General features: G+C 39.5%; 5 protein-coding genes across 6 annotated transcripts; 3 read left to right on the top strand and 2 right to left on the bottom strand.

The window, feature by feature from the left end:
• Positions 1-69,282: 69,282 nt before the first annotated feature.
• Positions 69,283-72,880, top strand: LOC141643386 (cytochrome b-c1 complex subunit 6-1, mitochondrial-like). 2 transcript variants are annotated; one of them, XM_074452529.1, is made up of 5 exons: positions 69,283-69,386; positions 69,736-69,788; positions 71,124-71,208; positions 71,785-71,874; positions 72,621-72,880. In XM_074452529.1, coding segments are annotated over exons 2-5 (210 nt in total). In that variant the 5' UTR covers positions 69,283-69,386; positions 69,736-69,786; the 3' UTR covers positions 72,654-72,880. The 2 variants fall into 2 exon arrangements, with proteins under 2 accessions (XP_074308630.1, XP_074308629.1); XM_074452528.1 differs by having other exon boundaries at positions 69,321-69,450.
• Positions 72,881-76,392: 3,512 nt separating this feature from the next.
• On the bottom strand, positions 76,393-77,740 carry LOC141643384 (RING-H2 finger protein ATL78-like). The gene has a single exon (XM_074452526.1). The coding sequence runs from the start codon at positions 77,275-77,277 to the stop codon at positions 76,597-76,599; it is 681 nt and encodes a 226-aa protein (XP_074308627.1). The 5' UTR covers positions 77,278-77,740; the 3' UTR covers positions 76,393-76,596.
• Positions 77,741-84,412: 6,672 nt separating this feature from the next.
• LOC141643385 (RING-H2 finger protein ATL78-like) lies at positions 84,413-85,840 on the bottom strand. The gene has a single exon (XM_074452527.1). It carries the CDS (start codon positions 85,371-85,373, stop codon positions 84,714-84,716), a length of 660 nt encoding a protein of 219 aa, XP_074308628.1. The 5' UTR covers positions 85,374-85,840; the 3' UTR covers positions 84,413-84,713.
• A 1,456-nt stretch (positions 85,841-87,296) lies between these two features.
• On the top strand, positions 87,297-90,786 carry LOC141643383 (uncharacterized). The gene is made up of 3 exons (XM_074452525.1): positions 87,297-87,743; positions 87,849-87,937; positions 90,180-90,786. Exons 1-3 carry the CDS (start codon positions 87,566-87,568, stop codon positions 90,306-90,308), a joined length of 396 nt encoding a protein of 131 aa, XP_074308626.1. The 5' UTR covers positions 87,297-87,565; the 3' UTR covers positions 90,309-90,786.
• A 190-nt stretch (positions 90,787-90,976) lies between these two features.
• LOC141643382 (putative pectinesterase 11) lies at positions 90,977-92,969 on the top strand. Its single transcript, XM_074452524.1, has 4 exons — positions 90,977-91,609; positions 91,912-92,100; positions 92,224-92,465; positions 92,622-92,969. The coding sequence occupies exons 1-4, from the start codon at positions 91,217-91,219 to the stop codon at positions 92,740-92,742; spliced, it is 945 nt and encodes a 314-aa protein (XP_074308625.1). The 5' UTR covers positions 90,977-91,216; the 3' UTR covers positions 92,743-92,969.
• Positions 92,970-144,179: the final 51,210 nt, after the last annotated feature.

The raw sequence follows: 144,179 nt of genomic DNA, 5'->3' as shown, positions 1-144,179 counted from the left end.
CTTGTCCTTCAAAGAGAAAGGGAAAAGTATTTCCCTTATTTGGGCTTGAGTGACGCCCGTTTGATGGATCATGGAGCAATAATCACAGAAATCTTGCACATGAAAATTAGGATCCTCCAAAGGACTTCCCCCAAATTGCTTCCTCTCCACAAGGCTAATGAAAGCCGGTTTGATCTCGAAGTCCGGTGCGGTAATTTGAGTGGTTGTGATACCGGCCGGAAGCATGGCCGCGGTGGGCTTTGAGTGATTGGAAAGTTTCACCGTCTTTTTAGTAGTAGATGGTGGTGGTGGTGGTGTTGATGATGAACTTGAAACCTCCTCCTCTTCAAGAATTTTTAGATCGTCTAGGTAAGACTTTCTAGCACTTTCAAGTTGTTCGGGAGAAGAGGCCTCTTTCACTTCCTTCCAAAAACGTCGTCTTCTCCTAAAGGTTTTCTCAGGATCGGAATCCGGTGAAAGTAATTCTCCACTACGAGAGGACCTGGGCATAAGACAACAATTTCTAGAAAAATGATAAGTAATGGTCTCAAGAAACAAGTGTTCCTCAAGACAAAAGAAAAAAAAGATAAAATCGACAAATCAAAACGCAACAAAACCGTGCTCCCCGACAACGGCGCCAAAATTTGATAGGCTTATCATGTACCTATGTAAAGATAATTACCCTAGACAACAATTGAATGTAGCAATAGGGGTCGAACAAAAGGAGACGGGAATTTAGTTGTGAAATTCTATGGGAAGATTTCTATCAAGATCGATTTCGTTTTGGGTTTGTTTGTTTGGTTTGATAACTAACAAAAACTATGATGTAAATTATATAATAAAAAGGAGTCTAAGGGGGTTGGGTCACACATGCAAAGGTAAATATATAATTATGTTAAACTTGGTATTAAAAACATTGTCAATTGCTTAGGCTTAGAGACACCCACCTTACGGCATTAGTATCAACCATAGACCGGGTCCTAGAGAAACTTTCGTCCATGACTAGGTCGTCCTACTACATATGCTTTGTCTAATTCGATTCCATGCCTCTCGACTTTTAGAATGAATGAACAAACTTAATCTATGGATAAGGCCTTAAACAAAGATTAAACGGTATGGTGCAGACATGTGAGAAACAATTGAATAATATTATTATCAACCGATTTTAACATGTTATATACTTGATTTTGCATGGCTCCCCTAGCCCTTAGACTAGGAAATTTAGCTACTCATATTAAAGTGTAAATTATAAACTATATTGTAAGAAATGCTAAACATGATTGTGTGATTTATATAAACTAAATGATATAACATGCAAAAGAAATAAAACTAAAGTAAAGTGAATAAAATACTAATAATAAACTATGCGTAAACTAAATAGAAATGTAAAATCGTAAACTAGAAATAGAAATACCTTAATAGAGATGAACTTGTATGGAAGAAACAAATTAGAATCAAATGCTTGAAATATATTAAGAACCAAATGTTTGAGAACTAGGGTTGAGCAAAAGCGGTATTCGCACGAAACGAATCAAGAACCCGACCTCCCGTGCTAAAAGCGGACTCCGATGCCACCGTAGAAACGGGAATGGCTAGCACATCCCGAGCCATTTTAGCAAGTATAGGGTATCGTTTTTAGTTATCCTTCCACCATTGCAAAATATTAAGAGTAGTTTGCCTACTTTCCCGATCATCAGTCAAATACTTCTCCCATTCACTTTTACTCTCATTTTCTGCCCCACCCATTTCTAGGGCTGAGTAAAAGCGGTTATCCGCACCGGTTTTTCAATTCGGAGCGGTTAACCGGTTTTAAAAGTTGTCATTTTCTTGCACCGTATCCGAACCGAATTAATCCGGTAAACCGGTTTTTTTTTTTAAGAATTGAAACCGAATTCGGAAACCGGATAATCCGCACCGGTTTTGCCACCGACTTCATAAGAACACAAAGTGCCTGTATTTATCTTAAAGCCCCTGTCTTTTTTTTAAAAACCTAATTTTTCCATAATAAATGTTCAAAGTCCATGCAGACAACTTTAAAATAAGTCTTTATACATCAAGAAGTCCTAAAATACAAATAAAGTGAAACACATACAAATTAACTCGAAAGGTAACAAATTACATAACAAATTGTCCATAATCGAGAACTCCAAAACAGAATAAAAAACTTGCATCTTCGAAGAAGACATCAACCATCCGTCTCATCAATAACCATAAGAGGTTGTTGTAACACCAAATCCGCCATACCTACATTTTTTAAGGAAAATGAAAGCAAAAATTAGATACTCATATTAACACAACACAATGAGTTAACAATTGAAATGTAAAAAACAACCACAAGACAATGACTTAGCAATTGAAATATAAAAAACAAACTTGTCTTCGCCTTCTTCAATATTCTCCATCTCAAATAAGATCTCTTCAATAATCATTGGAATATGGGAGATACGAAGCCAATCTTGGGCACATATAAGAGCTTCCACCATTCTAGGGTTCAAACAAGTACGAAACAAATCAAGAACCCGACCTCCCATGCTAAAAGCGGACTCCGATGCCACCGTAGTAACGGGAATGGCTAGCACATCCCGAACCATTTTAGCAAGTATAGGGTATCATTTTTGGTTATCCTTCCACCATTGCAAAATATTAAGAGTAGTTTGCCTACTTTCCCGATCATCAGTCAAATACTTCTCCCATTCACTTTTACTCTCATTTTCTGTCCCACCCATTTCCATTTCAAATTTGTTCCTCAAGAGAGCACCAAAGTTAAATGTATCATCTTGCTTATTAGTTTGGGGGAATATATTAGTAGTGGTGGAAGAACTAGATGCACTATTTGAAGTTTTAGGAATAGAGGAAGCATAAAAATCAAAGAAAGTCTCGAAGAAGTATGTAATATTCATTGCCAGAAGACGGCCTTTATCATTACCATATATGATTTTAACCATCCATTCCACATAAGTCATTTTATATCTTGGATCAAGAATAAGAGAGACAAACAAAAGCAAATTGAGATTCTCAATCTTACCCCAATACTTGTCATACTTCAACTTCATTTTAGAAGCCATATTCCGAACTCCTTCATCCTTGTGACTAAGATGTTGAGAAATCACTTCACCAACCCCAAATATAACCTCCACATAATAATTACTAGTAACATAACGACTACCAGACAGCTTTAATGTTGCATCATAGAAAATTTTCAAGAAAGGCAAAAAGTAAGACACTTGTTTCCACTCATCATTTTAAGGTAGTCACCAACCTTCTTCATTTCTTTTTGAAGATTAGAATCTTTTACAAGCAAACACCCAAAAGCCTTCTTAAATTTTATCGCAATATCAAGCATTAAGTAAGTAGAGTTCCATAGTTTCAACATCCAAACATACAAGACTCTTACACTCTATTTTCTCTTCCACAATACAAGCTTGAAATTTTTCCTTTCTAGCGGGTGAAGCTTTCACATATTTACAGAGAGTACGGATTTTAATAATTGCATTCTCAAGATCATGCAAGCCATCTTTAACAACCAGATTTAGAGTATGAGCCGCATACCTCATGTGTAAATATTTCCCACCCATAACATCACATTCCGAGTTATTAAAGTTTCTCTTCAAATAATTAACTGCAACATCATTGGAGCTAGCATTATCGACCGTGACTGTCATAATGTTCTTTAAGTTCCATTCACTCAAGCATTTCTCAACAGTTTTACCAATTATTTTACCCTAATGACCATAAAGTTGACAAAAGTTGATGATTCTTTTATGCAAAACCCAATTATCATCAATAAAATGAGCAGTGAGACACATATAGGCTAAATTTTGACCCGATGACCAAGCATCTGTGGTGAGACATACCCGAGAAGAGAGTCGACCAAAGAAATCATACAATTTTTTTCTTCCTTTAATAAATAGAGCATAACAATCTCTAGCCAATGTGAATCGTGAAGGAATAATAAATTGAGGGTTCATGTCTTTACAAAAACCTTTAAATCCATCTTTCTCAACGCACATAAAAGGAAATTCATCAACAATTACCATCCTAGCAAGTGATCTCATAGCAATTTCTTGATTAAAAGTCCATACTTTTGGAACACTGATATTTTCAGTGGAACCATCATCATTAATAATAGTGGTCGTCTCAATATTGATCAACTTTTGTCTCTTATCCAGATTAGCTGGCGCTTTCGGACATCTAACAGTATGACCACTTAAATTACTTGTCCCATTTTTGGAAGAGGATGCAAAGTTACGTTTACAGTAATTGCACTTAGCAAATTTAGGGTCCTCAGTTTTACTAAAATGACACCAAACTTCTGAGGCATTTTTTCTTTTATGAGCAGAAGACTCACCCTGACTTGTACTTGGAACTTTAGGAGGTCTTGGTGGTTTGTTATTCTTTCGAGTCTGTGAAACTCGACGATGAGAAGTTTGAACCTCATCTGTTAGAATTATTTTTATCATTAATTTACATATTCAAATATGTGACATTTTAATTTAGTCATAAAATTAAAACTAGATCTTATGCATGCAAACTTGAACAAGAGTAGAGAAGAAATCATTATACAAGCTTATGGATTTCGGTTTTGGGCACCAACAAGATCTCCTTCTTGTTAATTCTTGAGCTTTCCAACAATGGATGAACAAAGGATCCAAATTAGAATCCCTCCCAAAAGTGAATACACAAGGAATACCCTTAATAACCAATATTATTATGATCTAGTAACAATATTAGTCTTACTTAAAAATGACACAAAATATTAATTTGTTCTTGAATATTTCGGTCCAAGAGGGGAGTGATTTGTGAGATTTTATTTCTCTAATTTTTCATAAGATGTAGATAGAATTTTTGATAATTTCTTACACTAGAAATTATAGTAAAGTAGTGAATAATTAAGAGAGAAAACATTGGCATTTTTCACCTCTAAAACCGGTTGGCAAGGGAGAGTAGAGCCAATGCATGAGCTAGTTTTTCTACCCAAGAAAGAATAGGTATGCAAGGCTACTAGTTAGATTTAATCATTGTGTTTTCCACTTAAGATAAAAACATAATATAAATCTTATACTCCCTCCATTGTTTCGACACACTTCAAATAAAATGGGTAGTCCATTTTATTTTGTCATTTGTCAATTTTGTCACATGTTACATGTTACATGACATGTCACAATGTAATGTATTTTTAACATATTAAAAATCAACATACTCATAAAATATTTCATTTACAAAATCGACTAGTAATTCGTAATTACTTGTACCAAAACGGCTTATCAAATTATAAATTACAACGTCTTGTATTTATAATAAATTATTCATTCAATTTCAATTGTTTCGTAAACAATAATTTTATCTAAGTAATAAAACAATTCGATTACTTAGACCGTATCTCATTTAATCAAATTACAATAAGACACGTTAACTTTACTCACAAAATCATCCGTCAATTTTAAGCAATTTAATTAACTCGTATCGGCATACGATTAATTAAATAATCAATTAAGAGTATTTCCCTATAGGTATGACCTAAGGGGATCAACTTATCACCACCGCCGCACGACAGTAATGTCAAACTCTAGTCAGCCAATCATTACCGATATGTGTGGACCATTGATCAAAATATTACATCCCACATGTATTCTTAAAATGAGATTTAAACATGTGATCATCGTGATCGACAGTTGTGATCGCATTATTGTCGGAGGACACATATTCCAACAATCTCCCACTTGTCCTCGACAAGTGTGCGTCACCAATTCTCTTGTCCTATTACTATCTCCCACTCAATGCAAGGTGTCTTTCAGGTCGTACTTGCAAGTGATCATATCGAGAGTGGTTTCCTCGATCTGGAGAATAACTGATTGACCGGAATCATCTACCATAGATACCTTCCGAGCGTGGTCACGCAATTCCAGTTCATTACTCCTCGTGTGGCCCTGAGATATTATTTTAACCCTGACAAGGGGGTGGACAATTCCTATCGCACTATTCCCTTCGACTAGCCACATCCACCATAACCCAAAATATGCCCATTTGACCTCATTTACGAAGGTCGTAGTAACATAAATCAAAGTTAATCTGAAACTGTGCCACCTTAGGCGGACAGTCTTTAGTCAAAAGAATCGACTCATTAGAATACTATAGTAGCTCTCGCCACGACCAGGCTATAAAAATTTGCCAGAACTTTATAAGCGGTCATAAGGCCCGACAAAGTGTTCCTAACAGTCTGCCTATGTGATCGACTAGTCATATCACATGACTTTATGGCACTTGAACTTGCCATCAATCGCATCACACTCTAGTCACTTCGAGACGGCACCTCATACAAGTGACTATGGGCAAATACCATGTTAATCCGTGTTCACTTTAACGGGGTTCAATATTGTCTCTACAACCCGTTTGGATGTAACAAGGTATAAAAGGAGTTTTTTTTAGATTAAAAACTCGAACGACAAATGTGATTATCACATATGAATAGTCAATACCTGATTACTACATATTTTTTATTATAATCCATTTTCATCTTATATGTAGTTGTTCATCTCAATGCAATTGAAATGACATATGACATGACTCATCATGTTAAGCCCATGAGAAGGCTTTGGTTAGTAGGTTTTATCAACTTCTTGCACTTTACTCAACCTTACTACATACTCGTTTTCCTTTGTAATGTATACATCTGCATTACAAAACTTTCTAAGTACGTGTCTAGGTCCAATCTAGACATAGGCCCTCTAGCCTTAGAATAGCTCCCACTGTTATCACAGTGTACGGGACTCATCCTTCTTGCACATTTCATGATTGCAAGTGTACTCAATTTCCGTTGTAAATATCTCTCATTGTTCTTTATTGCCTAGAACGATTCTAGCAAATCTATTTCTTAAATAACATAGCCACCATGGTTCCTTAACCATCTTCACGTGTTTTGAATATGGTTTTGTCTGAAACCTTTCGCAATCTCAATTGTCATTCGTGTAACACCCTTACACAAATTAGTTAATTGCATCAAAAACACTTAACTTTCCATCCTTAATGCTTCCTCAAGCACTTAAGAATAATCTATATGGCTACTTGGTAACTATTACTTAAATTCGATTTTGAAACAATTCATCATACTCAAAGTATATGAAGTGTTATACATCATTACTCATTTAATTGATCCGGCAGCGGAAGCAAATGGAATCAATCAAATATGTTCAACTTGATTGAACTAGTCATGAATCTTATCAACATAAGACTTCTTATTTGACGCTAATATCATGTGGATTTATCTACATAAATCTGGATATGAAAGATGTATTATATTACTCCCAGTCTTAAATCATTCCCAGTGATCAATATGTCATCCATATATTAGACTAATTAAAATTTCCGTAACTCCCACTAAACTCCATGTATAAACACAACTTCTCGACTTATCGAGAAAAGTTATATAACATGATCAAAATATTGATTCCAACTCATTGATGTCCTAATTAAGACCCTCTCTTAAGTTTCACATTATCTTAGGATTGCAAGAATCTACAAAACTCAAGACATGTATTGAATACATTCCTTCTAATTGAAGAAGTGGGTTTTAGATTCACTTGCTATATGTATATCATCATAATGAAACGCAATCCCTAAGAAGATTCAAATAGACTTAAGCATTTCAACTAGTGCAAAACCCTTTGCCACCAATCAAGCTTTGATATTTCTTTTTGATATCCAACAATTCCACTTGGAATTTATTTCGGATTTTCATGGCTCTAAGCCTTGTATTGAGTTGTGACTTAAACACTCTTATTTAAGTCATATGATCATTACTTTCCAGAAGTAACTTGAATCAAACAATTTCTTTGTAAGTTACAGCTCTTTACTTTCTAAAAGTAACACGAATTCATCATCTTCAACAAGTGATGAGTTCAACCTCCTAGGTTTCGAAGAAACAACGTCATGTAGCCAAGAAAAACCAGTTTCTTGCGACATACAATTTTTGACACAATTCTTTTGTGGCTCTTGAATATTTTCTCCCACTCTATCTTCTAGAAATAAACTTGTATTCTAGAAAGACAGCTTTACGAGCCACAATCCTGTTGTACTCGTGATTATTGTAAGGAAAAAGAGCATTTGTTTCTTGTGAAAACTTACAAGCATGGTACTCTACCATTTCATATCTCATATGAATCGTTTTAGATTTAGTGGAAAAATAATTTAGACAAAATGATAAAATCCCCAAAAGGATCAAGTAACTCAAAGTAACTTGATTGAAGTTCAAACCATATCGAATAGCGTTTGATTTCTTTATCCAACCACACATTATCCCATAATGGGTGCTAAGAGAGATTAATTTGTGATACTATATCACATTTCATTTGGCTTATATCAAAGTCTTCACTTTGATAATCCCATCACGATCAAATCGTGCGTCTTTGAACTCCTTGTACTTCTTCATAGACTTCTCTTTGCACCTTATCAAGTGAACACTATCAACTTAATCGTCGGTAAAAGAAAATGATCAATATTTCTGGATTAATGATTTGCATCCTCAATCTCCTTTTCTACCAAAAGGCACGAGAAATCTTGCTTTGAATACAAGATACACATATACCATAAGATTAACAATCTAATGGTTCCTAGAGTACTCGGTAACTCTTTGCGTTTATCATTTCAGAATTTAGATTAAATCTGGGTTACCAATATGAGTCTTGCATCATCTACATGATATATCATTCTAGTTTGGTTTAGAATATAATCACCTTGATTTTGGGCTAGCCATAAATCAAATCGCGGTGTATGGGGTCACAAAAAGTGAAACCTCTTTTGTATCTTAACAAAATTATATTCTTATTTAGGGTCCATGTACTTAATATTCCTAATTAAGGTACAACATTAAACCCAAAACTAGATTGAGTACATAATGACTCTATCTCTCGACATTATTTGATGCTAGTCGTCATATTATAATCATCTTATGTATCGAATACAATGATGAAAACCTCCACTGGTTTCTAATATTGACGAAGTAGTACTAGAAAAATTTAATCAAATAAACATTTAAAGAAGAAGGTCTCATTAGATGTCCCACAATTAACTTGCTGATTCTTTAATAATTTGGGGTAGTTTCCTTTCTAGCGTCCAACAATTAAGACAATGGAAACTTCATTGGTCGTGATAGATAGGTTTAGTATTGTTATTCTCAATAACTTTACTTTTAACATTACCTTGTATCAATTCCATTCTAATTTTACTTCTTTAAACCTCACCCTTTTCTTAAAGGTTTAAGAGAATGCTCCCACTCATTTCAATGAGTCTTTGCTTAGAGAAGCAAAATTGAATTTCATGAAGACTACTCTTCATTCGTTTGTATAGTCTTAAAACTTTCATTGAAGTGGTTGCGGTATTTTGGTCAATTTTGATTTCCAACAAATCTAGTTACCAAAATGATGTAATGTTTTAAAGTACTTAACTCAATTAAGCATATGAGAAACAATTCATTGTAAGTAGATATGTTAGTCAAGAATCAAAAACCCTTTTGATCACAAATAACTTTTATCTATACTCTTCACAAGAGATCCTTACAATGGATAATACGAGGTTTTTAGAAGAAAATTTAAATTTTGTCTTTAGTTACGATGTTTTAATGGAGATTTGAACTAAAATCGAAATGATATCGTATATAAATTGAAGTAAAGAAATAGAACAATATGATAACGGAATAATGAAAACAAAACATTTATCGTTTTATTAATACTTGTAAATAACAAGTAAAGCATTTACATAGTGACCTCTACCAACTATGATAAATGATTCCAAGATCCAAATTCATATTAACTTAGGCATCGGTAAAGCCGAATACAACCCTCATCAATATAACTCGGTGGATTAACTCTTTAATCGATTCTACTTTTAGAACTCTTGGTCGATAAAATTACATTAATATTTATCTTTAGCCCGAAACACATCCGGCAACCGTCGAGAATACTTTCGTTGAGTTCAACCCAAATTTCGAATAAATGTGTCCATGATCCAAATTTACATCAACTTGGGCATCGGTAAAGCCGAATACAACCCTTATCTTTATAAATTCGGTGGGTAGACATTTATCACCCACTTTCCCTACGTAACAAAGTTTGTACCCCGGTAGGGCCGAGTGCACTCCCTCATGAAATAGGTTTTCATGGTTTCTACTTTTTGGTAAGGCTAAGTCTCAATTGTTTATTTTAGCGAGAGGTCATGTCAATTTATTATCTATCACGTTTTAAGTGAACTAAAGCAGTGAACTACGATAATTGTAATTGACACGGTCGATAAACTCGATTTAAAATGCATGTTTAGTTATGGCGATTTAGCGATGCATGCAACATATAAATAAAATGCAAAGCATAAAAATAAAATCCTAGTATGGCCTTCCTAAAATAGTAAATCTAATAAACTATTACAAATTCGGAAACCAACTCCTTTGGTCCCTTGAACTTCGGTCTTGGCACGCATATCAAGGCAACACTTTGTTTAATGGATCGCCTTCTCGAGCGGCACCGTCTTCAAGGAACTCCGGAATAATTAAATTACATAATAAATTACATAATTTCCTGTTATACATTTGCAATTAAAATAAAATAAATCTATTAAATTACAAAACGGTGATACGAGATCACAATAATTACAACCGAATCGATATTCCCATACATTTCGGGTAATATCAATTAAAACTAAGGCCATACTAAGTAAAATTACATAATTCAAAAAAATTACATAAAATTAAGATATGACAATTATAAATAAAATTCAGCATTATAATATGTATGAACATGCTAGATTTTATGCTAAATCGTCTTTAAAGAGCCAACATCGTATATTAATCGGTTTTTACGGATTTGCGTGATTTAACCTTTTAAAATCACAATAATTACATAAATTCATATTTATGTACAAGTTAATTCTCCTAACCATCTTAGGACTCAAAATTAGTCTCCACTAACATTTTGACAATAATTAACCTTGATTTCTTAATATTGTTCATAAATGGACCTAAAATACAAATTAAATTATAAAAATTTCAAATAAATTTGAAATTTGAAATTTAAACTCATGAATATTCTGGAACAATACCATGACACTCATAATGTTTAAAACTTAGGTTAAAAATTTTGAAAATTTATCGAGAAAAACAATGTTGCGGTTTATCGATTTTAACAATTATGACCATAAAAATATGAGAAAAATTATTTTCATCAAGTTTTTACTTTTAGATATGAAATATATGATAAAATGCAATATGTGACATTTTTATTTTAGTCATGAAGTATGTTTTAGCATTATTACTAATTATAGTCAATATTTATGTGATTTATCATCAAAAATTCATAAATGATGCATAAAGATTTCATTATAGCCAAATATTTTACACACATCTTGTAATATTGCAAGTGACAACATACTAAATTTGCATGACCATATTCGAAATATAACTCATATTAACCTATTTACCCATTTAAATACGATTTTAACTTGAAAAATCCATATTTCGAGCAATACAACTCATTTTATCATGAAAATTTTCAGGCCATCAGTAGATAATATATGTGAAAACATATCCAAAAATTACTGAAAAATTAGTTTTGTATGTCAATCATATAACTCGGAAAAACTATAAACCAATTTGAATGCAAATAACCTAAGGCTCATGATACCGCTTGTTAGAATTATTTTTATCATTAATTTACATATTCATATATGTGACATTTTAATTTAGTCATAAAATTAAAACTAGATCTTATGCATGCAAACTTAAACAAGAGTAGAGAAGAAATCATCATACAAGCTTATGGATTTCGGTTTTTGGCACCAACAAGATATCCTTCTTGTTAGTTCTTGAGCTTTCCAACAATGAATGAACAAAGGATCCAAATTAGAATCCCTCCCAAAAGTGAATACACAAGGAATACCCTTAATAACCAATATTATTATGATCTAGTAACAATATTAGTCTTACTTAAAAATGACACAAAATATTAATTTGTTCTTGAATATTTCGGTCCAAGAGGGGAGTGATTTGTGAGATTTTATTTCTCTAATTTTTCATAAGATGTAGAGAGAATTTTTGATAATTTCTTACACTAGAAATTATAGTAAAGTAGTGAATAATTAAGAGAGAAAACATTGGCATTTTTCACCTCTAAAACCGGTTGGCAAGGGAGAGTAGAGCCAATGCATGAGCTAGTTTTTCTACCCAAGAAAGAATAGGTATGCAAGGCTACTAGTTAGATTTAATCATTGTGTTTTCCACTTAAGATAAAAACACAATATAAATCTTATACTCCCTCCATTGTTTCGACACACTTAAAATAAAATGGGTAGTCCATTTTATTGTGTCATTTGTCAATTTTGTCACATGTTACATGTTACATGACATGTCACAATGTAATGTATTTTTAACATATTAACAATCAACATACTCATAAAATATGTCATTTACAAAATTGACTAGTAATTCGTAATTACTTGTACCAAAACGGTTTATCAAATTATAAATTACAATGTCTTGTATTTATAATAAATTATTCATTCAATTTCAATTGTTTCTTAAACAATAATTTTATCTAAGTAATAAAACAATTCGATTACTTAGACCGTATCTCATTTAATCTAATTACAATAAGACAAGTTAACTTTACTCACAAAATCATCCGTCAATTTTAAGCAATTTAATTAACTCGTATCGGCATACGATTAATTAAATAATCAATTAAGAGTATTTCCCTATAGGTATGACCTAAGGGGATCAACTGATCACCACCGTCATACGACATTAAATGTCAAACTCTAGTCAGCCAATCATTATCGATATGTGTGGACCAGTTGACTATAAAATATTACATCCCACGTGTATTCTTAAAATGAGATTTAAACATGTGATCATCATGATCGACAGTTGTGATCGCATTATTGTCGGAGGACACATATTCCAACATCATCCTCTTCACTATTGTCATCCAAATTGATCAACCTTTCATTATCGTCATTCTCATCAAAACTCGATGACATCTACAACAAAATTTGAAGCTTTAGATGATAATAAAGCAATAGCTAGACAGAAATAAAAATGACTAAGAATAGCAAAGACAGAAAAAACAATGAGACGGAAACAATGAACAAAAATGCGATGGCATCGATGCATCGTATTCCGGTGAATTAATGAACAAAAAGACAGAAATATCAAATATATATGAACAAAAAGACGGAAAAATCGAATTAATGAACAAAAACTGGACAAAAAACCATTGAGATTTGAGACGGCAACAATCAATCAACTAAAACATAAAAATTGAATTAATGAACAAAGACGGAAATATCAAATATATATAATAAAATACGAAACAAACAAATCATCGAGACCGAAATAATGAAAAAAAACAGTAAAATCCGAATCAATTATACAATCAATACATAATTAAAACTGTAAAAATATATGATTAAAGACAAAAAAAAAGATCAATATGATGTATAAAAGGATGAATATACAAACCTTAGCAGTTAAGACTTAAGAGCTCGAAAATTTCATGAATTGATTGTAGATCTGGAATTATTTTGATTTGGAAGAAGAGAAGAGGAAAGCTGCGTATTGTTTTAGGGTTTGATACTTTGATTGAATGGAAAATGAAAAAAGTTGGGTTTGGAGTGTGTTTACGGGTATTTGGTTTGGACTTTGGAGTCCACTTGCTGGTATTTTTCTTTTTCTTTTTTTTTTTTGAAAATTTTAACTTTTATTAAACCGGTTGAAAATCAGGCACTGGTTTTGATTTAATGAGATCCGTATCCGCTCCGATTCAACAATAAAAAAAACGGTACGGATACCGGATCCGGAAAAAAAACCGAATTTCCGGTCACTTTTAAACGGTTTTCGGTTCGGATTCGGTTTTAAAATTCGGATCGGCTTTTTTTGCTCAGCCCTATTGAGAACTACAAGCTTAACAATATTGAAAACTATTGAGAGAATTATAATGCTTAAGGCTATTGTAGAGTATTTTAGACGTAAGAATTGAGATGCATAAGCTATGAAGTGGCTCCCCTTTATATAAGAGAGTAAGGTGAAATGTAAACTTCCAGGAGACAGCCAACCCCGATCGGGGTTGGAGGTCCCGATCGGGGACGTAGGATTCCAGCCCGTTTGCCTTAATTCTCCTCTTAATTGCTTGGAGAATCCTATGTTGGTGATTAATTGTGCGATTAATCACCCGGTTAAGACCTTAATTCTTGGCATCCTAGGTAGCTTGGAATCCTATCTTTTCCACCTTGACTTGGACTTGAAGTTGGGCTTGACTTTGTTTTGTTGACAACAATTGCATTGCACACATTAGTCCATCAACTTCTTCATGAAAAACCCATGCCAAAACTCCATGCTAGTCCAATACGTGGTCTTGTTTAGCCATTGCACTCTAGTAGCTCATCTTGTAGTATTTTAGCGCCAAAAAGCTTAAGTATCCTACAAAACATGTGGAAAGTAGCAAATGCAACTAGAAAAGCAAATATTAGTTCAAAACACTATGATAAGTGCTAAATGACATGTAAAATGAAGCTAATATAAGGGGTGAAAATATATAAAATATGCACTTATCACAAGCTTAGGGTTATTATCATTCCATACTTCATATTAATTGCTCACTTCCTCACATTACAAAAGATGTAACCTAATCTTTCTCTTAACCTCCTTAATCTTACAAAACTTGTTATGTTAATTATATTGATTATGTTTAAATTTGGGTTCCATAAGTTTGTTTGATATTAAAAATGAATTAGAAACATTAGATTACTAAATTTATTTATATCTTGTGATAATACGTATTCACTGGCGTATTTGTTAAATGATTTAATAATTCAATTATTTATGACACAGTTTATAATTTGCTCATTAACTTGATAAACATATAAATCACAATTTACATTATTGTTTACTATACATTTTCTATATTCATTAAATATTATGCTTTTTCCATATTTGTTAAGTTTAAATGATAATACTGACCTTAGAGTGAAATATTAAAATATAATGTTTAATACTTATGCCATGACATTGTTTATTGTTATTTGACGCCTTCTTGTTGAATTGTTATTTTTATATGGCTATTATAATCTGAATTTTATTTATGTTATATCTGTCATTCCTAATATTATAATGATTATAATTATGAAATGTTGAAATAAATATTCTTTAAGGATGATAATGAACTTTAAGAGTTATTTTATTCTAACGATCCATGTCGTGACACCGTCACACGAGGTAAGAAATGAAATGTGATAGTTATGTGTAGTTACATGGGCGACAATGCTATAATGATAGGAGTCTTAGTATACGGGATAGCTCGAGGGGTGTTTTTTATGGGGCCTTCGAGTATAGAACAGCCAATTTCTTGATGGAGTTGTCTAATGAGAAGTGTCAATCGGCGTACGAAGGACACATGATGTAGCGCCGGATAAGCCGGGTATAGTCGCTGGTGTTCCGAGAGTAGCGAGTGTTTGTCCATTCATAGACAGGGACTTGATCAGTCTCGTACTTTCTTTAGATATCACCAGCACTATGCTTGATGCTAGTGTGCACATTCACGATCTTTATGGCCGGGTGTGCGAGGTGCCGTGACTTGTGGGCTATCAGGTCACTTGCAGTTCACTCCTTTATGCTATCAGATAAGTAAGTTGATTTATACTAAGGAGTCCGGCCCTGCCAAGCCCTCTGGTGTGAGATGTAAACCATCTTAGAATTGGCACGGTCTACGAGTATGGTGGATAATTGTATATGTCAGGTGAGATGCAAGCCGGGCATGTATAGTTATACATTACGGAGCCACGACTCGTGTGTATATTGGATGCTTATGTGAAAAATGATTTTTAAAATCAAATGGCTACCACAAGACTTTATTTTATTATCGTTTTATTCACCCACATGATTAAACAAACTAAAATATGAGATTTAAGTGTTATGTGTATTATGTGACTCTTGTTTACGCATTTTTGATCTAATTCGCATACCTGCTTTTGAATTATTAAGGATGTTAATAGAACAGTTAGGTTGCTCGCGCTCAGCGTGTTGTTGTTATATTTCTTTTCAGGAATCCAAGATGAGGATATGACCAAGGGGAGTGAGTTAGAAGCTTAATCTGGAACCGTAGTGATTTTATGAATCGAATAAATATTAATTAATGTTGGACACAATTTCTACGCTTTGTAATGAGACATAAGTCTCGAAATACTTTGTATTATGGATCCATAGCGATCCAGATTTCCTTATTTTATTCAATAATATTTATTAGACTTAATTAATTTTTCACCATTAGTTTAATTAAGTCTTGTGAAAATCCGGGTTGTTACAACATATAACACATTTTCCATAAGCGAATCGCGAATAGGTAAGGCGTATTCATAGAGAATCTGGTAACCATGCTTGCCAAGCCATCATTTGAGGTACATAGAAACCTATAAATACCTCATTATTCACCAATCAATGGTAAAATTCTTCTCACCAACAATTTCCTCTCTCTAGAAGTAAGACTACTCGAGCTACCACTACAACGAAAACGCGGCATAGTGACGTGCATACCAACGGAAAAAACAAGCCGTCAGAAAACACGGGATACTGACGGCTATTTGACGGAATTTCCGTCGGTATCAATTCCTGACGGATTTCCCGTCAGTTGTAATTGGCGCGTTGACAAAGTCAATGGCGCTAAAAAACATGTGACGGAATATCCGTCAATATAGTGCAATTAGTGACGGAATTTCCGTCATTGGCATTCACACGCAACAGTGGATGACAGCTGGTAGTAATTTGGGATATCTGATGGAACATCCGTCAGTAAAGTAAAAAAACTGACGGAAATTCCGTCAGATGTATTAGATTTTTGAATCAAGTGTGTGTTACAGCTGTCACAATAATTGACTAACTGACGGAATTTTCGTCAGTAATTTGAAAATACTGTTGGAAATTCCGTCAGTTGGTCAATTATTGTGACGTGTACAGTCCTTTACATTATTGTTCTGATAAAGAGGCCTATGACGGAATTTTCGTCACTATTTTTAAATTACTGACGGAATGTCCGCCAGGATTCCTATATAACTGACGGAAATTCCGTCAGTCGTTCCATTTATCTCAAACACGGGATCATTCCTCGACACTTTACCAATTTCGCCCAAATTAATTTCGCCCAAATCGCAAACCTTAACCTTCTTAAAACCCGACACCACCACCACCCTGGTTCCTGACGGAATTTTCGTCAGGAAAAGGAAATACTGACGGAAACTCCGTCAGTACGGCTTGATTATTTCCGTCGGTATCCCGCGTTTTCGTAGTAGTGTACTATGAGAGAGCATAGAGACCTTAGCTTCAAGCAAGATTCCAACTATCCACCAGTACCGTAAGGCATCAGAGAAGGACCTCTTGCGAACCCTATGAGGCCCTGTTTGTTACGCGTGAAAGATCCATCCGAAGAGAGCAAGCATAGGCTCGAGGTGCTATCTGAGAGGAGCGCGTTGACCCGATCCAGATTCGAGCAACGCTTACTTGAGTGTTTTTATTAGAAACAATTGTTTTTACTAATATCATTATTAATATTGACGTTATTATTTATTATTGTTATTAAGAATATTATTAGTAAAAAATTACTATTTTTTCATTATTATAATTTATGATTATTCATATATAATATTATAATTTTTTTCTTATAAATATTAATATTACTATTAGTATTATACTATGAATATTAATATTAGGGTTATTACATAACAATAATCCATCGTATTAGTGGTCTGCAATAATCATTTCATCCTATCAATAATCTCAGTTAAATCCAACCTAAGCACCATACCTTTTAATAAAGAACCAACTGATATTTTTTTGGGTTATTTTATAACAATAATCCATCTTATTGGTGGTCTGCAATAATCACTTCATTCTATCAATAATCCCAATTAAATCCAACCTAAGCACCATACCTTCTAATAACGAACCAACTGATATTTTTTTATGTCTATGTGTATCAAATAAACCAATTACTTGATTCATCACTTGAAAATATTACACATAAACATCACATATACCAGCTAGGTTGTTCAAAAAAATCAAATATTCCAACACAAACTTTAAAAAAAAATAGCAGCTGATTCGTTATTAGAAGGTATGGTGCTTAGGTTGGATTTAATTGGGATTATTGATAGGATGGAGTGATTATTGCAGACTACCAATATGATGGATTATTGTTATGAAATACCCTATTTTTTTTTTAGTTTTAGTTGGAATATTTGATAGTTTTTGGACAACCTAGCTTGTATATGTGATCTTTATGTTTAATATTTTCAAGTGATGAATCAAGTACTTGGTTTATTTGATACACATAAGCATAAAAAAATATCAGCTGGTTCGTTGTTAGAAGGTATGGTGCTTAGGTTGGATTTAATTGAGACTATTTTTTTGCCCGTGCGTTGCACGGATATTAAAATAATGTGTGATAAATTTCACAATAAAATGAAATATAGACATATAGTACATCGTTCATGTCTAAGATTTTATGTATGCCGCATGACCAACAAATAATTGCCGTTAACATAATATTGACATAAGAATAAAAGAGTTTGATTAATAAAAAACTTTTTTTAGGAAAATAAAACGAATATGAAGTTTATATATATGATACTTGGACTGATAGTTTTTAGAATTTACCTGTTTGTTTTTCAATTGGTAAGGAAAACAATAATATCTACTCTGCATAATCAACTCAATGATTCAATAAATCTTCTTCTTTCGAATAACAACCATAATTTAATCATTGCCGGATCAAATTGTAATTATGTAAAAATATTTAGAGGTAGTTAAAATGTTATATTTCCCGGTCAAACTATTGAAATACGTTTGATTGTGAACCAAATTCCGCCACAACCCCCCCCCCCCCACTTCTCTATAGCAATAGTCTTGGCCCTCATCTTCTCATTTGAAACAAAATCTTTCACGCATACCCCTATTTTTCTTCCCTATTCACAACACATGATCTAAAAAATCTCATCTCTCGAAAAATCGCTCATTTTCTCCGAAACTTATCTCAAATTTATCCAACCAAGTGAAAAACTAAACCCCTACTTCTAGAAAAATCCACCATCCAATGGAAATTAACCCTTGCTCTCGACAATGTCGTTTTTTTTAGGAAAATAAAACCAATATGAAGTGTATATATATGATACTTGGGATTGAGAGTTTTTATATTTTGTTCATTAATACCTGTTTGTTTTTCAATTGGTCAAGGAAAACAATAATATCTACTTTGCATAATCAACTCAATGATGCAACAAATCTCCTTCTTTAGAATAACAACCATAATTTAATCATTGTTAGGTCAAATGGTAGTTACGTAAAAACATTTACAGGTAGTTAAATGTTATATCTCCCGGTCAAACTATAGACATACCTTTGAATGTGAACCAAGTTTCAACGCAATACTACATGGCCGAGGCTGCTTATGACACCCCCTATAACAATAGTCTTGCCCATATCTTCTCATTTGAAACAACATCCTTTACGCAAACCCCTATTTTTCTTCCCTATTCACACACATGATCTAAAACAATCTCATCCCTTGAAAGATCGATCCTTGTCCTCGAAACTTCTCTCAAATTTATCCAACCAAGTGAAAAACTAAACCCCTACTTCTAGAAAAATCCGCAATCCAATGGAAACTAACCCTTGCTCTCGACAATCTTGTTATAATTAAGATTTAATTTACTTTAATTTGGATTGATGGGGTCAAGAGTAAGTTTATCAATATGATCTTTTGATGTTTCTTGTTATTATTCTTGTTACCTATATGTTTAATGCAAACGATATTTTGCTGATAAATAACCTTATTTATTATCACTATCCTCGTTAAACTCATCACCCTCCACAAATGCACCCTCCCTCCACCCCACTAATTTACCCCCAAAATAAAACATCAGCCACTGTGATTAGTTCTTACTACTTGAAACAACCTCCAATCCACTACCACTATCACTACCTTCCAGCCACGTTTTTACATCTAAGAACTCATAAATCACATTTACCTCCATAAAACACCAATCTTTACTCCAGATGATATGGATCCTCGTCTCCCTTATCGAAGACAATTTATTTCTCCTTCAACAAAGAAAAGTTTAAGAAGCAATTTTCCTTCTTATCTCTCTCATTTTCCTTCCTAGTCTTTTTTTCGTCTCCTCCCCTACCTCCATTCCAGATACTCAAACAAAGTGTTTGGGTACTATATTTGTAAACTGAATGAGTTTGAATATTATATATATACATGAACTCTGCTATTTATTTCATTTTGCATAAATAAATCTTACTACCTCCATCTCATTTTTATTATTCTTTTTTCTTTAAATTTTATTATCTCATAATTATTATCCCCTTTCTAGATCTAGTAAGGAAAAACTTTAGTCAACCAACTCGTCACAATCAACCTCATTCCCACTTAAAACAACCTTTAGCTCACTACTTAATCCCTTCGGTTCACACATAAAACGGTCCAAAATGCAAAGCTTTCATCTCTCTCTTGAAAAGTCCATCTAACTAACAGAAAACTAACCGCTACTTTCTGAACTTCATCATTTTTATATCTCATAAAGATTAAGTTGAACACGACAAAACAAATGCAGAAACTTAGGTTTTGTTTGATAACGACAGATTGAACATTTTTTTTAGCATTTTGAGAGTTTTTACACTATTTAATTAACAAATGTGCTATTTTGAGTGTTGATCATCGACATATTGAAATAGTAGATTGTGGTGTAATTTCCTATTTTACATTATGACCTTTAATTAGTATATTATAAGAAAATAGAAATTGAGTTTTTTTTTATTTCTGAGGAAATTAAAGATCATACACTACTACAGATACAGGCTATAACAACGGGTAAAAACCGTTGTAAAAACAAAAAGCGGACGTTGTTAAAGCGGCCGTTGTAAAAGGTATTTACAACGGTTAGGTTATTTACTTAAACCGTTGTCGAAAGTATTCACCACGGTTAAAAGCCGTTGTTGTTGCGTGTAAGCAGTTGTGGAAAGTGTTTCAAAATTTTGGTGGGAATAATATAACAACGGTTGTCATATGTATAACCGTTGTTGTAACTTTCCCTCCAAAATTGTGAAGACTTTTAACAACGGGTATATGCTAAATACCCGTTGTTGAAATTTGTAGTAACAACGGTTCTTCGTTTAAAACCCGTTGTTGTAACTTTCCCTCCAAAATTGTGAAGACTTTTAACAACGGTTCTTCGTTTAAAACCTCTTGTTGAATATTATGCGCGGGTATTTGTGAAAGGTATTTACAACGGTTCCTATTTTAAAACCTGTTGTTGAATATTATGGCGGGTATTGTGAAGGGTATTCACAACGGTTTTTTTTAGTAACCGTTTTTATTACGAACTCCTAATGTTTTTAAAAATTAAATTTTTTTCATGCCATTCAAAAACCTGCATATATCAAAGAAGACACCATATACCAAAGACCAAAGATAAATCACAGCTGGGTTCATCAGAACTCAATAGATTCAATTCAACCACAACAGCAGCATCATATATATATATAGATTTGGGATCCTATGAGAACCATCAAGATAATGAGAACCATGAGAACCACTCACAGCCCTTAGATCAAACTGAAATTTGACGGTGAGATGAATATTGATTAAACAACTTCTAATTTGTCAAAAACTGTCGAACCTCCAAACCCAAGACTCATTCATTTTCCAAATTTCCTTCTCTTTCATTTTTTTTTTCCTCTGTTCGACTATCAAATCATTCAACACATTCCAGCTCCTGCTTTTCTACGTTCGATCGTCACAAATATTCCGATCAAAATCTTCCACGCTTCTTCCAACAATGGATCCCGGTAGTTTGATGAGGTAAACTTTCGATATTGATAATTATTTTTTGTCGAAATTAAGGTTTATATTTTTTCCCTTTGTAATTTTTTATTTGTCGATTAAATTAGTTGAATTTAGGCCTTGATTAATGTGTTAAAGTCGTAATGATGAATTATAGTTGGACTAGATTAAATTGTGATCAGCAAGACGGAATGATCGGTCAGATTTGGAATTGATGTCTTTGGTTTTCTTTTGTTTTGCTATATGACGATTGACGACTATAGTTTACATTACTAGGAAATGTGTTCGTATTGCTGATTGAATTCCGTTTTGATCAATGTTTTCGTGGTATTTTGTTGCTGTGTTTTTCAAGCTTTGTTATTCGTGATCAAATATGTTAGGTTTAGTTATTCTTGTATGAGGTAGTTTATTTGTACTATATAGGCAGTAATTCTTTTAAATACGAGTCTGTGTAGGCGTACAATAGTCTCATTTGAGTTTTTGTGTATAATGGTCAGAACTCAGAAGACCATTATTTTACCTTGAAATTGTGTTGTTCGACTTCATAAGTTGAACAATGCAATGCATGTTGTGTGATACTACGTGAACTATAATGTCAGATCTATTTTGTTGTGTGAGCGAAATTGTTGTTTTGGAAAAGTCATTTGTTTGTGTATTCATTTGTTGTTATCTTTGGTTGCCAAGGGCATTGAATTTCGTCTTTAAGCCATAGTATAGCATCTCTGTTGTCATTTATGTGTTTGCTTTCCGAGATTGTAGGTTTGCGGTGAAAATTTACTACAAAGATGCGGTATCATTTTGCAAGCATCTTTCTGCCATAGTATTGCATATTACTCCGCAGTTATTTATGTGATCAGCTGATTGCTTTCTGATGATAAGTCGTTTGTTTTTTTCGTTCTTCTGCTTGAGAAATCTGACTTTTCAGTTCTGACTTGTTTCGGTTTGGATTCATACTTTTAAAAGATTTTGAATGATATGTCGGTTCATTGATGCTTATAGTCAGTCAGCATTTGCGTTAGTTTAATGTTGAGCCTCATATTCATGATTGTTAATTATTTTACCCCATACATTTTATAATGTGTTCGCTTTTGTCTTGATTTTGATTACCAACATATAATTTTAGGGCAATCTTCATTTTTTAGATGAATATTTGATCTTGATCGTATTTGCACCATCGTTTCAGGTCTCTAAATTTAATACTGATGGGCAATGCAGCAGCTCCGTCTACCCATTCATTAGTGGGAATCAAGAATTGAAAACTTTCTTACATGATATCTCACAGGTTAGTCCAAAGGATAAATTGATACCAGAATAATGAGTTAAAAGTACACAGTATCGGCCATCGGATACCATCTACGCGAGTACGCGTTGTAAACTTTACATGACAAATATTGAACATGATTTGTTTGCATACATCCAGCGACCATATAAGTGATCCTCGACTGTCATTTGTTGAAGGTGCCCGTGATGTAGCTGTTCTAGAGGCGATGCTTGAATCCGGAAAGAATAATGGAGCCGTGGTACCTGTCAAAAGATTTTAATCGCAATGGAGTCATGGTTCCTGTCAAATGTGCGCCGTTTCGTCTTTTTTTCTCTCTCTTTAATCACCTTTTCAATGAGTTTTCCGGAAAATGGTACCTCGGAGTTGGATAATCCTACCTCAACCCTTTTCCCCTAAAAAGGCTTCATTATTCCCCTCTAGGGTGTCTTTTGGCCTTGTTCCCGTTCGAATGACAATAAGGGGAAGGGTCCTAATTTTAATTATATGTGCATGAAATAAGATTCGATGTGCATGAAATAAGGTTCTATGTGCATTAAAAAGTTCTTCAGTTGTATTAGTTGGTTATATTATGTTGCTAACTACTGTTGGTTAAGGACATTAATTTTAATTCTATGTGCATGAAATAAGGTTCTACATGCATTAAAAAGTTTTTCAGTTGCATCAGTTGGTTATATTATGATACTATTTCCTATTGGTTGACGACATTAATTTTAATTCTATATACATGAAATAAGGTTCTATGTGCATGAAATAAGGTTCTATGTGCATTAAAAAGTTCTTCAGTTGCATCAGTTGGTTATACTATGATACTATTTACTTTTGGCTAAGGACGCGTTAATTTTATATGACCATGAAATAAGATTATATGTGCATGAAATAAGGTTCTATGTGCATGAAATAAGGTTCTATGTGCATTAAAAAGTTCTACAGTTGCATCGATTGGTTATATTATGATACTAATTCTTTTGGTCATGACACGTTAATTTTATATGGGCATGAAATAAGGTTCTATGTGCATGAAATAAGGTTCTATGTACATGAAATAAGGGAAATGACTGCGGAGGAGATTTAATGTATGTAACGGCCTTTTTTATGTAATTACAAGGCATTTTAGTGTATCTATTACATATCTTACTAATATGTGAGAAACATTTCAGTGTACTTATTTCAGTTATTTCGTACTTGTATTTGTTTAGCGTACTTTAAAGGCTATTAGCTCAATGGTAGAGCAATGTGCAAATTTTGCACAAAGGTATGGGTTCGAGTCCCATATAGCCTATTAAATCGCAAAATCTCATGATAGGAACGTGTCATGAACTCATGATGCGAGCACTAAAATACAACTATGATTAAGGAAGCCATAATCATATTCGGGCAATGACGTGCAGACCATGATCAGACTCAAGCGAGAAGACAGCAACAAAGAGATTGATGAGCGAGTGTAATAGCTTTATTAGCTTTGCAGCGATTAGAAGTTTAAGATAAGCATAGCATTTTCATAGACTAGCATATGTACCAAAACTATTATCATACATGCCATACTTGAAATAGTATTAGCAATTACATACATAATTTTTCAGTAAAAGAAATAATGGTGTATTTCATAACCAATATGGGAGTCGAACCCACATTTTGTGCATAGCACAATGCTCTACCATTTGAGCTAATTGGCTTTCGAATATGATATAAAAAATAAACTACTTTTGAGAAGGGAGAGTTGAGTACTTGAAGCAGATGTTCTCAAAAATGTTGCTAGGCTATGAGCTGGTTATAGATCTTTTCATACCAGAATCATAGTCAGTTGAGCTAATTGGCTTTCGAATATGAGATGCATTTTGGCCTCAGAATCATAGTCGATTCACGACAACCAATTCAGATCTTGAGCCTTGTTGGCTTCATCATCATCCCTATTTTGCAACAAAGCTGTTGTACTATCATCATTGACTGGCATGTGAACATTTACGGCTTGATTGCAGATATTGTTCTCGAAAACAATGAACAAATCGTATGTCATAGAAAGCAAAGCAGTGAATAAACGCACCAAAATATACAGTTATTAGCCCATTTATTTTCATGAGTTTGCCCTGAAAATAGTATTGAAAGTTTCACCATGACACAACCAAAAAAGAAGCAACAAGTATTATTGTTTTCTTGACTACATTTTATCAATATATGTATGTGGCTGCAGACCTATTCATTTCCAATCTTTAGTTAGCAAAATAACTGTGAGGTCAGTCACCAAAATTCTTAGTCTCGATGTATATTTGAGCTCATTGGGTCTATAGGGAAAAGTAAACTGCTTATGATGTCCAAATTTCAAGTATTCAAGATTTTTTGCATCACAGATCGCAGATTCAAAAAGAGTATTGGTCATTAATTCTTTTACCTTATGTGTTTGGCTTTTTAAGATTTGAACATGCTACTACAGTCTACTTTTGAGACGGGAGCGCTGAGCACTTGAATTTTTTCTTCCACTAAGCTTAAGAAGAGTCTGCCCAAACTTAAGTGCAATTACCAGTTGAAAGAAAACTATACCAACACATGTTCCTCGATTAATCATTTTGAAAGCGACGTTTTTAACCATTATAACCACGACATACAAAACACACTAACTTCTCAACGTAATGACCATCTTAAGTGCAATTACCAGTAATGACAACGTCAGTAAGGTTGGTTCCGAAAATGAGACTGGCAAAACGTCCAGCAGGGGCGTCTCTTCCTTTCCCATAAGATGGCAATGGCTCAAGTATTGGATATTCTTTCTCATCCTACAAATTTATACCACCACATAAACCCGAGTTAGAATTCATTAAATATCGTCTGCCTAATCCAATTTATCCAATTCTTAACTACCAATCAAAATCGAGTAATGATCAAAGAAGATGACAGTGTGCCTAGGATGCTACAACGCTTTATAGAACAAGCTTCATTACTAGTACTGTTGTATATAACTACTACTCACGAAATTTGAAAGGAACTTAATACGTCCTACGTCCTGCTCCCTCTAACTCGGTTTAAACTTTATTGTAGTTTTCGCATAAGAACTAAGAAAGTTCAATCAAATTTGTATATAGCGAAAATAGCTGATTATTCAAAAACGGACCAGTCGTGTTGAATCTCAATTACAAACAATGATACACAAAAGCCTACTCTGCTGCTATTTGAATCGAAGTAATTTACTGATATTACAGTCAAAGTAATTCCGGATTGTACTGTTTATGAACCCTAATTTACTTCTATTCCAGTCAAACTAATTCAAAATTGCCTCAATTTGGGTAAAAATCGAATCAATCATATAAATTTTACATAAAATCATCATGCTATTGTTATAACACGGAAATGATATCTTCAAATTACAAAATTGAATAAATTTAAACAGGAAACTTACCTTTGTCAATGGTGGTGAAGGAGGAGTGCGACGGTGCTCGATGACTGTGAAGAAGGAGAAACGCGCTGGTCGGCGATGGAGAATCCGGTGATGTGCGGTGGTCGGCGACGGAGAATCTGGGGATATGCGGTGGTCGGCGACGGAGAATTTGGTGATGTGCGGTTATGGAATGAGGAGGCAGAGAGGGAGAAGAGATAGAAACGTTTGGTTTGTGATACAGTCGTCCGTATTATTATTATTATATCCAATAGTGGTTCTCATGGTTCTCATTATACTAGTGGTTCTCACCGGATCCCGACCCTATATATATATACATATATATATATATATATATACATATATATATATACTTACAAGGAGTTAAAATTACATGAACTAATCATTCCCTAACTTCAACAAAACATTTACTAATAAGCTGATCTAAGCTCTGAGTATCATGCATTTAGCCTTGAGCATTGCTATGTTCTAAGACGTATTTGCCCAACATGTCCCTTACCTCGTCTATATCTAAACTTTTGTAATGTTGAATCTCTTGTGACGGGTTGATTACATACTGCGGAAAAAATAAAGACAAGACATTATTGTAACAACATCAAATACTGCATAGCAACATCATGGTATAGCAGCAAGCAAGACAACATCAGCTCTAATTTAAAAAAAGTAATAAACACATTATTAAATTACTAACCTTTTCTGGAATAAGGATATATCTTCGCGTAATAATCTCCAACATGAACCGACAAACGTAGTATCCACATTGTATGCTATCCGGCTGGCGAGGGACCTATTATTACATAAAAATAAACAGACGAGAGAAGGCTCACATCAGAATCTTGAACTTTAGGTATTGTATTAGTATTAAACACAAATTTTTGCACTTAAGGTATTGTATTTGAGCACGTACCCCTGTTATCGTAATAAAAGTAGGGCCATCATCAGAATCTTTCGTGGGTTGATCCTGCTCGTTAGCTCTTTTCTTCTCAAAGGCCCTTTTAAAAAAAAAAAAAAAAAAAAAAAAGGAGGCAGAAACTCATTTTTTAGGGGCAAAAATGAGGTTTTTGCTATAAATAAAAATTGAAAATGTTATTATAAATAATTCAGTATTATAAACTTACTTAGTAATCAAGCGCTTAAAAGTCTCGCTTGGTGGATTATGTATAGAGTCCAACCAAAATACTTTCTTCTTCGTCGGCATGATGGCTGCTAGCACCCAATGAGTCTTACATCAAGAGACACATCATCATTATTAACAAGTACATATATTAGTTATGAAAATGCAATTGTAGGGGGAAACGTAATATTAATTTGTTTATTACCCTTTTTCATTATAAGGGGCAAAAAACAGCTTCTTGGTTGTCGCCAATTGCTGAGCAATATAATCTACCCGATCTTCGAACGAATAAATCGGGATAAACATAGATAAAATATAGGGGCACAGGAATCCGTATTGATCAGATGGAATCTTCTTCTCGGGGATCACTCTCAATTTCAATATCCTACATTATTACGGTTAAAATTTTCGTTATTTAAAACACTATCTAGTAGTCAGAATATTAGAATATGAAATTATTTATTAAGAAACTTACTTCATCCAAACAAATAGGTGTTGGACATCAATCTCGTCTAGGCCAGCCCAAATGGCTAGCATATCCCATGACATAAGTGCTTCGCGCTCAACCCCTAGAATATGCTCCTCGAGCGGAATAATTATCAATTGCTCGTTGCCTATGCGATCGCAAGCCTCCTCATGCAGTTTCCTCATCGTCACCGTTCTTACTTTTTGCATGTAATCCTTCCCAGAATATTTTGTGGAGTTTAAACTCCTAACATCTTTTAGTTCGGAGAAATAATGATTCTTTGATTTTGTGCTACTACCACCAGCCTACACATGTAGATAATTAAAATAATAAAAAATCCAAAGGTAACATATTCTAGCTAGCTAGTTGGAGTAATAAAAATAAAAGCGTACTTAACTAAATACTTCATCAACCTGCTCTTTCAATGATGAGGTAGTAGTAGCAGGTATGACTGGGGACTTAGGCTTATCCGTCTTTTTTGTCCCCTACACAAAATTTCCATACTTTTTAGAAATACAGACAAAATATAAATAAAGAGAGGTTTTTAAAAAAATGGAGAAGTTAATTAAATACCTCATCAAGTTGTTGTCTGGACGAGGTAGTTGGCATGTCCGGGGACTTAGGCTTATCCGCCTTAGCCGACTTTTTTGTTCCCTACAAAAAATTTCCATGCTTTTTAGAAATACAGAAACAAAAAAAATTAAAGGGAGGTTTTCATAAAAATGGAGAAGTTAATTAAATACCTCATCAAGTTGTTGTCTCGACGAGGTAGTTGGCATGTCTGTGGACTTAGGCTTATCCGCCAAAGCCGGCTTTTTTGTTCCCTACAAAAAAAAATAACATATAAATTTAACATATAAAAACATTCAACAATTAAAAATTTAACATATATATAAAGGTATTTCTTCTAACCCCAACTGCTTTCGGCTGAGGCGGAGACGACCGAGCCAAGAAGATGTGAGATTCATGCCATTGGATGAAACTTCCAACCGCATCTCCCAGAATGGTAATGTCGTCACGAACTGGGACAGGCAGTTGAAAGTTTTCATGGCCTGGAAAGACTATAGTTATCTCTACTTTTCTATGATTCGGCAAAAGTTTTTCGCCATGAACAACCACTACAGTTTCCGTTGCTGATTTGGTGTGCATTTCTACGAGACCTCGGCCAACACGCACATATGGATTATCGAATTTAGGGTCAGCAAGAATATCTGGCCTCTTGTTTACGGCCTGAAGAATACTATAGATACCTCATTTCTGCACCTCTCGCAAACCACCCGGTGATGATTGGGCCGCATGTTTGGTACGCGGAACGATTTGGGACAGTTCGTAAGTTTATCGTCAAGTGATCGCTCAAATACTAATGTCTACCTCTTAGTTGTCATCTACGTGCCGATACGGTCGTTTTGACAGTAATTAGAGTACATTTGGAGTCCGGGCCTAAAACCGTCTTCATTTTCTGATAACCGTTAAATCGCAAGTCAGAATGTTCTGGAATGTTCCGGATATTTCTATTCCATATTTTATAAATATTTCACAATCTTTAATCTTTGGTAAACAATTTCCCGTAATATTCACACAAGATATTAAGGAAAACCAAATTATTCCGTCCTACCATAACTTAAACACGGAAATCTTTCTTCCGCATGAGGAAACCACTTGGGAACAGACGCAGCAGGTGCTGCGCCTCTTCCAAGAGACGCATGATCGCCGCGCCTCTTCCCAGTCCTTTCTCGCGTAATTTTCGTATCTTTTTCATATCTTTTCGAGATTCACTTCCAAAGACTCTCCGAAACCCTAATTCCTTCACGTGATTAGTATAAATAGGAGCCTTCGCTCCTCATATTTCTCACACGAGTGTCCGCCCTTCTCTTCTCCCTTTGCATTCTAGACCTTTGTTCTTACTTTTTGACGTCTACGTGCTTGAACATTCGACCACGTAAGCTCGGATCCTTCTGAGTACCAGCCTCGTTTGCATGACCGACCAATTTGACCAACTCCACATCAATCAACTTAATTAATCTAATCGTTTTCCTCTTACGAGGGCACTTTCATATTTGCATTATAGTTCGAGTCGAGCATCGCTAATCGATAACTTAGTCCTTCTCGTTTCGTCAAACATGTAAGTCTGAGGGTGTAAATCTCTCTTTTATTATTGTTATTTACTTTTTGTATCATTAATGTAAGGTTTATGTCGAAAATACCAATTAAAACCGATTTCTAAAACCGTGCTTTAAAATCTCTTTTTGCGGATTTCCAGAAGACAACCCGTCGAGAAAGGACGCAGCAACTGCTGCGCCTCTTCGAAGGAGCGCAGTTCCTGCTGCGCCTCTTCGTATGGCTGCCGCAGTTCCTGCTTCCTTTCTTCTTCCTTCGTCCTCTGTAATTCGTTCGTGTTTATTTGTTTCGTTTGTTTCCTGTTAATTCTTTGATATAATAGCATAGTCATCTCACATGTATATTATTTATCATTCATTCACACGTTTAATTCGTCATTAAACCCGACTTAAATCCCTTATAATCCGATATTTGCGGGTTTTCGTCATTAAATTCAATCCGGGTTGTAGGAATTCGATTTGTTCATATCGGGTTTCTGGAATTCGATCTTTGATATATTTTCCATCTGTTATTCCTGATATTCGTCATTAATTTGTCATTAATTCATCATGTTTAATCTATTTTGTTCACCTATGTCACTAATCAATCATTCTTCCATGTAAATAATTCGTTTGCATCCGTCTCATCCATGTTTATTGCTTTTATGACCATCAATCACATGTAAATAACCTGATAATCACTTCTATCCGAGTAAATATTATAAATCAATCATTAAATTCACCAACGAACATTAATGATTTGCAGTTCCGGCTTCACAGCCAGAACTCACCCTTGGAACAGACGCAGCAACTGCTGCGCCTCTTCCAAAGGGCGCAGTCCTGCTGCGCCTGTTCCAGGTTGAGTTCTGTCTCTGAACTCCGTCGTTGCTTGACTTAGTTTAATTAAGCTTACGTATAATGTACTATTATCCGTATTGTCACCTTAATTTATGTCCGTTAATTCTTTCTTTTTTCCTTTTCTCAAATTATCCGTTTTAAAGGTATTTTCGACATAAATCGCCTAATCCATTGTAATTATTGTAATTTTCGTTATTGTAATTTTCTTTATTGTATTTATCATATTTCTTGTATCATTTGTATGCTTCCACATTTAATTGAATCTTAATTCCAACTTCGACCCATTTGCATGATTAAATTACGTGTTAACCGACTTAGTTAAATTCACATGCTAGGATTAAAACTTGGATGTTGCATTGCATGCATATAATCGACGATATATCGAGTATAGATGATGTCCCTAATCATTAGTAGAGGCCGCTATCGAGGCGGGCGGGATTAGGTGTTCGATCAAAAGAGCTTCCTAATACGTACCCTCACCCCTTACTCCAGATCTCTGTGAACATCCGTGTTCATGGGCATCCACGAGAGTCATTCTAGACATAGAATGCTAAGGGTAACGATTGCTTAGTGTTCATGTCACTACTTTGTGTCTTGACATGACACGAGGTATTCGAACGGTTCCAATTTCCCATAAAAATTGGTGGCGACTCCACAAAAATGCAAACGCTTGTTCTCTTCCTCCCAAGCACCCTCGTGGGCCCCCCGCTGTCCACAGTTTGGCCACTCCGCTAGGGATAATACACTTACGTGTAGCCAAGGGTGAAACTTGAACAAGGTTAGGGAATAATTTGTACAAGACAATTGTCGGTTTTCATAACTCGGTCTTCCTAGACCGTTTCATTCGGCCTTCCTAGGCCCAACCCAACCCATTCGACCAATCGTCCCGTCTAAACGGTCCTAATTATTATTTGGGCCTAAGGATGGATAGCGATTGACGTCATCCATACCATGATGTTTACTCTTGTTTGTATCAAGGGCCTTCACTACTTGAGGAAATGGACTAGGAATCGGCCTTACTCTTGTTTGGTACGAGCCTCTCCACAGACTTCGGGTTTGATGGTTCGGTATGGCAACCCACCCTTTAAACCAAAACCCTTTTAAATGCACTCAGCATCCCGTTATAATGCTTGTATAAATGTTTGTACCTTACGTGATCACCATTTCTAAACGAAACCATGACGATTTTTGCAAAAAATCAAAACCCTTTTTTAATCAAAATTTCGAAAAAGGCCATTCGATTAGCGCAAAACCCAGTCGAAACTCTGTCCGTTTGTCGAGTCAAAATTCGGGTCACGAGCCCATTTCAAAACCTCACTTTGAGTCCATTCCTACGACTACACTATATTTGATTAGGATACACATTTTCCAAAACTTTGTCCTTTCTTCAAAGCTCACTCAACACAAGTGGCACACACCCACTTCACGAGTCAAAACATTTCTTCTTTTAGCAAGTGTGTTAGAATAGTCGATCGTGTTTTGATTCGTCATCGATCTCTTATCCAGTTTTCAAGATGCCTGGAACCAGCGACACGAACCTCAACCAACTTCAAGATGGTAATGATCGAATCCTAGCCGCGCTAGCTCAAATCCAAGTTACTCAGGACCAAGTGTATGATCGCCTTGACACCATCGAGGGTCGGATCTACGCCGTAGAGGGAGATTGCCTCCTCACGAAAGTGAAATAGTAGGTGACTTCGCGAGTGAATCCAAGGACGAAAATCCTCCCATGGGACTAACTGTAGCTGAGAAAAGACTCCAATACTTAGAGGAGCAATTGATGTACCTTAAAGGGGATGACATTTATAGGGAGAATAATCGCAAGTATGAGGCCGTCAACTCCAAATTGCCAACCAACTTCAATATGACGGATATCCCTAAATTCAAGGGGCACGAAAACCCTTTGAACCACATCCGTGCCTTCAAGGATTACATGTCTATCAAAGGCATCAAACCCGAGATGTTCTTAAGGATCTTTCCTTAATCTCTTGACACCATCCCAAAGCAATGGTTCTACTCATTAGAACACAAGAAGATCGCTACTTGGGAAAATGCCGCGATCGAGTTTGCTAAGCAATACGCGGATAATGCTGAGATCCAAGTTAACATGCGCACTTTAGAGGTTCTTACCCAAAATGACAAAGAAGGATTCACCGACTTCCTAAGTAGGTGGAGGAAGACTAGTACCCAACTAGTTGAACGCCCGGATGAGGCCACCCTTGTGGAGAAGTTCGTGGACAATCTCAAGCCCATCTATGCCAATCATTTGAGATATCAAAACATCAAGACTTTCAAGGACTTAACCGTACTAGGGACAAGGATTGAAGATGACATCCGTAAAGGGCACTTGTCCAAAACGGTAGGTCAAGGATACCAAGGCTCAACAAGTCGTTCTTACGGCTCCACTAGCAAGACTGATGAAGTTAACCTTCTCGAGCCATCCAAGAAAAGTACCCCACCAAGGAAATTCACAAATCTTGGGGACACTTACTCCAACGCTCTAAAAAAGTTAATGAAACAAGGCAAACTCCAACCCATTGTACCTACTCCCGGACCCGAAAAGAAATCCAAGTTCTGGGACGAGAACTCGTACTGTGAATACCATAGGGGTAAGGGGCATGACACAGACAAATGCTACAAATTGAAAAATGTGCTTCATGATTGAAGATGGTCGACTACCAATACCGCCGGGAGGTAAACCCAACAACACTCAGAATCCTCTTGGAGTTCTAGTGATTACAAGTAACAAATCTACCTTAGATTGTTCACACCTCATTTCTCCAATTGAAGATGAAATCCATGCAATCGAGAATGAAGGGTTCTACTCTACTATCTCCCCTACCATTTCCGACTTCATCACATCGGTAAGGAGTGTGGATAGACAAGTTTGGGAATTAGAAAATGTGGTGACAACTTTACATGATCCCAACACAACATCCAAGGAGCATGTACCACTAATCTTCTCTCAAAACGCTACTATGCAAGAAATAATCACCATGGTTGATAAACTAGTCAACCAAATCACACGACTACAAGACGAAATCATGAGAATGAGGGAACTAGCTACAATCAATGGAGTTTGGGCCGATGATGATGAAGACGAGTACCTCATCGAAAACTCCCTAGTCAAGGAGATAGTCAAAAATGGTGAAGACCAAGATGTAGACCACCTAACTCGTTCAGGGCGTCCATATCAAAGTACTACTCAAAATGGTCCAACCAACGTTGTCACACCAAATGATAACGAAGATGACTCCACTAACCATTTGCTCAAGCAATTACAGAAGACAAAGGCTGATCTTTCAATCTGGCAATTGGTAGCAAGCTCATTCCCACATCGCCAAGCTTTACTGCAAGCTTTGGCCAAACTAAATGTAGCACATAACTCGACACCCGAAGATGTAGTCAACTTGGTCTTCCAAGAATCACCGAAGCTAAGTAATCCTATTACTTTCTCAGACGAAGATTTGCCACCTTTTGGCGCTAGTCACAACTTGGCTCTTTACATCACTGTCATTTGTCTAAAGAAGAACGTGTCAATGACCTTAGTAGATGATGGCTCCGCAGTCAACGTCATACCCCTCAAAACGGCATACAAATTAGGCATGAAAGAGTCGGATTGGACCCCTACCAATCAAGGTGTTTGCGCATACGATGGTACACGACGAAAGGTAGTAGGACTTGCTAACCTAACCATTGCCACAGGGCCAATTGAGCGAAAGGTTAACTTCCAAACAGTGGACATCGAAGCTTCCTTCAACATACTCCTAGGAAGACCTTGGATTCACGCTTCCAAAGCGGTAACATCCACCCTTCATCAGAAGATCAAGATCCCACTAAATGGCAAAGTGGTGACGATCACTTCGTCACCCATCAAAGCAATAATCGAAAAGAAGTCGAATAATCAAGTCCTTGCAGACCCAGTGTATGAACTTGGGGGCTTCCAAAGCATAAGCGCCATAGAAAGCGAATTGGCACCCTTATACTATGATCTCTACTCCAACTTGGTGGTCAACCACATACTCAAATCCCAGGGATACTTCCCTGGAATGCCTTTAAACCCTATTCGAAGAAACACTTTCGCACCATACAAGGAAGGCAACTCAAAGAGGATACCACTCGGACTAGGGTACAAACCCACTAAAGAAGATATTCTCGAGATGCTCGCTCAAGTCCAAAATCGTAAGTATGTAGGAGTCCAAATGCGACCCTATCTCCCTACCCTAAATGGGTACTTTGTTAAGGAAGGAAGTCTAGAACTCTTTCACGGATTTCCCGAGCCTTGGCATTATCTCGAAAGGAAGCTAGCCGGAATCGAGATCTTTCACAATTGCTACTTCATCCCTCCAGAAACGGTTCCTACCGTCAAAACTCGTCAAGCACCTTGCTTAGACGAACAAGCTGTTAGTCTATTGTTCAGAGAAGATCGATTTGTTAGAGCCGCGCAGGATGAGATCATTACCATGATACTTCAAGACGATCGCTTCAACCCTACAACGTTAATCACAGAAACTAACGCGAGTCAGCAGAAAGGATGGAGAAAATCAATCAAGTGGACCAACAATCAAGGAAGACTCTTCAAGCTCACCACTGGAGAAGGAGAGATGTTCAAAGGAGAACCAGAAGATGATGAGTTCGAGTCAGAGTCGGAGTCAGAGTTGGAGTCTAGAAAAGTCACTAAGGAGTCACCTCCCGTCGTCATCCCCACTCCCTTCGTTTCTCCTAGTTTAGCCTCGAGTATTAACAGTAGTTCGGGAAATGTCCCAACCACTGTCCCTTTGCCGCCACTGACCGCGGATCAGATGGCTTTTTTGTTTCAACTTTTCTCAAACTTTAATATGAATAAATCAGGTTCTGCTTACTCTTTGTGTTATCTTGAGTGCAATTCTGTTTACGATGATACTGAGGATGACCAAGACCCAGACTCAATCGAAATACCTCCCTACGTAGCCAAAGATGTGACACCCCTCGATGAGGCAACTAAATATAACTAGTAAATCGTGGCGGAAACACGAGATTTTTAAAACTTTTAAGACTTCTACCGAAGTCCAACGCGGGGTATCACCAACACGATAAATAAGTTTAGATAGTTAGCTTTAAGTTTACAATACCAATCTATTTATTGGGGAAAAGATATCCCACGAATTAACATAGATTCGAAAAGTAGGTGAGTCTATTATGTGATAACTAAATAAGGTCCAAGGTAAGAACTCGCTAGCTCACACGGTCTTGCCCACTTAAGCTTCATCACCAACCTGTCATTCATAATAAATATGAAAGCCACGTCGGTGGGGAGTAACTCGGGGTTCTCCCACCACAATATGTCAAAATACAAGTAATTAGGAATGTAATTAAACAAACAAGCATGAGGATAAATACTTACGGTAACGAGAGGATCATGATTAGTATACAAAATGCAATAAGAGTAGTTATGCATAAATGTGAGAAGAATAATTAGGGGTCCAACGGTCAAATATTGACTCAACTCAAATGTAAGACAAATTACAAAGTATAGACTCAAACAAGACAACCCTCTAGACTCCAACCTCTTGGTAGGACGACGATCATAATACGGTCCTAGTCTAAACCTGGCCAGACTCTCGGGATGGACGACACCCGATTCGACAAACGATACCAAATCGTATCCAAGACTCGAAATATGGTACACCTAACCGTGCCCGAAAGTCGAGTAACCTCAAGCGGAACCTTGTCACCTAACCGTGACCCCCGGTCCGAAAAAGGCGGAAGGAACAATAGCCCAACTCGGAAACAATGGCACTTAACCGTGACCCAATGTCCGAGGGCAAATAAATAGGGAAAGTCGAGTAGTCTCACAATGTAAAACGTCACACTCGGGTCACAAATACGAGTGGAAAAGATTGAACAAACATAACGTAAACAATTCATGTGAAACATGCATAAGTATGAAGGTATGAGAAACATCGGTACTCTCTGCGGTGTGGGCACCGGCTGCCGCCCACCGCGCAGAGGATTCATGCTAAGGTGAAAAATGTCAAAATTAGGTGAGGGTGTATTCTCTGCCGGGTGGCGGCCACCGTCCACCGGCGGGGATACAAGCTAAAGGAAAACAAGGTCAAAAACATGCAATGTGTATTCTCTGCCGGGTTCTTTTTGCACGGCCCAATCCACCGGCGAGAGGATCCAGAGCTATAGTCAAATAACTTCAACATTTCACATTGTGTATTCTCTGCCGGTTGACCAGCTGCCGGCCCACCGGCAGGGGATACACCCTATTATAAAAGACACCAAAATCTCAAATCTGCGCTGGGTTGGGTAGGCCGGCTGCCCACCTGCAGGGGATTACAAAGGCTTAATCCTCCATTTTTATGAGTCAGAAATGCACAGACGCGCTGCCGGTTGGGTAGGCCGGCTGCCGCCCACCGGCAGAGGATCTCTCTGTCGCGAGAATGCATCAAACACTCATCTAAAGTCTTCCAAATTCAACCATCTTTCATTTAATCATTTCATACTTCTCCAATATGATGAATACTCATAAAATTACCACTTTTAAGATGTAATTAACATATGGGGTTGTTCATTAATCATTAAAAAGAAGTTTAATCATGTAATTATGAGAGGATTCCTTTAAGACAATCTCATATTTCACCATATTAGAACAAGGCATGAAATTACTCATTAAACATGTGAGAATCATCATACAAGTCATCTACTCAACACCAAATCACCACAAGGCATGAAAGACACCAAATTTAACATTCATATGAGTTTAATACTACATAATTCACACAATTTTAACATAAAAGTCGAGTAACCCATCACCGTTACCTTTTTGCACTTCAATCTTCTAAAGACTCGTCAATGATGTAGCTATCCTCCTCCGGGTTGTCCAAGTTCTCCCCTAAACACAAAAACAAAGGTATTAAGTCAAGAATCCACATCCTTGTAAGATGAGAATTTCGAAATAGAGGAAAAGATGGCAACTTTCTTACTTAGAAAGAAGGGAAAAGAGAAAAGGAAGAGAATGGCGCGAAAAGGAACGAGATTGGTGAAGAATTGAGTGAGATATGGTGATTTTAGGGTTAGTAAGGGAAGGTTCAACAATGGTGGGGTGGTTGTTGGGAAATTTCAGAAATTACAAGTGAGGGAGATGAAGTTGTGAGGGTTTAGGTGAGGTTTTGTGTAGAGAAAAGAGGGGAAAAAGGCCCATGAGTCAAGTTAAGCCCAATAACTCAAAATGAGTCGGTATCCACTAGAATTTTCGTCCCAAGTCTACTATAACTCGAGTCGGAGAATAATATTATTAAAATCTACACTATTATTACCGTTACACGGCTACGGCTATATTTTATGAAAATAAGCTTTAAATAATAATTATTTAATAAAAATTACTCAAAAGTTTATTTAAAAATATAAGGAAAGCGCGGGGTGTTACAATCATCCCACCTTTTAAAAAGTTTCGCCCTCGAAACTTGAAACGAAAAGGTATTACCTTAAGAAAACAAACTAGGGTACTTGACACGCATGGAAGCCTCCGGCTCCCAAGTCTCTTCTTCTACATCACCACACTTCCACAACACCTTCACCAAGGGCACCACTTTGCTCCTTAGCTTCTTCTCCTTCTTATCCAAGATACGAATCGGTCTCTCCTCGAAAGAAAGACTAGGCTCAAGCTCGGGAATCTCATTTTGCAACACATGACTAGGGTCGCTAATGTACTTCCTAAGTTGAGAAACATGAAAGACATCATGAACTTTACCCAAACTCGGGGGCAAATCCAATCTATAAGCCACGGCACCAATCCTTTTTATCACTTCATAAGGTCCAATATACTTCGGACTCAACTTCCCTTTAACTCCAAATCTCTTTACTCCTTTCATCGGGGACACTTTCAAGAACACCTTATCTCCAACTTCAAACTCCAAGGGTCGACGGCGAACATCGGCATAAGATTTCTGTCGATCTTGGGCGGCTTTCATTCTTTCACGGATGAGCTTCACTTGATCAATCGTCTCGGCTAACTTGTCGGGTCCTAGATCACGAACATCACTTGCTTGGTCCCAACAAATTGGACTACGGCATTTCCTTCCATAAAGGGCTTCATAAGGGGCCATCTTGATAGAAGCATGGTAACTATTGTTGTAAGAAAATTCCACCAAAGGTAAGCTCTTCTCCCAACTAGAATGAAAATCAAGGGCACAAGCACGCAACAAGTCTTCTAGAGTTTGAATTGTCCTCTCGGATTGTCCATCGGTAGCGGCATGAAAAGCGGTACTCATCAACAACTTACTACCCAAAGCATCTTGCAAAGCTTTCCAAAATCTTGAACAAAACCTCGGGTCACGATCCGAAACGATCTCCTTAGGAACACCATGGTAACGAACGATCTCTTCAACATAAGCACTAGCAAGACGGTCTAAACTCCAAGTTTCTTTGATGGGGATGAACCTAGCACACTTGGTCAACCTATCCACAACAACCCATACGGCATCCTTTCCACCAACGGTCTTAGGCAAAGCCATAACAAAATCCATGGAAATGGACTCCCACTTCCATAAAGGAACATCCAACGGTTGTAGCAAACCACCGGGTCTCTTATGCTCAATCTTCACTTGTTGACAAGTAAGACATCTTCCAACATATGACACAATGTCATTCTTCATGTTAGGCCACCAAAACTGAAGCTTCAAATCTTTATACATCTTGTCTCCTCCGGGGTGAATCGAATAAGGGGATAGATGAGCTTCATCTAGAACTCTCTTCCTCGGGCAAGGTCAACACGGGAGCGGTAGTCAACCTCTTCTTCAACTCTTGGAATGCACCTTCACAAGCTTCGGTCCACACAAACTTGGCCTCTTTCTTCAAAAGTTGAGTCATCGGTCTAGCAAGCTTGGAAAAATCTTTCACAAAGCGACGGTAGTAACCCGCCAAACCCAAGAAACTACGGATCTCACCAACACCGGTTGGACTCTTCCACTCAATCACGGCTTCAATCTTCGAAGGGTCTACCATGACACCATCCTTAGATATCACATGGCCTAGAAAAGACACCTTAGACAACCAAAATTCACATTTGGAGAATTTGGCAAACCACTTTTGACGACGGAGGATTCCCAAAACGATACGGAGGTGATCGGCATGCTCTTCTTCGGACTTGGAAAAGATAAGGATATCGTCGATGAAGACCACAACACACTTGTCCAAGAACTCACTGAAAGTCCGGTTCATTTGGTCCATGAAGATAGACGGGGCATTGGTTAAACCAAAGGGCATCACCTTAAACTCGAAATGTCCATATCTCGTGCTAAAGGCGGTCTTAGGGATATCGGACTCACGAACGGGGATTTGGTGATAACCGGATCTCAAATCAATCTTGGAGAAAGTAGAAGCACCTTTGAGTTGATCGAATAAATCTTCAATTCTTGGTAGAGGATACTTGTTCTTGATGGTAACACGGTTAAGCTCACGGTAGTCAATGCAAAGTCTCATGGATCCATCTTTCTTCTTCACAAAGAGGACGGGAGCACCCCAAGGCGAGGCACTAGGTCTAATGAATCCTTTCTCAATCATCTCATCAAGTTTCTTTCTCAACTCCTTCAACTCGGTTGGGGCCATACGGTACGGGGCTTTAGCAATCGGTCCGGTTCCGGGTACAAGGTCGATAGAAAATTCTACATCACGCTCGGGAGGAATCCCGGGCAATTCTTCGGGAAAGACGTCGGCAAACTCACAAACCACGGGCACTTCTTCGATCTTTGGTAAGGAAGGGGAGGTCGAAGTCACCACACAAAGAAAGATTTGGTAACCTTTCCTCCTCATACTCATCAACTTCAAAGCGGAAATCAACTTCACACCTTCTTGGGAACGGACTCCTCTATAGGACACACGAGTGCCTAACGGACTCTTGAGGCGAATCTTTTGGTCTCTACACTCGAATCTTGCATCATACTTTGACAACCAATCCATACCCAAAATTACATCGAATTCCTCAAGGGGAAAACGAAGTAGGTTAGCGGGGAATAAGGTTCCCGAAATAGAGATAGGAATGTCGGAGAAAGTGAGGGAACAAGAGAACATTTCCCCGGAAGGTAAGGATATAGAAGTTTCCTCACTAGGAATAGGTTCAATGGTTAGTTTTTCCGAGAACTTGGAAGATATAAAAGATAAAGATGCGCCGGTATCAAATAAAATGAGGCAAGGTTGATCAAAAATTGAGAACATACCCGTAATGATATCGGGATGAGCGGCGGCTTCGGCTCGACTCATGACAAAGATAGTTCCTCTTGGCCTAGCATTTGGAGTAGGAGCATTCTTCTTCTCGGGGCAATCGGCAACACGATGTCCGGGCTTCTTACAATGAAAGCAAGTCAAGGGCTTGCCATAGCATCCAACTCCGGGGTGTAGAGCTTGTCTACAATGGTAGCACTTACGGTCCTTCTCAAGTTCATTAGTTGGTGAGGGAACTTGTCCTCTAGGTTCTTGAACTCTTGGTCCTTGTCCTCCATGGTCTTGCATCCTTGGTACAAACCTCCTCTTGTTGGCATAGTTGGAAGTAGAAGGCACAAATGGTCTCTTGCCATGAAAGTTAGAACGATAAGAATGAGAAGAGGAGTGGATTTTGGAATCTTCTTCAATGGCCTTCAAAGAGCTTTCGGCCCAAATGGCATCATCATAAACTTCCACAAAGGTATTTGAGCTTCTTCTCACCATGCTTTCCACCTTAGGATTCAACTTGTTCTTGTAGAAGTAGACACGATCCTCTTCATCTTTCACGAACTTGGAGGCATAATGAGCAAGTTCATTAAACTTGTCGGTGTAGGCTTGAATTGATAGCTTCCCTTGCTTGAAGTCCATGAATTCCTTCAATCTTTGTTGCTTGAGCTCCTTAGGGTAGAAGCGGGTTTCCACAAGTGACTTGAAGCGGCTCCAATCAAAGTTGGGGTCTTGAGTAGCGGTAGGACCGGTCAAAGTCCACCACCTATCGGCTTCCTTCACAAGAAAGTGAGAGGCTAATCTCACCTTGTCCTCCTCTCGGGCATCAAAGAGAGAGAAGTTCTTCTCCATATCACGAAACCACTCCGAGAGAGCAACGGGATCCACTTCACCACCATAGGTCTTAGCCTTGTTCCTTGCTAGTTGACTTGCAATCCAAGCATAACTTCCTTGACGGTTAGCTTCGGGAGCAAGGGGAGCGGGTTGAGCATTTTGTTGATTAGCAAGTACTTGAGTGAGGGCTTGCATGATAGCATTTTCCACTTGGGTTGGTCGTGCCATCTTGCACAAGAGCAAACAAGTTAGAACCTAACACAAAACATGCACAAAAAGGCTACCAACTTAGGTCCTTAATTCTACCCATCTCTCATTCATTATTCAAGGTCAAGTGAGAATTTTAAGTTGGGGTACACGTGGGTGCGTCGGGAGCAATATTGCTCGATACCAATCGTGACACCCCTCGATGAGGCAACTAAATATAACTAGTAAATCGTGGCGGAAACACGAGATTTTTAAAACTTTTAAGACTTCTACCGAAGTCCAACGCGGGGTATCACCAACACGATAAATAAGTTTAGATAGTTAGCTTTAAGTTTACAATACCAATCTATTTATTGGGGAAAAGATATCCCACGAATTAACATAGATTCGAAAAGTAGGTGAGTCTATTATGTGATAACTAAATAAGGTCCAAGGTAAGAACTCGCTAGCTCACACGGTCTTGCCCACTTAAGCTTCATCACCAACCTGTCATTCATAATAAATATGAAAGCCACAGTCAGTGGGGAGTAACTCAGGGTTCTCCCAGCCACAATATGTCAAAATACAAGTAATTAGGAATGTAATTAAACAAACAAGCATGAGGATAAATACTTACGGTAACGAGAGGATCATGATTAGTATACAAAATGCAATAAGAGTAGTTATGCATAAATGTGAGAAGAATAATTAGGTCCAACGGTCAAATATTGACTCAACTCAAATGTAAGACAAATTACAAAGTATAGACTCAAACAAGACAACCCTCTAGACTCCAACCTCTTGGTAGGACGACGATCATAATACGGTCCTAGTCTAAACCTGGCCAGACTCTTGGGATGGACGACACCCGATTCGACAAACGATACCAAATCGTATCCAAGACTCGAAATATGGTACACCTAACCGTGCCCGAAAGTCGAGTAACCTCAAGCGGAACCTTGTCACCTAACCGTGACCCCCGGTCCGAAAAAGGCGGAAGGAACAATAGCCCAACTCGGAAACAATGGCACTTAACCGTGACCCAATGTCCGAGGGCAAATAAATAAGGAAAGTCGAGTAGTCTCACAATGTAAAACGTCACACTCGGGTCACAAATACGAGTGGAAAAGATTGAACAAACATAACGTAAACAATTCATGTGAAACATGCATAAGTATGAAGGTATGAGAAACATCGGTACTCTCTGCCGGTGTGGGCACCGCACGCCCACCGGCAGAGGATTCATGCTAAGGTGAAAAATGTCAAAATTAGGTGAGGGTGTATTCTCTGCCGGGTGGCCGGCTGCCGGTCCACCGGTAGGGGATACAAGCTAAAGGAAAACAAGGTCAAAAACATGCAATGTGTATTCTCTGGGTGGCCGGCTGCTTGGTCCACCGCGGAGGATCCAAATATAGTCAAATAACTTCAACATCACACATTGTGTATTCTCTGTTTGACCGGCTGCCGCCCACCGGGGGGATACACCCTATTATAAAAGACACCAAAATCTCAAGTCATGCTGCCGGTTGGGTAGGCGGCTGCCGCCCCACCGGCGGGGGGATTACAAAGGCTTAATCCTCCATTTTTATGAGTCGAAATGCACGAGACGCGCTGCCGGTTGGGTAGGCCGGCTGCCGCCCCCACCGGAAGAGGATCTCTCAGTCGCGAGAATGCATCAAACACTCATCTAAAGTCTTCCAAATTCAACCATCTTTCATTTAATCATTTCATACTTCTCCAATATGATGAATACTCATAAAATTACCACTTTTAAGATGTAATTAACATATGGGGTTGTTCATTAATCATTAAAAAGAAGTTTAATCATGTAATTATGAGAGGATTCCTTTAAGACAATCTCATATTTCACCATATTAGAACAAGGCATGAAATTACTCATTAAACATGTGAGAATCATCATACAAGTCATCTACTCAACACCAAATCACCACAAGGCATGAAAGACACCAAATTTAACATTCATATGAGTTTAATACTACATAATTCACACAATTTTAACATAAAAGTCGAGTAACCCATCACCGTTACCTTTTTGCACTTCAATCTTCTAAAGACTCGTCAATGATGTAGCTATCCTCCTCCGGGTTGTCCAAGTTCTCCCCTAAACACAAAAACAAAGGTATTAAGTCAAGAATCCACATCCTTGTAAGATGAGAATTTCAAATAGAGGAAAAGATGGCAACTTTCTTACTTAGAAAGGAAGGAAATGAGAAAAGGAAGAGAATGGCGCGAAAAGGAACGAGATTGGTGAAGAATTGAGTGAGATATGGTGATTTTAGGGTTAGTAAGGGAAGGTTCAACAATGGTGGGGTGGTTGTTGGGAAATTTCAGAAATTACAAGTGAGGGAGATGAAGTTGTGAGGGTTTAGGTGAGGTTTTGTGTAGAGAAAAGAGGGGAAAAAGGCCCATGAGTCAAGTTAAGCCCAATAACTCAAAATGAGTCGGTATCCACTAGAATTTTCGTCCCAAGTCTACTATAACTCGAGTCGGAGAATAATATTATTAAAATCTACACTATTATTACCGTTACACGGCTACGGCTATATTTTATGAAAATAAGCTTTAAATAATAATTATTTAATAAAAATTACTCAAAAGTTTATTTAAAAATATAAGGAAAGCGCGGGGTGTTACAAAAGAAATACTACAGGAAGGGGAAGGGAGACCAGTAATAGAGGACACCAAACCCATCAATGTAGGAACCGAACTAGAACCCCAAGAACTTAGGATATGGACTACCTTGAGCTCTACCGAAAGGGCCGATTTCATAGACCTCCTAAACGAGTTCAAAGACGTTTTCGCTTGGTCCTACAAAGACATGCCAGGGATCGACATGGATAACGCCGAACATAGAATCCCGATTAAGCCAGGTTTCAAACCTGTAAAACAGAAGCTTCGAGGAATGAGAACGGAATGGGCTCTCAATATTAAGGAAGAACTTGATAAGCAATTCAAAGCCGGGTTCATCAAAGTTTCCGAGTATTCTGACCATGCATTATTATCCTTCATGGATGGGTATGCGGGCTATAACCAAATCAAAATGGCCATAGAAGACATGCATAAGACCGCCTTTGTCACTCAATGGGGAACCTATTGCTATACGGTCATGCCGTTCGGATTGATCAACGCCGGAGCTACATATCAACGCACCGCAAATACACTCTTACATGACATGATGCACAAAGAAGTTGAGGTATACGTAGACGACATGATTGTCAAGTCTAAGGATAGAGAGGGGCATATTGCGAACCTTCGCAAATTTTTCGCAAGGCTACGAAAGTACAACATGAGGCTCAATCCTCAGAAGTGCGCATTCGGAGTAATGTCTGGCAAACTTCTGGGATACGTCGTTAGCCAACGAGGTATAGAAATAGACCCTTCCAAGATCAAGGCTCTGATCGAAATGCCGCAACCCCAAACAGAAAAAAGAAGTCAGAGGATTCCTGGGAAAAGTGCAATATATAAGTCGATTCATATCGAAACTCACCATGATTTGCAAGCCTCTCTTCAAGAAGCTCAAGAAAACAGACCACGCCATGTGGGATGATGATTGTCAAAAGGCATTTGACCGAATCAAAGAGATATTAGCTAAACCACCAGTGCTCATGCCACCTCATAGAGATCAACCTCTTGGTTTATATCTCACAGTAACCGAAACAGCCATGGGTGCCATGCTAGCTCAAACTGTAGGAAGTGAAGAAAGGGCTATCTACTACCTTAGTAAGAAGTTCTTGGAGTACGAGTGTAAATACTCACAACTCGAAAAGACATACCTCGCTCTTGTGTGGGCAACGAAGAAGCTACGCCATTACATGCTTAGCTATTCCGTCAAAATATACTCCAAAATGGATCCAGTCAAATACCTCTTCGAGAAACCCGCCCTCAACGGACGCCTAGCAAGATGGACTTTGATGCTCTCAGAATTCGATCTCAAATACGTGCCTCTAAAAGTTATAAAAGGTCGCGCCGTCGCCGAATTCTTCGCAGAAAATCCCATCAATGATGCACAAACAATAGACACTTGGTCATTTCCAGACAAGGATATACTTCAAACTGATGTAGACTCCTGGGACCTTTACTTTGATGGAGCGTCAAACTTAAGAGGATTTGGAGTAGGAGTGTTGCTCATTTCTCCTGAAGACGAGCATACACCAATCTCTGTCAAACTCAACTTCGAGGTGACAAATAACGCTGCAGAATACGAAGCTTGTCTAATTGGACTACAAGCGGAAGTGAGCTTAGGCATTAAGAACCTCCGAGTACATGGGGATTCATCCCTGATCATCAATCAAGTTACGGGATCTTGGAAAATTCGAAGCGAAAGCCTAGCACCTTATCAAGCCAGAATAGACCAAGTTGCCCAATTCTTTGATCACGTGACATATCTACACCTACCTCGGGAAGAAAATCAATTTGCAGATGCTCTTGCAAAACTCGCATCTTTGATTAATATGCCAGATGACATGGTGGAAATGCCTTTGTGCATCGAACAACGGTCAGAGCCGGCTTATGTCCACCAAATCACCGATGAAGAGGAAATCGCGCAGGAACCCTGGTTCCAAGCAATCCTGAATTTCAAGCTCAATGGTACATATCCACCTGATATGGACAAGAGGGGACAACGTGCTATACGCCTACTAGCTTCCCAATACGTTCTCATACAAGGAGAGTTATACAAAAGAACACCTCTTGGTGTAATCCTACGTTGCCTTGATCATTCACAGGCACGGAAAGTGATGGAAGAAGTCCACGACGGAGAATGCGGTCCTCACATGAGTGGACCCATGATGGCAAAGAAAATCACACGTTTGGGGTATTATTGGACCACAATGGAATCCGATTGCATCAAATACGTAAGACATTGCCACAATCGCCAAATCTTCGGGAATGTACAACATGTCCCTCCTTCATTGCTCCATACGATGACATCTCCTTGGCCATTCTCTGCCTGGGGAATCGACATAATCGGGAAGATAACTCCAGCCGGAACAGGAGGTCACTGTTTCATCCTAGTAGCAATCGACTACTTCACAAAATGGGTAGAAGCGGCTTCCTACACTAGTCTCACGGCCAAAAACGTGGCAAAGTTCATACAAAACAACATCATCTGTCGATACGGTTGCCCACATGAGATCATTAGTGATAATGGATCACATTTCCAAGCTGAGACTGAGCAATTGCTAGCCAAGTACGAAATTAGGCATCACCACTCTTCGCCCTATAGACCTCAGACTAATGGCGCGGTAGAGGCAGCAAACAAAAACGTTATCACAATTCTCAAGAAAATGATTGACAACTATCGAGATTGGCCGAGCAAGATACCCTTTGCTTTGTGGGGGTATCACACATCTGTTAGGACGCCCACTGGGGCTACTCCTTTCTATTTGACCTACGGCATGGAAGCTGTACAACCAGGTTGAGCTAGAGATACCATCCTTGCGTATCTTACTCGAAAGTCAAATCCCAGAAGCTGACTGGAAGAGGGATAGATATGAAGAACTCATCCTCCTGGATGAACGTATGCTACGCGCCTTGCATAATGTCCAAACATATCAAGGCCGTATCAAACGAGCTTTTAACAAAAGGGTTAGGCCAAGAAACATCAAGGAAGGAGACTTAGTACTCAAGTCGGTTAGAGCTCTTTTACCTGTCGACCCACGAGGAAAATTCAAACCTAATTGGGCCGGACCATTTCTAGTCAAGTCCATACTCCCAGGGGGTGCGGTTAGAATCACAGACCTAGATAAGAATGAGTTTTCCAACCCGACGAACCTTGACCAATTAAAACGGTACTATGGCTAGAATAGGAACAAAAACGCGCCTCGCGTAACGTCACGTGTCGCTCTTGTGGCACTAAATAAATGGCCCCTGGCCAAGCTGAAATAAGCTAATGTCACTATGCTCTTGCATTCTGACAAATTTGTCAACCTCATATCATCAAATAAACTAAACTGCACCTTCAGAGTAAGTAAAAAGCTCATGCTTATTTTCTAAGTTCATTACAAGCTCTTGCTTTGAACAATTATTCTTTTACATTTACTCGAACTACGCGCAAGGATTTGATTTCATTTTTAATGAATACGTAGGCAATCCTTCACGGGATACAAACCATTATTTTTAAAATGTAAATAGAAGGACATTTGCATTGCATTTGGAATTCGACAAGAATAATAAATAGAAAATCACAACGGTTTCATAACCATTTAACCTTTTTTATTTCATTCATTTTCTAGTAATAGTACGCTACATAATAAAAATAAAAATAGGCTAGGATTCTAAAAACCCCACCTTTTTATTACAACAATAATAATAATAATAATAAATAATAAATAAAGACTCGGGCTATTCTTCCATCTTCCCTTTGCCCTTGTCCTTCTTGTCATATTTCTTGTCACGACCTCGAGCCGGACGCTCTTGCGCCACTTCGGACCTAATCACCAACGGTCTTTCTCGAGGCCTAGACTTCCCATTTTTGTCAATCACTTTATCCCCGACAGGAGAGGTCTTCGGTTTCTTCGAAGGATGAACAACTCGAAACCCGACTTCCTCCTCTCCCTCAGTCAAATGCTTCTCTTTCTCATTTTCCACCTCGCGCACCTTGTAGTCAACGGGCTCGCGCTTCCTCAATCTCTCTCGCTCTTCCGGAGTAGTAGCTTTCCTCCATCGCAGATAAGAATCCGACACCCATAAGGCATTAGCAGAAGAGTTCAAGAACCATACATTTCTTTGGGCCCATTTAATGGCCCACTCCCTTCGACTCTCTGTAGTAAGCGCCACGGCAGTCTGCGGGACAGTATCAAGTTTCGGGATCGTCTGTTTTAGTCAAACCTGTCTCATCAGCCTTTCCGGGAAGATGCACACCATAAATTCTAAGCCAGGAATGCGCACAGATCGGGTAGGATCCAAAGAAGACACTCCAGTGACAGATTTAAGGTGCCACCATGGTACAATCCACCTAATCAAAGGGCCATCATCATTCTTCAGTTTGTTCTCCCAATAATTGCAGACTCGGGTGAAGTCCACCATATACAGCCTAGTCCTCATCGCAATTGAACGAGCATGATAAGAAGGAACATGAACTGGGGGCTCGATCAATCGAAGCCGTTCCATAAGCCAAACCTACCAAACGCAGGTATTAGACATCAAAAAAAAAAACGAACGAAAAAAAAAAAGAAGAAAAAGAAAAATAAGCGTTCTTTTACCTGCAGAATGACGGGACTTCCCAAATATGGTAGGTCGCGGTTGGCTTTCCTATTATCCAAGCCCAACAGAATCTCTCCTAGACATAAACAAGTTGGGCTCCTGCGCAGCTCCATTTGCTCAACAAGGCCTAGAAGACGGGGATCACCTCTCAAGTCTTCATCAACATGCCCTTGGAAGACATACACATGCAACAAGCAAAACCCAAATGCCCTTCGCCTAGCAACATAAGAAACGGTGGGGTCGGCCCTGTTAATAAATCGGTCAATGAAGTCCAACATTCGCACTCCCTTCAAGGTCACTAGACGGTCCACCTCGAGTCTAGTCAACCCAAGCAAATCTCTAAATTTGCTCTTGTACCCTTGCGAAGTATAAGGAATGGCAGGCAAGTTTCAAGGTCCCACCCACCAATCGCGGCAATTTCTTCAGGAAATGGGCAAATATCGCCTCCAGGGAACGCAAAAACGTGGTAATTCGGGTCCCAATAATCGAGACAAGCATCCAAGAATGGTTTGACAACCTTGATAAGCTTCAAACTCAACAATGATCCAAGATTATAGGCGCCCATATCATATTTCTCCATGTTTGAAAATTCGTTGGTCCATTCTTTTAAGCGAATCTCCAAAGTATTCATGATGAAGAGATTATTTTGAGAATTTTTTGTAATAAGACGAAGAAGAGACGGAAGAATTGTGTGAATAAAAGCTCTATCGACGTCTCTTCAAAGGGACGCAGCTCATGTTGCGCCTCTTCCTCAGCTTAGCTTCTGTGATTTTCCGCGTTGGATCTTTCCTAATTCCTCGACGAATAATTTCCTATTCCTACGGGCTATTATTTTGGTAAATACGTGGAAGTTACCATATTTCGTGTTTCCTAATTCCGCGGGCACGCATCTCGAAACGACATTGACATTTTCGTCATTTTATCACACTTGTGCATATTCGTTTTAAGAAATAATATAATTTTAATATAATTCATTTTAGGAAGTAACTTTAATTTAAATTTATATATTTATTTCATTTATATTTCTTTCATTTCCTTTTTAATCATTTCATTTCTAACTTATAGGTTTCTATTTTTTTTTTTTTCTTTTTTTAGAGGTAACCCTCCCTACCATCCGGTCATTTCCGGCAAAATTTTTGCATTTTTGCGTGCTTTTGAGTCATTCGTTTTGCGCTAATTCAGGCCATGTGTATATACAAATGTAAGTTTTGCGTGATTTCTATGTAAATTTCGGCAGCATGACGGCGTAAACCGTCATCTACCAAACCTGTTCTAAGCTAACCTGCAGATACAAGCAACACAACCCAGCAGCAAAGGCACTCAGGCCATCTTATATACAACCAAAAAGGGAAATATACAACAAACTGGGGGCTCGAGCCCCAAACAAAGTCCGGAATGTTCAAAATGAAGGTCCAAAATGTACAAATGTGCAAAATACGGCCAACAAACAAACAAAAACTACACAAAATTACTGCTGGTCGCCCTCCAGCTCCGCAACTCTTGCCGCAAGAGCAGCAATCTCGGCGTCTCGAACCTCGAGCTCCCTCAACAAGCGAGTGTCTCCTCCCGAGACTGAGCTAACTCTCGCTCCAACTCGCGGTCCCCCTGTAAACAACAAAATTGGCTCATGTCAATCATTTCAAGCAATTACAAGAAAAGTTGGAAAATCAAAATTCAAAAATGAAACAGGCACAAGGTTCATACCTGACGGCCTCGACCGCCGACAAGTGCCTCGACAGCAGTAGCTCGCAGCTGGTTGGCCACCCTCCATAACGCCACGAACCGAGACGGCGCAACCTGCATTTTCAAAAAGGAGTTCTCAATAATTGAACAAACTCAATCAAATGTGTTCCTACACAAAAATTATGCAAAATTAGAGGCTCACCCTCCAAATCAGATGCTGCCAGTCGTCCAGGCCAGCATCCATCACAGCCACGACAAAGTCACGCAGCTCAGAGATCGTCGTCCTCCCAGTCGTGTCAGTGTACTCGAGGGTCTCGGGGTACTCTGGGGGCTTGATGCCCGCCGCCTCAACCTCCTGCAAAACCAAATATTTCTCATTAATCGATGATCTTTCATCATAATTCTCAAAAAATCAAGTAAAGAAGAAGAGTAAACATGCTCACCACTACCGGCCAGTACGCCAACCTCCCGTAGAGGAACGCCGAGTAGTCCTCGCCAGGAAGAAGGAGGGCGTCACCACTAACGCCAGCCAAGTTGGCCTCCCTCTCTGCCTCAGAAGGCTGCCTGAGCATCGTCCTAGGAGGATCGATGGGAACCGTCAACACATCCCGAGAGCACTGACGAGCCAAACGCTCGCCCAAGTACCACACAGGACCCATCGACGTCCTCAACAGCAGCCGGCTCGAGCTCCTAGGTCGAAGGACCTCAGCCACAAAAGGAGGCGCTCCAGCCTACTCCGCCCAAGGCCTGGGCACCCACTGGGACAAGATAAACAAGGAATCATTCTTATGATCAATTTAAAAGCAATAAAGAAGCAAATGAATATAAGTGAGATGCTTACGCTGTTTAGCTGAAGAGTGTTCACGTCCCGCCGGTAGACACCGTGAGAAGAACGCTTGCTCTTCGTCCTGCACATCACCCAATCCCTCACCATGGGATAAGCCTTCTCCAGCGGCTCCGTCCTCTTGGGCGCGAGGCCCGAAAAGTAGGAGTACGCCCACGCCTGTGAAGCAAGATAGTTAATAACGATCTTTCGTGATTTGATAAAGAAAAGAATTGATTTTGGTTTAAATGAAGGTTCATACCTCCAGCAGTAGTCCAGGTCCGACAGCTCCAGGAGAAGTCCCCTTCTCCATCAACTCCGGACGAACCATGGCCCTCATGAAGCGGATGAGGACCGCAAAACCAGCAGTGACCCAATCCCAACGCCCTAGGGAGCTCAGGTCAGAAAGGAAGGGAAGAAGCTTCGTTGACAGCCTCTTTCCCTTGTCTCCAAGGTAAATCGAAGACAGAAACCACCAGAGCCACAAACGGACCCTCTGCTCAGTTGTACAGGGAGGAGGAGCCGTCTCCCTCCCGTCAATCGTCACCAGCGCCGGGATCTTTCCCGCAAAGTAGTCTCGAACGTAGGAGCTGGGCACCAAACCCGGCATTGTGACAGCCTTCGGCGACAAGTTCCAGCCGATCAACCTCCTAGTCTCGGCCGAGTCCACCCTCATGGCAGTCTCCGACCACTCCACAGCCTCAGACCCACACGGCAGACCAGAAATCATGCCGTAGTCCTCCAGAGGGACTCCCACCTCACCAAAAGGCATGTGAAACGTGGAAGTCGTATCCCAGAATCGGTCCAAGAAAGCGCGGACCAGGCTAAGGTTAGCCCGCAGCTTCCTCTTCGCGATATCCTTCCAGGCCTGCACCAAGGCACCGAACGCTCCATGCTCGATCATGGCGCGCTCCTCCGCCGACAGCCGCTCGTAGCACTCCATCGCTGTCGTGTAACCCGAGAACGACCTGATGTTCCCGGCCTCCTATTGTGATTTGAAACAAAAGCTATCTTTAGTTTTGAATGAAAATTGGAAGAAATATGAACAAATGAACGAAAGGACATGAATAATGAGTAGTGAATTCCTATTTACCAAGCTCTTCACCGTCCTGTAGGACAGGTGACCCTCTGCAGCCCAAAGCAGGTGCCTACTCTCCTAGGTCTCAGCCCACGCGGGTGCTCCCCTCAGCTGACGACCTCCTCGTCTAACGTTAGCCCGTCTCGGGGCCTCCTCCTCCTCAACAGCCTCCTCCTCGTGGACCTCGTCCCCATCAGCCATCACCGCGGCGGTGAAGGCCTGCTCCAAAGCCTCCTCGACAACAGCAGCGTCTATATCCATGGGAGCTCTCCCAGAAGTAGAAGCCTCATCACCTGCAACATTAAAGCAAATTTAGGCCGCGTCACGTGACGACAAGCCTTGGTTAAGGGATTTTCGAGCCTTCGGAAGCCCTGAAATCGCTCTTTCTTGCCATCTTTGGCCATATTCTTACAAACCCGATCACTCATGTGGTAATTTGGGTCAAGTTAAGCCTAATTTGAAGCCTAGTCTTGGGTTCGAGTCGAAATTTCGGCAGCATTTCGTTGTAACAGCGATTATGCCCTAAAAAGTGTCCTGAAAAGCGGTCACAAACCAAAATTCCGAGATGATAGGAAGTTTACCCATCATCCAAGGATCCCAAACATCAAGTTTCATCGCAAGTGGGCAATCCTAAGGCTATTTCCGAAGCAATTTACGGTTTAGCTGTGAAACCGTCTCAAATTCACTCAAATGCTCAAAACTCAACGAAAATTCGAAACAAATACATGGTTATGTTCCTTATATTACCAATTATCCATTTCTAATACCAATTTCACAAGGCAAATCCATTTGGGGGGAAAAGCCCCAAATTTTCGAAATAATTGGGTTGAAAACCCTAATTTTTTCGATCCAAAATTGAACAAATACAGAAGATTAATGCAAGAATGAGACACATACCTCGATTAGTCATGATTAATGCAAGCATTTGGATCAAACCTTGGCGGAAATGGTTAGGATTTGAGAGAGTATTGTGTGATTTGTGTTTCGAAACAAATGAAATAATCCCTCTGTTTATCGCGTTTTTACGCAGAAAATACACTTTGGGGAATAGACGCAGCAGGTGCTGCGCCTCTTCCAAGAGACGCAGCTCTTGCTGCGCCTCTTCCTTGTGTTCCCTCCATACGAGTTTTCAAAAATTCGTTATGAGTTCGTTATTTGTGGGCCCATCTTTGGTGCGCCTCTTCCCCGATACTATATTATCCTTTTGGTCCGTTTGACGATTATCTTTCGTTCCGGCCCGTATTTCTAAGCCAGCAGCAGACTATTACACGTTATTTATCGCTCCCAAGACCCTTACTTGTCACAACGAGCAGATATTCCTTCACAGGTGTTTCGACACGCCTTCATTATATTTCCCCAACGAGAGTAAGCGGATAGACTTTCCCTCTCGAGACACGGAGATTAATTCCCGATTATGTTCCCCAACGAGAGTAAGCGGATAGACTTTCCCTCTCGAGACATGGAGATCAACATCAGCCCCTATTTTCTTCCGAAGTTTGTTTGAAGCTGAACACGAACAGATTTCTCCCAGCAGTTCCCGCCAGTGTCCTACTACTCACAATATTTCTTGTTTTCCCTCGGAGTGCGATAAAGATGTCGTTCTCCACAAGTTCCCAGACCAGTAGAGTTCCTACACTCGAGCCTTATTTACCCTTTAGTTTAAATTTATATTCGGGCCTCCTTCCCGTCGATGCTTTCCTTTAGGGTCCCATACCCTAGCACAATCCTTATATATCTTTTAGGTCTTACCCTTGGCTTCTATGCTTATCCTTAGCTCCTATGCACCTCCGGAAACATCTCGAGGAAGAAGTCTCGGGTATGGTCTCTTCTTATGGCTGGCGAGCTTCCTTACATAGTCTAATGGACTTTAAACGACCCTCCCCGATAGTCGACAGACTCTAAAATGTTCCCGACGACAGGTCCTTGGCTCAGACCCCTTGAGCCGCCTCGCGTCGCCATAGTCGTCAGGTTGTAATCTTTGATTGACCTGATGGCTATATTTTGACTTTCGCCTTGTCCAAGCCTCAGTCAAAGTGGGGGCTCTGTAGATACCTCATTTCTGCACCTCTCGCAAACCACCCGGTGATGATTGGGCCGCATGTTTGGTACGCGGAACGATTTGTGACAGTTCGTAAGTTTATCGTCAAGTGATCGCTCAAATACTAATGTCTACCTCTTAGTTGTCATCTACGTGCCGATACGGTCGTTTTGACAGTAATTAGAGTACATTTGGAGTCTGGGCCTAAAATCGTCTTCATTTTCTGATAACCGTTAAATCCCGAGTCATAATGTTCTGGAATGTTCCGGATATTTCTATTCCATATTTTATAAATATTTCACAATCTTTAATCTTTGGTAAACAATTTCCCGTAATATTCACACAAGATATTAAGGAAAACAAAATTATTCCGTCCTACCTAGACCTGTCAAAACTCGACCCGACCCGTAAACCCGACCCGACCCGACCCGTTTTCTTAGGGTTACAAACCCGGTTTTCTCGACCCGCGACCCGTTTGACCCGAACCCGAAATGACCCGTTATTTTAGGGTCGAGACCCGACCGAACGGGGTCGACCTGTTAGTCAAGGGAAAATCATGAATTTTATTAAAAATATTATTATTTATATATTATATTTGAAAATATAGTTAAAAAATTATTTTTTTATTACTTAAAATTAAAAATTCAACTAAAAAGTCAATTTTATATAACTTTTATAATATTTAATAATAAAATAATTATTAAAAAAACTTTATTTTAATAATTATATCAATATAGTTATTGTATATGATGAATATGACTAAAATAATAAATTAAAATATTTTTAATTTTAAAAAAAAATATTTTTTAAATTAAAAAAATCGTTTAAAAAAGGCGTTAAAAATTATTTCTTGACCCGTATTCTGACCCTAACCCGACCCGTGACCCGTATGACCCGACCCGTATCTGACCCGACCCGTATTCTGACCCGACCCGTATAACCTGACCCGGGACCCGACCCGCCCGACCCGTTTGACAGGTCTAGTCCTACCATAACTTAAACACGGAAATCTTTCTTCCGCATGAGGAAACCACTTGGGAACGTACGCACGCGGCCGGTCTTTGCGCCTCTTCCAAGAGACGCAGATGGATCGCTGCGCCTCTTCCCAGTCCTTTTCTCGCGTAATTTTCGTATCTTTTTCATATCTTTCCGAGATTCACTTCCAAAGACTCTCCGAAACCCTAATTCCTTCACGTGATTAGTATAAATAGGAGCCTTCGCTCCTCATATTTCTCACGCGAGTGTCCGCCCTTCTCTTCTCCCTTTGCATTCTAGACCTTTGTTCTTACTTTTTGGCGTCTACGTGCTTGAACATTCGACCACGTAAGCTCGGATCCTTCTGAGTACCAGCCTCGTTTGCATGACCGACCAATTTGACCAACTCCACATCAATCAACTTAATTAATCTAATCGTTTTCCTCTTACGAGGGCACTTTCATATTTGCATTATAGTTCGAGTCGAGCATCGCTAATCGATAACTTAGTCCTTCTCGTTTCGTCAAACATGTAAGTCTGAGGGTGTAAATCTCTCTTTTATTATTGTTATTTACTTTTTGTATCATTAATGTAAGGTTTATGTCGAAAATACCAATTAAAACCGATTTCTAAAACCGTGCTTTAAAATCTCTTTTTGCGGATTTCCAGAAGACAACCCGTCGAGAAAGGACGCAGCAACTGCTGCGCCTCTTCGAAGGAGCGCAGCCTTCTGCGCGCCTCTTCGTATGGCCGCCGCAGCTTCTCGCTTCCTTTCTTCTTCCTTCGTCCTCTGTAATTCGTTCGTGTTTATTTGTTTCGTTTGTTTCCTGTTAATTCTTTGATATAATAGCATAGTCATCTCACATGTATATTATTTATCATTCATTCACACGTTTAATTCGTCATTAAACCCGACTTAAATCCCTTATAATCCGATATTTGCGGGTTTTCGTCATTAAATTCAATCCGGGTTGTAGGAATTCGATTTGTTCATATTGGGTTTCTGGAATTCGATCTTTGATATATTTTCCATCTGTTATTCCTGATATTCGTCATTAATTTGTCATTAATTCATCATGTTTAATCTATTTTGTTCACCTATGTCACTAATCAATCATTCTTCCATGTAAATAATTCGTTTGCATCCGTCTCATCCATGTTTATTGCTTTTATGACCATCAATCACATGTAAATAACCTGATAATCACTTCTATCCGAGTAAATATTATAAATCAATCATTAAATTCACCAACGAACATTAACGATTTGCAGTTCCGGCTTCACAGCCAGAACTCACCCTTGGAACAGACGCAGCAACTGCTGCGCCTCTTCCAAAGGGCGCAGTCCTGCTGCGCCTGTTCCAGGTTGAGTTCTGTCTCTGAACTCCGTCGTTGCTTGACTTAGTTTAATTAAGCTTACGTATAATGGACTATTATCCGTATTGTCACCTTAATTTCTGTCCGTTAATTCTTTCTTTTTTCCTTTTCTCAAATTATCCGTTTTAAAGGTATTTTCGACATAAATCGCTAATCCATTGTAATTATTGTAATTTTCGTTATTGTAATTTTCTTTATTGTATTTATCATATTTCTTGTATCATTTGTATGCTTCCACATGTAATTGAATCTTAATTCCAACTTCGACCCATTTGCATGATTAAATTACGTGTTAACTGACTTAGTTAAATTCACATGCTAGGATTAAAACTTGGATGTTGCATTGCATGCATATAATCGACGATATATCGAGTATAGATGATGTCCCTATTCATTAGTAGAAACCGCTATCGAGGCGGGCGGGATTAGGTGTTCCATCAAAAGAGCTTCCTAATACGTACCCTCACCCCTTACTCCAGATCTCTGTGAACATCCGTGTTCATTGGCATCCACGAGAGTCATTCTAGACATAGAATGCTAAGGGTAACGATTGCTTAGTGTTCATGTCACTACTTTGTGTCTTGACATGACACGAGGTATTCGAACGGTTCTAATTTCCCATAAAAATTGGTGGCGACTCCACAAAAATGCAAACGCTTGCTCTCTTCCTCCCAAGCGCCCCCGTGGGCCCCCCGCTGTCCACAAATACACATACATTATTATATCCCAAAATTTAATAGAATTCATATAAATTTAACTAATTAAACACTTCATGCATACCTTATGAAAAAACAAGAACCGACTTGAAGGGGATGTATCTTTGTTTTCCATCAGCCGTCTTCTCAAGTTACATCTCCTTTTCAGAGCCATTATTTACCTAATAAAATTAACCAATGGCACGATGTCGGTTATAGCATTAGAGCCGGCAGGAACAAACCCCCGATCTTACCCCCCAAAAAAAAAAAAAAAAAAAAAAAAAAAAAAAAAGGAAGTATTAGGTACCTGATCGGCTTTAGTTGTTACAACTTCAGTTGTTACAACTTCAGAAGAATTAGGTACCTGATCTTTCTGAATCTCGTTGACCGATACTTCCTTCTCATGTATTGCCAAAGTAGTAGTGTTCTCGGCCTCTTGACCAATCTGTTGTACCTTATTACCCCCTTTATAAATGACATCCTCCATCATCTTCACTTCTTCTTCTGAAAGCTTGCCTCCAAAGATTCAACTTTAGTAGTACGGATGCCATTAATTGAAGCTGCGTGCCAAGAATGTAATGTTTCAGCAATTTTTATCCCAACAAACATGTGAATTGAACTTAAATGAAAATAACAGAATAAATGGTACCATGTCAGCCTTCTCAGGCTTAGTCTTCCTTTTCTTCTTTATCGGGTCAATTGTCCCAAAATATTTCGTTACTCCAACCTGTAACAAGAGGCCCCTCAATCGACCTGGATGTTCGGGTCGGCCGATCGCTCTAGCAAGAACATCATCACGACCATTGGGAGTGAATTTCCCATATTCTACCCCCTTCAATACGTTGTCCTATAATATATTAAATAAACTTCAAATTATATTTGTGACTAAAATAATAAAGTTAGTAATGAACTCATCTTAATAAAATAATGCTTACTATGTTGGCCAACACTTCCTCATCATATTTGTCACGCGACCGGGATCCTTATGCATTAAATACTTATCATGGCATTCATCGGCAATATCAAAGGCTTCCTTTACACGAGCCAAGTATAACATCCTCAATTTTGGATTCAAATTTCTAATGTCATCTAAATGGATAGGCACAAACTGTCTTGTGCAACATCCAATCCAACTGGATAAAAAACCCGCATTGGACCAGTAGGGAAACCCTTCGAGCTCCATGTTATTTCAAGCGGCTCTTTAGCGGCTATAGCTGCAAGGGCTTGCGGGCACTTCGTAGCACCCCTCTCACCAGGCTTATTATTCTTTTGACTTCTTTTCCGTTTTTCACCCATGATAATCCTAAAACCCAAATATGAATGAAATAGAAATGAACAACTTAACAACGTCATGCAGAGTATTATCTAAAACCCTAAACCCTAATAGGAATGAAAATTTAAAACAACAGATTGAGCTTCTAAAATCCTAAACCCTAATAAGAGGAGTGAAGTAGATGATGCGGGATGACAAAGATAACAAAGAAGACGAAAAACAAACAGATGCATGAAAAAGAAAAAAGATGATCGTCTTAAAACCCTAATGACGAAACACAAAATTAAAGTGAACATACCTGATGATGATGATAAAGAGAACGAGCAGGATGATAAGGGAAGGCAACGGAATCTGGGCATCGGAAACTAGGCGACGGCCGGCAACGAGAATGTAGAAAACGAGAAAGAGAGAATAATAAACTCAGGATACCAACGGTTGAACTGGTGTTGTGTGTGTTTGTGTGGTATGCCGTATGTGTTTGTAAATTAGTTTTTTATTAAGACAAACTATTGACAACGGGTCCTCAAAATAAAACCGTTGTTATATCTTAATAACAACGAGTCAATAAAAGTCAACCGTTGTCAAAACTTTATTACAACGGTTAAAATATACCCGTTGTAATATATTTTCACCAAATTTGCGCCAAAATGAAATATGTCTAAAAAATCAATGACAACGGGTAGGGGTACTACACCCGTTTTTGAAAGTAATAACAACGGGTGATATAATTATAACCGTTGTTGATAGTAATAACAACAGGTGTTGTAAATATAACCGTTGTTGAAAGTAATAACAACGGGTAATTTAAATATAACCGTTGTTATTGTTGAACTTTTTTTTTTTTAAATTACCAGGTAAAATCTATAAGAAAGTGGTTGTTGAAAAAGTGTGTAATAAAGGAGAGAAAAATAAATAAATTAATTAATTTCTTTAAATTAAATAAATAAAACCCCTAAGTTCACCTTGACTTTCCATTACTTTTTCGTTCTCCCTTTTTGTTTTTCATCTTCCCTTTTTTTATTCGCATTTTGAGGCGTGCGTTCACCCATGGACGGTTCGAAAGGATGATTCATGTCAGCCGACCCCAAATCATTTTGGGATTAAGGCTCTGATGTTGTTGTTGTTGTACTGTAATTCCATTACAGTCCAAACCTATAACAATACATACTGTAACAGCAGAAGCACCATATACTGCAACATTATTCAGCAATTTCAACACCAACATCCACATCTAATAATAAGATCAAGAAAATAAGACAACACCAGCATGCATGCATACTGCATATCTAAGCTACATGATTTACCATGCCATGCAAATTTGGGAATCTTTATTTAACAATGACCATTATTGGTTCTATTGGCTTTTTAAAGCTACCAAAAGCTAAAGACATACAACACATCTCAAACTTGCTATAAATTCAGGCATCCCATTAGCTCCCCACAACTCACAAATAAATTAAACCATTAAATTACTAGTCTGAAAATGACTCAAAATGTTGGTCGTCCATATCACTGTGTCCTGATGAACCATCTCAGGATCGGGGACGTTTCTTGGATATCATAGTTTCTTCGTTAACCCAAATACCTTCACCATGGTCATCACGCATATAGATGCTTTCAGTGTCCTCATGATCAGTGTCAACATCGTCGAAATAAGATACAGTGGTAGAGTGATCCATTCCCTAAAAAACGACATCCTGATCATCATCACCATTATCGGATGGACTACTCCTTCTACTCCTTATAGACAATACAACAGACCACTTCTTATCCATAGGATCGATGACATAGAACACTTGTTTAGCTTGGGATGCCATTATGAAAGGATCATCCTTATTATTGCCAACCTTACCCAGATTGACCAACGTAAATCCCATCTTATCCTTTCGGACACAATGGAGGTTGTTATCAACCCAGTTACATCGAAACAAAGGCATTGTGAAATCAATGTAATCTAGTACCAATATTTCTTGAATAACACCATAATAAAGGCATTTTCCCCAAATAGGCTTTTTATCTTTTGAAGTAGCAAAGTGCATTGCCTCAAATTCAGAATGCACACCACTATTTTGCATTGTGCTCAACTCATCTTGCTCGCGGGTGTAAAAAGTATATCCATTAATGACAAAACTGCTGTAAAAGGTGACCCTGGCATTTGGACCTAAACCAAGACGTAGTAACCTAGGATAGATGTCATCACCAGTTTGATTCGTACACTCTAAGACAATATTCCTAAACCACTCTGCAAACGTCTTCGTATGCTCGTTTGCAATCCACTTCTCGGTCTTGTTTGGGTGATCGTATTTGAGCTCATCTTTGTGTTGTTGAATATAAGGTTGTACCTCATCTTCGTTGTTTAGCACATACGTATGTGCTAAATGCAACATTTCACGTGTCACAATTTTTTCAACCCGGCCTCTAATACCTTTTCCGGTCATCCAGTCACTATGACGATTCTTAGGAACGCCAATCAACTCCTCAGGGGAGAGATGAGCGTAACAATATGAAAGAGCTTCGTCTAAAATAACGCGTTCAGCAATACAACCTTCCGAACGATACCGATTAGATGTATAGTCCTTGTAGACTTTCATCAATCTTTCGAAAGGATACTAGTATCTCAAGTACACGGGCCCAAGGTACAAAATCTCCGTAACCAAGTGAATGGTCAGATGAATCATGATAGTGAAGAAAGAGGGTGGAAAATACATTTCCAACTGATAAAGAGAGGTTACAACGAGGTCCTGCAATGAATCCGCGTCATCGGGATCGATGACTTTCTCGCATATGGACTGAAAGAAGAGACAGAATCTAGTTATAGCATATCTTACCTTTTCAGGTAAAATGGAACGAATAGCCACAGGTAGTAATTGTTGCATCAAAGTGTGACAATCATGTGACTTTAACCCCGTGAGTTTTAGATCTTGCATCGACACTAGGCTTTTGATGTTCGACAAATAACCATGTGGCACTTTAATTCCATTCAAGCATGCACAGAACTCTTTTTTCTCTTTCCGTGAAAGGGTATAAGCTGCTGGAGGTAAAAATGTACGATTACCTCTCTTCTGTGGTGCCAACTCTAGCCTAATACCCATCATTTTCATATCCTCCCTAGCTACGGCGTTATCCTTTGTTTTACCGGGAACATTCAGAAGGATATTGATAATATTATCACAGACATTTTTCTCAATGTGCATGAAATCGAGGCAATGCCTGACCTCCAGGTCAGGCCAATATGGAAGTTTATAAAAAAATATGGATCTTTTCTTATACCCACGAGTAGACAATTTAGAGCCGCTCTTCTTCCCATAATCTATGTCAATATGCTTTACTTTCTGATAAACTTCATGCCCACTCAAAATTCTAGGAGGTTGACGAAATTCTTGTCTTCCATTGAATGCTTTCTGCATCTTGCGATAACAATGGTCATGATACAAGAACCTCCTATTTCCCATATATACATACTTACGAGAATACTTCAAGTATTCAGACTCGATATCCTCCCCACACAATGGACAAGCCTCTTTCCCATGAATTGTGTGCCCAGAAAGGTCGCCATAAGCCGGATAGTCAGATATTGTACACAATAACATCGCTCTCAAATTGAAAGTTTCGTTCTTATATGCATCAAATACTTCTATCCCACTATCCCACAACATTCTCAAATCATCTAGAAGAGGTTCCAAATAGACATCTATACCATTTCCAGGTTGTTTAGGGCCGGAAATTAACAACGACAACATCAAATACTTTCTTTTCATGCACACATATGGAGGTAAGTTATAAATAGCCAACACTACTGGCCAAGTACTATGTTGGCTACTCATGTTTCCGTGTGGGTTCATTCCATCAATGGACAGCGCTAGACGTAAGTTTCTAGGTTCATTGCCGAACTCGGGATACTTAGCGTCGAACGATTTCCATTGCATACCATTTGCCGGGTGTCTTAGCTTTCCATCATTTATTCTTCCTGTTTCATGCCAAGTTAACATTTTTGAATCATCGGGATTCGCATAAATCCTTATGACTCTTGGTATCAATGGAAAATATCACAACACCTTAGCCGGGATCCCTTACTTATCCTTATAACGTCACTCCAAACATTTAGGGCAATTGGTTAAGTTTTGATATAATTTCCGATACAATATGCAATCATTTGGACATGCATGTATTTTCTCATATTTCATTCCCACTCCTCTTATTAGTTTTTTCGCCTCATATGTCTTAACAGGTAGAACATTACCATCTGGAAGCAACTCCTTTATCAAGGCTAAAAAACTAGTGAAACACGTGTCACTCACCCCATTTGCCCCCTTGATATTATACAACTTCACCACAAAACATTTTTGTGAACTTACAACCAGGATACAGAGGTGCTTCAGACTTACACAACTTCTCATACATGTTGTTAAGGTCATCCCAATTAATAGTGTCATCACCTACATCTTCAAAAGCATTCGACTCATCATCATTCTCTTCATTATCTATAGGCCCAACATTAAACTTATCTGCTTCCAACTCTTCCAACTCAAAAAACTCGGCAAACTCAGGATCATCAGTTAGCCTTTCGTGTACCTCAACATCATCTTCTTCAGAGCTATTCTCGTCCTCTAATGGTTCCCCAAGAAAAATCCAACGTGTATAGGATCGACTAAATCTCCACTTTTATAGGTGTATTTTAACGTCCGGAAAAGCCATATAGCTAATATTACCACATCTTTCACAAGGACATGCAATACTAGAAGAATCTTTCAAATTGTTCGAAACGACTTCATAAAATTCAGCTAAACCATCCTTATAGTTGCGGTCACTCATATTTGCATCAATCATCCAAGTTCGAGTCATTTTTCTACATTCGTAATATATAGGCAACTAATTCAGAAAATCCAATAATAGGCAAACAAATAAACGAAATTCAGGAAATCAATTAAGCTAAATTATCAACAAATTAGATAATAACCCAAAAAATCCTATATCTATAAGCGTTGCTAAGAAACATATATACCTGATTGATAAACACGATGAGGGAGAGAAGACGGTGACAACAGTGATGGAGATGAAGACAGAGAGACGATCAGGGAGGAATGCAGGATGATATAGTAGCAATATTAGCTTGTGTTTGTGTTTTGTAGCGTATAACAGAATAAAGCAATCTGTTGTTCTTAAGATGTTACATTAATAACAACGGTTACTCAGTATACAACCGTTGTTACAACCTAATCACAACGGGTTCTAAATAAACCGTTGTAATTACTTTTCACTAATTTTGCGCCAAATTATTAACAACGGTTAAAATGTATTATAGATTCAACCGTTGTTATTAGTTTTTATATTAACAACGGTTTTGAAAGTATGACCCGTTGTTAAAACCAATAACAATGGTTAACAACACAGAACCGTTGTAATTAAGTTTGGTAAAATTCGCGCCATTCATTCTACAACGTCTTTTGATAATTTTCGTGAATAAGCGTTGTTAAAGGGTCGTTGTAGTTGCCTGTATTTGTAGTAGTGAAACTTTATCTTTATCATATTTATAATTAATATTCTTCACTTAAAATATATAAATTTAAGCAAGTTCTAAGAACTTAGCTAAAAGTTATAAATCATAAATTGTACGAAGCAGTATAATCATTTTTTTATTAATATGAAATAAATGTCATAAACTTCATGAGAATATTAATGCGGTATAGAACTATAGAAGAGTTGGCAAGTACGTGACCTCTTATTAGGTTTAAATTTTTTCATTTATTTTTATATTTTTGTCTAAAGGTGGTTAACGCATCGTATTTTGCATGACGAATATATCTCACCCTTCCCCAATTCGTATCTCTCCCTAAATTATAGCGATGATATGCTCAATTTACAAAAAAAAATATATGGCATTAACAATAATTAGTTTGCTCCATATAATTGAATAGTACCGTTTTTTATGCGTGTAAATTTGTCAGAAGAAAAGCTTGAATAGACGGTCTTCACTATGTTAGGGAAAGACTACTCTTACCCGTTTATGTGTTTTTCATGACTTTTTTTTAATGTTGATCGTTGCTTGAATTAAATCTTAACCTTACTCATATTTCTATAATAAGTGTATCTAATTTACCTTCAAGCCTCATTCAAATCTATTTTATTACTCGTGGTACCATTTTTACTTTAAATTGTAAAACAATCGCACAATAAAGTTTTTCAAAATATTTACTCATTTTTCATAATATGATATTTCGATTCACAAATTAGCAGCAACTTTCTTTATCTTTTAATACTCCTTGAAAAATAGATACCAAACTTTGTACTTATCAATAATTTGTGAATATCTTATTTAAACTTTGATTAATATACTTTTATATGATGACAAATGAATGTAAATAATATAATAATAAATTATCAATAGAAGTTGAAGTGTATTGTGAGGGAAATAACTTTAAAATTAGTAGGAGAAATACATATGACATTTGAAAAATAAACTTCGCATTATGTATAATTAAATATGACATTAACAATAACAAAAAACGTAGGGGCATATTTCAACGTTAATTTTACCATTTACATGAGTAAATTTCATGTAGTACGTATTATGCATGCACATTTGTCACAACCCAGTTCTGCCTAGGGCCTTTAAGCCTCATAATACCTCAGTTTTTTAATCAGATGTTGTTATAAAATTGTATATTATAAATATATCAAAGGTTTTTTTCCCTTCTAATTTAATAAAAAGTGAACAAATACTAATGAATAAATTTTTAATATTAATAAATTGTAGATAATTAATTTATTTCCTGTTTCTAATAATAAAATTATAAAATAAATAATTTTCATTTCTAATAGGAAAATCATATTCCTAATTATAATAGAAATTTTTTAAATAATTATTATCTCCTAATTCTAATAGTATAATTAGGAAAAAAAGCCTTAATAAATTGTTAATTTATTTCCTATTTCTAATAGGAAAATTATAAAATAATTAATTAATTCTCATTTATAATAGGAAATTATTTTCCTAATTATAATAGAAAAATTGTAAATAATTAATTAATTCCTAATTCTAATGCTAATAGTATAATTAGAAAAAAAAGCCTCCTTTAGTTATATACTAGATTTAATGCCCGTGCGATGCACGGGCCTATTTGTAGTATTCTATATATAATATACTCCGTTATAACTGTAAATGTTAAAGTTTATTCGTAATCAGATGGTTGTTTATTTTCGCCACACATATTTAGGACCACTTAGATTTAAAGTCATGTTCTTTTGGAACTACTTTTGATGAACTGATCAACTGAAATTATAGGAGCTTAAATTTTTTGAGCTGAATTTATTATAGGAGTTGAATTGTTATAGAGATGAGATGAGCTATGCAATCGAAAACAAATTATAGGAGTTGAACGGAATTTATATGAGCTGAACATAACTTGTATGAGTTGAACTGAACTATTATCCTCTTAATAGTAAGAGGGATGTAAATTGTAGTCTAATCACTTTAATGTAGAACTCTACTTTCACATTTGTACTAAACTTAGGATTCGAAAAAATTAAGAAGTCATTTGGTAGTATATGTTACGTAACTATTAAAAAACTACTATTACTCTAATCAAATTAAGATCTCGTAATGCATAGTGTACACCCTTTTTATGAATCGTGCGTGTGATCAATTGTCCAAATTCTTTATTCTTAGTTGTTAACTAAACAAAAGAAACTACTTCATAAATTACTTCGTATTTGTCTAGTACTCCGTACTTTTCTTTGATACTTTTATTTTATATACATACTTGAAGATATCTAATACTCCGTATTTATTGTAAGTGAATGTTTCTAACATAATTAAAAATATGAGAATTTGTAACCCTATTAGGGAAAATACTTGTGTCCTCCGAAAGAACATCCTCCTTATATCCAAAAGAGGAAGACCATGCTCCCGAAGGACACATCCTTTGGGTGTAAGGAAGACGTCCTCCCGGAGAACACAAGTATTTCTCCCCTATTAAAAGGTTGTATATTTTTATGGCACTTTGACCATTTTATTCCGCATACATATGTTACTTTTTGTTTGCCTTGAAATACGAAGTAATATTTTGTAAAGGATGTTCATAATAAATGTAAATATTTCAATTTTGATAATTTCTATAAGGAGGAAAAAAAGAATAGAGTGTGTATAAACAATACTCCTAATATCTTAGGAAGGAAATATGGTTTCAAAGTTCAAATCTAACTGGCACACAGCTTGTTAGCTTCCCTACACATTAACCTAAGCCTTATAACTTGGTTCCATCATGATTAGCACGGGACAATGAAGGTGAGTAAACAAAATCAATATGAAACTAATTAAGTCGATCAAAGTAATGAAGGTGAGTAAACAAAATCAATATGAAACTAATTAAGTCAATCAAAGTAACCCATTGTGATAAGATGGGAAAAAGTGAAAACCCTTACAAAAATAAGGGGTAATATACTCCATATACAGTAGTTAGAGACTCCAAATATATAATATGATTTACATACTTCAATCCCATGCACGGATTAGTAACAAAATCTATTGTCTTCATCCTAATGTATACTCCAAAACACAGTCCAAATAGATAGTCCGTATTACTCTAATATTTTGATTTAGACCTACAAAAAAAAGAATCAAAGTGTCAGTATATTTAACAAAAACCAATGCAAACTCAAAGCTTTAATTAAGTAACACCAATTACAGGTTAAAAACAAAACGTATAAAATATTGCACAATGAAATATTGAATTAAACAACATTAATAACAATTAATAAATACAGAAAAAACGGTTAATCCTTAAAAGTTGGGTGTTGCGACTTGCCGTCTTGGTCGACCTATTTATAGTGGGAGAGAGCACAATTACTCCAAATATTATGAGGAGATGAGGAGTTTTTATTAAAAAGAATTAGTTACTAAACTCTATCCTAACAAAGTAGGTCTCCAACATAATAAGGAGTATAATGCATATGAAATAAAAACAATAAATAACGTCTCAAGAGATAGAAATTCTATTTAATATCATTGAAACTCTATCGTATAAATCATTTAGTTTGTATATCTTTCAAACTCTATCGTATAAATTATTTATTTATTAAAATTATTAAATAAAATAAAGATTTATTTTATGTGGCATGCTAAATTTGGACTCTCTATAAACGCTTGAAAAAAGCTTCCTTTATTAATATAGATAGATAGATATATATTGATTGATTGATTGATTATTGATATGATGGATTGATTATTGCATACCACCAATATGATGGATTATTGTTACGAAATAACCCCTTAATATTATTATAGTCGATAATAACAATAATATTAATTATTATTATTATTATTATTATTATTATTATTATTATTATTATTATTATTATTATTATTATTATTATTATTAGGGTTTTTCTAACGTGTGCCCTAAGGGCACACATTAAGAAGCCATAAAAAGGAAAGATTCTCAGGATAATTTCAGGATAAATTTAGAGATGAACTCATTATTGCCATTTTTAATGAAATTATCATGAGAATCTTTCCTTGTATGGCTTCTTACCTTAGAAAAACCCTTATTATTATTATTATTATTATTATTATTATTATTATTTTTTTTTTTTTTTTTTTTTTTTTTAAAGGATGCGCGCAACTTTCATTAAAAGAAAAATAAAAGTTTACATGAAATTGGTGGGGAGCCGAGATACAATCTGATCCATTCATTCGATTCAAATTTCACTCAATTTAGCTTTATTCAGATTCAAATTTCTCACCTCTATTCAAATTTCATTCAAATTTCAGGTCCATTCAATTTAGTTCACTTCGATTCGATTCAATTCAATTCAATTGAAAGCGCAAAAAAGCGAGAAAAATAAGCGTAAACAAACCGAACTCAAATTACTCGCAAAGTGTCTCGTCTCATTATCACCCAATCACACCTAGTCCACGCGAATTGGGCAACGGTTTCGAAATCAACCTGCAAACATAAGAACGGTAAAACTTTCACCTTTTTCCCTGATCATTGTATCATTTCATCAAAATTTGCGCGGTTCAATTTGTAAGTACATTTAATCGGATTCGCGTTTTTTGCTATTTGATTTTGATATCCAGTTTAATCGATATATCATGTTATTTTTACCTCGTTTCATTTCGATTTAGACAATTAGGGTTTCTACGGTGCACAATTTGTTGTAGATCACCGCATTTATTTCTCTTATCGTTAAAATTTGTTCACGATTTCACAATAAATTTGTTTTAATTGAAAATTTTCAGCTTCACTCATAATTGAGATTATTTAATGATGCATATTACATTGTCCTCATTTAATTTGATTGTTCTGCAGGTTAACAATATAGGAATCACTGCTTGAATCGGCCAGGTTAACAATACTAAAATGTCGGTATTCGCCGTCTTTTCTTGAATTTCTAATTCTGTCTTTTATGTTTTCGTAAGCTCAAATTATTCTAACGTTTTATGTATTGGATTATGGCTATTGTCAAGCTTTGTTAGTTTGCTTCATGCCATTCGCGAGTCGAATTGTCAGTTTGAATGTCTTATAACGTCCCAAATACTTTTCTATAAAAGTGATTCAAGTATAAAATCTTAGGACTGATAGGTTGCACATACTATAATTAAAATTGGGGAAGAAGAAAACAACCGTCACTAAAATTAGAGGAGGTTTAATTCAGTGGTGGATCTTGGAGGATAGAAGAAGGGGGATTATGGTTTTAACTCTCGACCTTAGGTTTGATATATTCACTATTCAACCGTTGAGCTGGGGGCGCAAATGCTAGTTTGTGCACATTATTGCTATTTAAACGTAGCCGCGCCTCCTTCTAATGATACCGAGATCCACCCATCGGCGAAATATAGTGATGTAGCTTTGTGATATTCATGCTCAGAATTCCTGATATTAGATAAGCATAGGAAATTTAGCTTATTGGCATGTAATGGAAAGTGGAAAAATATATCGTTCGTGTTTAGTTGCTGGCAACATATCTTAATTGTTGGAGAAGTTTGGAACAATTAAGAAACTTTTCGAAAGTTATTTGATTAGCACTCGTGAAACTTACCTCGTTTGTGTTTTGTTGATGGCAACTTATTTTAGTTTTTAGAGAAGTTTGGAACAATTAAGATTTTTTTACCCCTTTTAAATTAAATCACAAAATATTTAGGAATAATGTTGAGCTAAGCTCCTATTCTTTCCAGCTAAACAAAATGTTTAGGAATACATGTTTAGGGCCTTTTATTGTCTTTTCCCCTAACGTAGTCATCTATTAGTTACTCCGTAATTTTAACCTTCTAGTTAGTTACATTGTAACTAGGAGTTAATATAAGCAGAATTGACCGGAGTTGATAGACTTGAATGATTGGTGCTACCGTAGTGGAAGTAGCGAGTTTGCGACCTGTAAATGGGGTTTATGTATCATTGCCATGGAATCATTGGAATGTTTGGGATGCTTAATACTCAGGGTTAAGCGTGGAACGAAAATCTTTGTTTTTTTAGTTAAGTGTTTGAGATTGTATTATTGCTGCAGCTTGAATATAATATGAGTTGGGTTATGGGTTGGTTCCGTACCAAATAATTTTATGCTTTACATTTTTTCCCCTTATCTCTTACTTCGTACCAAAATGTACAACAGGTAATTGTAACATGAATAATTTTATGCTTTACATGTTTCTTACTGTAGTAGAAACATGAATTGTAACATTCTTCTGTTTTCCATGTAGGGAGGACTACGAGGTTGTTGATCCAAAAAAGGATCTTGAAGATTCATGCAGGCCAAAATGTGCAAAGCCTTTAATCGCATACCAGGTTTGTTATGTTATCTTCGATGGAGAGCTCATGATATCGAGTATTATCGCTGAGATTTAAGTTTTGACATTTGAATGTCTGATTTTGGTTCTATAATGGTCTGCTTACAACTAGTAATTAGGTTGTCCTCTTATAATCTTGCTTTCTTAATAGACATATATGTAGCTGCTGTATGACATCATGGACAAAAAATACCCATGAGGTTTCTAGGATTTAAAATGCGAGCCTGTTACTTACTGCTTTAATAAAATGCATGTTAATAACGCCTGTTACGATTACAGCCTTACAGATCTCTCCTTTGACTATGTTTTATGTGCAGCGTAATGTATAAATACGGAAATAATCACTGGTAAAATCTTTTTTTGATAAAAGGAAAAGTTGCTGTTGCCTTGCCTTTATCAGTTCTCTTTTTGACGTAAATCTGTTTTTTTTTTTTCCTTAAGTGGTTTCAGATAACACAAACTATATTTAATTAACATGTAATGATAGGACATGTTACATCTCTTCATACATGCTTTACCTTGTTGTTTCTGTGTTTAGCTGGCTCTGTTTAAAGTCTTCCTATGTTGTTGGCAGGCATGTGCCAAAAGGATCCAAAGTGACGAGACAGGGAGCAAGCATTGTACAGGCCAATACTTCGATTACTGGCAATGCCTTGATCATCATGTAAGCGCTCTAATATAATGTTAAAAACTTTTTTTTTTGTCATCCAGTTATTTTGGCAGAACCTTTTCACCCATTAGGCTAGCATGGAAAAACTTGCTTAGTACTCATCTATCTCCCATGTTGCTGATATTATTTTCTCTCTTTTTGCCTTCTCACTTTTCTTCCTTCTTTTTAAACAATACTGGTACTTGATTCCATTTTGTAAGCAACGGATCAATGTTCGCTAGACTTTACATGGATATTTCAGAAAAAATTAATTCGTTGATTTACTGCGTGTGAGTTATCTCATATTCGTCTAGAAGCATCCTACTCGGATGCATGTTCAGTATGGGACTTAGCTATGTTTGTGAATATTCAACATTTTTTTTTTTGCTTTAAATGAAGCGTCCATGTGTCATACCCATGTCTGTGTGTCGAGTGTTGAGTTTGGGCATGATTACACAAGATATCATGAAGGTTTAGAGTAATATAGTATGAGATGCATCCTTCACTTTGTTTTCAGTTTTGCTGTATTGATTACATTATGTAGCATTCTGTTGACTTTTTCTTGGAATTTGATTCGAGAAACCCTTTATCTCTATGTTTAATTCCAAATAACTTAATGCTGGTCATGTTCAGTAGGCTGATATTATTTAGTACATCGGTGAAATGCATGTTTTTTGAAACAGGTAGTATGACACACTGAGTAATTGAATCAAATTAATTTCAGTTCTGTTTTCTGAATTCGTCATTTATTTGCTGCACAGGTTGCGCCGAAGTTGTTTGAAAAATTGAAATGAGAATGAGTGCAAGTGCAAGAGGTAGCTTTGCCTCATGCTATTTGCTGATGGCTGCCTGTCATTTCCATAATTTTTCTTTCATTTGTTCCTTCTTATTTTGACATTCACGTTAACCGACCCCAAATCATTTTGGGAATAAGGCTTTGTTGTTCTCGTTGCTGATTTTCAAATTGCTGTGATGATTGACCCTTGACTAATAAGCAATAATAATCTGCTATTTAACTATACTCTGAAATTCTTGTGAGGTGCTTATGAAACTAACATGGCAGCTAGTAACTTAGTAGTTTAAATAATCTGTTTCGATTTTTGCTTAGATAATGTGACTTTCTGGTTTGATTGGCGCTTGTTAGCTATATGATCACAGTGGATTAGCCGCAACTAAATTGCTTGCATGATACAACTATGATAGAGGAAAGCCTTTTTTATAAATTCTGCTATTATAGAGGGAAAAGGGAGCAACATAAAGCTTATGTAGTTTCTCCAGGCTAGTAGTGGTGTAATGCTTTGGAGGCTTCTGCAAAAGGTGCTGAAAAACTTTTCAAGATTTTGTCAACGCTTGTCTGCCCAATTATTGGTTGAAAAAGGAAACAAGATTCTTAAGATAGGTTCTAGCTTATTTCAGCTATTTGCCCTAAACAGTGCAATTTGGATTTTGGACTATGTGGCGATGCTTTTAGTGAACTGGCAAGTGGTGAAATACTGAAATATAGTTGTTAGATAACTTATGTTTCTTCAGTTTATTTGAGTGGCTTTCAGTGAACTGGCAAGTGGTGAATATAGTGGTGATTCTTTCAGTGAGCTGGCAACTGGCAAGATTCTTACATGGTTTCAATTAGCTTATGTTTCTTCAGTTTATTTTACCTCTTTCATGCAACAGTTGCGAATTTACTACTCTGTTAACTTCTACTTGCACAAATTATGCTGATTTATTTAGGTTTCCTTAGTTTCTATTTTTATTTTTACTTTCTTTAGGCGTATACAAATATATGATTCCTGTATTTCAAATCAAATATTTCATTTCAGTTAGATAAATTTGATTCACAATATAGTTGAGTTTAGCAGATGTCTATTGAAACTTGAAAGGCCTGTTAGGAGTTTAGAACTGGATTTGTGTTTATGCACCTCTTGTGCTGTTTGAATTTCATCGTCTGATTTTGGTGCTTCTTTGTATTTTCCTTTTTCAGTCAGCAACTTCTATTAGGTTGGTATTTTCAAGCATGCATGTCATCTATCTTGTTGGACAGCTTAGGGAGCTTTCACATAATAGAGAATAGGCAGCATACTCATGTTTTGTTGTGTAAGTGTGCCAATGTGGATTATTCTCAGCTTTTGTGCATTGCATCAAACTTACATAATCGGTCCCAATCTTAGTAATGTTTGTGAAGCGTGGTAGCCTATTGGTTACTGTAACACATTGGTGCAGACAATGATACCATTTATTGCGGCTAGTATTTGTATGCTTAATATTGGCCTTATCGGTCAAATACTGCGATTGGTCCTTGTTATATTGATTGGTCAAATATTTGCCATACCTTTCGAAAAATATTAAGAGCTAGAAGCTTAAAAACCTTTTTGCAACGGCTATATGTTGCTTATCAGGCAATATTGTTGCCATGAATGAATATTATTCTCCCCATATATAAATAGCATTTTAGCCTAGTGGTAGATATGCTACTAAATCTTAATTTGAGACGTGATCTTAGAAGCGGTACCTTGATCCGGATTGTTATGCTATAAATAAGCACCACATCTCCTCGAGTTACATTAACTTTCAAATCCTGCATAAGTGGCCATGCGTCGCCGAGAATTTATTTTCATTATACTTTTTTATGGGGGAGGGATTATATGTCATTTAACTGAAGCATATGGCCAATATATAATATCAGGATGCTAGATGCTTTTCTTTTCACTCAAGTTAAGAAACATAGGAAGTTTCTCAAGGTTATTGAGACGAGACAATTTTATGTCAAAAGCTTCATGTAGGACAGTAGGAGCCACTGTTTGATGGAGGCCCGGAGGGCAATATCAAGCATTATTCTTGTTTTTTTTTTTTTTGGTGGCAGAGGCCTACATGCACTTGTGCTGCCTATCAGAACATCTTGGCGAATCAGAGTCCTTGATTATTTCAGTTGGGGTAGTTGCGTCCTGGAACCGTTGAATGTTACTGTGATAAAATTAATCTTTCTACTAACCTTGTTTTGATTTGAGGTACTGATAGTGGTTTCATCCTCAACTTCCACACTCTTCAGCTTCATATCCTTTTCAAGTCTCGTCTAGTCATCTCCTTTCACCTTTCAGAGTTGCCTTTTTGAGGCCCTGTTGGAAGCTGAAAAATTTCTGCACTTGTTTGTAGAGCTCATTCCACCCTCATACTCCATTAGATTTCCCTTTTGATCTGGGATTCCAGTCGGCAGGTCAAATCAGACATTTTAATCATAAGTATACTATTATATATTGAATTTGAGTGGCTTCATGTGTTCCATGATATTATATCTTATTATTCCTTGTTCACTGGAAGCCGTTGACATATTTCAATAATGCTCTAAACTATATCTCTCAAGCATTATTTTATTCCGTGTATATTACCGTCTTTTAGCCTTTCATTAATTCCACTATCATAGCTTAAAGTGGAAAATTTGTCCCACCCAGTGGCTGCTATTGTTGCTTATCAAGTTGTTCTTTATCTCTTCTTGCTTTCATTGGATATTATTCCTATTTCTCGTAATGTTTCCTACACGGCTACATGTGCTTTTGAGAAAACTATTGTGAGCCCCTTTTTCTTTTGCTAAATCAAGTGAACCAATTTGGAATGTGGATTCCTTGAATTAATTTTGCTGAATAGCCAAAACTGTTTGCACGCGTAATGAGCGTTAACGAACTCTTTTTGTGTATTTTAAAGGGAGTAGAGAATTATGTAATTCCAGAAAATCTTCTACTAGCCTCAGTCATGTAAAGCTGCATGTGGTAGTAACTTAACCTATCCATATTGCTCATATGTAATTTGCGGATATGTTTCATTTCTTGGAAAAATGAACTTTACCAGTGTTTGAACTTTACCAGTGTAGATTCTGGTTGTTGCGAGAATGATGGAAAGGTTTAAGGTTAGATGGGTGAAAATGAGTTTATTATAGTTAGGGGCACAAGATTACTTTAGGGTTTTAGGCTCTTATATTTCTTTCTATCCATTAAATATTCTTGTTTAAATTACCAGTTGCGATGGTGGCTGAACAAAAGAGAGTGTAATTTTTTTTTGTGGTCAGATAAAATTGGATAAATTTAGCTAGGATGTTGTATGAATGCCAGTATTTGAAGGAGGTTTTTGGTTTGGTCGAATGGTGCATAACATTGTTGCTTTATTAGGAAAATAAATGAAATTCTTTATCTAGGACCTGTACTACACATACATCACTTGAAAATTCATTTGAAAATCCCAAATCAGTACTTGGTGAAATATTGCTTTTCTATCTTCTTTGTGGGCCAAAGCAACTGGTGTTTTTTAAAGGTATGCCAAATTGCCAATAATGGTTCTGCAACGGAGTTAGTATTTTTTGCAGTCTTTGCATTTGAAGACTTTCCTCTCTCTCTTTTGTTCCTTATTGATCTAATATTATCTTTTATATATTAAGAAATGATATTAACCTCCCTGTTGGCAACTATGCTAGTTATTTTGTTTTGAGGCGTCCACTGTTTTGTTTGTTTGGCGGCGTTAGCAGAGCCTGTTGCAGTGTGTATTTTCTCATACTCAATTTAACAGTTTGTATTTCTTTGTTAGTTTGCCGTTTCAACTTGAAACGAAAATCAATAGCTTGGAAGCTTTTGAAGCAAACAATAGTTTTTTGTACAAACTTACAATTAGTAGGCACATTTGGTTACTGATCTGATTTACACAGCTGATGAAACATAGTTTTACATTTTTTCTGTACAATTGGAAGAACTGGAGATACTAGTGGATTCTATCCCTGAAACATCTTACCAAATCTTCGCGTTCCAGTGGCAGTATGTTTACAATAACAGCCTGGGTTGGCGGAGGCTGCTGATCTGGCTGTGATGAGCTGGCCTGATCACAGCCAACAATTTTCTGACATGTCTCAATTAAACAGTGCCTGCAGGTAGGGCATGAGGAGTGAGAATTGAGCCACTTATCAATACAACGGACATGAAAGCCATGTTGGCATTTGGGGAGGAGCCTAACTTTGTCACCTGCTGCAAACTCTGATAAGCATATAACACATTCAGTGTCAAGACCTGGGAGCTTCAGGTCTGGTGAGTAATTCACTACAGCAAAGGTCTTTAAAGCTTTTTTCTTGATGCCTGTGTTTGCTAACTGAGTAGAGGAGTCTGCGTTGTTGGAGTCTATTGTTGATCTGAAACTTGAGCATCGTATAGCACACTTGATTATGGAATTTAACCCTAAAGAGCAGATTAAGGCACATAAGAGGACTGACAGAACCATTACGACATTGGCATCAAAGCCTTTGCTGCCATTGTAAGGCTCTGTTGGGTCAACTGGGGTGGTTGCCGGAGGCAGACCGGCTATCGGTGAGTTGTGTAGTAGGAGCCTTCTGGAATATTGGAGGTTCATTATCTCTTTGAAGAATAGAGGAGGGAGTATGGGAGCAGACATGTTTCTTTCTGTTGTTTGGTTAAAGCTCAGAAGTAGGAGAATATTGAAGGTTGGTGTAATTCTAGCCCGTTTGTGTATGGGGAGAATATATAATGGTGGACATAAAGGGCTAACGGCCAATTGGCCAAAGGTGTATGATTAAAGTTTTAGCTTTGTAGAGCTATTAGTGACTTTCTTTTTCAGGGCCCCACCCCCCTCTTTTGCCCATAGCATAGTGTATTAGTATGTTCAGCTTTGGGGAAAATATTGAAAGTTGAATATTCCACCAACCGGTACGGTTACCCCACTCACTATATTTGCTAATGGGTTTTCTTATCAAAATGAGTCTTGCCGACTTTCTTCCAAGGCAGATTGTTGGCATGTGAGATTTTTATTTTTAAGGCACCATCTCTGTTGTACTATCAACAAAATATGTGGGATGGTGAGGTTAATGACGGGAGAGAGGAGGCAACAAGTAATTTTGAAAATTGTATTTTATTTTATTTTTTTTTTGTGACAAACATAAAATGTTATAAGTGCTTACGCACCTCAAGTAGGTTTGGATGCTTCTGTTCGACGAGCCTTCTGGGAAGATTTGGAAGAGGTTGTAGAACGAGTCCCTATTGGAGAGAAATTGATCATTGGTGGTGACCTCAATGGGCATGTGGGTACTAGTCGAGTTGGCTTTGAGAACATTCATGGGGGTTTTGGGTTCGGGAGAGAAAATGAAGCGGAAGTGACATATTGGATTTTGCTTTGGCATATGACTTGGGTATAATGAACACTTGGTTCGAGAAAAGACATTCTCATTTGGTGACTTATAGAAGTGGAGGTAATGCTAGTCAAATTGACTTCCTTTTGGTAAGGAATGTGTGGAGGAAAGAGTACACCGATTGCAAGGTCATACCCGGGGAAAGTGCCGCAACACAACATAGACTATTGGTTCTTGATTTTCGGGGTAAGAGAGACGAGGAAGAGAAAGATAATCGGTGAGGCACGGATCAAGTGGTGGAAGCTACAAGGGAGAAACCAACAAGCGTTTTTGGATAAGGTTGGAAGTAGCGATATTTGGTCGGATTGCGAGGAGAAAGATATTGATGCAACGTGGGATAAATTGGAGCATGTTGTAAAGGATTTGGCGAGGGAGGTGTTAGGGGAATCTAAAGGGAATAGACCATCAAGTAAGGACACATCTTGGTGGAACGATGTGGTGAGACAAGTGATAAAGACTAAACGTGAATGCTATAAGGTTCTGGGGAAATGCATGAGTGATGAGAACTTTGAAAAGTACAAGGAGGCTAGACGAGCCGCTAAAAAGGCCGTACGGGATGCGAGGGCAAAAGTTAACCAAGAAGTGTATGCCAGGTTGGACACGAGAGAAGGAGAGAAGGATATCTATAAACTGGCTCGGATAAGAGACCGAAAGACGAGAGATATTGGGAGAGTTTGGTGTGTGAAAGATATGGACGACAAGGTTACGGTTCGGATACCGAAATAAAGGCTAGATGGAGTTCTTACTTTGATAATTTATTCAATGGACATCAGGAACAAGGTTTTGGGGATGTAGAGGTAACACCAAGCATGATTAATCGGGAATTTGTGCGTAGAATACAAAAGAGTGAAGTTAGAAAGGCGTTAAGGAAGATGGGGTCAAAGAAAGCAGAGGGACCGGATGGTATACCCATAGAAGTTTGGAGGTGCTTTGGAGAGAAAGGGATCGAATGAGTAACCATGCTCTTCAACAAGATTTGGAGGAGCAACAAGATGCCATCGGCTTGGAGGAGAAGCACTCTTGTCCCTTTGTACAAGAACAAAGGTGATGTTCAAGAGTGTTCCAATTATCGGGGAATTAAACTTATGAGTCATACGATGAAGTTATGGGAGCGGGTAATCGAGCAAAGGCTTAGGAGATGTGTAGACATCTCGGAAAACCAATTTGGATTTATGCCCGGGAGATCGACTATGGATGCGATTTTTATCATGAGACAGTTGATGGAATATCATCGGGACAAGAAGAAGGACTTACATATGGTTTTTATTGACTTGGAAAGGCATATGATAGGGTACCAAGAGAAGTACTTTGGTGGGCTTTGGCGAGAAAGGGTGTGTCGCGAAAATATATTGACCTCATAAAGGACATGTATGAGGGGGCTAGTGCAAGTGTTCACACTAATGTTGGGAGAACGGAAGAATTTCCTATTACCATCGGGGTGCATCAAGGTTTCGCACTTAGTCCTTTTCTCTTTGCTATAGTTATGGATGAGTTGACAAGGGATATTCAGGACGACATCCCTTGGTGTATGATGTTTGCTGATGATATTGTGTTGATTGATGAGACAAAAGAGGGGTGGAGAGAAGTTGGAATTGTGGAGCGGACTTTAGAGACTCGTGGGTTCGAGCTAAGCGGAATAAGACCGAGTATTTGAGGTGTCCGTTCACTAAGGTGGCGGGGTTGAGATCGACAGAGGCGGGGAGTATTATTTTCGATGGGAATGTTGTTGAGGGTTCGGATTTCTTCAGATATCTAGGATCTATTATTCAAAAAGATGGGGAGTTAGACGGAGATGTGGCTCACAGAATTAAAGCGGGATGGTTGAAATGGAAGAGTGCTTCAGGGTTTCTATGCGATAAAGATATGGCCCAAAGATTAAAGGGAAAATTTTATCGCACGGCAATTAGGCTCCTTACTACTTTACGACTCCGAGTGTTGGGCCGTGAAGCATTGTCACATTCAAAAGATGAGTGTGGCGGAGATGCGCATGTTGAGGTGGATGTGCGGACATACAAGGAAAGATCGGTTAAGGAATGAGGTGATTAGGGAAAAGGTAAAGTGGCGCCAATAGAGGATAAGATGATGGAAAACCGACTAAGATGGTTTGGCCATGTGAGAAGGAGACCTATGGGCCACCTAGGTTAGGAGGTGGAGACTTGGAGAACGAGAAAAAGGTCCCTAGAGGCAGAGGAAGACCGAGACAGACATGGTTGAGAGTGATAGAGCACGATATGAGAGTTCTGGGGCTTGAGGAGAGTATGGTGACGGAGAGGGCACAATGGAGGGAAAGGATACATGTGGATTTTTAGTATTTGATGTTTTTTTGACATATTTAGTGTTTTTTTATTTAATTTAAAGAAATTAATTTATTTATTTTTCTCCCCTTTATTACACTTTTTCACCAACCACTTCCTTATAGATTTCATCTGGTTCATTCCGGATCCTTAACTCTATTTCGGTTTTTAAAAATCGTTTTAATCTTTTCTCTCGATTTAAATTTTAAGTTTTTATAAAAGAAAGATGGAATTCGATTTTAAAATCCCTAAGTTCACCTTGACTTTCCATTACATTTTCGTTCTTCCTTTTTGTTTTTCATCTTCCCTTTTTTTATTCGCATTTTGAGGCGTGCGTTCACCCATGGACGGTTCGAAAAGATGATTTATGTCAGCCGACCCCAAATTATTTTGGGATTAAGGCTCTGATGTTGTTGTGACAAACATAAAATGAGTTAAAAAAGTCTTTTGCTTCTAGATTTTAAAATTTCTTTTCTTGGCCTCACCATTTTGCGAGGTCTTTAGAATTGAATGACAAAGTGTCAGTATATTTGTTGACAAGAATCGAACTATTGCGGTTAGATGACCTTGTAGGCTTTCCCCCTCTTGATAGATACAGTACAATAAGAAAGTTCCATTGTTTACGTTGTTGCATATTAGTGTGAGATATAAGGGCAAGACTAAGGGCTTATTTGGATAGAGGGATTTGGAGAGAAAGGAAAATGAGGGAGAGTAGGGGATTTAAAATCCCTTGTTTGGATAGCAAATAAGGGTGGAAGGAAATGGAGGGCCGGGGGATTTGGAGGGATTCATTTTCCTACCTCCAAGGAAAATCAAAATCCTTCCACCATTGGAAAGATTTGGAGGGAAATTGCATCCAAACATCCACTCCTCATTCTCCCTCCCCTTCTCTTCTCTTCATTTTCGTTCCTTTCCCTCCTATCTTGGTATCCAAACAAGGCCTCAACCTGCTATGATTTTTATTAATATGATTTGACGTAGTAGCATAAGCAAGATCGGGCTCTGTTGTTACATTTGTTCAGGATTAAGCAATGTTTGTACTTAGTATTGATAACCCCTGGTTTGCCTATCTTGCTGCTTTCTTTGTTAGTCATGGTGGTACTGACCTTATACAGCATTTATCTACTTTTTAAAGTCATGGTGGTACTGACCTTATAAGATTCTCGTCCATCAGTCAAAAATGTTATGATTTCCCTTTTGGACCAATGCTGAAACTGACCTTATACAGCATTTATCTACTTTTTAAAGATCCCTTCAAAATAGCCTTTGCGGAAATGCCTCTTGTGCTTCTTTAAAAGGCGACATTGATTCTTAGATCTTCACATTGATGGTTCGGTATGATGATTCATCTTATTTTGGGTGTATGTCATTGTAGTATTCATTCTAGATCATATAAAGCTGATACCATTGTCTCTGTCACTTTTTTTTCTTTTTCTTTTTCCTTCTCCGTAAGTGGTTTTCTTATTAGGTGACACGTTGGTTGTGATTAGCGAGTGATTAGCAAAAACTTAAATGACACTGAAGTTGAAAGGTGGAGATTAATGACATACGGAGTACATGCCATATGCTTTAGCATTAAGAGTGGCAACTTAGAGACGGGTGGGCAAAGCAGAGAAAGGTGGTATGCCAAAGGGCTGGGGAGAAGGTAGGGATGGCTTCAGGTTGGATAATGTTGAAGGTTTGTAATAACTAATTGTCGGCTCCACAGGTCATGTAGTTAGGGAGATTAGGTCATGCTGGCCGTATTAAAGGACTGAGAGAAGCCATGTACCATGCCCTATTAAAGGACTACTATTATGGTAGTTGAGAGAAACTGAGATAAGCCATGTGCCCATGTGTATACTTTTGTTGCCTTGCATTTCTGTCGTACGTCTTGGCAACTTTGTCGGAGACTATCCTTGAGTGATCAGAGATTCAGAGTTATCAAGGTTGGTGAAAATGTTGCAATCCCGTACCTAAAGCCTAAAGGGATAGCTACAGATTACAGTGACTTCTCAATAACATAGGCTCTACGCCTATACTAATGTTACACGACACTGCCATCAATCTTATGGAAATGGAGTTTGCACCCCGATTTTTGCCTGTTTGGTACTTCCTAGCGAAGCCTTGAAAATGAGGCCTGTATAACAAAGGTAGGCGTAGAGATTAGCGTATGTAATACATGATAGGCTATATCCACTGTCGGATTAGATATGTTGTATAAGTGGAGCCTTTTGTTAAGAGTGACGTAAGTGTAGTGAAGTTAATGCCTCACTATAATCACCATTCACCAGCCACCGCCACCACTGAACACACGTTGAGGATATGATATATGGGTTTTGAGCAAGCTTAGTCCGCTCGAGGTTGTTTGCGTTTCCAACTGATACATTTGCAAGGGGGTGCTAATACCGTATGTGATGCATAAATTTAAATCAAATGTTTGATGCAAACATCAAACTTATTCCCAACTTCACCCAGTTCATCGAATTAGGTAACCGAGTTAAAAACAATTAGCGGCTCTCCCACAAGGCCGCAATTTTGGATATTACAGGATTGGATTTCCTGAAAAGCCGATCTATCCATCAAAGTAAGGGTGTCTCTCCAATTACCCCACCATTGGTAGCAGTAGCAAAGAAAAGGACAAGCATAGGGTTAGTGTAAAGACTAGCGAGAGGGCAATTAGGCAATTGATATAACTGAAGAAGCGACCCTTAAATGAAAACAAAGGAAGTGGGACCTCTTAATTGGTTTTGTGAGTTGTACGGATACATCAAAGCACATGTAAATGTCCTTGGCGCTCACAGGTCACAGTCGTGTATTGGTAGGGCTCTCAAATGAAACTTCACAAGTCCGTCCAGCAATTTTTGTCCTAGGGTATGGGTACTTCAAATTTTTTTTTTTTTTTTTTTTTTTTTTTTTTTTATAATTAGGGCGGAGAAAAATATTCGATTTATTAGAACTGCTCCGTATTCGATCTGTGCTCTAGTCTAGCTTTAATAGGTGTCACGTTTTATGAAATGAGTAATCCGAATTTAAAAATCAAGATGTAAATACCACCTCTTGAGCCTATCTAAATGTGAAACAGATATAATTACGTATTTGTAACACTAACTGATACCCCCTCTCATTCACTAGCTTCATAGTATTTGTTGAATATATGTGAGTATTATTTTATTCAAATGCTATGATTCAGTGAATGGGAGGGAACATTCATTACTACGTAAGTATGCGTAGTTGTAGGTGGTTTCAGCTTTTACAATAGTTTTAAGTTAAGAATTTGCATATGTCTTCATGTGCACTATGTTCAATTGAACTTTAGGAGTCTCCAATTTTGGTGCTTGTCGCCCGTTGTGTAGTGGAAATCGAAAGATTTTCGTTTTATATGGTCGATTAACTCAAGTTCTTAGAGCTTTGGCATCTAATATCTTTATCTTTGATAGATATGTTAGTATTTCTTTCGTAGCTTTTACATCTAATATCTTTAATAAATATACCGTCTGAGATTTGGAGCTCTACTACTTTTCGGCAGTCTACCAATTCATAGATGATAAGGGCACACACTCTTGATGAGGATTCATATGCTTGATGTTTACACTTTTTTTGTTTTTTAGACGATTTTTATATATGAACAATGTTGTCAATCTTTTCTTTTTTATCTTCTCCTCTCACATACTAAGAAACTAGTGTTTCCTTTGGCCACTTGGATAAGTTGGATGTCCATATAAGGAAGCAAAAAACTTTGTATATATACTACTGTCCATGAGTGGAAAAAAAAAATCCTCAGTTACTGTCCATGAAAGTGGAAAAAAATGCCCCTCCAAATTAGTCCATAGTTCCACTCCTATATATTGTACAATTTTCGAGCTTACTATGATTGATCTTTTCCCAAACAACTAATACCACCTGAGGGTAGAACTAAAATTTTAGAGTAGCGAATTTTTTGCAAGTTCTTTTATACTTACGTTAAGGTCTCATATCTAAGAAATTTTTGGGTATCAAAAATTGATAATCTTAACCATTTTTTGGAAGTTTGGGGTAGCGAGTACCCCTTGCTACTAGTTAGGTTCCCTCAAGACCCAGATTACGGCCGGATCTTGAAAAACAAATTGGGTTGGGGACTTGAATAGTTGAATCCTTAGCAAAATTTAGGGACTGCAAAACTTACCATGGAAGAACATTTTTATTCTTTCAAAATTAGAAAGAATGTTCATTACAAGTTGATTAACCACAAACAATTTAATTAAAACTAGCGCTATCACATGAAGATAAGAGCATCCAGTATCATCACGAAAGAACTTGATTTGGAATTCTCCTTGGAGGCTTCAACCTTTGTACCAAGTTTGGTGGTTGTTGATTTGAAACATCGATCATCTAAGTTGACCTTAAGTTATTCTAAGGATTATACCTTATTGTTATTGTTGTTCTAATGGCATAATACTTGTAACAGTCGTTTCTCCTGTGATAGCTTGAGCAGAAGATAATGTGGTAGGTTGATGATGATGACATCCAATAACTGTATCACACGAGTCGACCAAAGACTGCCTACAAGTTGGACATGAAGAGTGAGAGCTTAGCCACTTATCAATGCACTTAACATGAAAACCATGGTTACATTTTGGCAAAATCCTGATTGTTTCCGCAACCTTAAACTCTGACAAGCATATCACACATTCTGTACCCAACCCTTGAATATTTATCTCACTTGAGTACTTAATCACTGGTAATGTCTTCATTGCCTTGTTGTCAACCCCGGTACTCGGCTTTTGGTGGTTAATCATGTCTAAGTAGTAATTATGTTCTCTAGTATGCAAGCTCAAGCACTTAACCACACATTTAATCAAGGAGTTTACTACTAATGTTATTACTGCTGAACATATTAAGATCGACAAGATCAATACCACATTCGCGGCGAAAGTAGTATGATTGCCATTGTCTAGTGATGGGTTGATCATTTGTTGGTTATTAGGTGACGGTGCTTGGTTTGTATAGGGCTGAAAAAGTAATCTTCTTGAGTAATGAGGGTTTTTGATGATTTCTTGAGGAAGTGAAGATAAAGAAGTTGAAGGCAACATTTTTTACTTGTTTTGAAATTTGAAAAGATTAAAAATTGTTGTAGAGAAAGTGTCAAACTTTGGAATTTGAGTGCAGGTGATATTGGAAGAAAATGCATTTATACAGAGGTGATAGAGCAAAGGAAAAGTAGCATATTTGTTGCTTTGATTATGTGATTGGGTGGACCATCTTTATCCTTAATGTAGATAGTGTATTTTAACATTAGATTTTGTGTGAATGTTTATCTGAATGTTTCCAATTAAGGTGGATTGGAAATCCTGTACATGTAAGTTATCGGATTTTTAAAAAATGGGTCCTGCTCTAACCAGTTTCGAGCCAGTAAGTCTTCCTTAAGACGATACTATCCGCTTTAATATTAAAATGGGTCAAGTACATACCACATGTGTATAACAATGTATAGGAAAAACAATATATTTATCTTATATATACAAGTGGTATGATACTCGATCCGTCTTAAACTTAAGACAGATAGTACAGTCTTACAACAGGTTGTGATTGATTTCGAGTTGTTTGGTTAGTAAGCTTAGCTAGTTTGAATACGGTGGTATGAGGAGAGTGAAAGTATTGGTGTTTTGAGTGGAATTATCAGCTTTCATTGCAGTTAATGTATTATACAACAGGTTGTACATACAAGTAATACAACTTATTCAATGTAATTGAGCTTTCTTATAATGTTATTGAGCTCCACTAACAAAATTATGGAGTTATGATACAAAGTTATTGAGCTTAACAGAATAATTATTAAGCTCAATAACTTCGTAAAATAGCTCAATAACTTGTAAAATATCTCAACAACTTTGTGTAAGAGCTCAACAACTTTGATACGATTGTACAATGCTACTATATAACTGGTTGTAGGATAATATTTGTGCTTTCATTGGGTGTGATGGCAGTTTGGTTACAAGATGGATTGAAAATGGTACATTTTGGGTGTGAGGATGTGAGTACACGTAGACCTAGCAAGGTTATTCGGGTTGGTTTTAAATTGAGTTAAATATGTTTGTTTTAAATAATTAAATGTACACGCTCCTAAGTGACTGTAGGTTTATGATTTTTTTGGATAAGAGAAATTTTTCTAAATTTTGACATCGTTCTATTGAGGATTAGGGGAAAAGGTATGTGATATTTGGCCTTAATTTTGGAGGTTTTGCTTCGGGCCTTGTGCACCTTAGGTGATAGCTAGAGCTCATAAACATGACTCAACCTACATAAATCAAACCCACCAAACAGAACCTACCTGAAAAATTAACATCCTGAAATCGGTTTGACTTGACCTGTTTGCAACCCATCACTCGATACGTCCCGATGAAGTGACTCGAACTCGATCTGACCCTCATGAAACCCAATTCGGCATAACACGAAAAATTAACAACCCGAAACCTACCCGGTTGTGCACCAATGTTCAGTGACCCGAACTCGAACTTGACCTCGACATGGTATGAACTCGACTCGATGATCTGTGACTTGACTTTTTTACATTTATTAGAGTGCAAGCTATTTTTCTCATTTAGTAATTGTTTTTTATTTTTATTCTTTCCGTTGTATTCAATCACAAATTAATGTAATTTCTCAAACGGACGATAAAGGGAGCAAAATACTTCTAACAATTTTTTTTTTCAATAATGGATGGTAATTCCGAATAATTAGTTAGTTTTGCGTGAGACCGTAATATCTATTTTAATGGTAAAACAGATTCAAATACTTTCACTTGATAATAGTAAGACAAATATTTTACTAGTAACCTACTCCCTCCGTCTTGGTGAATTGTTATCTATTTCCATTTTGGGGTTTATCATTCATTTGTTATTTATTTCTATATTAGGTAAGTATTGAACAAGTGGGTTAGAGTGGGCAAGTGGACCTACCTTTCTTTAATATATTGGTTTATTTCACATATTATATTCTTTCCTTAGTATTTGGGTAACAATTGACCGGAATGGAGGAAGTATCTTAATTACGGTTGTCATATTAGACCACTTGAACCGTTTCCACCTTTATAACGAATATTGTCGTCGGAAATAAGAAATTGGGCCAAATTAAGGGTTGGCAGGCTCAAATCTGTCGTCCTGTTAGTTATTGGACCAACTCTGTTGTTTAAAATAAAAAAGCCCGCTGAGAGAAGAAAAGGAAAATTCGTTCAATCAAAAGAGCGGGGGTTTGAGAATCCAAGGTACTCTGCAGAAAAGGAGGGATGGGTCCAAGGAAGAAAGGGAAAGCTAGCAGCGAGTCGACCAAAACGAATCAACAACCCAAACCGTCGGAAAATGAAAATAACCCGAATATCCCGGGTTGTATCCGGTCAATGCCTCCTTCTTCTGTCGCAATCACAATCCACGCCAAACCCGGCTCCAAACTTGCCTCCATCACAGGTTGCCGCCTTCACTAACTTCTTCATTTTTATTTTTGAATTTTTACGATGATTTAAAACATATTTTAATTATATATTAATAAATAATAATCGGGTTTTGTTATAGATATAAGTGAAGAAGCAGTAGGAGTGCAAATTGATGCACCTGCTAGAGATGGTGAAGCTAATTCTGCCTTGCTCGATTTTTTCTGCTCTGTATGTTCTCTTTTTATTTTTTGCCTGATTTTAGTATACTACATTGTGCTGTGTTGTTTTGTTTGGATAGACGGAATCGGAAGGAAAAAAGTGATGCAACCTATATATTAATATGAACAAAGAGTTAGAAAATTAAAGTAAAGAAATGATGATGAATTGTACTGTAAATATCTATGATAAAAGCTGTTCAATGTATGACTATTGATAGGCTTCTAAGAATAAGAAATGCAGCAACTGTGAATTAGAAAGTTGCTTGGTTCCTTACCAAAATTGTAACAGAGAATTAAGCAAGGGAAAATGATAATTTCATTGATGGTTAATTAACTGCATTACATTAAGCAACTATTTATAGGCTCTAATAGCTTGGGAATTAAGCTAAGTGGACGGCTGTGATTTGGATTATTCATAACAAAATTAGATGCTAATTTGGTGGTGTACTTCCTCCATGTGCTGTAACGGCCATAATTCCCTTAGCTGGCATTGTAGAATCCTTAATCCTTATCTTATGGTGACTCATCATTTTTCCCATGTGATTAGTGAATTGTCTTCCCTCCAATTTTGAAAGATGATTATGCACGCCAATTCCTTGATCAGTTTCTCCATTGGTCATATTGAGTGTGATCATGGATAGAATTGCATCAAAAGGCAGAGAGGTACAAATTCTGTTGTTTAGTAATCGGATAGGGAAATTGGGAAATTGGTCTAAGCTTGATTTGTAGGGAAGCCGGATGGGTACAATTTCTCTTGTTTAGTAATCGGATTAATATTTAAAATTGGTCTAAGTTTGATTTGGAGGGGAGGTGGATGGGTACAAATGTACAATTTCCTATTCAGTAGGAAAACTTCCTTTTGGTTTAGAGGGAAATGGATGCGAGGGATCCATTTTTCCTCCATTCTTTTTCTCCCTCCCTTTTCCCCATCCCCTCCTTTCGAAGCTCTTAGTTTGTTATGGTGGATTTTTATTGTTGACTTGTTGTCGTCTGTCGGTTTAGCTACTTACTCCATGCCTGGACAAACATACTCCTTTATTTACATTAAACTAAGGAACTTAATGTCCGTCAATATCTAAGTTAACAAACCAACCACATGTATAAGATAGTAGTCATAGTGCAGGTAAGGTCATGATTTACTTGGACTGTCAGTGCCGTGTCCCTCTAACCATCCCCTCTCACACTCCAACCTTACGACATTTTTATGTAAAAACATGAATTCTTTCATAAAAAAATCTGAGTAGTGTAGGACCTTTGGCCGCCTTGGTTTGGATAGCATTACATCATGTCTTATCAGTTCATAGACTATACATCTGAGATAGTACCTCTTATTGTTTATTTTCTGAGTTTTATTTTAAAGTTTTTGAATTCTGCTTTAGTATAAAGTTTTTGAGCACATTTACTAAAACATTACACTAAAAAAAATATAATATTGCTCAAAAACTATATTTATAAATGGTAATATGCTCAGAAAAAATGTGTATATGCTCAAAAACTACAAGGTCTGAGGTACTACCTCAGATGCGTAATCCTTTTTCTCGCCAGATTATTGTTCATTTGGATGTAATTGCAATTTTCAAAAAGCTTTTCGAGTTAGATCTTTCATTGTGTTTGTATTGAAATAGAGTTATCAAGGGTTTAAACTCTTTGAAGATTACCATAACCAAATTTATAGCAACCATGACAAGGCCAGGACGACTACTTTTGGAACTTAGGTTAAGTCTGATCTGAGATTTTGGTTATATGCTCTCAAACGTTTGAAGTTTTGGTTGTTGAGCACATGGAATTGAATCAAGGCAATGACACTAGCACGCAACCATTTTGTAATGGTTTGAAGATCACCATGACGTGTTTTGTGGCAATTTTGGCTACTTTTATCTTGATTAGGCCGCGACAATCTACTACCACCATAACCAAAATTCAAGATTTATTATTTTTGAGTGAACATGGTCTATGATATGATCCAATGTTTGTGTGAGGCTCTTGACATACATTTTAGCTTCTGAATAATCTGTTTTGGTATTCTGGCAGATATATAATCGTTGTTTAACATGTTACATTCTTGGCGTGTTATGAAATTTGGTAGGACAATACTAATATAGTTATTGAAATGCACAAATGGCTAGGAGTAATAAGTTTTTACCTTTGAAGTTTCGCTAGGAACACTTCAACTTGAATGCTTTGATGTCATGTGCTGAGTCCGAGTAAATCTATTTTCATTGAAGTGGCTTGTGATGGATCGTGTGAAACAGGTTATTGGCGTGAAGAAGAGGCAAGTGTCTCTAGGTTCAGGTTCTAAGTCGAAGGACAAAGTTGTGATTGTAGAGGAGGTTACCGTGCAGAGTGTATATGATGCATTGAATAAAGCTATGAAATCCTAGTCAAGGAATCAAAGAGGTTTGCATTGCCAATACTAGAACTTCCAAATTGAAGTAACCGATTTAAATCTGCAGAGTTCGTCTGTGTTTTTAAGCCCGGCTAAACCAAGATACTAATCAGCTCCCCGCATTTTGGCAGTAAACTTCATTTGCGTTTTTTTCTGAATCGAGAATATGAACAAGTCGGTTATTGACTGAAATGAAGGGAGTTCTAAACTTAGTACTTTAACAAACTGAGTTCAGCTGACAGTTTCTATTGTAACAAGCAGATAACTGAAACTGTAGTTTGGTGATGGTGTTTAGCATATTAGTAAATATAGTTTGGTGATCTGTTTCTTCGAGTGATTGTCTTCCGATGCTAATTGTTATCACTATTTGGTCTTGTATATGACTGTTTTATAATACAAGCTTTGAATCTTTATACATTGCATAATAGTCTCATTTAAGCATGTGAGTACCATCAGAATGGCGGTTTTATGGTTTTATGCCCGTTCCTCAAAGATTAAGCCATGCTTCGCGAAAATTCTCTTTTTCCCCTCTGCTGAAGGAGTCATTCTGCACGGCAGCTCTAGGTTAAAGCCTCTACGCAAAACTCGACAATTTTAGAACACTCAATTTCCACAAATAAGCGACTTTATATATCCATTTTATTTTATATTATGAAGTTGGGATTTACCTCATTTCCTATATGTATTTAAATAGCATTATTAAAACAAACACTCAAGAGAATGGATCGAACCGTAATGTTTTTTGATGAAACTACCTAATTATTAATGTCCTACAAGTTACATATTTTCCATTAATTCTCATATTTCCTCATATTTAAGATTCATTAACTTATAATACTAAAAACACCCATTTCATATAATGTTCACTAGATTTCTTCATTAACTTTAAACTAATTTTCTCAAATGTGTCAAATAAACAAATATGTCCATTTTTACATATTTTTCGGTATCACACTCACTTGTATTATGCAAGCTATTAGCTTTAGATGTGATGAAAACAAACTAAAATGGGAGCAAGAAATCTATGTTGATTCATTCGGTTTGGGCGATTTCGAGTCGATTCAAGAAGCCATTGATTCAATTCCTTCTGGCAATGTTAATTGGACGATCATAAGAATTGAGCCAGGAATTTACAGAGAAAAGATTATTGTTCCTGAAGATAAACCTCACATAATCCTAAGTGGAAGTGGTGCTAAATCAACTATAATAACAGGCAACCTTGGTGGAGGGATTTTTAATTCTTCTATTGTTAGCATTTTTGCTTCGAATTTTGTTGCTAAACGTCTAACAATTGAGGTAAATTAATTACTCATTTAAATAATAAATGGTTTTTACTTGTCAATTAGTTTAATTTAACATGTTTGTGTAAAATTAATTAATTTTCTGTTCGAATATCATTTCACATTTTTTTTTTCATTGTCGACAGTTCAGATGACAATTTAAGTTAGTCCATCAGAAGTACCTATGGTTCTATAATTTGTTAGAACAAATTATTTGTGTTTTGTTGTTTTTGTCGTTGTCTTCTAAAATAAATTGCGGCATTATAATTTTTAAAATACTGCAAGGTAATTTATACGTAGGAAGGATTTATTTTGTAGAATACGCATAAACCAGGAACACAAGCTGTGGCCTTACGAGTAAGAGGAGATAAGGTAGCATTCTATTCATGTAGGTTTATTGGTTACCAAGATACTCTACTCGATGAGAAAGGTCGACATTATTACAAAAATTGCTACATTGAAGGAACCATTGATTTCATTTGTGGGAATGCTGCCTCTCTTTTTGATGTAAGATTTTAACTTGTATCCAGTTTCTTGACTCAAAACTCTGAAATCGTGTAACTTACTTAATTAGCATTATTCCTTCATTTTGTTATCGAACTAGCTAAATGTTTGTTAATGGTGGTGCAGCATTGTCATATACATTGCATAGCACCAAAGGCAATGAATGGGGTAATAACAGCACAAAGAAGAACAACATGGGAAGAAAACACAGGATTTTATTTTACAAAGAGTAATATAACAGGAGTAAATAATTGTTACTTAGGAAGGCCATGGGGTAATTATTCAAGGGTTGTCTTTGCACATACTCATATGTCTTCTGCAGTTTTACCTCTTGGTTGGAATGACTGGAATAAGCCCTTCACCCAAAGGTTTCTTTTCTCTCTTTCCCTCTTTTTTTAAATATTTTTTATTTTTTGCCCTCATAATTGTAAATCCTGGCTCCGCTAATACCGCATGGTAGTCATGTAGCGATCCCTTTGTATATATGTTGAAGTAACTATGTTTTGGTTGGTTTGAATGAACAGCACAGTTTATTATGGTGAGCATGACTGTTATGGACCGGGATCGGACCGATCATCAAGAGTTGCATGGTCCCGAAGTCTCACGTCTGATGAAGCTTTGCCTTTTCTGTGGTTTCTTGCCTGATTAATGAGACGGAAATTCAGAGAGCTCCCCTTTTAAAAATTATCTGATATACATTCTCATAAGTATCTGATATATATACTTTAGAAAAATTGTTAGCCATGTCTTATAAATGTCATTTTTCTAGAGTACGTACCTTTAGATAAATAGATATAGAAAAAGACAATGAATATTATGAATGTGAAATGTTGTCTGTGCTTATTTCATAAACAGTTGGTTATTATATACAACCTAGACGAGATCATTGCCGGAATCAAATAATATTGTTTCCGTCATATACATGAAAGCTATTCCTAAAATACGGGATTTACAAGCTAAGAATATGCTTATGTGCGGATATTATGCTAACGAACGATATCGCAATATTCTCGTGAATATTGCCTCCAATACCCCCCTTCAAGTTGGAGCATGGGAGTCGGAAATGCCCAACTTGTCGAGTAAAACTTTAAACTGTGGACGTCCCAAAGCCTTGGTGAGTATATCAGCAAGTTGAGATTGGGTGTGGATATAGCATGGAAGTACGACACCATTGCGAATGTGAGTACGAATGAAGTGACAATCAATCTCTATATGTTTGGTGCGCTCATGAGATACCGGATTGTTAGCAATGTGCATGGCACTTTGATTATCGCAATGTAACCGAACGGGCTCATGAAAACTAATTCCAATTCCGTCAAGCAAACCCTTCAACCATAAAATTTCACATGTTGCGGCGGTCATGGCTCTATATTCTGCTTCGGTGGAAGATAAAGAAACCGTAGCTTGCTTCTTCGTTTTCCAGGAAATAGGAGAACCACCTAAGCAAACAAAATAAGCGGTAATGGATCGTCGTGTAATTGGACAACTACCATAAGCCGCATCACAATAAGCTTCGAGTTTTAAGACCGAATCGGCTCGAAAAAACAATCCCTTGACCCGGATTATTTTTCAAGTAACGAACAACTCGTAATGCAGCGTCCCATTGAGTGAGGGTCGGTTTTTGCATAAACTGTGCCAAAATATGTACCGAATAGCATATATCAGGTCGTGTGAGGGTCAAGTAAATTAGTTTACCAACCAACCGTCGATACTTTGCCCCATCTTCGAGAGGAGCATCTTTAGCAAGGGCGAGCTGATGCTTTTCTTCCATAGGGACACTAACGGGTTTACAACCAACAAGACCCGTTTCGGATAATAAGTCAAGGGTGTATTTCCGTTGACAAAGGAATAACCCCTTCGAGCTATGCGCAACTTCAAGACCCAAAAAATACTTCAACTTCCCCAAATCCTTCATATAGAAGCACTTGCTTAAGTATGATTTAAAGGTCGAAATAGCATGTGTATCATTTCCAGCAATAACCAAGTCATCGACATAAACAAGAATATGCAGGTCAACTTTATTTTTGCGGAATGTAAACAAAGAATTATCGGAAGCGCTCATAATAAAACCATAAGAAGATAAAGCCGTAGCAAGTTTAGCATACCAGCACCTCGGAGCTTGACGGAGGCCGTATAGTGACTTGCGAAGACGACAAACTTTACCCTCGAATCCTTTACTAAAACCAGGCGGCATGCGCATATATACCTCTTCCGACAAGTCGCCGTGAAGAAAGGCATTATGGACATCCATTTGATGTATTTCCCACTTTTTGATAGTGGCGACGGCTAAAAATGTGCGCACGGTGACCATCTTAACCGTCGGAGCAAATGTTTCAGTGAAATCAACACCGGCTTCTTGATGATTTCCGAGTACCACAAGACGTGCTTTATAGCGTTCGATAGTCCCATCCGATTTGTGTTTAATTTTAAACACCCACATACACCCAATAGCAACTTTCCCGGATGGTAATTCACTCACGGTCCAAGTATTATTGGTTTCTAATGCAGCTATTTCTTCGGTCATGGCCTTTCGCCACCGAGCATCACCCATGGCTTCCTTAAAGGATTTAGGTTCACTGTCCCGAGTTAAGGCTGCAAGAAAATGACGATGTGGTTTCGAGAAATTATCGTAATTCACAAAATGAGTTAAAGGATAAGAACTACCTGAGACGGAATTGGCGGTGGGTGACTCATCCAAGGACGTGTTAATGCAATCCCACCGAACATAATCTTTGTGATTTTTGTTCGGAATTTTGTCCCGCTTACCACGCCCAAGAACACCTTCTGTTGAACTTCCTCTTTCTTCCTCACTACTTGACAAAGTGTCAGGCCCTTTGTCTGTTTCATTATGGACAAGCTCAACATTATCAAAGGTCCCACCAAAATCCTTATTTACGACAACCCCTTCCTTCTCATGACTAGAAACGGGTTCGGCAATAGGAACAACAACATCCTCTTCGACAAAAACTGTGTCATTCGGGACGTCACTCGAAACAGTCGACTCCACCACTGTTTCTTGCGAAAAGGGAAAATCATGCTCAACAAAGCTTACGTCTCGTGACTGAAAATATGTGCCCGTCTCAAGATCGAATAAATTCCAACCCTTTTTACCAAAAGGATACCCGAGAAAAACACACTTCCGACTACGACTATCAAACTTATCTACTGGATTTAAATTCTTAGCATATGCTAAGCACCCGAAAACCCGAAGTAAACTAAGATCAGCCGGTCTACCAAAAAGTATTTCAAACGGTGTTTTTCCTTGTAAAATACGAGTTGGTGTTCTATTTATCAAATGAGCAGCTGTTAAGACACACTCACCCCAAAAATCAGTCGGTAATGAACTTTGAAATCTTAAAGCACGAGCCACATTGAGTATATGGCGATGCTTGCGTTCAACTCGAGCATTTTGTTGAGGAGTTTTGACCATAGAAGTTTCGAAAATGATTCCTTGTTCACGAAAATAAGAGAGTAAAGGTTTAAATTCCGTCCCGTTATCACTCCTAACTCGCTTAACAGTAGAATTAAATTGTCGCATTATTAAAGCAAAAAATTCTTTCATAAGCCGAGTAACTTCATCTTTAGATTTGAACAAAAACACCCACACACTGCGTGAATGATCATCAACAAGGGAAAGAAAATAACGCGACCCACAAGCTTGATTCGGATCATAAGGACCCCAAACATCACAATGTAAAAGCTCAAATAATTGTGCTGCTTTATTGGTACTTAACGGAAAAACGGACCGAGTCTGTTTAGCCCGGAAACAAATATCACAATGTTTATTATTGTCCAAATAATGCTTAAAATTTCTAAGGGACGATAGACACTCCATTGCCTTAAAAGATGGATGACCTAACCGTTTGTGCCAAAGACCGACATTCCCAGCATCGTCGATTGCATTAACACGTCTTGGAGTATCCATGGGCAGATGGTAGAGTCCATCCACGAGTGCACCCTCACCAATCCTCGTCTTCAAGATAGGGTCCTGAATAACACAAGTTGAGTTAGTAAATTGGATGCACACGTTTTGTGAAAGTAGCATTTGGGAAACTGATAATAAATTGCAATTAAAATCAGGGACGTAAAGTACGTCAAGCAACACGAATCCATCGTTAATTCTCGCCTTTCCCTTATGCGTGGCTTTTAGACGAGCACCATTAGGGAGCCCTACTGCGAGAGGTGTGATTGGAACACACTCCTCCAACAAATGAATATTGCCACACACATGTATAGACGCGCCTGTATCGATGATCCATGAGACAGCATGCTTACCATTAAGACGGACATGATTCGCATCAATTGCGGGCTCACCAAATGCTGCATTAGTGTGCGCTGATGACGACGAACCACCCCCCGATGACGACGAACCACCCCCTGCTCCAGCGGCCGTACCAGACCGTGGCCCACGACCATACTTGTCCCAGCAATTTGGCTCGCTGTGGCCAGGTTTGTTGCAGTGGGAGCATCTCAGTCGCGGCTTCCCCTGTTTACCACCACTAGACCCCTGCCCACCGCCATGAACTGCAAACGCCATGGCCGTGGTACGCTCCTGAGTCAGAATGCGCACCTCCTCTTCCTGTATGATTCGAGAATATACAGTGTCCAAAGAAGGTAAAGGATTAGTACCCAAAATACTTGAACGAGCAGTGGCATAAAACGGAATAAGACCCATTAAAAACTGACGGGTCTGCCGTGTCTCTCGACGCCCGCGTAATTGAACGGTGATGTTGCACTGACAACCAGTGCAGACACAAGTTGGAAGGGCGTCATAGTCATTGACGTCATCCCAAAGTTTCTTCAGTCGCCCATAAAAGTCCATCACAGTCTCGTCGTCCTTCTGTTTGCAATCGGAAATTTCCGACTCCAATTGATAGATCTTAATACCATTACCACGAGAGAAGCGATTTCGAATGTCTTCCCATAACTCAACCGCCGTGTCTCGATATGAGATTGACGATCGAATGGTGGAATCAATCGTATTGAAAATCCAAGCTATCACCGTGTAATTGGCCGTAGACCAATCCTCCAGGTCCTCCGAGTCTGCTGGCGGCTTCTTGAGCGAACCATCAACAAAACCAAGTTTCCTCTTCGCCCCCAAACCATTGCGAAAGCCTTTCGCCCATTCCGTATAGTTACGGCCTGTCAGCATCACATGAGTGATTTTGGCTGAGACCCCATCGGAATTAGAAAGTGCATAAACGGGTTTGGTGATATGCGGCGTGGGAGGAGGTGTTGGGACTAAAGTGCCTGTCATAGTTTAGGATTCGTGGAAGCGAAACCTAACTGATACCATATAGAAAAAGACAATGAATATTATGAATGTGAAATGTTGTCTGTGCTTATTTCATAAACAGTTGGTTATTATATACAACCTAGACGAGATCATTGCCGGAATCAAATAATATTGTTTCCGTCATATACATGAAAGCTATTCCTAAAATACGGGATTTACAAGCTAAGAATATGCTTATGTGCGGATATTATGCTAACGAACGATATCGCAATATTCTCGTGAATATTGCCTCCAATAATAGACTATTCAAATTGACAATACAAGTTTAACTATGTAGAAAAATAGAGGTATAAGTATGTTCAAGGGCGGATCTACAGGGGGTGAACCCTCACCCCCATTAATCTTGAAAAATAAAGGATATATGTTTATTTGTATGCTAATATTTTAGAAAATTTTAGCGGTTCAGTGGTATAAATAATCTCCTACCTTTGAAGCATCCTGGGTTCGACCCCTTACAACTGCAGATTTTTACTTATTTTTTTTTCGAGTATTTTTTCTAGGGTTTTTTGTCAAAAACTACCTTATATTTAGAGGTATTTGTAAAAAAACTACCTTATATTAATTTTTTTGTTTTTAACTACCTTTATTTTCTTTATTTTTGGTCAATAACTACCTATGCTAAGAGTATAGACAAATTTGGTTAGTTTTTCGGCTTTAAACAATCTCATACGACTCTTTAATGTTTAAATCATGCCTAGACCAGATTTTAGAAAGTCATGATGTATTTACGCTTAATTTTAGTGGCTGCTCATAGTTATTATTGAAATGTGAAAAACATAAATCTTGGTTAGATGAAGTTAAATTATGGTTTTTATGCGGTTGATCATTGTTGTTTGATGTTAACAGAGTCATGTGAGATAGGTTTATGTCGCTAAATCGATCAAATCTCGCCATATCGTGAGCTTAGGTAGTTTTTGACCAAGAAAAGAGAAAACAAAGGTAGTTTAAAACAAGAAAAATAATATAAGGTAGTTTTTTTTGCAAATACCCCTAAATATAAGGTAGTTTTTGACAAAAAACCCTTTTTTCTACTCCGTTTTTTGTTGGTAGAAAAAGGTAATTTGGCGGTTTATTGTATGACACATCTTATCCCGTTAGAATATTTCACTCTTGTTTTCTTATGAATCTTCTTACTCCTATTTTCTCTCCCTCCTCAACGACTTTTCAAAATCAAGCAATCCCCTTTCTATAAAAGGAAATATCATTAGGACGGGGTGGTGATGGATATAGGCTCCTCTTTGCCCGTACCCACCAAAAAATTCTCACACATTTTCTTATCCGTACCCGCCTCACCGACTCATACCCGCTTTATTTACTCATAACCACCATGTGATAATTTTTGTTAATACTTTTTTTCAATAAAATGTAGCTTATGCAATTTTTATCGGGAATATGTGGTGTATGTTTGAGTAATAAGGTAAAATAATGGAATTTGGATATGCAATTTTCAAAAGGTTAAGATTAACATGGATCGAGTTAGAAGCATGTTTTTTTTACAGGTGGACAAAGAACAAAATTACATATTAATGGATCTCTTAGTTAGTTTATGAGCCATTTTATTACAACTTTTAGGGACATAACTAAATGAAAGACAATGGAAATAACAATCTATTCTTAAAATCTCGCTAACAATGACTTTAGTATCCATGTTAACCGGAGTAAATTCCAAAAGTTGGGCGACCACTTGACAATCCGAATAAACACACACGTGGAGAAGTTGACTACTTCTAGCCCATTTAAGAGCTTCGAGGATGGCTAAGGCTTGAGCTTGAGAAGCAGATTGCGCATAGCAATTTGATTTCAAATAAGCGAAAATGGTAGCTTCAATATCATTGCTATTTTTAACAGCCCATCCCAAGCCAGTAAAAAGGTCTGATCTCCAAGCAGCATCCGTAAAGATAAGAAAGTGATCTTCACACAATACAGGGCTAATAAGAGGAAAAACATTACCATAATGAAGAGCCTGCAAATTAAATTCACCATCAACCAAAAGACGAATGTTGTTCAAATCTTTCCTTGTATCAGCCCTCTCCTTTTCCGCAGATAATGTCGAACTCAATTCATGTCCATATAAACGAATCGAGCCAAAAGGGAACAAATGTTCTTTACCAAAGACCTGCTGTAACACCCCCATTTTCGATTTAATTAAAAATTACATTTACGAACAAAGCTCGCAAAAATTCGGGGATATCATAATTAATATACAAAGTCTCTTATTACAATTCCTTTTATACAAGATTAACTCAAAATAGAATAAAACATTTACAAAGTCTTTAAATAAATTCTCCACTAATCTTTTTGAACTGCAGCGGAAATAACCTGAAATATGACTAGTAGCCCAAAGGGGGAAAACACATCCCACACTATCTCAACATAAGCAGTATTTTATCAATTTAAATATTAGAACAAAAGAAAAGAGAAACGGGAATTCTTTAGTTTAGTATTTCCAATGATAAAACAAATGAACTAACTTTGTCTCTACAAAATGGTTGGTCAGAAGACAATTCAAATGCTAGCAAAATAAGAGCCTTTTATTTCCTCAAGACTAAAAGGTTAACAAAACCGACCATAGCCTTAAGGTGCACACTTCGTATCTAACGTATCTAATGGCTGGCTGACGTATGAGTCACTCTACCTCATACAACTAGTAAACGCATTTTTATATGCCCGGCTCGTCACTGCGGGTTATGAGCCAACTATAATCCTTGGCATTTTTATATGCCTGGCTCGCCACTGCGGGTTATGAGCCAAACTTTAATCTTCTAATCTTATGGCTTAGAATTTTAGCGAATACGCTAAATAAAATGTAAAATTCTGATACAAAATTTAGTTGTTTTATTAAAAAGAAAATAGAATAACTACTCCAAAAATTAATATAACTCGAGTACTTACTAACAGTTAATACCAACCATCAAAACCATTTATGGAATCAACTCATCTCGGGACCATCCTCACCAACCATTACCATGTACCACTTATTAATAAAACTATACTTTTAGCTAGTAATATTATATAAATATATACATATCATAAACTATTACCCCAATACTCGGAGTAAAACTTCGAGCTATTCTTCCTCGGGTAAATGTCAAAGAAAACGACAATATAAAATACAATACTAAAGAAAATGGATATCGATCTCAAAGTCGTAATAAGGCCACAAAGAAAATATGTATTGACATGATCATAACCCGACTTTGCCAAAAGATCATTTATCAAAGCAAAGTTATCCTTATTTCCGTACAAGCTCTCATTACTACTAATCACAGGTGCCACTATCATTCTAACTTGATAACGAATGTCAACAATATCATGCTCAACTCATTACTACTCCTCCGTCTCAATCATTACTCCGATTAATAATAAAATACTCTAACGTAACCAGATATCGTATTCTCATCATCGACCCTAAGCCAAGACAAGGGGTGAGTGAACTGGCGGGTAAAACCGCAAGACAATATTTCCATCAAAATATCGATTTCAAACTCATAATAATATAACTCAATAACCATGGCCGCTCTGGACCGTAAACATAACTTGGTTCAAAGGCCCCATAACTCAATACCAATAACCAATTCAGTTTGATGGGGATAGAGCAGTAAGTACAGTTAAAGGCCGTTGATTTTAACTCAATGAATTTATATAGTGATTTATATAGTGGAACTTAACAGCTGGCCATCTATTTGGAAGGGGTTTCCTTTGTCTTTTTTTTTTTACATACTTAATAGCTATCACTTTGGGGGAAAGATATAAAAAAAAAGAGAGAAAACCCTGGGCTGTCTCCGGAATCGACGACGATAACTCCCCTGCTTCCTTCCTTATTATCTACCATGATTCATATTCTTAATCCGGTGGTCAAGCTGTCCAGACATGGCTTTGTATTGTTAGTCTTCTCTGCGCCCAATTCCAATTAGTATTTCAAAGTGAAGGTAACACGATTTTACCGATCCTATTATTATATTATTGTTCGGGGTTGCTTGATTATATGTTATTTATTTGTATTCATTGATGATTTTGATGATTCAGGACTTATTTGTAACGAGGATTTGTAACAGTTGTGATTATTATTTATTGGTACCAATAATATTTTGTTCTTTATATTGTTGCTGAGATAGGTCCGTGATTATATTGTGTTTTAGAATTGGAAGAGCTAGGGTCTGATGTTGTTAAGGATTCATGTTCTTCAATGGGTTTGTAGTTGAATAAGGATGGAATATTATTGTGGTTAAGTGGAACATTCAATTTTTACAAAGTATGATGGGTGATTGCAGGTATCCGTAGAATGAGCTAGGCAAGATTATGTGATATTGATGGAAAATTTCATATTATATAATTGTATCAACGAATTCATCAGATGTTTATTCTGAGTTTTAAAATTTGGGTAGTTTATTTAAATCGTCTTCCTCTTTGATCTTTTAAGGAGGGAATATTGTAATACCCCAAATATTTTAAAACTTATTTTAATACTTCAAATATATATAAAAAAAAAAAATTAAATTATTATGGAACTTAACAGCTGGCCATCTATTTGGAAGCGGTTTCCTTTGTCTTTTTTTTACATACTTAATAGCTATCACTTTGGGGGAAAGATATATATAAAAAAAAAAAAAAAAAAAAAGAGAAAACCCTGGGTTGTCTCCGGAATCGACGGCGATAACTCCCCTACTTCCTTCCTTATTATCTACCATGATTCATATTCTTAATCCGGTGGTCAAGCTGTCCAGTCATGGCTTTGTATTGTTAATCTTCTCTACGCCCAATTCCAATTAGTATTTCAAAGTGAAGGTAACACGATTTTACCGATCCTATTATTATATTATTGTTCGGGGTTGCTTGATTATATGTTATTTATTTGTATTCATTGATGATTTTGATGATTCAGGGCTTATTTGTAACGAGGATTTGTAACAGTTGTGATTATTATTTATGGGTACCAATAATATTTTGTTCTTTATATTGTTGCTGAGATAGGTCCGTGGTTATAGTGTGTTTTAGAATTGGAAGAGCTAGGGTCTGATGTTGTTAAGGATTCATGTTCTTCAATGGGTTTGTAGTTGAATAAGGATGGAATATTATTGTGGTTAAGTGGAACATTCAATTTTTACAAAGTGTGATGGGTGATTGCAGGTATCCGTAGAATGAGCTAGGCATGATTATGTGATATTGATGGAAAATTTCATATTATATAATGGTATCAACGAATTCATCAGATGTTTATTCTGAGTTTTAAAATTTGGGTAGTTTATTTAAATCGTCTTCCTCTTTGATCTTTTAAGGGGGGAATATTGTAATACCCCAAATATTTTAAAACTTATTTTAATACTTCAAATATAAAAAAAAAATTAAATTATATTGGAACTTAACAGTTGGCCATCTATTTGGAAGCGGTTTCCTTTGTCTTTTTTTTTTACATACTTAATAGCTATCACTTTGGGGGAAAGATATAAAAAAAAAGAGAGAAAACCCTGGGCTGTCTCCGGAATCGACGACGATAACTCCCCTGCTTCCTTCCTTATTATCTACCATGATTCATATTCTTAATCCGGTGGTCAAGCTGTCCAGTCATGGCTTTGTATTGTTAATCTTCTCTACGCCCAATTCCAATTAGTATTTCAAAGTGAAGGTAACACGATTTTACCGATCCTATTATTATATTATTGTTCGGGGTTGCTTGATTATATGTTTGTAGATACCTCATTTCTGCACCTCTCGCAAACCACCCGGTGATGATTGGGCCGCATGTTTGGTACGCGGAACGATTTGTGACAATTCATAAGTTTATCGTCAAGTGATTGCTCAAATATTAATGTCTACCTCTTAGTTGTCATATAGGTGTCATTACGGTCGTTTTGGCAGTAATTAGAGTACATTTGGAGTCCGGGTCAAAAACCGTTTTCATTTCCTAAAACCGTCAAATCCCGAGTCAAAGCAATGTGCTTGTCTACCTAAGGTTAGGATGTCATAAAATGTTGAGATTATATTTCATTTTGAGTCACATGTCACTTCTTTGGACTAAACTTAAAGTTTACATTATAAAATGTGCATTTCATTTAGTTAAAATGAAAACCCGTACTTTAGGCCCGTTTTACGAGGTGATAACGAATTTTTTGGGTCAGGCCTATTTCACAGAAAGTTCTAGATCTTTCTTTTATCTTTCCAACGCCACCGAAATCACCTTAATCCGAGTCTTGTAGAGAAAATTATGCCTAAAATACGACAGGCTGTCAAACGCGTTTTCTACGCGCAGAGGAACCTACCCGGGAAAGGACGCAGCAAGTGTTGCGCCTCTTCCAAGGGACGCAGCATCTGGTGCGCCTTTTCCCGAGGCTTTCTTTTTGTCCAAGTTTCCGTGTTTAACCTAAGTTGGTTATTTCCGGATCTTTCTCTCCTTTCCATATTTCCGTCGTGTGATTAGTATAAATAGGAGCCTTCGCTCCTCATATTTCTCACGCGAGTGTCCGCCCTTCTCTTCTCTTCTCCCTTTGCATTCTAGACCTTTATTCTTACTTTTTGGCGTCTACGTGCTTGAACATTCGACCACGTAAGCTCGGATCCTTCTGAGTACCAGCCTCGTTTGCATGACCGACCAATTTGACCAACTCCACATCAATCAACTTAATTAATTAATCGTTTTCCTCTTACGAGGGCACTTTCTTTACATTCGCGTCGAGCATCACTAATCGATATCTTAGTCCTTATCGTTTCGTCAAACATGTAAGTCTGAGGGTGTATAATCCTTATTTATTTATTTACTTTTTGTATAATCATATTGTAAGGTTTATGTCGAAAATACCTCTTAAAACCGATTTCTAAAACCGTGCTTTAAAACCTCTTTTTACGGATTTTCAGAAGACTGACCGTCGAGAAAGGACGCAGCAACTGCTGCGCCTCTTCGAAGGAGCGCAGTACCTGCTGCGCCTCTTCGTGAGGCTGCCGCAGTTCCTGCTTCCTTTCTTCTTCCTTCGTCCTCTGTAATTCGTTCGTCAAAATTTGTTTTGTTTGTTTCCTGTTAATTCTTTGATACAATAGTCTAATAATCTCATGTATATTATTTATCATTCATTCACATGTTTAATTCATCATTAAATTCGGCTTGAATCCCAAGTAATCTCATATTTGCGGGTTTCGTCATTGAATTCAATCCGGGTTGTAGAAATTCAATTTGTTCATATTGAGTTTCTGGAATTCGATCCTTTGATATATTTTCATCTGTCTTTTGTCATATGTATCGCATATTCATTGCATATTTGTCGTTAGTTCATCTTGTTTAGTTTATTTCATTCACTCATGTCACTAATCAATCATTCATTCATGTAATTAATTCGTTTAAATCCGTCTCATCCATGTTTTATTGCTTCATGACCCGTTAATCACATGTAAATAACCTATTAATCACTTTCATCCGAGTAAATAAATTTACTCGATCATTAAATTTACCAATTGATGGGGCATATTCTGCACCCGCTGCCCAAGTCAACATATTGACCAAGGTCAAAGCTAAAAGACAACAAGTCAAAAGAAAAACGGCCTAACCGAAAAGCCTGTCGGCTGTCACTGGGTCTCGGCTCGGCAACTAGCCGGCCGAGAGGCATATCCGTGTACTCGCATCCAGTCCCCTCGGCATGGAGTCAACCAGGCCTGCCGGCCTGTCATGGGTCCCTCGGCCGAAGGTAAGACAGTCTTTCCACCTGCTACGCCACTTGGCCACTACGCGACAAAAGGTGAAAGTCTATAAATACTCCACATCTCTCATTGAGAAACAAACTGGAAAATCTAGTATAAAACTCTCTTATCTCTCTACAATATACTTTGCCAAGTTAAACATACAACTTATCTCTCTAAGTTTACTGACTTGAGCGTCGGAGTGAGTACGCTCGGCCCCAAGCCGAGCCCTCAGTTTGTTCATCTTTACAGGAAAGAGTGAAAGGAAGAGACGAGCAACGACATCGTTCTACAAGCTCAAGTGGTCACAATCCTGCTCCGGAATTACACCCGAAACAATTGGCGCCGTCTGTGGGAAAAGATACTAAAAGCTAGTCACCTACATTCCCAAAAAAAAAAAAAAAAAAAAAACCATTCAGCGAGCTAAGAAGATGTCAAAGCAACAAGAAACTGTGAGTGAAGGAATTGCATTCTTCCAGGATGACACGTTAAAGTTCGAGATCGGCGATCCCTTACCGGCGAGTCATCGACACGGCGCTCGGGATGCCGAAAGAGCCAGAAACACCGCTGCCTACCGACCAGGTCACTGTCATGGGACATGTGGTCGATGCGGCCAAATTAAAGCTATTCCTGGACCTGATGGGTAGCACGCCGATTACCCCTGTCACGACGGCGGGGACGGCAGCGCATCCACAGGTGACCAGGGCCCATAGAGTGACCCCGAACAACTTGTCCGGAGCGATACAAGGAGTCAAGGCGTGCTAGAACGCCCGGCGAGCCCGTTGTGCCGGTGGCGGACCCGAGTCCTTCCCCACTGCGGGAGGACAGGCGTCGCCACGCAGCAACAACGAGGCCAGCCCCGAAGGAATGAAAGAAGTCCGACTCACCAAAGTCGGACAAGAAGTCCTTCCCGCCGAGGGGATAAGCCGGACTAAGGTTGCGAGGAGCCGATCGCCGCGTGTCATTCGACACGTGGTCGACACCCCTCGCACCTATGTCCTCGAGATCCCCGTGCCGACTAAGTCAAGCCGCCGCCCATATCATACAAAGGGGATAGCGACCCGACCGACCATGCCGAGGCTTTCGAGTCGTACATGTCGGTATGGGAGCGACTGATGAGGTGTGGTGCCAAGTCTTCCCAACGACCCCGCATGGGATGGCTCGAGTTGGTACAAGGGGCTACCTAATGGCTCGGTATCTTTGTTATGCCGACACGAGAGACAATTTCATAGCCCAATATGCTTGCAACAAGAGAAGGGCCGTGGAAACATCGATCTCCTAACTATCCGACGGGGGGGACGAGTCCCTCCGAAGCTACGTGAAAAGATTCGACGCTAAGGTTCGGCAGATCCGTGAGCCGAACACCGAACCGGCGGCCTTCGCGGCGATGAAAGGCCTCCCGAAAGGCGAGTTTAAAAACGAGGCGATCAAGTGCGAAGACCTCAACTTAGACTCCGCCTGAAAGATGGCCGACCGAGCCGTAAAGGTGGAAGACTATCACAAAACCTGGGTAGGCCACGGTGAAGCTGGGCACCCAGAGAGGAAGAGCCGCCAGGACAACATAGATGAAGGTCGCCGTGACGGGAATAGGTCACAGCGGCGAGAGATCTAATCGGAAACTTGACACTCGGCGGGCGCCGAGGGGAGTTCGGGACCATACAACCAGAAGCGGTACAGTAGTCTCACCCCCCGGTCGCATCTCCACCGAGTCTTTACCCTAAGCAAGAATGATGGACGAGAGTGGGCAAGGCCCCCAAGGCGAGGGGGACGGTGAGACAAGCCGCTTTTGCGAGTACCACGGCCACACCGGCCATAAAACCGACAACTGTCGACATCTAAGGAACGCCATCGAAGAGCTAATCCGAAAGGGGGCCTCGGCAAGTATGTATGTAGCGGAGGCCCAGAACAAGCGCCGACGGGGCAAATAGAAAATAAGTTTTCCAACGGATGGGAGTAATCCAGGTAGTCATCGGTGGAAACGAGAACGGTGGGTCAGCTAATGGGCACAAACGACACCTAAATGAGTTATACCAAGCCATCAACTTTGTGCCTAAAACAGCGATCCCCGCTTCCACCATCCCCGATATAACCATTGAAAAGAAGGACTACGAGGGAGTCGTCGCCCCGCACATCGACCCGCTTGTAGTCCACCTGGATATAGCCAACCACTTGGTCAAAAGGTGCCTGATTGACACAGGCGCCTACACGAACATCATGTTCAGGGAGTGCTTTCTTAATCTCGGTCTGAAGATTGGAGACCTGAGCCCCTGCATTAACCCGCTATACAGACTTCTTCAGGCCGGCCTGTACCCCAGGGTCAATCGGGATCACGGGTAATGTTCGCCAAGGGGATGCGGCTAAAAATGTTTTATCTGAGTTCATGGTTATCGATGGTTCGTCTGCCTACAATGTTCTCATAGGCCGGGTCACTTTGAGCGAGGCCGATGCAGTAATGTCCATCCGGGCCCTGACATTGATGTACGTCTCGGACCGGGGGGAAGCACAAAAGCTCATCTCAAAGGACGAGAAAGATGAAATAGTCAATATCCAAGTGTCTGCCAGGGGGTGCAACATGCAATCCCTCAAAGTGGCGAAGAAATCGGAGAAAGGGAAGAGCCCATCCTTGCAGCAGGAGGACGAACCGATGAATACTAATGTCGGCATGGTCGAAGGAGCCGAGACCGAGGAAGTGGAAATTGACCCAGGGCGCACCGTAACTGTCGGTGTCAACCTGGAGCCAAAATTCAGGGCTGATCTCCTAGACCTACTGAGGAAGAACAGAGATGTCTTCGCATACTCAGCTGCCGAGATGCCAGGCATGAGCCGGGAGGTGATCGTTCACAAGCTGAACGTACTCTCCACCGCTCATCCGGTCAAGCAGAAGATGAGGAACTCCTCGGCCGAGAAGGATGAGGCCATCAAAGCTGAAATAGACAAATTATTAGCGGCGGGCTTTATCATGCCTTGTACTTACCCTGAGTGGCTAGCAAATGTTGTAATGGTGAGGAAATCGTCAGGGGCGTGGAGGATGTGTGTTGATTTTACTAATCTTAATAAAGCGTGCCCTAAGGATTGTTATCCCTTGCCTCGAATAGATGGTTTAATTGACGCTACGGCAGGCTACACTATGCTAAGCCTGCTAGACGCCTTTTCAGGGTATCATCAGGTATTTATGGCCGAGGAAGATACGCCTAAATGCGCATTCATCACCAGTCACGGCACATTCATGTATAAAATGATGCCGTTCGGTTTGAAGAACGCTGGCGTAACTTACACTAGGTTGGTGGACAAAGTGTTCCAAAATAAAAAAGGGCGAAACATCGAGGCTTACGTCGACGATGCTATTGTAAAAAGCAAGTCTGACAGCGAGCACTTAGCCGATTTGGGCGAGACATTTTGTTCACTAAGGAAATATAAAATGAAGCTTAACCCAAAGAAATGTAACTTCGGTGTCCGGGCCGGCAAGTTCCTCGGCGTGCTTGTCAGCGCCAGGGGAATTGATGCCAATCCGGAGAAAGTCAAAGCAATACTAGACCTACCGGAACCGAGAAATCGAAAAGAGGTTATGACGCTGACCGGAAGGATGGAGGCTCTCGCCCGCTTCATCTCTCGGTCGGCCGACAAGAGCACTCCGTTCTTTAAAGTGCTGAAAGGGAATAAAAACTTTAGCTGGAGGGAGGAACAGAGCACGGCTTTCAGGCAACTGAAAGCCCACCTTCTCGACATCGCCGACCCCTGTCCCGTGCCGACGCTAGGGGAGACGCTATATCTATACTTAGCGATTACCTCGGCCACGGTCGGTCCGTAATCGTCGAGGAAGAAAATAAGCAAGCAATACCCAATTTACTTTATCACCATACACTTTGGCCGCCGAAAGAAATTATCCACTAATCGAAAAGGCAGCCCTCGCCGTCGTCGTTGCCGCAAGGAAGCTGAAACCCTACTTCGACGCACATCCCGTGACGGTCTTAACCGACCAGCCATTGGAGAAAGCATTAGAAAAATTCAAAAAGTCCGGCAGACTTATCAAATGGGCAGTGGAGCTCTCCGGCTTTGGCATTCAGTACAAGCCGAGGCCTTCGATAAAGGGGCAAGCGCTTGCAGACTTCCTGGCCGAGTGCATGTATCAAGAAGAATCACATCCCGGTGTGTGGGAAGTTTATACCGACGGATCCTCCACGACGAACACCTCAGGAGCCGGCATCCTTATCATCAGCCCTAACGGAAACGAGTTTGAGTACACCTTGAAGTTTACCTTCTCGGCCTCAAATAACGAATCCGAATATGAGGCGGTGATAACTAGAGTCGAGTTAGCTAGAGCTGCCGGGGCGGAGCATATTGTGTTGAAAACAGACTCGCTCTTAGTGACTAATCAAATCCGAGGAGAGTATAAGACTCGAGACGATGGGATGGTAAGGTACCTGGAGAGGGTAAAAGCGGACACCTCAAAATTGAAATCTTTCCAAATACAGTGCATCCTCAGATCTGAGAACAACCGAGCCGACGCTCTCTCAAAACTTGCCAGTTCAAGCATCAAAAATGTCAGTCGAACCGTCTTTGGTGGATATCGAAATGCTAAAAGCATTACTGAGATCGTCGGCATGGTGGGCGACATCGAAGCCGAGACGACGTGGATGACTCCGATAATGAAATACAAGCCGACAAAAGAGTTGCCGGAGGACCGCATCTGTCTCGAAAGATAAGAAGGATCGCTGCAAGGTACTTAGTGTTCGAAGGAGAATTGTACAAAAGGTCCGTAATAAGACCACTCTTGAAATGTGTCGGCCCAGCCGACGCGGAGCTTATACTGACAGAGATTCACGAAGGCATCTGCGGACATCACATGGGGGCGAGAACGCTAGCCCACAAAGCTCTCCGAGCCGGCTACTTCTGGCCTACCATGCTGAAAGATTCCAGGGCAAAAACCAAGAAGTGCAAGAATTGTCAGATGCATGCTCCGGTAATACATGCACCTTCCCGAGACCTGCAACCAGTACTTAATCCCCTACCATTTGCACAGTGGGGGATGGATTTATTAGGACCATTTCCGACGGCCTCCGGAGGAAGGAAGTACCTGATTGTCGCCGTTGACTACTTCACCAAATGGGTCGAGGTCGTCATCGCGGTACTGCCAAAACCACGGCGGCTGTAAGAAAGGTGATTTGGGAGAACATCATAACTCGTTTTGGGTTGCCCCAAGTCAATGTATTTGACCACGGCCGAGAGTTTTGGAGCGACACGGTGATGAATTGGTTGGAAGAGGTCGGTATCAAATTTGCATACTCCTCCGTCTGCCACCCTCAAAGCAACGGGCAGGCGGAGTCAGCTAATAAAACAATACTGAACGGGTTGAAGAAGAAGGTTGAAGATCTAAAGGGAAGATGGGCTGATGAACTACCCGGCGTCCTGTGGTCCCTTCGAACCACGGAGAAAGAAGCAACAGGGTACAGTCCATTCCACCTAGTCTATGGGTCTGAGGCCGTCCTGCCAATTGAAGTAGCGGTGCCGACATTCAGAACGCAAACCTTTAACCCAGTCGAAAATAAAGAAGGCCTGAGAGCCTCCCTAGACCTGGTAGAAGAAAGTCTAGATACGGCACGGCTCAACTTGGCAGTATATCAAAACCGAATGAGAAGAGCCTACAACTGTAGGGTCCACAAAAGGGACTTGAGAGTAGGAGATCTAGTCCTGAGAAAGTCGGCCGCAACCAACAAAGGAAACATCCATGGTAAGATGACGGCCAACTGGGAGGGACCCTACAGGGTGGTTGAAGAAATGGGGCCGGGGACATACCGGCTGACAGACATGGAGGGTGTGCCTCTAATGAGCCACTGGAACACAGACAACCTTAGGAAATATTTCGTATAGCGGCGGAGGTGTCCAAGACCGTTGTGGGCACCCCAACGCGTGATTATAGAGTAATCCAAGTTTTCCATCGAAATGCTTGTCCCCTCCGTAGTCGTACCAAAGTAGACGCCACGGCCAAAGCCGGGCAGTCACTACAAATGCAGTTGATACTCGCGAAAGCGACCAACATGCTTAAGAACGTATAAGTACAGTTGAGAAACGCAAATCATCGCCTCGGCCAATCCGGGAGTGGCAGAGGAAGTGATCAATATGTCTATAGATACGAATGCAGTCGAGCCGTAACCTCGATTGCCTCGGCCAAAGCCGGGAGTGACGGGGGAAACGACCGATATGCTAACATGTTTACAACAGCAGTTGGAAAGCGCAAATCTTACCGCCTCGGCCAGACCGAGAGCGGAGGAGGAAGCGACCGACATGCCAACATGTTGCTGAGCAAATTGGGAAACGTGAATCTTGCTACCTCGGCCTGTTCAGGTGCAGCCTAGGTAGCACCAAAACGGACACGGACACGGGACACGGACACGACACGGACACGTGACACGACATTCCTTGAAATTTAGGACACGGGACACGTTATTTAAATTTAATAAAATATATATTTTATAATTATAAACGTTTGATTTTATTTTTATAAAAGTATTTGATATTAAATTTAAATAAGTTAATCTAAAACTTGCCCTTGATTATAATTCATTTTCATTTACCATCCAAACAAATATTTTAATCAATCTCTTTCGACAGCTCATGGACACGCGTCGGACACGGCCGGAATACCATGGACACGCGTCGGACACGTGCCCGAATAAATGTAGAAAGTTAGACACGGCTTTATATGTGTCCGACACGTTTCGACGTGTGTCCGAGGAGTGTCGGTGTCGGACACGGGACGACTCATTAGGAGAAGTGTCCGTGCTACCTAGGGTGCAGCAGAGGGCACGACCAATATGCTAAAAACGTTTAAGTACAGTTGAGATACGCAATCTAATTGCCTCAGCCAAGCCGAAGGTAAAACGAAAAAAGCGCTCAATATGTTTAAAAACGTAAGAAGACAACTGAATGGAGGATGCGATCAAAGCCTCGGCCAAGCCAAAGGCAAATAAACAAACTTCATTGAAAATGTTTACAAGTGAGACAAGATAAAGTCGACGGCCGTCCCCATAGGGATAGCCTAAGCTCAACCTACCAAAGTTTAACAAAAAAGAAGGAACAACAAAAATTACAACATTAAGACATGAAGCGCCAAAAGGATGGCAGGGAGGAAAGGCTCAAAAGTTGGCCCCCCGAACAGCTGAAGCTGTCCGAAGGGCCAGGTGAGTCTGGTGACGACCGCCTGTCTCCCTATGCTTGTTGCCGCTCGCCACCGGCAGCAGCAGCATCACCGTCGGAGGACGGCCCAGAGGACGACTTGGCAGCTTCACGTGCCTTTGCCCTCTCAGCCTCCTCTCTAGCCTCCTTCACCTTAGCATCGTGGGCCGCCTTGGCCGCAGCTTCCTGAGCAGCGCCGCGGCCTTGGCCTCCTCAGCAGCTGCCTTCTCATCCAGAAGTTTGTCAAAATCTTGCCACGGAAAAGTGCCTTCAGGAAGGAGCTCCTTAATCGCATCCCTTGTAGCATCTTCAGCTTGGTCCCGGTACCGGGCACACATTTTAGGGATGATGACGGTTTTCAGCAGCTCAATATCCTTCTCCCTCTGAGCAAGGATAGCCTTTGTTCCCTTATGTTCCTTCGCCTCGGCCAAATGCTGGGTCTTCCATCTTTCCCTCTGCTCAACCATGGCCTTATAACCGCCCTCAAGTTTGTTTCTCTCCTCCCGCAACTTAGCGGCATTAGCCAACGCGGACTCAACCTTAGCTCTCTCGGCCAGGATCACCTTCTCAGCGTCCTCCTTAAGCTTTCGCTCAGCGAGGAAGTCCTGCTTCGCCTTCTCGGCCTCCTCCCTAGAAGCGGCAAGCTCAAGCCTAAGCCGTTTGAGCGTAGGGGCAGTTTGAGCCACGAGCTTTTCTTGCTCGATAAGATGAGTGCCGGCAACTTCAGCCCTCTTCACCAGCCTCTTGGCCAACCTCATGTCGTCCGCCCTGAGCTGAATGAAGGAAGCCTTATTGGACGAGGTGTCGGCGGCGACATTTTTGTCACCCATCTGCACAGGCTGCTTCTCCAATTCCCGTTCGGTGAGAACAACAGCTGGCGACGGCTGATCTAGAAAAAACCCAGACAAAGCGTCCATGTCAACATTCATCGACATATCAGAAAGCCTGTCATCAGGAATGCATAAGGAACCTGCTAAATCCGAGCCATGGGTTAGATCCGTACCAGTCCTAGCCTGCTTGGATTGAGGGCCGGCTGACTCCTTCTCTTTCCCTGCCTCGGTAACAGCAGCAGCAGCAGCAGGCGTTGTTTCTTTCCTCTTATGTGAAGGAGGAGGACGCTCCAGAACGGTGAGGTCCTCGTCAACATTGACGACCTCCTTATCTTTTTGGACTATGGGGATTGGAGATCGAGTTGAAGTTGACGTCGTAGCCGGCGAAGACGTTGCTTTTGGTCTCCGGCGCGGCACGTTACCGCCAATCTCTTCTTGAATCGCCCCCACGTCCATTGCTTTCAACACCTGCTCCATGAGTTCGTGCGGGGCCTGCTTGCGATCACGCGACGCGGCCTTAGGGTGCAGTTCAACAACTCTCCTGTCTTGGTCAAGTCCCAACTTGCTTAGGATGGAGACAGAGAGATCCCGGCCAAATCGATCTGCAAGAAACAAAGCAGGAGTTAAGCGAAAGAAGTAAACCGAGGCTCAAATATCGAAGCATAAAAGCAAAGGGGGGCCTCATACTGACCCCACTCACCCTGGCTGAGGGCCGGTATGAGGTCGACGTGACAAAGCGGCTCGTCTTGAAGGATGATCTGCGTCGGAGGCATCCATCCCTTCGGCGTGCCATCCTTCTCAGCATCGAACATGCTCATTGCCCGCACTTCGTCGTCATTAAGATAAACCTTCTTGGAGTCCATCTTAATCTTATTACGGAAGACATATCTTCCATGCTCCCCCTGACTCTCACAAATAAGAAATTGACGCGGCGGCGGAAGGACCGGGCGATGGATAGTCCTCCGGAACCTCGACATATACCCACCGCCCCTTCCGGTCTTTGCGGGATGTCGGCTTGAGACGGTCACGTAACCCGGCTCGGTCTGCACGCTGTACCACCCCATGATGCCTTGGGTAGACAGCCGAAGATGGTGGAGCCGGCGGAAAAGGTTCACCGTTGGGGCCACCCCCTTAAAGAGACAAAACCATACGAAACCAATAATCGTCCTAATGGCCAACGGGTGCAGTTGTGCCACGGCGACATTCATGGCTTTGATTATGGCCGAGACGCGTTCATTAAGAGGAAAACGGAGCCCATACTCCAGATGTCTAATATACACGCCTATACAACCTTCGGGAGGGCAACAGACTGCCTGATCACCCACAGGGACAATAATTCTATATCCCCTGTCGAAGTTGTAGTGGTCTTCGAAAAGGTCAGGCCCGGAGACACAAGCGAACTTGTTCGTCCAAACGCGATTAGGTTAATCGAGCAGGCTTCGCCGTGCCACAAGTAATGTGGCCTCTCTGAATCAGATTGGGTCTCTTCCTCCTCCTCATCATCAAAATCCTCGAGATATTTCTCGTCGATTTCAGGAGAAGGCGACTTGCGACCCCCGAACCCTACCGGGTAGACAACCAGTGGCTCCTGTTCAGCGGGACGCGGCGATTCGTCCCCCGGGGTTGGGGTACTAGGCGGAGCGTCAGCAGCAGACATGGTGGCAACGAATACTTAACAAATAAAAGTTGGGGAAGAATTTGTTTTTACCTTGAAAGAAAGTGTTACGCCGAGTAACGCTTCGAAAATTAGAGAGAGAAAACTCTTCGAAAACTAGAGAGAGGAAATTTTTCTTGAAAAAGAAATTTGCGCAGCAAAATGAGGGGCATACTGCTCTATTTATAGAGCAAAGCCCATTCAGTGGACCAATCAGAGCAAAGCCCATGAAGCGTCCACCAATCAATACCAGGCCACGTGTCAAGCATGCAGCCGCAGAATGTCAATCGACATACAGTGACCCATCTTCTTCGACACGCTCCTTGGTATCTACTTGCCAACGGCCAGTTGATCAACCAAGCTTGGCAGCACCGGCCGGGGGCAATCAAAGGCACACGACACTCCCAACCTTGGTCTCGGCACCCGCCATTTCCTTTTTCCACATTTGATGTCCATTACACAACAATGTGGAGGGGGGATATGGTACGGCCTGAACAGGACCAAGCCGAGGAAGAAGTTCGACATGCGCAGAATACGCTCAACACGCATCGAAGGTCCATACCACGGCATAGACTACGCTGGGGGCAAATTGATGGGGCATATTCTGCACCCGCTGACCAAGTCAACATATTGACCAAGGTCAAAGCTAAAAGACAACAAGTCAAAAGAAAAACGGCCTAACCGACAAAGCCTGTCGGCCTGTCACTTGGGTCTCGGCTCGGCAACTAGCCAGCCGAGAGGCATATTTGTGTACTCGCATCAAGTCCCCTCGGCATGGAGTCAACCAGGCCTGCCAGCCTGTCATGGGTCCCTCGACCGAGGGTAAGACAGTCTTTCCACCTGCTACGCCACTTGGCCACTACGCGACAAAAGGTGAAAGTCTATAAATACTCCACATCTCTCATTGAGAAATAAACTGGAAAATCTAGAATAAAACTCCCTTATCTCTCTACAATATACTTTGCCAAGTTAAACATACAACTTATCTCTCTAAGTTTACTGACTTGAGCGTCGGAGTGAGTACGCTCGGCCCCAAGCCGAGCCCTCAGTTTGTTCATCTTTACAGGAAAGAGTGAAAGGAAGAGACGAGCAACGACATCGTTCTACAAGCTCAAGTGGTCACAATCCTGCTCCGGAATTACACCCGGAACACCAATTGTTATTAACAACATGCAATTCCGGCTTCACAACCAGAATTCAGGTCAGGAACAGACGCAGCAACTGCTGCGCCTATTCCAAAGGACGCGGCTCTGCTGCGCCTGTTCCGGGTTGAATTCTGTCCCTGAACTACGTTGTTGCTTGACCTAGTTTAAATTAGCTTACATTTAATTAATTATTATCCGTATTATCGCTTCATGTTGTGTTCGTTAATTTACTCTTTTATTCGTTTTCTCAAATTATCCGTTTTAAAGGTATTTTCGACATAAATCGCCTCATCCATTGTAATTATTGTAATTTTATTGTATTTATCATATTTTTTGTATCCATTTGTATGTTTTCACGTATAATCAATCTTAAATCCTACTTCGACCCAATTGCATGCTAAACTACTTGTCCACCAACTTAGTTAATTCTCACATGCTAGGATTAAAACTTGGATGTTGCATTTCATGCATATAATCGACAATATATCGAGTATAGATGATGTCTCTAATCATTAGTAGAGGCCGCTATCGAGGCGGGCGGGATTAGGTGTTCGATCAAAAGAGCTTCCTAATACGTACCCTCACCCCTTACTCCAGATCTCTGTGAACATCCGTGTTCATTGGTATCCACGAGAGTCATTCTAGACATAGAATGCTAAGGGTAACGAGTTCTTGGTGTTCATGTCACTACTTTGTGTCTTGACATGACACGAGGTATTCGAACGGTTCCAATTTCCCATAAAAATTGGTGGCGACTCCATACAAAAATGCAAACGCTTGTTTCTCTTTTCCTCCCAAGCACCCCTGTGGGCCCCCGTTGTCCACAGTTTGGCGACTCTGCTGGGGATAATACACTTACATGTAGCCAAAAGGGTGAAACTTGAACAAGGTTAGGGAATAGTTTGTACAAGACAATTATCGGTTTTCATAACTCGGTCTTCCTAGACCGTTTATTCGGCCTTCCTAGGCCCAACCCAACCCACTCGACCAATCGTCCTGTCTAAACGGTCCTAATTCTTATTTGGGCCTAAGGATGGATAGCGATTGACGTCATCCATACCATGGTACTTACTCTTGTTTGTACCAAAGACTTTCACTACTTGAGGAAATGGACTAGGAATCGGCCTTACTCTTGTTTGGTACGAGCCTCTCCACAGACCCTGGGTTTGATTGTTCGGTATGGCAACCCACCCTTTAAACCAAAACCCTTTAAATGCACTCAGCATCCCTTATAATGCCTGTATATATGTTTGTACCATATGTGATCACCATTTTCTAAACAAAATCATTTTGTGAAAATCAAAACCTCTTTCAAAATGTAAATTTTTTGAAAAGGCCATTAATTAGCGCAAAACCCAGTCAAAACTCTGTCCGTTTGTCGAGTCAAAACTTCGGGCCTAAAACCCATTGTAAAACCCGTGTAAAAAAAAACCAAAAAAGAGTCCGAAAAAAAAACGAAAAAAAAAACGAAAAAAAAAGTTTTAATCAAAATATTTTCAATCCATGTAAATGCGAATATGTAAATTCAATTGGGCTAAGTTAGAGTCAAAGTTCAAACCGACTATGTCCTAGTCGGAACTCTGTTAAATCATAAACTCGTCTTCCTTTACATTTTGGGTCTTTTCAAAATTCAAGTCAAGTCCTAAGGCGTCACGCCGTCATTTTGGACCCCCTACCCCAATTAAGTTAGGATCTAATCATTTTCGACACATCGAGTCACATGTTTTGAGGCTCAACACACGAGTCTCAATGGGCCTCGTATTTGAGTCTAAACTACAATAGTCTTCTTAACACCTATAAGCAAACCTCGAGTCCAGAATCAACATGTGTCATCAATCCCGTCAATAAAGTCAATCATATTAGGGTCACTCTGTCAGAGTCAACACTCAAGTCTAAAATCAAGGTCAAACACCGTGAATCCAAACACGAGAAGTCACTCACGACATTTCCTGGATTCACAACTCAAGAGTCTAGCCATCTCGTCTCGTCGTGTATCCTTTGTTTGTTGCTCTAGTATGCATGATCCCGTGTCAAATCAAGTCGTAATGCGTATTATTTTCTTCTCGGTAGGAATTCCGCAATTTCCAATGAAAGTATTCAAGAACGTTTATCTGTCGTCGTCGAGGGACTAAGTACTGCAGTCATTAAGCTTCAGGCCACCATCGAAGACTTGAGCGCTCGTGTCATCATTATGGAAGACAAGATAGATATGATGAAACCTTTACCATCTTCTCATACCCCAAGGCCAGGGCATAGCTTCAACACAACTAACCCATCTAAGAAGGCCAATGAATACAAGGGAGTTAACCTCTTGGAAACTCCACCCAGAAGGCTGGGACGAGCTTATAGGGAATTCGTTGACCTCGGAACCACATATGAAGTAGCTCTACGAAGACTGGTTTCCCAGGGAAAACTTCATCCAATCGGACCAACCCCAGATCCTGAAAAGATATTCCCTAGATGGAAAGGCGATTCATATTGTCAGTACCATCAAGGTAGGGGACACGATACGGAGGAATGCTTTTGTCTAAAGCATATTATTCAGGATATAATCGAAGATGGCAAGCTTCCTGTGCCACCTTCCTCCAAGAAATCCAAGAAGACCAACCCTCTTGGGTCCAATATCATTAAACGTGATGAAAAATCCTTCCTGGATTGCTCTCACCTCCTCGCTCCACATGGTAGTGAAGAAATAAATGTCCTCGAAGACGAAGATATCCAAAATGGAATGCTCATGCTTTCCATGGCCTTCGACAACAAATTCTCCAAAATAGAGGAAGCTATTGATAGCCTAAACTCTCGGCTTTCCAACATAGAAAACCAGTTCACTGAAATGGGTAAAAAGCTTGATGCCCAACCTCTCAAAATGAAAAGTGTCCAGACAAACCCTCAACTTGACAGTCCTAAGGAGAAAGCAACAAATGGACAATCTATTCTTAGTTCTTATCATCGAGGAACCAAAATTAATAAAGGCATCCTCATGGATCCTTCGTCAAAGAAACCTAACAACCCTCCAAGGTCATTTACAAAGGCTTCCGAAAATAAGGGCACACCTCCTAGGAGATTTACCAACATTGGTATTACATACACCGATGCCTTTCAGAGACTCATGGAACAACGAATGTTGAAGCCTATAGGACCTACACCCGAACCAGAAAGGAAATCCAAATTCTGGGATGGGAATTCGTACTGCAAATACCATAGAGGCAAAGGGCACGATACGGAGAAATGTTACAAATTAAAAAACGTCATTCAGGATATGATCGAAGACGGGAAGTTGTCCCTCTCAAACTTTAGCCCACAAGGCAACTTAGGCAATCCTCATGGATATACCACTTATCAAGAAACTTTTCTTGACTATTACCCTTTCAGTGTTCCCAATGACGAAGATGAGGTGCTCAAATGGGTGAATGCTCAAAGTCAGATGCCAAATCCAGTCGCTGGAAGAGAAAATGTTCAAGCATGGGCCGATGATTACGAGTCTAGATCTGAAATCAAGTCCGAGTCCGAGTCCGAGTCTTAGGCTTTCTATCCCATAATTTTGTCATATTGTCTTTCTTTGTGTCCATTTCCATTCCTAGTGACAACCTGGGGGATGTCCCATGAGTCACGGGTCTTCTCATATCTATGTTAAATACATTTATCATCCATTTCAATAAAAGCACAATTTTCAATCCACATATTCTTCTATCTCTTCCTCTACCCTTTTCCTGTGACAACAAGAATTGGTTTGAGACATTTTTTTTAAAATATCAATCACTTGTTCCAAGTCGATGTGAGTACACTTAGATGATGTTCCATTCCAAGTTGCAGAGGACCTGGAACTCCTTGTTCTTTTCTTACCTATTCCATGTCCGGCAATAGAAACCACAATATAACCCTAGTCTAGGACGAGCATATCTCAAGAGATTCTAGGACGAATCCATACCGTCTCCCTTGTTGACAACCCATGACGGAAAGCAAGCCCATTCCCCACAATAAACAACCCGTGTTACAATAAGACCAACCCATTTCACACCAAAGGTGCTAGTCTGACCCAAATCCATGTTATACAAGCAAATTCAAGACGATACGAGCCATGATCAAAGACAAAGGTTCATTCAAGAGAAATACCCTAGATCAATATTCAAGGCTGTAGTTATGCCCGTAATCCAAGACAAAAGAGACAAAAGAAGAAGACTCAATCGAGCAAGTCAATGTCAATATCCAAAGTCAAAATCATCCTCAAAAACCCGAATCAAGAATTTGAGCAAAAACCCGAGATATATTCCAAACCAAGAATCTGAGTCTGAATCAAGAACAAGTCTGAATCAAATGCTATATAGAATAATGCTGAAGTCTATATAGAATCAAGACATCGATGAAGATGATCAGCTAGCACCCTCACTTAGCCTTTCACACATCACACACCCTAAGTCCTTCTCGAGACCGTTACAGGGAGATAGTTAGGAATTTTTGAGAATCCTCTCAAGCTTGTCAAATATACCCATCCTTTAGGGCCAAGACATGGAAACTTGAACCCGCGTCATTTCAACCCACCTTTATGTGCTCAGGCTACATCAAGCCAAGAGACTCCATTTCCAAGCCACATTACAAGCCATAACCTCATAAAGCCTTAACTCCACAAAATCAAGCTCCAGAGATTTGTTCATCAAAGCCTCTTATTTCCGAGCTCCACATTCCAAATATCCCATCCAGTTTCACCTTGACCCAAACACGGAGTCTTCAATACTTTGCTCCCCAGAACGGGACATACCCATATCATCCTTAGGGTCCACTTTCTGAGTGTGCTCACACGACAAGGGAAATTCTTACAAATTAGTTATACCTCTTTGGTCTATGATCAGAGGGAGTTATCTCAAATCAATTCTTCGAGTCACCAAAGGAATAATACCCTTGTGACCCATGCACTTTAAAGTCCTAACAACATAGCTTAGGTACACAGCTAAACTACGAGCGTGGTTTGATTTCACCTTTTCAGACGAATACGTAGGCAGTCCTTTCTTACACAAGAAGGATACAACCACAACACCCAAACAAAATTAACCAAACCTCAGAACTACGATCTGGTTTGATTTCACTTCACGTGAATACGTAGGCAGTCCTCAAGGACACAACCATCCCAACTTTCAACTTCGAATACCATCCCAATTTTCAACCTTCCAACCTCAATTAACATCCCTTCCACAAGCAACACCTCTATACTGGGGGCTCCTTATTGTCGCCCAGCCTCCTTTTTACCAAAGTCCAGAGTCATCTTCTCATCCTGGGGGCTTCTCTTCCAAAATGCCACCCTTCCTTTATTCCTCTAAGTCTAGCTAGTACTCGGTCCGGACAATGACAAAGATCTTAGATCAATTCTCCAAGTCATCGTGCCTCAAGAGGGGTATCTTTTACAGTAAACGGTGGTGAAAGTTGTCCCAGTAGACAGATGATCCATGGCTCATGCCTTGCCTTTATATGACTTCATCGTTCTTGCAATTCTTATACCTTTGGAACTGATACGCATTGTCACCCACACTTGGCTAGGGGTTGCACATACTTAAACAAAGTCTGTCAAAGTTATCCCTGTGTCACGTCAAACCTAAGTTAGTGTCGCGTTAGTCCAAGCTAAGTCTATATTTTCACGTCCGCATAAGGTCTACGTCGCGTCAGTCACGTGTCTAAAGCCCATTGAATATGCATAACGCATTACAAATGACAAATTTCTTTGAGCAAGTTTTAAACGACTTTTAAAAAGAAATGACTTTTGCAAAACCTATGTGTTTCCTCATTCGAGGTCCATGTGATAATCGCTTACGTGCATATATTATATTGCATTCTTGTGTGGCTACTAACCATGCAGGTAAGTATCAGAAGCAGTACTTTATCAAGACCTCGCTTGCCACAATGAGCGGTTCTTCTTTGACAGGTGTTTTGACACACCTCTATTATGTTCCCTCAGCGAGAGTACACGGACAGACATTCCCTCTCGAGACATGGAGATCAGTTCCCGATTATGTTCCCCCAACGAGAGTACACGATCAGACAATCATCCCTCTCAATACGTGGAGATCGACATCAACCCCAAGACTTATCGAAGTTTGTTTGAAGACGACCCAAGCAGCTCCCCCAGCAGTTCCCGCATACGTCCTGCTACCCTTGACATTTTTTTTGCTTCCTCATAGAGTTCGGCAAAGGTGTCGTTCTCCAGAAGTTCTCAAGCCTCCTTCCTTAGGTTCGTAAACCCAAAGTTAGGATTCTTACCCCTAAATTCTTAGATCCCAAAATGGCTTCTTTTAGGTTCATAAGCCTTTAAGCTCCCACACCAACGACCTTAGGTTCATAAACCCATAAATTCTTTTGGAGTTCTCATACCTCAGAAAGCTTAAGTGCATGCGTTCAAAACAAGAATTAGTAACCCAGTAAGTTCCTTAACTTAACCCTAGGATCCCAAATCCTCTTAGGTTCACAAGCCTTTAAGTTCTCATACAAGCCTTTCATATACCCAGGTTCATACACCCAACTCTTTAGGTAACCCTTTTCAGGATAAACCCTTCAGATCTTTGAAAACTTACCTTAATCTTTCAGACAACCCTTTAGATAACCTTTCAGGATAATCCTTCCTTCAGCCTTATCCCTTCAGATAACCTTCCTATATTCAGATAACCTTCAGATACCCTTCAGATAACTCCTTAGATATCCCTTTCAGGATAATCCTTCATTCAGCCTTATCCCTTCAAGATAATCCTTCATATGTTGATCCTTTCAGTAACCTTCAAATAACCCCTTTTCAGTTAAGTCCCCTTTCAGCCTTCCCTTTAGAGAGAATTATCCTTCAGCCTTCCTGTAGATACCTCATTTCTGCACCTCTCGCAAACCACCCGGTGATGATTGGGCCGCATGTTTGGTACGCGGAACGATTTGTGACAATTCGTAAGATTATCGTCAAGTGATTGCTCAAATATTAATGTCTACCTCTTAGTTGTCATCTACGTGCCGATACGGTCGTTTTGACAGTAATTAGAGTACATTTGGAGTCCGGGCCTAAAACCGTCTTCATTTTCTGATAACCGTTAAATCCCGAGTCAGAATGTTCTGGAATGTTCCGGATATTTCTATTCCATATTTCATAAATTTTATCTTTTGGTAAACAATTTCCCGTAATATTCACATAAGATATTAAGGAAAACCGAATTATTTCCGTCCTACCATAACTCAAACACGGAAATCTTTCTTCCGCAGGAGGAAACCCCTTGGGAACAGACGCAGCAGGTGATGCGCCTCTTCCAAGAGACGCAGTTGTTGCTGCGCCTCTTCCGAGGCCCTTTTCTGCGTATTTCTCGTATATTTTTCATATCTTTCCGAGATTCACTTCCAAAGAGTCTCCGAAACCCTAATTCCTCCACGTAATTAGTATAAATAGGAGCCTTCGCTCCTCATATTTCTCACGCGAGTGTCCGCCCTTCTCTTCTCCCTTTGCATTCTAGACTTTGTTCTTACCTTTTGGCGTCTACGTGCTTGAACATTCGACCACTTAAGCTCGGATCCTTCTGAGTACCAGCCTCGTTTGCATGACCGACCAATTTGACCAACTACACATCAATCAACTTAATTAACTTAATCGTTTTCCTCTTACGAGGGCACTTTCTTTGCATCCGCGTCGAGCATCACTAATCGATATCTTAGTCCTTCTCGTTTCGTCAACATGTAAGTCTGAGGGTGTAATCTCTCTTTTATTTATTGTATTTATTTCTTGTAATCGTCAATGTAAGGTTTATGTCGAAAATATCATTAAAACCGATTCTAAAACCATGCTTTAAAACCTCTTTTTACGGATTTCCAGTAGATAACCGTCGAGAAAGGAAGCGAAAGAATCGCCGCGCCTCTTCGAAGGAGCGCGATTCTGCTGCGCCTCTTCGTGAGGCCGCCGATTCTGTTTCCTTTCTTCTTCGTTCGTCCTCTGTAATTCGTCGTGTCTATTTGTTTCGTTTGTTTGTTAATTCTTCATCGCAATAGCACATTAGTTTCACATGTATATTATAATCATCATCATTAATATGTTTTAATCATCACAAATCCGACTTAAATCCCTTATAATCCAATATTTGCGGGTTTTCGTCATTAAATTCAATTCCGGGTTATAGAGATTTAATTCATCAATATTGGGTTTCTGGAATTCGTCTTTGATATAGTTTTCATCTGTCCTTTGTCGTATTTATCACATATTCATCATTAATCCATCGTGTTTAACTTAATCAATTGATTTAATTTGTTTAGCTTGTTAATATCTTTCACTCCTGTAATTAATCAATCATTAATCCATCTTATGTTAATTCGTTTAATTCCGTTTCATCCATGTTTTGTTATGACCCGTTCATATGTAAATAACCTACTAGTCACTTTCATCCGAGTAAATAATTTTAATCGATCATTAAATTCACCAATGAATATTAACAACGCGCAATTTCGGCTTCACAGCCAGAATTCAGGTCAGGAACAGACGCAGCATCTGCTGCGCCTATTCCAAATTAAAGGACGCAGCTCTGCTGCGCCTGTTCCGGGTTGAATTTTGTCCCTGAACTCCGTTTTCTGCATTGACTTAGTTAATTAGTCTACGTATAATTGACTATTATTCGTACTATCGCTTTACATTCATTCGTAACTCTTTCTTTTATTCTTTTTCTCAAATTATCCGTTTTAAAGATATTTTCGACATAAATCGCCTAATCCTTTGTAATTAATGTAATTTTCATTATTGTAATTTATAATTATTGTGTATCTTTTATTGCTTGAATGTTTTCACATGTAATCAACCTTAAATCCCTAATTCGACCCAATTGTATGCTAAATTAATTGCTCACCGACTTAGTATTAATTCTCACATGTTACGATTAAAACTTGGATTTTGCATTGCATGCATATAGCCAACGATATATCGAGTACGAATAACTTCCCTAATCATTAGTAGAGGCCGCTATCGAGGCGGGCGGGATTAGGTGTTCGATCAAAAGAGCTTCCTAATACGTACCCTCACCCCTTACTCCAGATATCTGTGAACATCCGTGTTCATTGGCATCCACGAGAGTCATTCTAGACATAGAATGCTAAGGGTAACGATTGCTTAGTGTTCATGTCTCTACTTTATGTCTTGACATGACACGAGGTATTCGAACGGTTCCAATTTCCCATAAAAATTGGTGGCGACTCCATACAAAAATGCAAACGCTTGTTTCTCTTTTCCTCCCAAGCGCCCCCGTAGGCCCCCGCTGTCCACAGTTTGGCGACTCCGCTGGGGATAATACACTTACGTGTAGCAAGGGTGAAACTTGAACAAGGTTAGGGAATAGTTTGTACAAGACAATTGTCGGTTTTCATAACTCGGTCTTCCTAGACCGTTTTATTCGGCCTTCCTAGGCCCAACCTAACCCATTCGACCAATCGTCCCGTCTAAACGGTCCTAATTCTTATTTGGGCCTAAGGATGGATAGCGATTGACGTCATCCATACCATGATGCTTACTCTTGTTTGTATCAAGGGCCTTCACTACTTGAGGAAATGGACTAGGAATCGGCCTTACTCTTGTTTGGTACGAGCCACTCCAAAGACTTCGGGTTTGATGGTTCGGTATGGCAACCCACCCTTTAAACCAAAACCCTTTTAAATGCACTCAGCATCCCGTTATAATGCTTGTATAAATGTTTGTACCTTACGTGATCACCACTTCTAAACAAAACCATGACGATTTTTCAAAAATCAAAACCCATTTTCAAACAAAATTTCGAAATAGGCTTTCAATTAGCGCAAAATCCGGTCAAAACTCTGTCCGTTTGTCGTGTCAAAATTCGGGCCACAAGCCCATTTCAAAACCTCACTTCGAGTCCACTCCTACAACTACACTATAGTTGACTAGGACACACATTTTCAAAAAACCTTGTCTTTCTTCAAAGCTCACTCAACACAAGTGGCACACACCCACTTCACGAGTCAAAACATTTCTTTCTTTTAGCGAGTGTGTTAGAATGGTCGATCGTGTTTTGATTCGTTGCCGATCTCTTATCCAGTTTTCAAGATGCCTGGATCCAGCGAAACAAATCTCCACCAACTTCAGGATGGTAATGATCGAATCCTAGTCGCGCTAGCCCAAATGCAAGTCACCCAAGACCAAGTCTATGACCGCCTTGAACTCATTGAGGGTCGTATCTATGCCGTAGAGGGAAGGTTGCCTCCTCATGAAAGTGAAGTACTAGGTGACTCTGATAATGAATCCAAGGATGAAAATCCTCTCATGGGGATGACTGTAGTTGAGAAAAGACTCCAATACTTAGAGGAGCAATTGATGTACCTTAAGGGGGATGACATTTATAGGGAGAACAATCGCAAGTATGAGGCCGTCAATTCCAAATTTCCAACCAACTTCAATATGACGGATATCCCTAAGTTCAAGGGGCATGAGAACCCTTTGAACCACATCCGTGCCTTCAAGGATTACATGTCTATCAAAGGCATCAAACCCGAGATGTTCTTAAGGATCTTTCCTTTATCTCTTGACACCATCCCGAAGCAATGGTTCTACTCCTTAGATCACAAGAAGGTTGCTACTTTGGAAGATGCCGCAATCGAGTTCTCTAAACAATATGCGGATAATGCCGAGATCCAAGTAAACATGCGTACTCTAGAGGTTCTTACCCAAAATGACAAAGAAGGATTCACCGACTTTCTAAGTAGGTGGAGGAAAACTAGCACCCAACTAGTTGAACGCCCGGATGAAGCTACCCTTCTGGAGAAGTTTGTGGATAATCTCAAACCCATTTATGCCAATCATTTGAGATACCAAAACATCAAAACTTTCAAGGACTTAACCGTACTAGGGACAAGGATTGAAGATAACATCCGTAAAGGACTCTTGTCCAAAATGGTAGGTCGAGGATATCAAGGGTCCACAAGTCGTTCATACGGCTCTACTAGCAAGACCGATGAAGTTAACCTTCTCGAGCCATCCAAGAAAAGTACCCCACCAAGGAAATTCACAAATCTTAGGGACACTTACTCCAACGCTCTAAAAAGGTTAATAAATCAAGGTAAACTCCAACCCATCGGACCTACTCCCGAACCAGAAAGGAAGTCCAATTTCTGGGACGAGAATTCGTACTGCGAATACCATAGGGGCAAGGGGCACGACACAAAAAAAAATGCTACAAGTTGAAAAACGTGCTTCAAGACATGATTGAAGATGGTCGACTACCAATACCACCGGGAGGTAAGCCCAACAACACTGAGAATCCTCTTGGAGTTCTAGTGATCACAAGTGATGAATCTACCTTAGATTGCTCACACCTCATTTCTCCATGCGAAAATGAAATTTATGCAATCGAGAATGAAGGGCTCTACTCTACTATCTCCCCTACCATTTCCGACTTCATCACATGGGCAAGGAGTGTGGATAGACAAGTTTGGGAATTAGAAAACATGGTGACAACTCTACATGATCCCAACGCAACACCCGAAAAACATGTGCCACTAATCTTCTCTCAAAATGCTACTATGCAAGAAGTAATCACTGTGGTTGATAAACTAGTTGACCAAATCATACGACTAGAAGGTGATATCATGAGAATGAGAAAGCTAACTGCAATCAATGGAGTTTGGGCCGATGATGACGAGGACGAGTATCTCACTGAAAACTCCCTAGTCAAAGAAATAGTCCAAAATGGTGAAGACCAAGATGTGGACCACCTAACTCGTTCGGGTCGTCCATATCAAAGAACTACTCAAAATGGTCCAACCAACGTCATCATACCAAGTGACAACAAAGATGACTCCACTGATCATTTGCTCAAGCAATTACAGAAGACAAAGGCTGATCTTTCAGTCTGGCAATTAGTAGCAAGCTCATTCCCACATTGCCAAGCTTTACTGCAAGCTTTGGCCAAACTAAATGTAGCACATAACTCCACTCCTGAAGATGTAGTCAACTTAGTCTTCCAAGACTCACCGAAGCTAAGTAATCCTATTACTTTCTCGGACGAAGATTTGCCACCTTTTGGTGCTAGTCACAACCTTGCTCTATACATCACTATCATTTGTCTAAAGAAGAATGTGCCAATGACCTTGGTGGACGATGGCTCTGCAGTCAACGCCATACCCTTCAAAACGGCATACAAGCTAGGCATGAAAGAGTCGGATTGGACCCCTACCAATCAAGGTGTGCATGCGTATGACGGTACACGACGAAAGGTGGTAGGACTTGTTAACCTAACCATAGCCACAGGGCCAATCGAATGAAAGGTTAACTTCCAAATAGTAGACATCGAAGCTTCCTTCAACATACTTCTGGGAAGGCCGTGGATTCACGCTTCCAAAGCGGTAACATCCACCCTTCATCAAAAGATCAAGATCCCACTAAATGGCAAAGTAGTGACGATCACTTCGTCACTGTAATACTCCGTATTTATAAGTCTTGGGGTACTCTATCGAGTAAGGGTAAGTTGCGAAATAAAATAGTTTCTGACCTGTTGGGTACTCGATCGAGTAGCTGGGGTACTCGATCGAGTAAGGGGGTACTCGATCGAGTACCTTGGGTACTCGATCGAGTGTCCGGTTTTACGGGGGATTTTCTCGGGTTTTGTTAATTATGCGATTTAGGTATTTAAGTATCGTCGTCATTGTTTTAAATCAATTTTACAAAACCTAAAACCCTGTTTAAGAGAGAAAGCAACCAGTTCATCTTCCTAATCGCATTCTTAGCAATTCCCGGAGTTCAGACGGTCAGTTCTTGTCGTTATTCGTATCGTTGAGTTCCTTGCGTCGAGGGTAAGATCTACATACCCTTTTTATTGTTTTTCCCTTGTTTGGTTAAACCCTAATTTAGAGATTGGGGGTTTTTGTGTGTAGTATGTGATGTGTAGCCTCTATGTGTTATATGATAGGAGGAGGGTTCGTAGAAGAGGCTTTTTGATACAAATTTGTTGATACCGTCTCGATCACAGCTTTCCGGTAGGATTTCCTACTCAGTATTAGTCCCATAATGGGATATTGGTGATGTGCTATATTTAGTTGTTTGATATAATGATTGTACTGTGTTTGTGGTTGTGATTGCTGTTGATGGTTCTCGAGATGCGTTCTCGGCTGAGTGGGGTCACTTGCGGGAGTGACTTCACGCCCTAGTTTTGCCCTTCGTGGAACCCGCCACAGAAGGGGATGTGCACATTAATGGACATGGTTATCGCTCACTATGTGGAGCGGGGATTTGGTGGGTACGGCTGCGGTCCCCCACTGGCAGGGCTGGTCCAGTGGACAGTCAGGATTGAGATGATGGGAATTGGTGGTGTGTGTGTGTGTGTGTGTGTGTGTGTGTGTGTGACAGTTCAAATTGTCATTATCTTATTATTGTTATCTATATTGATTGTGTGATTAGTACTTGACCCCGATGTTGTTTTGTAAACTGCGGTGATCCATTCGGGGATGGTGAGCAGATATTGAGCAGGTATTGAGATGAGTACTGGGATAGCTGGGATGCCACGACATGATGATAGGAGCCTTCCGCTGTAGCCTTTAGTTTATTTATAATTCAGTTAGACAGTCAGTTTGAGAATAATGTATCGTACTTTTGGTTTGGTTTTGAGGATTGTATCTATTCACTAAACTATTTATATTAAACGTTGTTTCTTTATTGTTGTTTGATTATCATTGCCTCGGATAACCGAGATAGTAATGTCTTCATACCTGAGTGGTCCTGGTAAGGCACTTGGAGTATGGGGGTGTTACAAATGGTATCAGAGCGACGATCCTGAAACCTGTAACCAATGAACTTAATGAACATAGGGAGTCAATTAAAATGAACCCGGGGTAAAAGTTGTGGGAGCTAGTGCAAAGGCTTGGGAGACGTGCTAAAGTCGCGGGGTCGCCCTACAACTTTGAACCGGTCACATGGGGAAGTGTTTGTCGAGTCGTATGTGTGTTTGGTTAACTTGTTTACGAATGTGATGGAATGTGTTAGTTGTTGGATGTTGAAGTAGAAAGTTGAGCATGTGAAAGAAAATGGTGATATGAGGAAATTTGTTGATGAAATGATAACATGTTGAATGATTTACAATGTGGCATTTAATAATATGATGAAATGGTTTCGTAGATAGTAGAAAAGATGCGTAGTATGCTTATTATGATATAATGTGGTTTATAAAGTTTAGCATGTTAGCATATGACGTAACATGCGGGTAGCTCTTACGAATTAGTGTTACTCGATCGAGTGGGACTGACTCGATCGGGTGGGTTTTTGGCGATTTTGAGTCCAGAATCGAGTTTTGGGGCACTCGATCGAGTAACTAGGGGTACTCGATCGAGTAGGGGGTCACTCGATCGAGTAGCCTAGATACTCGATCGAGTAGGTAAGAGATCAGAAGGTCTGTTTGGGTCTGAAGTTTGGGTACTCGATCGAGTACGTGGGGCACTCGATCGAGTAGCCCGTTACTCGATCGAGTGTGTTTGGGAACTCGATCGAGTGGGTTCTGGGCAGCGTGTTTTCGTGTTTACCCTTTCTTATATAGCTTCAAGATACCGCCCAAGAGAACTGCTTTGTATGCGAGAGCTGAGCTTATGACCGTGGATGACATCGTTAAGATGTTAGAGCACCAGGATGCTCTTACTGAGACCCTGAAGAGAGTGAATGAGGACAAGGATAAGAATAAGGAGAAGGAGGTTGATCATTCTAAAATCAGCCTCTATATTGCGAGGTTTAACCCGAAAGAGTACAAGGGAGTTGGGGAGCCTAATCTGCTTGATAGTTGGCTGAGAGAGATGGAGAACATCTTAGACTTGGTTCATTGTCCTGATGAGATGAGAGTGGAACAGTGCGTTCTATCGAGGGAGGCAGGCAAGTGGTGGGATTCAGTGAAGGTGAGTGCTAAGGAAATATATACCAACCAAGGTTTACCTGCTATACCTTGGGAGGAGTTTTGTAGGGCTGTAAGGAAGGAGTTTGTGCCGGAACATGTGAGGAGTAAGTTGAGAGAAAAGTTTGATGGTTTTAAGATGACTGCTTTGAGATGTCTGGTGAGTACTACAGTCGTTCAATGAGAAGTCTAGGTATCTTTGAGGACATGGGTTTGAGTGAGGAGAATTTGGCATTGAGGTTTGAGAGGGGGTTGACCACCAAGATTATGGATAAGTTACCCGTGGGGATCCTTACCGATGTTAAGGAAGCTTATGAGAGGGCTGGGAGAGCGGAGAGGTTGGTGGAGATGGCTCAGGAGAGGTCAGGTGGTGAGAAGAGGAAGTCTGAGAGCGAGGGTGGTGGCCAATCGAATCACAAGAAAGGCAACCACAATCGATCTAAAGGATTTTCTTCTCGGGTCCGGGTTTAGTCTTTGGGGCTTCCTTTGGGCGTGGCCGTGGGAGTGTGAGTAATAGTTGGGGAGTGAACTGCTATGGTTGTGGTGGTGTAGGCCACAAGAGACATGAGTGCACGAGTGCACCGGATCTTTTCGAGAGACTCGCACAGAGCTTCGCGAGCAACGACCGGCTGGATCATGGCCAAACCGGGGAAGTCGAGTTATCGAGTGGAGGCAACCGCAACGGCGGTAATTCTTATCAAAAAACACCGACGAACAACAACAACAATCAAGGGTCGGGTGCTAAGCCGACCGCATCGGCCAAGATCTTGTCCGGGAGGTGGACGAAGACCGATGGCAAGTTATTCATGATGGAGAAGAAGGCAGCTGAGGAGGATGCGCACGTTATCACCGGTACATTCCTTGTTAATGGTATTCCTACCTTTGTTTTGTTTGATTCGGGGGCTTCTCAGTCGTTTGTGTCTTCGAGTCATGTAAAACAGTTGGGTTTGAGAGTATATGAGTCTGTTAGAGAGCAAGTTTTCATACCTTCGGGTGAGTCTGTATCGTGTGGGAGATTGTTTAGGGATGTATCTTTGATAGTTGGGCAAGTTGATTTCCCTGTAGACTTGCTAGAGTTTCCTTTAACGGTTTTGAGATGATAGTTGGGATGGATTGGTTAGGAAAGTATAAAGCTAAGATAGACTGTCATCAAAATAAAGTGTCCTTAAGAGGTCCAAAGGGTGTTAGTGTGTCTTACCGTGGGTTTCTAGTCAAACCCAAAGTTAAGTTGATTGCAGCTGTTACCTTGAAGTCTTATCGAGGAAGGGATGTCCTTTGATCCTGTGCCATGTGAGAGATGACCGGATAGAGAGCCCGCGTGGATGAGATACCGGTGGTGGGGAGTTTGTGGATGTTTTTCCGGAGGAGATTCCGGGGTTGCCACCGAAGAGGGAGATAGATTTCACCGTGGAGTTGAAGCCGGGGACGGGGCCAATCTCTAAGGCACCGTACCGTATGGGTCCTAAGGAGATGGAGGAGCTTAGGAAGCAATTGGATGATTTGATAGAGAAGGGATACATTAGACCAAGTGTATCGCCTTGGGGAGCACCATCCTTTTCGTGAAGAAGAAAGATGGGAGCTTGAGGTCATGCATAGATTACGGGAGCCGAACCATGTGACGATAAAGAACAAGTATCCTTTGCCAAGGATAGATGACCTGTTTGATCAGTTGAGCGGTGCAACGGTCTTTTCCAAGATTGATTTGAGGTCGGGGTACCATCGGTGAAGATTAGAGAGGTGGACATACCAAAGACAACTTTCACGTCGAGGTATGGCCATTACGAGTATGTGGTGATGCCGTTTGGGTTGTCTAATGCGCCAAAGAAGATGTTTATGGATTTGATGAATAGAATCTTGAGGCAGTTTTGGACCAGTTTGTAGTGGTATTCATCGACGATATCTTAGTCTACTCTAAGACTAAGGAGGAGCACGAGGAGCATCTGAGGATCGTGTTGCGGACTTTGAGGGATCATGAGTTGTATGCCAAGTCTGTCCAAGTATGAGTTACGGTTAGAGAAAGTTGCTTTTAAGGGGCATGTGATCTCTAAAGATGGAGTAGGCGTGGATCCGGCGAAGATTGAGGCGGTGACAAAGTGGGAAGCACCAAAGAATGTTGCTGAGGTTAGGAGTTTCTTGGGTTTAGCTGGATACTACAGACGGTTCGTGAAAGATTTCTCCAAGATAGCTAGACCGATGACAGCGTTGATGAGGAAAGAGAACAGGTTTCGTTGGGATGAGAGTTGTGAGACGGCGTTCCAAACATTAAAGGAGCGTTTGACCACGCTCTGTCTTAGCATTGCCTGAAGGGAGCGAGAATTTTGAGGTTTATACAGATGCCTCGAAGAATGGGCTGGGATGTGTGTTGATGCAGAATGGCAAGGTGATTGCCTATGCTTCTAGGCAATTGAAGCCTTATGAGGAGAACTACCCTACTCATGATCTGGAGTTGGGTGCAGTGGTGTTTGCTCTCAAGATTTGGAGACATTACCTTTATGGAGCAATCTTTAAGGTATTTTCTGATCACAAGAGTCTTAAGTACATCTTCACGCAGAAGGAGTTGAACATGAGACAGAGGAGGTGGATGGAGCTGATTGGCGATTACGACATGGAGATTATCTACCATGAATGGAAGGCCAATGTTGTTGCTGATGCTTTGAGTATGAAGAGTGTACATTCCTTGTGTACAGCTCTATCTTTGATGAGGCTGAGGGATGAGGTAGCGAGCTTTGGGATACATATGATGCAGAAAGGAGATGCCATGGGTGATATGACAGTACATCTGGAGTTTTATGATGATATTCGGGATAAGCAGGCTTTGGATCCTAAGATAGTGGAGTGGAGAGCTGGAGTAGAGAAAGGGACAGTGTCCCGGTTTTCTATTCATACAGATGGTAGTTTAAGGTTTGATGGTAGGTGGTGTGTTCCTAATGACGAGGAGTTGAAAAAGACAATCATGACAGAGGCGCATTGCACACCATATTCAGTCCATCCAGGTGGAGACAAGCTATACAAGGATTTGAAGAAAACGTTTTGGTGGCCTGGGATGAAGAAAGAGACAGCTGAGTTTGTGTCCCGTTGTTTGACATGCCAGAGAGTTAAAGGGGAACAGCGACGACCGCAAGGTAAGATTCAGTCTTTAGAGGTGCCTGAGTGGAAGTGGGAATCCATTTCCATGGATTTCATTGTGGGTTTGCCAAAGAGTCAACAAGGTAACAATATGATTTGGGTGATAGTGGATCGTCTGACCAAGTCAGCTCACTTTGTTCCAATGAAAGATACATGGACTAAGGCACAATTGGCTATGGCCTATCGAAAGAACGTGCTTAAGTTACATGGAGTCCCTAAGGACATAGTGTCTGACAGAGATGCGAGGTTTATATCGAGGTTTTGGAAGGAGTTGCAGGAATCGTTGGGAACAACTTTGAAGATGAGTACAGCATTTCATCCTGCGACAGACGGGCGGATCGAGAGAACAATCAAGACTCTTGAGGATATGTTGCGAGCTTGTGTGATGGATTTTGGTGGTAGGCCGGAGCGAGAGGTTGGACTTGATAGAGTTTTCTTACAACAATGCTATCACACCAAAGATTGGCATGGCACCTTTTGAGGCTTTGTATGGGAGGAGATGTAGGAGTCCAATCTGTTGGGACGACAGTCTTTGAGGCATGGTTTTAGGACCAGAGATGGTACATGAGATGGTGGAACAGATTAAGATGATCAGGGAACGGATGAGAGCAGCCCAGGATCGACAAAAGAGTTATGCAGATCTACATCGTCGGGACATAGAGTTTCAAGTTGGGGACAAAGTTCTTTTGAAAGTGTCTCTTATGCGTGGGGTTATGAGATTTGGGAATAAAGGCAAGCTAAGTCAGAAGTTTATAGGGCCTTATGAGATCTTAGAGCGAGTTGGGGAAGTTGCTTATCGTCGGCTTTACCAAATGCGTTAGAGAGAGTGCATAATGTGTTTCATGTATCGCAGCTGCGGAAGTATGTGAGTGACCCGTCACATGTGTTGGAGGCAGAGAGCTTAGAGCTAGATGAGTCCTTATCATATCTGGAGGTGCCTAAGCAGATTCTAGACCGAAAGGTTAGAAAGACTAGGAGTGGTGAGACAGTTTTGCTTAAGATCCTGTGGTCTAACCACGAGACCGAGGAAGCTACATGGGAGCCAGAGGAAGCTATGAAAGAGCGTTACCCTTTCCTTTTTGATCAGGTATGTATGGTTACGGGGACGTAACCTTGTTTCTTTTAGGGGGGTAGGAGATGATCGCGAGCAGTTTTAAGAGTTTTATACACCTTTTATATGTAGTGTCGGTATGTTTGTCGGGATGAGTTGGGGTTAGTATCATGTCTTATGTTGAATTTTGTTTGGCTTTTGAGTCGGGAGTGTTGTGGGAGTACCTTTGTTTAGTAGTGGTTTGAACTTCGGGGACGAAGTTCCTTTTAAGGAGGGAAGACTGTAATACTCCGTATTTATAAGTCTTGGGGTACTCTATCGAGTAGCCCTTACTCTGTCGAGTAAGGGTAAAGTGCGAAATAAAATAGTTTCTGACCTGTTGGGTACTCGATCGAGTAGCTGGGGTACTCGATCGAGTAAGGGGGTACTCGATCGAGTACCTTGGGTACTCGATCGAGTGTCCGGTTTTACGGGGGATTTTCTCGGGTTTTGTTAATTATGCGATTTAGGTATTTAAGTATCGTCGTCATTGTTTTAAATCAATTTTACAAAACCTAAAACCCTGTTTAAGAGAGAAAGCAACCAGTTCATCTTCCTAATCGCATTCTTAGCAATTCCCGGAGTTCAGACGGTCAGTTCTTGTCGTTATTCGTATCGTTGAGTTCCTTGCGTCGAGGGTAAGATCTACATACCCTTTTTATTGTTTTTCCCTTGTTTGGTTAAACCCTAATTTAGAGATTGGGGTTTTTGTGTGTAGTATGTGATGTGTAGCCTCTATGTGTTATATGATAGGAGGAGGGTTCGTAGAAGAGGCTTTTTGATACAAATTGTTGATACCGTCTCGATTGTGCTTTCCAGGTAGGATTTCCTACTCAGTATTAGTCCCATAATGGGATATTGGTGATGTGCTATATTTAGTTGTTTGATATAATGATTGTACTGTGTTTGTGGTTGTGATTCTTTGTTGATGGTTCTCGAGATGCGTTCTCGGCTGAGTGGGGTCACTTGCGGGAGTGACTTCACGCCCTAGTTTCGCCCTTCGTGGAACCCGCCACAGAAGGGGATGTGCACATTAATGGACATGGTTATCGCTCACTATGTGGAGCGGGGATTTGGTGGGTACGGCTGCGGTCCCCATCGGCGGGCTGGTCCAAAGGGACGATCGGGATTGAGATGATGGGAATTGGTGGTGTGTGTGTGTGTGTGTGTGTGTGTGTGTGTGATTCGGTTCATGTCATTTATCTTATTATTGTTATCTATATTGATTGTGTGATTAGTGCGACCCGGTGTTGTTTTGTAAACTGCGGTGATCCATTCGGGGATGGTGAGCGGATATTGAGCGGTATTGAGATGAGTACTGGGATAGGCCGGGATGCCACGACATGATGATAGGAGCCTTCCGCTGTAGCCTTTAGTTTATTTATAATTCAGTTAGACAGTCAGTTTGAGAATAATGTATCGTACTTTTGGTTTGGTTTTGAGGATTGTATCTATTCACTAAACTATTTATATTAAACGTTGTTTCTTTATTGTTGTTTGATTATCATTGCCTCGGGTAACCGAGATGGTAATGTCTTCATACCTGAGTGGTCCTGGTAAGGCACTTGGAGTATGGGGGTGTTACAGTCACTCATCAAGGCAATAATCGAAAAACAGTCGAACAATCAAGCCCTTGCGGATCCCGTATACGAACTTGGGGGCTTCCAAAATGTAAGTGTCATAGAAAGTGAGTTGGCACCCTTATACTATGATCCCTACTCCAACATGGTGGTCAACCACATACTCAAAACCCAGGGATACTTCCCTGGAATGCCTTTAAACCCTACTTGAAGAAACACCTTCGCACCATACAAGGAAGGCAACTCAAAGAGGATACCACTTGGACTAGGGTACAAACCCACAAAAGAGGAGGTTCTCGAAATGCTTGCGCAAGTCCAAAACCGTAAGCACGTAGGAGTCCAAATGCTACCCTATCTCCCTACTTTAAATGGGTACTTTGTTCAAGACGGAAGTCTAGAACTCTTTCACGGATTTCCCGAACCTTGGCATTATCTCGAGAGGAAGCTAGCCGGAATCGAGATCTTTCACGATTGCTACTTTATCCCTCCAGAAACGGTTCCTACCGTCAAAACCCGTCAAGCACCTTGCTTAGATGAAAAAGCTGTTAGCCTATTGTTTGGAGAAGATCGATTCGTTAGGGCCGCGCAGGATGAGATCATTACCATGATACTTCAAGACGATCGCTTCAACCCCACCGCGTTAATCACAGAAACCAACGCAAGACAATGAAAAGGATGGAGAAAATCAATTAAATGGACCAACAATCAAGGAAGACTCTTCAAGCTCACCACTGGAGAAGGAGAGATGTTCAAAGGAGAACCAGAAGACGATGAGTTCGAGTCGGAGTCGGAGTCAGAGTCGGAGTTTAGAGAAGTCATTAGAGAGTCTACTCCTGTCGTCATCCCCACTCCCTTTGTTTCTCCTAGCTTAACCTCGAGTAGTCACAGTAGTTCGGGAAATGCCCTAACCACTGTCCCTTTGCCGCCACTGACCATGGATCAGTTGGCTTCTTTGTTTCAACTTTACTCAAATTTTAATATGAATAAATCGGGTTCTGCTTACTCGTTGCGTTATCTTGAGTGCAATTCTGTTTACGATGATACTGAGGATGACCAAGACCCAGACTCGATCGAAATACCTCCCTACATAGCCAAAGAAATACTACAGGAAGGGGAAGGGGGACCAGTAATAGAGGACACCGAACCCATCAATGTAGGAACCGAACTAGAACCCCAAGAACTTAGGATAGGGACTACCTTGAGCTCTACCGAAAGGGCCGATTTCATAGACCTCCTAAATGAATTCAAAGACGTTTTCGCTTGGTCCTACAAAGACATGCCAGGGATCGACAGGGATATCGCCGAACATAGGATTCCGATTAAGCCAGGTTTCAAACCCAGAAAACGAAGCTTCGACGAATGAGAACAGAATGGGCTCTAAAGATTAAGGAAGAAGTTGACAAACAATTCAAAGCCGGGTTCATCAAAGTTTCCGAGTATTCTGACTGGGTAGCTAACAGAGTACCCGTACCCAAAAAGGATGGGAGAATCCGTGTTTGTGTTGACTTTAGGGACTTAAACAAAGCAAGTCCAAAAGATGACTTCCCTCTACCTCACATCGACATATTGGTGGACAATCTACCGACCCACGCGTTATATCCTTCATGGATGGGTATGCGGGTTATAATCAAATCAAAATGGCCATGGAAGATATGCATTAGACCGCCTTTGTCACCCAATGGGGAACCTATTGTTATACGGTAATGCCGTTTGGATTGATCAACGCCGGAGCTACATATCAACGCACCGCAACTACACTCCTACATGACATGATGCACAAAGAAGTTGAGGTATACGTAGATGACATGATTGTCAAATCCAAGGAAAGAGAGGGACATATTGCGAACCTTCGCAAGTTCTTCGCAAGGCTACGAAAGTACAACATAAGGCTTAATCCTCAGAAATGCACATTCGGGGTAACATCTGGCAAACTCCTGGGATACGTTGTTAGCCAACGAGGTATAGAAATAGATCCTTCCAAAATCAAAGCTCTGATCGAAATGCCACAACCTCAAACAAAAAAAGTCGGAGGATTCCCAGGAAAAGTACAATATATAAGTCTATTCATATCGAAACTTACGATGATTTGTGAGCCTATCTTCAAGAAACTCAAGAAAACGGACCACACCATGTGGGATGATGATTGTCAAAAGGCATTTGACCGGATCAAGGAGATATTGGCTAAACCACCAGTGCTCATGCCACCACAACGAGATCAACCTCTTGGTTTATATCTCACAAGAATGGAAACACCATGGGTGCCATGCTGGCTCAAACTGTAGGAAGTGAAGAAAGAGCTATCTACTATCTTAGTAAGAAGTTCTTGGAGTACGAGTGCAAATACTCACAACTCGAAAAGACATGCCTCGCTCTTGTGTGGGCAACGAAGAAGCTACGCCATTACATGCTTAGCTACTCCGTCAAAATATACTCCAAAATGGATCCAGTCAAATACCTCTTCGAGAAACCCGTCCTCAACGGACGTCTAGCAAGATGGACCCTGATGCTCTCAGAATTTGACCTCAAATACGTGCCACTGAAAGTTATAAAATGTCGCGCCGTCGCCGAATTTTTCGCAGAGAATCCTATCAATGACGCACAAACAATAGATACTTGGTCATTTCCAGACGAGGATATACTCCAAACTGATGTAGACTCCTGGGACCTGTACTTTGATGGAGCATCGAACTTAAGAGGATTCGGAATAGAAGTGTTGCTCATTTCTCCTGAAGGCGAGCATACACCAATTGCTGTCAAACTTGACTTCGAGGTGACAAACAATGCTGCAGAATACGAAGCTTGTCTCATTGGACTACAAGCGGCAGTGAGCTTAGGCATTAAAAACCTCAGAGTACATGGGGATTCATCACTGATCATCAACCAAGTTACAGGATCTTGGAAAATCCGAAGCGAAAGCCTCGCACCTTATCAGGCTAGAATAGACCAAGTCGCTCAATTCTTTGATCACGTAACCTACCTACACCTACCTCGGGAAGAAAATCAATTTGCAGACGCTCTTGCGAAACTTGCATCTCTGATTAATATGCCAGATCACATGATGGAAATGCCTTTGTGCATCGAACGACGGTCAGAGCCGGCTTATGTCCACCAAATCACCGATGAAGAAGAGATCGCGCAGGAACCCTGGTTCCAAGCAATCCTGAATTTTAAGCTTAATGGTACCTATCCACCGGATATGGACAAGAGGGGACAACGTGCTATATGCCTACTAACTTCCCAATACGTTCTCATGCAAGTAGAATTATACAAAAGAACACCTCTTGGTGTAGTCCTACGTTGCCTTGATCATTCACAAGCACGAAAGGTGATGGAAGAAGTCCACGACGGAGAATGCGGTCCTCACATGAGTGGGCCTATGATGGCAAAGAAAATCACACGTCTGGGGTATTATTGGACCACAATGGAATCCGATTGCATCAAATACGTAAGACATTGCCACAATTGCCAAATCTTCGGGAATGTACAACATGTCCCTCCTTCATTACTCTATACAATGACATCCCCTTGGCCATTTTCTGCATGGGGAATTGACATAATCGGGAAGATAACCCCAGCCGGAACAGGAGGTCACTGTTTCATTCTAGTAGCAACTGACTATTTCACCAAATGGGTAGAAGCGGCTTCCTACACTAGTCTTACAACTAAAAATGTGGCAAAGTTCATACAAAACATCATCTGTCAATATGGTTGCCCACATGAAATCATTAGTGATAATGGATCACACTTCCAAGCTAAGACCGAGCAATTGCTAGCCAAATATAAGATTAAGCATCACTACTCTTCGCCATATAGGCCACAGACTAACGGCGCGGTAGAGGCGGCAAACAAGAATGTTGTCACGATTCTCAAGAAAATGATTGACAACTATAGAGATTGGCCAAGCAAGATACCCTTTGCTTTGTGGGGGTATCGTACATCTTAGGGGCGCCCACAGGGGCTACTCCTTTCTATTTGACATACGGCATGGAAGCTGTACAACCAGTCGAGCTAGAAATACCATCCTTGCGTATTTTACTAGAAAGTCAAATCCCGGAAGCCGATTGGAAGAGGGATAGATATGAAGAACTCATCCTCCTGGATGAACGTATGCTATGCGCCTTGCATAATGTCCAAACATATCAAGCACGTATCAAACGAGCTTTCAACAAAAGGGTTAGGCCAAGAAACATCAAAGAAGGAGACTTAGTACTTAAATCGGTTAGAGCTCTTTTACCAGTTGACCCACGGGGAAAATTCAAACCTAATTGGGCCAGACCATTTCTAGTCAAATCCATACTCCCAGGGGGTGCGGTTAGAATAACAGACCTAGATGGGAATGAGTTTTCAAACCCAACTAACCTTGACCAACTAAAACGATACTATGCCTAGAATAGGAACGAAAACGCGCCTCGCGTAACCCCACGTGTCGCTCTTGTGGCACTAAATAAACGGCCCCTGGCCAAGCTGAAATAAGCTAATGTCAATGTGCTCTTGCATTTTGACAAATTTGTCATCCTCGTATCATCAAATAAACTAAATTCGCACCTTCAGAGTAAGCAAAAGCTCATGCTTATTTTCTCAGTTCATTACAAGCTCTTGCTTAAAACAATTATTCTTTTACATTTACTCGAACTACGCGGAAGGGTTTGATTTCATTTTTTAAGTGAATACGTAGGCAATCCTTCACAGGATTCAACCCATTATATCTAAAATGTAAATAGAAGGACATTTGCATTGCATTTGAAATTCGACAAGAATAATAAATAGAAAATCACAACGGTTTCATAACCATTTAACCTTTTTTTATTTTATTCATTTTCTAATAATAATAGTAAGCTACATAATAAAAATAGAATAGGCTAGGATTCTAAAAACCCCACCTTTTTATTACAACGATAAATAATAATAATAATAATAATAATAATAATAATAATAATAATAATAATCAAATAATAAATAAAGACTCGGGCTATTCCTCCATCTTCCCCTTGCCCTTGTCGTTCTTGTCATATTTCTTGTCACGACCTCGAGTCGGACGCTCTTGCGCCACTTCAGACCTAATCACCAACGGTCTTTCTCGAGGCCTAAACTTTCCATTCTTGCCAATCACCATTTCCGCGACAGGAGTAGTCTTTGGTTTCTTCGAAGGATGAACAACTTGAAACCCGACTTCTTCTTCTCCCTCTGTCAGGTGCTTCTCTTTCTCTTTCTCTACCTCGCGCACCTTGTAGTCAACGGGCTCGCGCTTCCTCAGTCTCTCGCGCTCTTCCGGAGTAGTAGCCTTTCTCCGTCTCAGATAAGAATCCGACACCCACAAGGCATTGGCAGAGAAATTCAAGAACCACATGTTTCTTTGGGCCCATTTAATGGCCCACTCTCTTCGGCTCTCTGTAGTAAGCGCCATAGCAGTCTGCGGGACGGTGTCAAGCCTCAGGATCGTCTGTTTCAGCCCAACTTATCTCATCAGCCTTTTCGGGAAGATGCACACCATAAACTCCAATCCAGGAATGCGCACGGACCTAGTGGGATCCAAAGAAGACACTCCAGTGACGGATTTGAGGTGCCACCACGGTACGACCCACCTAATCAACGGGCCATCGTCGCTCTTCAGCTTGTTCTTCCAGTAATCACATACCCGAGTGAAGTCCACCATGTACAACCTCGTCCTCATCGCAATCGAGCGGGCATGATAGGAAAGCACATGAACTGGAGGCTCGATCAATCGGAGCCGTTCCATAAGCCAAACCTACCAAATGCGGGTATTAGACATCATAAAAACGGAAAAAAAAAAAAAAAAAAAAAAAAAAAAAAAAAAAAAAAAAAAAAAAAACTCGTCTTTTACCTGTAGAAGGACGGGGCTTCCCAAATACGGTAGATCGCGGTTGGATTTCCTACTATCCAAGCCCAAAATAATCTCTCTTAAGCATAAGCAAGCTGGGCTCCTGCCCAGCTCCATCTGCTCAACTAGGCCCAGAAGACGGGGATCACCTCTCAAGTCTTCATCAACATGCCCTTGGAAGACATACACATGCAACAAGCAAAAGCCAAATGCCCTCCGCCTAGCAACATGAGAAACGGTAGGGTCGGCTCTGTTGATGAATCGATCTATGAAGTCCAACATTCTCACGCCTTTCGAGGTAACTAGACGGTCCACCTCAAGTCTAGTCAATCCAAGCAAGTCTCTAAATTTGCTCTTGTACCCTTGCGAAGTAGAAGGAATGGCAGGCAAATGTTCGGGATCCCACCCACCAATAGCAGCAATTTCTTCAGGAAATGGGCAAATATCACCTCCAGGGAACGCAAAAACATGGTAATTCGGGTCCCAATAGTCAAGGCAAGCATCCAAGAACGGTTTAACAACCTTGATGAGTTTTAAACTCAACAAAGACCCAAAATTATAAGCACCCATATCATGCTTCTCCATATTCGAAAATTCGTTGGTCCATTCCTTCAAGCGGATCTCCAAAGTATTCATGATGAAAAAATTTATTTTGAGAATTTTATGCAAGTAGACGAAGAAGAGACAGAAGATTTGTATGAATAAAAGCTCAATCGACGTCTCTATTTATACTAAATTCTGTTTCCAAAAATCCGTCAGAGCAGAACACCTTGGGAACAGGCGCAGACTGCTGCTGCGCGCCTCTTCAAAGGGACGCAGCTCATGCTGCGCCTCTTCCTCAGCTTCACTTCTGTGATTTCCGCGTTGGATCTTTCCTAATTCCATGACGAATAATTTTATATTCCTACGGGTTATTATTTTGGTAAATACGAGAAGATTACCATGTTTCAGGTTTCCTAATTTCGCGGGCACGCATTTCGAGGCGACATCGACATTTTTGTCATTTTATCACACTTGTATATTTTCATTTTAGGAAGTAATTTTCATTTTAATTCATCATTTTAGAGAATAATTTTAGTTTTAATATTTTTCATTTAATTCATTTATTTTACCGAATCTCAACATTTCTATATTAATTTCAATTTCTTAATTTCATTTCTACATTTCTAACATATAGATTTTTTTTTTCTTTTTTTAGGGAGTAACCCTCCCTACCGTCCGGTCATTTCCGGCAAAATTTTTGCATTTTTTTGCATTCTTTTGAGTCACTCGTTTTGCGCTAATTAAGGCCATATGTATATATAAATGTATTCTTTGCGTGTTTTCTATGTAAATTTCAGCAGCATGACGGCGTAAACCGTCATCTACCAAACCTGTTCAAAAGTCAAAACTAACCTGCAGCCGTCGTATATACACCAAACAAAGGAAATGTACAACAAACTGGGGGCTCGAGCCCCAAACAAAGTCTAAAAATGTTCAAAATCAGTGTCCAAATGTACAAAGTACGGCAAAAAGCTACACAAAACTACTGCTGGGCGCCCTCCAACTCTGCAACTCTCGCCGCAAGAACGGCGATCTCGGCGTCCCGAACCTCGAGCTCCCTCAACAAGCGAGCTGTCTCCTCCCGAGACTGGGTCAACTCTCGCTCCAGCTCGCGGTCACCCTGTAAACAATAAATTGGCTCATGTCAATCGATTCAAGCAAAATTGGAAAATCAAAAATCAAAAATGAAATAGGCATAAGGTTCATACCTGACGACCTCGACCGCCGACAAGTGCCTCGACGGCAGTAGCTCGCAGCCGGTTGGCCACCCTCCA

This window comes from Silene latifolia, chromosome 2 (genome assembly GCF_048544455.1).
Source record: "Silene latifolia isolate original U9 population chromosome 2, ASM4854445v1, whole genome shotgun sequence".
NCBI lineage: Eukaryota > Viridiplantae > Streptophyta > Magnoliopsida > Caryophyllales > Caryophyllaceae > Silene > Silene latifolia.
Note: the sequence above shows the minus strand (reverse complement) of the source record. Positions and strands in the feature narration are given on the sequence as shown.

Excerpts from the sequence above, each read along its gene's own strand:
- LOC141643382 (XM_074452524.1), top strand. The coding sequence starts at position 91,217 with ATGTGTCAAATAAACAAATATGTCCATTTTTACATATTTTTCGGTATC. Across the intron at positions 92,101-92,223 it reads ATGCTGCCTCTCTTTTTGAT|CATTGTCATATACATTGCAT; the intron begins GTAAGATTTTAA and ends ATGGTGGTGCAG. Across the intron at positions 92,466-92,621 it reads AATAAGCCCTTCACCCAAAG|CACAGTTTATTATGGTGAGC; the intron begins GTTTCTTTTCTC and ends TTGAATGAACAG.
- LOC141643384 (XM_074452526.1), bottom strand. The coding sequence starts at position 77,277 with ATGTCTGCTCCCATACTCCCTCCTCTATTCTTCAAAGAGATAATGAAC.
- LOC141643385 (XM_074452527.1), bottom strand. The coding sequence starts at position 85,373 with ATGTTGCCTTCAACTTCTTTATCTTCACTTCCTCAAGAAATCATCAAA.
- LOC141643386 (XM_074452529.1), top strand. Across the intron at positions 71,209-71,784 it reads AGCCTTTAATCGCATACCAG|GCATGTGCCAAAAGGATCCA; the intron begins GTTTGTTATGTT and ends TGTTGTTGGCAG. Across the intron at positions 71,875-72,620 it reads GGCAATGCCTTGATCATCAT|GTTGCGCCGAAGTTGTTTGA; the intron begins GTAAGCGCTCTA and ends TTTGCTGCACAG.
- LOC141643383 (XM_074452525.1), top strand. The coding sequence starts at position 87,566 with ATGGGTCCAAGGAAGAAAGGGAAAGCTAGCAGCGAGTCGACCAAAACG. Across the intron at positions 87,744-87,848 it reads CAAACTTGCCTCCATCACAG|ATATAAGTGAAGAAGCAGTA; the intron begins GTTGCCGCCTTC and ends GTTTTGTTATAG. Across the intron at positions 87,938-90,179 it reads TGCTCGATTTTTTCTGCTCT|GTTATTGGCGTGAAGAAGAG; the intron begins GTATGTTCTCTT and ends CGTGTGAAACAG.